At 32.8% G+C, this 144,179-nt stretch overlaps 3 protein-coding genes across 11 annotated transcripts in view; 2 read left to right on the forward strand and 1 right to left on the reverse strand.

Moving 5' to 3' along the window:
- Positions 1-7,450: 7,450 nt before the first annotated feature.
- On the forward strand, positions 7,451-80,090 carry LOC114343564 (cleavage and polyadenylation specificity factor subunit 6). 5 transcript variants are annotated; one of them, XM_028294405.2, is made up of 8 exons: positions 7,451-7,785; positions 14,627-14,836; positions 31,132-31,698; positions 50,624-50,894; positions 70,276-70,945; positions 75,010-75,030; positions 75,292-75,312; positions 79,100-80,090. In XM_028294405.2, exons 1-8 carry the CDS (start codon positions 7,699-7,701, stop codon positions 79,281-79,283), a joined length of 2,031 nt encoding a protein of 676 aa, XP_028150206.1. In that variant the 5' UTR covers positions 7,451-7,698; the 3' UTR covers positions 79,284-80,090. The 5 variants fall into 5 exon arrangements, with proteins under 5 accessions (XP_028150206.1, XP_028150205.1, XP_028150207.1 ...); XM_028294404.2 differs by having other exon boundaries at positions 7,453-7,785; positions 50,621-50,894; XM_028294406.2 differs by lacking the exon at positions 75,292-75,312 and having other exon boundaries at positions 7,453-7,785; positions 50,621-50,894.
- Positions 80,091-83,598: 3,508 nt separating this feature from the next.
- LOC126885389 (uncharacterized) lies at positions 83,599-84,054 on the reverse strand. The gene has a single exon (XM_050651952.1). It carries the CDS (start codon positions 84,052-84,054, stop codon positions 83,599-83,601), a length of 456 nt encoding a protein of 151 aa, XP_050507909.1.
- A 22,842-nt stretch (positions 84,055-106,896) lies between these two features.
- The window catches only part of LOC114332976 (zinc finger protein 239-like), a 61,782-nt gene continuing 24,499 nt past the window's right edge, over positions 106,897-144,179 (forward strand). The window contains exons 1-4 of one of the 5 annotated variants that reach the window (XM_050650198.1): positions 106,897-107,436; positions 107,515-107,640; positions 132,932-133,024; positions 140,308-143,269. In XM_050650198.1, the coding sequence (XP_050506155.1) occupies positions 107,325-107,436; positions 107,515-107,640; positions 132,932-133,024; positions 140,308-141,530 (1,554 nt within the window). In that variant the 5' untranslated portion in view covers positions 106,897-107,324 and the 3' untranslated portion in view covers positions 141,531-143,269. Of the gene's footprint in view, positions 107,455-107,514; positions 107,641-109,630; positions 109,773-132,931; positions 133,025-140,307; positions 143,277-144,179 lie in introns of those variants that run through there. The other 4 variants (XM_050650197.1, XM_050650200.1, XM_050650199.1 and 1 more) reach the window with 4 other exon arrangements.

Raw genomic sequence — 144,179 nt, forward strand, 5'->3', positions numbered from 1 at the left:
TTAATAATTCTTGGAAGTGTTGTCGCCATCTTTCAATAATTTCTTTTTCTTCTGTGATTATTTTTCCTTCTTTGTTTTTAATTCTCATATCCTTACTAGGTTTGTCTGTTCTCAGAGATTTTAATGTTCTATAAAAAAGTTTTTGATTTTCTTTGCTATTGTGTTCCAGCTGTTGTCCAAATTGATGCCAACTCTTTTCCTTTTCTGTTTTTATCATATCTCTTACTGCAGTTCTTACCTCTTTGTATTTGTTGTAATTGTTTACTGTTTTGTTTCCTAAATAATGATTCCAAAGTTTTTTCTTAGTTTTCACTTGTTGTTTTATTTCGGCATTCCACCGCAGTTTGTTTGTTTCACCTTGTCATTCCTTTTACTAATGCCACATACTTTTTTCGCCGCTTCCAGTAATATATTTTTAAATGATTGCCATTTTTGTTCTAGGTTGTTACTATCATTTGCATTTTCCAGAGCTGCTATTTCTAAATCAACCATTTCTTTGTATCTTAGGGCAATCTCTTTGTTTCTGAGCTTGTAAGTTCTGATTGATTCGTATTCAATTTTTCTTTTGCTTTCTTTTGTATGTTCCTGGGGTTTTTTGTTTTTATTCTTTATTCTAGCTTCCAACAAATAATGGTCACTACTTATTTCTGGTCCTCTTCTGACTCTAACGTCTTGGATTACCTTTCGATTGTCGCGTTCTACTAGTATGTAATCAATTATTGACTTTTCTGATTCTCTTGGTCCTTGCCTAGTAAATTTATGTATGTCTTTGTGTTGGTAGTGTGTGTTTGTTACTATTAAATTATTTAGTACGCAGAATTCTATTAACCTTTTTCCATTATCATTTCTCACTTCTTCACCGTACCTTCCAATTACATCCGTTACTGTCTCATCTTTGATTCCTACTCTTCCGTTGAAGTCTCCAATGACGTAAATCCGCCCTTTACTGTTTTCTATTGCTATATTTAGGTCTGTCCAGAATTTTTCTTTGATTTCTTTTTTCTCATTTTCATCGGGTCCATATGCCGTAATTATTGTCTGTGGCTCTCCCTGTTCATCTTTCATCTCAAGAGCGACTATTCTTTCTGACCGCAGCCTTTCCAGTCCTGTATATTTATTACTTTTTCTTTTTTAATTATAGTACCTACTCCTGCAGCTGCTCTCTTTTCCGGTGGAACCCCGCTATATATAAGCAAATGACCGCCTTCTAGGTATATTTCACCAATTCCTTTCTTTTTTGTTTCTGTAATACCTAATATTTCTATTTTGTTTTTATCGAACTCATAGCTCAATTCTGTTTCTTTACCATTTAGTCCTCTGATATTCCACGTTGCTAGTCTCCAAATATTTTTCTTATCCTGTTTGCCATTGTCATTACCTATTTCTTGCCTTGTCGTTTCCTCATTGTCCTTGCACTTGCTTTTCCTTGCAGTTAATTTGTCCAGTTTTTTGTATTGGCATTATCCCTTTCCAATTCGCTGCTTTTTGTATTCCAAGTCCATTTCTGCCCATTGATTATAAGTTTTTGGTATCCAATTTTTACTGTTTTCCTTTCTTCTATTTTTTGTTTTGCAATTTCCTTCAGTTTTTGTTGAATTTTTCTTTCGTTTTGGGTCAAGTCGTTATTTATATATACTTGATTATATTTCCCCCTAGTTAATTTAGATTTGTTTTTCATTATCTCCAATTTTTGTGCAAAATTCTCTACTTTAATCAGGTATGTCTTCTCCTTTATTATTCCTTTATTTTTGGGACAGAAATTTTTATCTTTAACTGGTCTTCGAAAAAATGTTTTACATTATCTTCCATTTCCTTTTCTGTAGCATTTGGAATTTCCAGACCGCTTATAATAATATTGTTCTTTCTGTCTTTCCTATCAGCTACTTCTAGCCTTTCTTCTATTTCTTCAATTTTAATCATTTTAACTCGCAATTCTTTCATTTCCTGTTTTATCTTCAAATTTTCCTCTTTTAGCTGTTTTATTTCTTCTCTGTATATTTTATTCATTTCTCTTACCTCGTTAATCAGTTCCTTCGTATCTTTCATAATTTCAGCTGTAGTCTCGTTTATTAATTCCTTGATAATTTCCTTAAATTGCATAATTTCTTCATTAGTCATGTTCATCCTGATTTATTTGCCCTTATCTCAGCACGCCACTGCTGTAATGTGTGCTGTCTATATGTCTAGCGTAAGATAACGTCCACAGAGGTTCGCTCTTCGGAGGTTGTTACCTATCCAGACACTTTTTGGTAAAACTGGTTGCCTATCAACTTAATTTGTATTTCAAGTCTTTTTAGTAATTATTATATTTATAAGTTATTCTCTAGGCTATTCTCACCTGCAATCCACTTCTTGGGTATTTAATTCGCCAATGATCACTAGTACGTATTTTATCAGTCCGTATTCTCCCGGTATTTCGAGTTTTTAATACGGAGCACAAATTCACACGTGTATAAACAATCACCAGTAGCGTCCCCTCTGTCAAGTCCATCAATGTTTTTAATTTTAATTTTAAATTAATCACTTTGACATTTATGCGAGCGTTAACAAAGTGTCAAAGCAAAATCGACCGACCTGCTCATGGTGGCGGTTTTTTGAAATTTTATAAGGACGCTTTGTGTATCTTTAAATGAGACATTTAAAAAAAATGCCGTGTCACGCTAGTGATATTATGTATTAATATAAACAGAAAATAAAAACGCACTTAATCTGATATAAATTCTTCACTTTCCAATATTGATTATCAGTTCGATTTTGTATACATAACCTCACTATCGCAGTTTATGTCAATAAATCTTTATTAACGCAAAAGAAAATATTTTTGTTGCACTATAAATTACAGTATAAATTAATAACTAATGAATTCTAACAATTTTTTTCGGGTATTATCACTACAAAATAAAATATTCAAGTTTAACAAAATAATCCCATAAGACTCAATGTTAAAACGTCCTTACAAAATCTGACAGCGTGTCACGTGACTGTAAGTAGAGGGGAGACGCACGGAGCCAATACATACAATAGGGCTTTTCATCGATTGTCATTTGTTTCGAGCTTCTGTCAAATGTCGTATAATCCGTGTATAATATTAATATACACGGATTATACAACATCGGACAGAAGCTCGAAACAAATGACTGTGAATGAAAAGCCCTATTGAACACATCTAAGATGAACGGAATTATCAATCAGTAGTGATAAATACTGAAAATGAAAATATTATTTTTTAACATGGTACAATAAAGTTTCAGTAAGTTTATTGTACCATGATTTTTTAAGGTCTACTGCCTTGAGAGTGACTTACTGAAATTTGAATTGCCCGCCAAAAGTGACATTTTTCTCAGCCAAAATTTGGCAACACTGTATTCCATCAGGGCGAGTTTTAACCATAGAGTTATATATTAGCATAGAGAGAGTATCTTTCAGAGCGAAGTGACGACACCATCTTTTTTATTTGGATTAGTGCTGTTTCACTCTTACGCATAGTAAAGCTGCTACAGTTGTCCTCCTCTTCCGTGCCTATATTCACACTGAATGTCATCATAGATTTTCGATACAATGTGTTAGAAAGAGATGCAGCAAACCAGTCCATGAGATCTTGTCGTCAGGAAGCGCGGAAGGTAGGCTCTCTCTATGTTAATATATACCTCTATGGTTTTAACTGCAGCTTGGTTCCGCCCTTTTCCGCCATATTCGTCAACGGACCAAGGTTGCCAGGTCTGGTGAAAATTCACCAGATTTGGTGATTTTTTAACCCATTTGGTGATATGGTGAAAACTTTTTTAAAAAGCTTAATATCTGGTGATTTTTTGACCATATCTACATATTATAAATTTATTTTAAAATTTAAAAAGTACGATTATATTATTTAAGTTTGTTATTCGTTATTAAGAATTGCCTAATATGACTATGGACTATTCATATCATACAAAAAGTCTAATTTGTAATATAAAATTTACTCTTCATATTAAATATGAAGTTTACTCTATTTTTGCACGTTTCATGCACTTCCAATAATTTATGTCTTGGTTTTATAAACAAACCATTCAGTTAATATCAACATATCTATTTTCAATTTATCTATTGTAAGTGATTACTGTTTTTATAGTTTTGTCATGTTTTGTGTTGGTTTGATCATTTAAAATCTCAAAGGTAGGTAGGTGTTTTACTAACTATTTTTTCAGTTTTTATTTATATTAAAAGTTTGGTAGCATGAGCAAAAATTACTAGGTGTTTTAACAAAAAGTTTGGTTGAAACAAGGTGGTCTGCCAGGCCAAGTTTATGACATAAAAAGTTAAGTTTGAAATAGTAAATAATCTACATTGTCGGGATTTTCAGTAACTTTCATAAAAATGAACACCTACATTTTACATTATATTTTACAAAAAAATCATTATATTTTTTTCAAAAAAAATTTTGTAAGTAATAAACCAACTCTTCACATTACCGTTCTCGAATGGTTACGCCGTTACGCGTATGCGCATGCGCAATAGCGTATAATTATGCGCAGTAACACATTTTTCGTTACTGCGCATACTCATAACAATCCGGTGATTTTTAGCAAAATCTGGCAACTTTTTAAGCGACTGTCTGGTGATTTTTAGTTTTTTGACCTGGCAACATTGCAACGGACACAGAAAATCATGCGCATAGATTAGGGGGTGAGGTAGATAGGGAACTCTATAGGCCAAATTGGTCCCATATTCCAACGCCGTCGATATTTTTGGAAGCCAACTAAGCCTTTACAGTTGGAAGATTTCTGTAACGATTTGGAAGATCTCTGTAACATGTTGGGAAGATATCTGTACCGTTTTGGAAGCTTCGCTATTCATACCAAATTCTATAATGTGCACGTTATTAATTTTTAGTTTTTGCAATAAAAATATTTTTATTACAGAAACCATAAAAATAAAAATAATTATTGCAAAAACAAAAAATTAATAACATACACAAACATAGAATTTAGCATGAGCAGCGATTATATTTAAAAAATGATAAGTATGTATGTAAGAACAATAATGAAACCAACAAATGACAGTAATAATTATTATTTATATAAATTTTGACATGAATTCATTGTTTTCATAAAATGTAAAATAATTGTCTTTCTACCTTAGGAATTATTAACATTACCTGGAAACAACTAGGCACAGTTGAGGGAAGAAAAATAATTTATACACTGTAAAAATGTCTATTAATAACTAAAATATGAAACATTCACTTCACTAATCACTTGGGTACGGGATAAAAACTTAATACACAAATATTGTATAAAATTGATATAAAACGCATACACAACACAACAATTACAAAATGACGCACTCAATTCAATACAAGACAACGTTGCCGTATTTTATTTAGGAAATATATTGCATGCTTGGCTAAAATCTACTAAATCAAGAATTAAAACTTTATTAACTTATTTGAATATAATTTAGGTTTTTTTATAATAAAAACAGCAGCTAACTTAACTAGAAATAAATAAGTATAACGTGAATGTAAAAAAACCAAACTTTTTTTATATTTTAACAGGGAAACAAAATGACCTAGGTACTTAATTAATTTTTATCAGTTTTATATTTAATATTTTTATATAATATTTTGTCATCCATTGATTTTAACATATGCATGTCTGGATCAAATTTGGTACAATTCCCAACCTCATTCATACCTTCTTTGACAAATAATCATGAAAATACATTTTTTTCTACAACCGTGTTAAAAATGCAATTTTTAGCACTCCATACGAGCGTTAAAAATGTTACTTCAAGGAACTAGTGCTTTAAAAATTTTAAGGCACTGCAGTTCGTATTGACCGCAATACGGCAATTTGATGTAATGTCAAAAAAATATAAAAATGGAATGTCAGTCAAGTTCAAGTAAAAGTTTTTGTAGATATTGTCCTGTAATTACGTTTGTAGAAAAAATATTGTGTGATATGCGTGTTAAAAAGTACATGTTTAAGGCACTCATGTGAATTTGCAGAACTCGCTTCGCTCATTCTGCAAACTGTGTACTCACATGCGTGCTTTAAACGTGTACTTTTAACACTTATATCATAAATAACTATTTATTCAAAAGTTTATTGCGATCATCAGTTGTAATACGATTAAAACCGGAAAAAAATCTTTCTCATTTTACGTTAATAGAAACGGGTAAACACATTATTTTTGCAAAGTTACATTTTACATACATATTTTAGTTTTCCGTGGTTAGCTTAATTTTAATAGCCTCACCGAACCGAATGTCAAAACTCTTCGTTATATAAATATTATCCGAAACACTACTGCACTGCTGCTTGAAACAAGAAAGTTTGGTATCAGACTCCAGTTTCATTTCTCTAATCTCTGTATTCATACCTACGTCCTGAATCTTATTTTCAGTAATGACATTAGGAAATTGTAACAAGATGTGAAAAATGTAAATACTATTAAAGAGTTAATTTCATTTTAGTCATAATGCATATAGCACAGAAAATGTTGATATACAGTGATGAGCGCGCTAATAACCGGCAAAATAGCTCAAAAGATGGAAAACATAATACATTGCGAAACAAAAAGAGATGAAACTAGTGGAGGTGGAAATTATCGTTAAGGCCGCGTCCCACGATCAAATAATTTGATCAAACTGGTTTGAGCAAACTGAAAGTGACAGTTAGTGACGTCACATCCTGAGTGTTCATTGTGGATAATAATGAAAAATTTTAATTTTAAATAAAGTACAAACAAGTTAGACAACTCAATACAAAAAATTTGATCAAACTAGACTGATAGTGAGAGCACAGATTTTTAGAATTTCAAAAAAACTGCAATTGTGACGTCACTTTGACGTACTTCTTCAAGTACGTCAGGTTTGCTCAAACTGTTTGATCAAATTATTTGATGGTGAGACGCGGCCTTTATAAACGTCTAAAATACCATTACATTACATAGTTTCTCACCTTTAGACGTATCAGAGGTATGACAACTGTCACTGTGAGAGTAGAATTTTATAAAATACTCCTGTCACAGACGTCTACAGGTGGAAAACTATGTAATGTAATGTTAATTAATACGTTTATAACGATAATTTCCACCTCCACTAGTTTCATCTCTTTTTGTTTCGCAATGTATTATGTTTTCCATCTTTTGAGCTTTTTTGCCGGTTATTAGCGTGCTCATCACTGTATACCAAAAACCTACTAAAAAATATTGCTTACTAGAATTAAAAAAAAATATATCAAAAATCTATCCAAAAAGTAGAAATCTGCTGAATGTGGCAACGCTGTTACAAAATAAACACCACTGTCCAACTCAAAATTCAATTGTCAAATATTCTTCTTCTTTTCAATTAGCCTTGTACCACATATATTAGCGATCTACATTATGTGTCGCCATCTCTAATTCCGGAAGCTCACTATATATATGGAACCAATTTTTTCCATTGAGTTCGCAGCCCATGATCATGCGCACTGGCGCACTCTTGTGGCTGTGCAGCGCCATTTTAGTATTTAGCTCTGAAGATTGAGTTTTTACTTCCGTGAAAAATTTTTACGAGTTTTTATTGTCATCGTTATAATATTTTCGACAACTGCAGTTCTGTATATAGTCGGTTTGAAAATCTTAAAGAAAATAATGAGGGTATGAATTTAAACGTGCTCCAATATTAGCGCTTAGCGTGTATTTGCCGGTGTATTGTGTTCAACGTCACCATCAACCATGATGCAAGCAAACAATCGAGTCCCACCTATAAAGTTGGAAAACGATATAGATCTTTACGCCGATGATATCGAGGATTTCGCACAAGTAAGATATTGTAAACTACTATTAATTGAGCTATAATCTTGTTAGCTAACCTACTGCAATATTTGAGTAGAAAATGATTATTGATTTTTTTATCTATCGTCCATATTTATATGTTCAAGCGTCGTAGAAATTCAATAAACTGTAATAGTAATACTTGTAGATACTTATTTATCAGTTAATTAATAGGACATTCGTAATTAAATACACCATACATGTACAGTAAAACAGGTCTGGTATTGCGATTATTGTTTATCAACTACAGAATTATCAATTCAAAGAATTTTTTTTGTAATAGCCTAGTGCTAGTGGCAGCACAGAATAACATAATCCATATAAAATATTGGGTCCACATCGAGAAGTTATTAGAAAGGTACATTAAAGACAGTTAAATTCTTGTACTTAAATAATGTACTTTTTCTACAACCACTATTCAAAGTGCACTTTTCTGCACGGTTTTATGTTAGCAAACTTGATATTTTCTCACAGTATAAGATATTTGACATTAGTGTGCAGAAAAGTGACGTTTCTGTGCCGCAAAGTGACGTTTCTGTGCCGCAAAGTTCTTTTCTGCACAGTTGACTACCTCATTCTGAGTAACGTTATATTCTGTTTACATCCGTGGACTACCGCATTCTGAGTAACGTTATATTCTGTTTACATCCGTGGTTAAACTTTAGACAAATATATAACCTATAAGACAATTATTATATTTAACTATAGCATAGAAACTAAATTATGGATGTTACAACTGTTTTATTTTACAATTTTATTCTTATTAAACATTTTATAATTATCAAATAACCAATAAGGATTTAGCAACCTGTGCAAGAGACGTCGAATGAAGTAGGTTTTGTGTAAATCCGTGACTGCATAAATATAATGTCAATAATGTGTAATAATTGTTTAAATTTAAACAAATTAAGGCAGTACATTAATTTTTTAACTGATTTCTGTGCAATTTATTTAGGTATAAGGAATTTAAATTGATTAGTAGGTATTAATTAAATACAGTTTAAAATTTATCACATAGGTACCTATTATAATTAATCGTCGTTTGGAAATTGTGATTTTTATTTTTAGGAAAAACTGTGCTTGTAGAAAAAGTATAGTGTGAAACACGTGCAGAAAGGTAATTTCCCACTCGTTTGAATTGCGGCACTCGCTTGCGCTCGTACCGCAACTTTTCAAACTCGTGAGAAATTAGTACCTTTCTGCACTTGTTGCACAATATACTATTAATTTATATTGAATATAAAGAGATTATTAGGAATGAGAATTTTTATGTAGGCTTACATTATTTACCAATATCTAATAACTTTTCGGTAATAGTGAGATAACAGTATGACTGAAAGTCAGTGTTGTATACTATACATATGATAAAATGGCTTAAATGATAAAAGAGCACTAGAGCACCTTAGCTTCAATAGTCTTGGCTAATTTATTCCATTTTTTCTGGTCCTTTATTTATCCTCTCCAGTCTCCTGTACCCATTTATTCTGTCAGTCCGGAATGGCATCAAACCACTTCCTTCATGGTCTCCCTCTTTTTTTCTTCCCTTGATTTCCTGCTAACAAAACTCTTACGATGTTTCTTTTTTGTGGTACTTGTGAAACATGTTCCAACCATCTAACTCTGCTCCTGACTTTCTGTTATTTTAGTTTTCTAATAAATCTCCATTAGTTCCTGGTTTGTCTTCTGCCCCATTCCCTGTTAGCCTCCTTTATACCCCCAAAAATTGTTCTCTAGATTTGCCCCACCCAAATCTCTAGCTTTTTTCTTCTTTTTGATTCGTTGTCCAAGTTTCACATGCATAAAACACCGTTGGCCTCACTATTATTTCATACATTCGAATCTTGGCTGCCCCTGACACGTTTTTTGCCTTTAACAATGCATTTAATGATCCTACTGCTTTGCTACCTTTCAACAACTGTTTATCTATGACCTGTATTAGTAGTAGATACACAAACTTAACACCTGAAAAATTTGTTTTCAGTTAGTTAAATTTCTGTAGTGGTATGGCAAAACTTGATATTGTGTCTGATTTTTGTCAAAATGAGATTATTTTTGCTTGATAACATATCATGTTATTTAGTAACATTTCTTCAAGTTGGTTTGTTATGTCTATGATGAAGGTAAAATCCTTAAAAATGAAAATGACAATACAGTAATACCTCAACTTACACTACCCCAACTTATGTGAACCGGGAGTTATGCAATTTTCAATTATTCTTGTTGATTCCTCATTTAAGCACCACACAATTGATCGATTATTATCGATGTACATTAAATGTATGTTATGTATCGTGATTCTTATAACAGGCATATGTTTGGCTCATATATTTTGGTTTATGATTTTGGAGTGATGATGATATGCAAAGGTAGAGTAGAAGAACTGTATCGTCAGTGATTCTACAAAACCTCGAATGAGAATTTAGTTTATTGTCCTGTCAGAAACTCTGTTAAAAAATACACATGTTAACGTAATGAAAATGTCAAGAAACCTAATTACATTAACATAGTTACGAAATGACATTTTCATTACGTTAACATGTTAGGCCTGGATCCCGCGTAAGAAAGAAAAGTTGATTAATAGCAAGCTGAAAATTTGTTAATAGCTTAAGGGTATCTAGTCGGACAAACTTTGATGCACGGGAACACTGGAACAGGGGAAGTTTTAATTGTGGAGCATGATAAACGTGTCGTCCTGACAAGTTTATGATTGTGAAAAATAGCAAGTCGTTTTTAAGTTTATTCAATAGCTGACGCTCGAGCTGACGTTATATAATATATGAAAAAATGTTTGTCCTACAAAAATGTTATGCATTTTAATGAGTCCGACACGTAGAACGTGTCACATCACAGGAATTATGTTGGTGGTAAATAGCAGTCTGATTTTTGCATGACAGATTAAAGAAAGGTTAAAAAATCAATTGGAAGTTCTGTCCTACAAAATTAATGGGAAGTTTTCGTAGTCAGACATTCTAAACATGTAAGATATACACAAAAATGCTGGTGATAAATAGCTTTCTAACAAAAACGAAATTTAATTAAGTAAATTATTCCTTACAAAGAATGACTGTTGTAGGAAAAAAATAAGGGGTAGATTCCGTAGTCAGACAATTTAAAAAAAAAATAATTTTTGAAATTTCAAACCGATATAATATATTGTCAGTGATTCCGCATATTGTTGGTATTGTCTGTCGGTGATATTATCATAATATTAATAATAATAAAGGTCTTTATTTTTCCTTCAAAAACATACAGTACACAAAACATACAAAATAAATATGCATAATATAATAACAAGGAAGAAAAAATGCTGAATAACACACAGAAAACTGACACCACTGATTAGAATAATTACGGGATATTACTCATCATTTCAAAAACTATTAAGCGAGGGAGTGTTCTTTAAGAACTACCACTATCCTGTTTATCCCAGTCAACCACCCGAACCTTCTCCTATCCCATGTTCCAAATGTTTATTATATACCCACACTACAGAGAACTGCACCACATCAATAAGCTGTAGGAAATGCCAAGGAAAACATTCAACACAAATGTGCACCTCTCCTCTTCCAGAAAAATGTTTGTCATGCAACGCCGAAGACCTCCAAGCATGGTCTCCTAAATGTCCTAACAGACCAACTAAACCTATCGAAGGAATTCCTAATGCGCGCATTAAGTCTATGAACAAAAAATCCTCCGAAATGCCATCAGAAATTACTGGTACAAGCAGAATACATTCACCAGTGACATATCATGATCATATTATTGAAACAGTCGTCGCTGGGCCATCGAGGTGTAAACATCGTTAAAGCGCTCCGAAAAAACCGGTGATTAAGAATTCTAATTATCTTATCAACAACAATAAAAAAAACCCATTAGCAATAAGTGAGAAAAACAAAACAATATGTTCCCTTCGGGGAATCTTATTGGGTTCAGAAATGGACAACCAGTTTATCAACAACAAAACATACAGAGTGATCCAATAAATCTACAAATAACACAAGCAACCAATAACCAACTACAGTGGCAGCCAACAATGATGAACCAACCAGAAAATGCAATGAACATGAATATGCCAACTATGCAACAACAGTATCATACAACTCCTATACAGACAGCCAATACAAACTATTACTCTCAACCAGTTCAGCAGCAAATGCTGACGTCAAGTAAAAATAGTGCAAATATCGAAGACAGAGAAACTCACTATATGACATCAACCAGCGAAGATGAAGAAGAAAATCAGACTAACAGTAAAAACGCCTGGCAAGTCATGGGAAGCAATAAAAGGAAGAAAATACATAACAACAAACCAAATCCAAGCGAAATTGAAACAGGTAACCGATTCCAACCACTGTCGAAAGAAACAGAAGAAAATACTGGAAACGCAGAAACCAACAAAATACCAAAACCTCCACCAATATTTGTACACGGGGTACAGGATTTCAACGAGATGACAAAGCAATTAGAGGAAATAGCGAAAAAAGAAGAATACCAGACAAAAAGTTTAATAAACGTTGTCAAAATAAATTGTGAAACACCAGAAATATACCGAAAAATGGTTAAGGAGTTCAAGGAAAAAAATATATACCATCACACGTACCAACTAAAAGAAGAACGAGCCTACAGAATAGTGATCAGATACTTACATCACTCAACCAATACTGATGACATAAAAAGTGAGCTATCTCAGTTAGGGCACAAAGTGAGAAACATAGTTAATGTAAAACAACAAAAAACCAAAGAACCACTTAATCTCTTCTTTGTAGATTTAGAACCCGCGCAAAACAATAAAGATGTCTATAATATAACAGGCCTACAGAACAGAGTAGTACACATAGAACCTCCACGAACTCAAAAAAACAGTATAATACAGTGCATGAGATGCCAACAATATGGACATTCCAAATCATATTGTAATAAACCATTCGTCTGTGTAAAATGCGGAGGCTCACACAATACCACCACGTGCAAACAGTCAAAGGAGACGCCAGCCATATGTGTGTTATGCAATGGAGGTCACCCAGCCAATTATAAGGGATGTGATCACTATAAGAAACTTACCAAAGGAAGCAACAAAAACAATGGAGAGCATCAAAACCCATCAGTAATCTACACAAATGATATATACACAAGAAACACACAACAACTATCCAATCCACTGCCCCAGGGCTTGAGCTACGCTGAAGTAACTAAACACAACCAAACAGAAGATACAACCACTGTGTTAAACAAGTTTTTGGAAGAATTCAAGAATCTATTCCACCAACTAATCCAACAAATAGCATGGTCCTCAACATGCTTACCATGCTTATGAACAAAATGAAATAAATGGCTAAGTTTAATTGTCTTGTAATTTTTAGCTTATAAATGTTTTATTTTGTTTTAATCATACTTGTTTTAAAATTGTACTAAATTTGTAAAATGGGTTCGCCCGTAAATAAATAAATAAATAAATAAATTATTAGGTGATTTCGTAATTTGTTATATTAAACTGCGTTCTTTAGTTATATGAAAGCAAAGTTAACAATGTTGACAAATTAACATCGAATTGTTTCCATTTTTAGATAAACATTTACTTTTTATTGAGAATTAATTGAATGTGTCAGCCGTTTCAGTTAAAAAGGTTTCGGTTAATGGTGGTTTTACTGTATTTTAGTTATGAGAACTTCTGTTGCTCTTACTGATATTGCAACATGGTTATTTTCATACATCTATTCTCTGTTTCAAATCCATTCTGTGAATTATCATAAATAAATCCTCCTTTAATATCCCACAGCAGTTAACAGCGATAATCCTCTACAAGTATCGCCTTTCACTGCCTCTGTTGTGAATGTTGTCAAAAAATTCTCATTTAGTTCCCATGGAGCTATCCTTGTGCACTGAATAGTATCTTTGAAATACACTATACAGTGGAACCCCGTTAACTCGGATTAATCGGGACCGCGGCCGATCCGGGTTATCGAAAATTCGGGTTAGCCGGAGAAAATGGTAAAAATTATTAAAATATGGTATGCTTACAGATAAACTCCGTTATAATTGGCACACAGACACTTGTAAACCACGTTCGCGTTCCACACATACAAAGCGTCGTCGAGAGTCTCATTTTTAGCTTTCTTAGCTTTGCACCGATTGTCCAAACTGTCTTTTGTTATCATTTTGAAACAAAAACAACATTTTAAGTTTTATTGCCATTACGTAGACAAAAAATCCAAACACAAAATCTGAATATATTTACGCGGAACGAACAATGAGACTTTACTACACACACACAATACCGTCTCGCAACGAGAACGAACTTATGTTATTTAATAAGAGTGAAGACTAAGGCCATTGTTTGAAAAATAATTTTTTAATAGTCTTTTCTAAACAATGCTAGACAGTTTCAAGTAAATAAAGGATACTACAGATGCCTATTGGTTTCGATAACACGAGAATGAGCGTTGTCTGTCATGCCAGTTATATTATGTATCAAATTACACAAATACGCATTATCTCTCATTGTATAATGTGTTTGACATTGAAAATTGAAACGAATGAACTACATAGGAATTCGCTAAAACGACAAATTTTTACGAAGTTTATTATGATAAATAAAATTAGCCTGAAAAATATAAGATATTATAGTATTCGAACAATATGTTTATAAGGAAAGATAAAAGAAAATATTTTAAGATGTTGAAAAGAAATTGGAAAATCCAGCATAAAGGACATACATTTTTATTGTTGTAATGTTTGTCTGATAAAAATCGGTCCGGGTTAGCCGGACTTCCGGGTTATCGGGGGCCGACTTATCAGGGTTCCACTGTAGTTACTTTAATTTGTGTTTTAGGATGACTTTGGTGGTGAAAATGTTGATCTATATGACGATGTAATATCCGCTCCTCCTGGAAATAATGACAACCCAGGTGATTCAAATCATCATGCTCCTCCTGGTGCTGGTGAAGATGGTGGAGGTAATTTTGTTGGGTCAGGAGGAGCACCCAATAATATAAATTCTTCTGGAAGAAGACATCAGCTGTATGTTGGAAATCTGACTTGGGTAAGTTCAATATAGATTATAATTCTACAGTTTAATAATATCAATAATACTCTGGTTTTACTATTTTACATTAACTTTACTTTGCCTAAACATATTTGGCATATACTTGTTCCTGCCATAAATATTGACAAGGTACCTACTTATTTAACTAAAGAAATTCAAACTACTGGTTTCTCTTGAAACATTTTTGCACAATTTATTACTGATATAATGAGCTACAAGAGAGTCACAAGACTTAACAGAGTAAGAAATGAGCAGATAAGAGAAGATCTGGAGGTGGAATCAATCCTAGAATTCATAGAAAAAAGACAAATCAACCGGTGGAAACATTTAGAAAGACTAGACAATAGAAGACCAGATTTAAGATTCAAAGATTCAAAAATTTATTGACTACGTTTACAAAAAAAAAATTTGAATTGTAGCAAGTCAATTTGATATATATAAAATACATGAGATAATGTGTACATATATACAATATAACATATAGAAATATAAATACATTCACGCACATTTACAAAATAAGACATCGGAAAACATAGTGAGTAATATTCATGTCCATGATACTGCTTTAAAATGATCGAAATATTCACTAACAGAGTAAAAAGCAATTCTCAGTAGATATTTTTTCACAATGACTTTAAATTTATTGATTGTAAGGTTTTTAAAATCTATAGGTAGGACATTATATATGTTACAATCAATTGAGTTTTTTTGTGATTTACTCAAACGATATTTGACTGTTCTGATATTATTTGCACCTCTTGTGCTGTAATTATGCAAGTCAGACTGTTTAACTAAAGTATCTGCAGTTTTGTGTGTTTCCATGAGAACATTGTATAGCCATAGTGTTGACAAGGGCATTGTTTTATATTTAATAAATAATGGTTTGCAAGATTCCAAGTAACCAACTTTGCAATTATTCTAATTGCTTTTTTTGCAATTTAAATATTGTTAGTGCATTGCAAGAGTTTCCCCACAAAATAACGCCATAGCTTAAAAACGAATGGAAGAGAGAAAAATAAATTGTTCTTAAGGTATCAACACTTGTAACAAGTTTTAGTTGTCTAAGTAAAAATAAAGTACTGGAAAGTTTGCCTTTGAGGTCAATGGCCAATATGGTTATACCAAGTCAGTGTGTTGTCACTTGTCATGCCCAGCAATTTTACAGTATTTTTTCCACATGAAGAAGAAAAATTTATTCAAAACAAAAAAAAGGTAAAATTGAGATATTTTATAATACGTATATACAATTTAAATTATTTGACAATAAAAAAGTGTTATTAAGATACAATATCCAAGTCATAATAATAACAATAAAACACTTAAAATATTCCATTACAATACAAGCATTAAAAATACTACATTACTCAAAATATTACATTAAACTACACGCAGTTAAAAAACACATTTAGAAGCCACATGAGACATTAAATACGATTTGCAACATAATTCTTTAAATTTTTCCTATACATGTTCAGTGAGGTCTTCAACTTGAGTTCCGTTGGCAACTTATTGAAATTATCAAAACCCTTATAGAGAAGTGAGTTCATAGCACCTGTAGTATTGGTTCTGCTGATGTAAATATTATTTGAATTTCTCGTAAAATAAGGGTCGTAAAATGAGCATCGAATGGATTAGATGAAATGAATAAATTTTGAGTTTTGGTGTCATTTAGTCTTAAGTCATTAAGTTTATTTGCTGCGAACCATGATTGAGCATTTGAATTTACGTTCGTAGAACTGGTTTCTAAAAGAGAACGATTTCTGTCAGAAAAAATAAAAGTAGTGTCTTCTGCAAATAATACTGTTTTACATGGAGCCATAAAATTGGGCAAGTCATTAACATATATAATAAATAATAGAGGGCCCAAAACAGAACCTTGTGGAACTCCATGCTTAACATGCTTAAATTCAGAGAGACAATTTCCATATCTGACTGCTTGGTATCTATCACTTAGATAAGATTTAATTAGTTCCAGAGGAGTACCTCTGATATCGTAAAAGTGCAGTTTTTTAGTAAAATTTCATGAGAAACACAGTCGAAGGCCTTTGAAAGATCACACAACGTTACAGCAGTTTGGTTATGCTTCTCCAGGCCATCCACTATGCCACTCATTACATCTAAGAGTGCATGAGTTGTGGAACGATCCTTTCTAAACCCATATTGTGAACTGGTAAGAAAGTTATTGTAAAATGATTTGGGATGTGAGAGTAAATACCAAGAGGAAGACCAAGAGAAACATGGGACCAAGCTATTGGAAAAGTTCTGCAAAAGAGAGGCAAATCCTGGGAAGAAATAAAAGTCGGCACAAAATAGAAATCAGTGGCGCAAAGGGCCTAGCCAGGTAAGATGATGAAAAATGCCCCCAAGTCAGATTCGAATTGCATATAGGTCAACATTTTGCACATATAGAGAAACTCACTTTCTAAAATTTTTAACCCCCTAGGTAGTCACGTGACCCACCTAGAGCCTAATTAGGCTTTTTATATATTTATTCTTTATCTCAGCCGCATCGGGAGCTAGCGAAAGACTTTCAATAAAAAAGTTATAAGTTTAAAAAAGTTCTGCCCGAAAAAATGATTTTTTTTATTTTTTGGCGGGAAATTCATTTTAGGACGATTTTAAAATTTTAAATAATAAGACATTCGTTCTTACGAAAAAAATTTATAACGTGTATTTTTGCATAATGTTTCACCCTGAATTTTTTCAGATTTTTAAAATTGGTGAAACATACCTATAAAAAACCGCATTTTTTCGCTTTTTGATACAATTTTACACAGGGTGTTTAAAAAGGTAACACCGTCACTAGGATAGGTAAAAAACTGAAAAATAATTTGGGTTTGCGTAATAAAAAATTTTTGTAATGTCATCCATTTTAAGATACAGGGCATTAAATAACACAAAATTTTACACATAGTTTACCATTTCGCCGAAACTACTGGCAACATTGTAATAAAATTTGGCAGGTTTTAAGAGGTAGTTATTGTTCATTTTTGACATACAATTAAGAATTTTATATTCAGCATTGGCGCGCATAAGGGGTAATGGTCTGAATTTTTAAAGAAAAAAGATAGTACGCCACTGACATATTTCACATTTATAATAATTTTTGAATTCCTCGTCCAATTTCGGACAAAAAATCTTTCCACCCCATTTTTCCAAACGACGCGCCGTTTTATGCAAACAATAAAATAGCTTACTGCTTCCAAAGTATTGGAATTAAGTTTTTCTATGGATGTACCGGGTGTCCCAATAAGAATGGCTCTCGGCCATATCTCACGAACCGTTTATAGTAGAGCTTTGAAATAAAAAATTTTATAATAAAAGTTGCCTCAGGAAAAGCCTGGAAATTATTTTCATAATTGTGGGTCCACCGCTAGAGGGCGTAATTGAATATCAAAAATTAAAAAATCTTAAATTTTACAAAATTTTCCTAATGAAGGGGCACTGGAAATTCGATTATTGTATTCTTCATCAAATTCTGCGCATATTTGATTTAACAAGTTTAACTCTACCTTTGCAAATAAGAGGTCGGGGTGAGTGGGAACCTTGTTATGAAAAAATGGCTGTAAGTCCGGTTCTGCTAAATCAAATTTTGAAAACTGGGTCTTGTTGAAGACAGATCTTTTTCTTCAATGTAAGCGTGATAATTTTGAACCATGCTAATAAGTAATAAGCCAGCTGGGAGGCGTTATTTAATTTTTTTCAGAAATCTAGTTTTCTTTGGAAAATATTAAATACAAGTATGCATTTTTAATCATACTTTATAAAATTAGATTAAATTAGCAATAGAATAGCGAAAACCGCATGTCAATACCTTTTTTCTATCTCAAGATATCTCGAGAAACATGTAAATTTTATATATAACTGTTACTATCACCGGTAAACTAAGTTAATGAAAAGTAGTGTGCTGTGGAAAAAATAAAATAACATTTTCCAGATGTCAACGTATAAAAATATAATTAATTAAAACAATATAAAGAGAAACAATACTATTAAAATTAAATATAACACAGAACAAAAAGAACTACTTAGTGACGACCTAAATATTCAAATTGTTGCCCATCATACACTACTCTAGAATACATTATCCAGAGAATACTAAACGCCATTCAAAGCATATCGAGAGCAGAAATTGAGACTGCTGTTCAATCTACTCTTGAAAGAGTAAATGTTTGCAACGAAAATGAAGGGCAAAAATTTGAACGTTTATGTCATCACTAAATAGTTGTTTTTATTTCTTTGTAATAGGGCTTTTCAACGCTTCTCATTTGTTTCGAGCCTCTGTCATATGCCGTATAATCCGTGTATAATGTTAATATACGAGATATGAACGAGGCTCGAAACAAATGAGAAGCGTTGAAAAGACCTAATATACGTTGACAGCTGGAATATGTTTCTTTGTTGTTTCCATAGCACACTACTTTTAATGAATTATTTCGTTTACCGGTGACAGTAACAGTTATGTTTTTAAATTTACACGTTTTGTAAGATATCTCGAGATAGAAAAAAGGTATTAACATGCGGTTTTCGCTATTCTGTTGCTAATTTTGTCTAATTTTGTAATATGGTATTAAAAATGCATGTTTGTATTTAATATTTTCCAAGGAACACTAGATTTCTGAAAAAAATTAAATAACGCCTTCTACCTGGCATATTACTCAGTAAGTTGGTTCGAAATCATAACTTTTACATTGACGAAAAAGATCTGTCTTCAACAAGACCAAGTTTGCAAAATTTGATTAAGCAGAACCGGACTCAGCCAGTTTTTCATAACAAGGTTCCCACTCACCCCCACCTCTTATTTGCAAAGGTAGACCTAAACTTGTCAAATCAAATATGCGTAGAATTTTATGAAGAATACGACGATCGGATTTCCAGTGCCCCTTCATTAGGAAAATTTTGTAAAATTTAGATTTTTTAATTTTTGATATTCAATTACGCCCTCTAGCGGTGGTCCCACAATTATGAAAATAATTTCCAGGCTTCTCCTGAGGCAACTTTTGTTATAAAATTTTTTATTTCAAAGCTCTACTATAAACGGTTCCTGAGATATGGCCGAGAGCCATTCTTATTGGGACACCCGGTACATACGTAAATCGTTCAGCTGGACATAGGGAATATACATTGAGAGAATTGTGGCAACTGCGCTAACCTGTGTTAGTTGAAGCTTCTGTTCGACTATGAGTTTTTGGTGCAATGGAGCTGTTAGAACGAATAGAATGAGTGAGTTTTGAAGCAAGGTTGTCCATAAATAAATCAAAAACAAAGTTTATGATGAATAAGTTACTAATTTTACTTTAATTTTTAAAATATTTTTTATTTTAAAACTAAACAGTTTTCCCATTCCCTTAGGCCAAAAATATTTAACTACTACATTGTCATATTTTGACGTTTATTTGTGTCAGTCGAAATGATTTGTCAACTTTGAGGTTAATGCCCCTAAATGCTAACAACCATATTGTCATCGAGAGAGCTCAGTTGCCACTGTTATTTCAATATAATACAATGTATGTATTTTTGTATCTAAATATATACAATGTCTGTTCCTTATGTCCAGCTGAACGATTTACATACTGTATGAGTATAATGTAGATGTATAGAAACTTACATAGAAATTCGAATACTTTGTAAGGATTAAAATATTTTATTTCTTGCATAAAAATGGCGCATCGTATGAAAAAATGGGAAGAGAGATTTTTTGTCACAAATTGAACGAGGAATTCAAAAATGATTTGACATATGTCAGTGGCATACTACCTTTTTTTTCTTTAAAAATTTAGACCATTACCCGTATGCGCGCCAATGATCAATATAAAATTCTTAATTGTATGTGAAAAAATTAACAATAACTACCTCTTAAAACCTGGCAAATTTTATTACAATGTTGCGAGTAGTTTCGGCAAAATCGTAAAAAGTGTGTAAAATTTTGTTTAATTCAACGCCCTGTATCTTGAAAATGGAGGACATTACAAAAAATTTTTATTAAGCAAATCCCAATTATTTTGTAGTTCTTTACCTATACTATAGTTTGTTTTTTAACCAAGAGGAGCGATTCAAATTTACCGCGCCGTAATGCTTGTTTCTAATTGGTCCAACTGCAGGCAAGTTTACTCCACTGTTATTAAATTTTGACACTAATGACATTTATGAAATTTTGGCACTTCTGTCATTTTATAGGTTAATTAAGTATATCGGCGATTTTTTGTGTTTACTGCATTATTCCTTTAATTTTTAGATTTTAGTCTACTTTTATATAAAAACAGTTGTTTTTAGAACTCTTTAGCGATGTGTTAGTATAATATAATATGTATGGATTATCATCGAAAGCTGATATGATCAACGAAAAAAGAAGATGAATTTGGTGACTTTTCTAGTAACTATCTTGGGTGTGAATCTGTCTTTTTAGTGTACTCCTCTTGGTTAAAAAATCAACTATAGTGACTGAGCTTTTTTAAACACCCTTTATATAATTCTATCGAAAAGTGAAAAAATGCGGTTTTTTTTTATTTTTAAAAGTATGTTTCACCAATTTTAAAAATCTCAAAAATTATGCAAAAATACACGTTATAAATTTTTTTCGTGAGAACGAATGTCTTAACAATAGTTAAGTATAGTTATGTTATTTTTTTATATTCATTTAAAATTTTAAAATTGTCCTAAAATTTGAATTTTCCGCCAAAAAATAAAAAAATTCGAACATAACTTTTTGAAACTTACAACTTTTTTATTTAAAGTTTTTCACTAGCTCTCGATGCGGCTGAGATAAAAAATAAAAACATAAAAAGCCTAATTAGGCTCTAGGTGAGTCACGTGACCACCTAGGGGGCTAAAAATTTCAGAAAGTTAGTTTCTCTATATGTGCTAAATGTTGACCCATATGCAATTCGAATCGAGTTGGGGGCATTTTTCATCATCTTACCCGGCTAGGCCCTTTGTACACAATATTATCCAAGTTATTATTGTAATCCCAACACCAATAGGGTAGAAGGAAATTTGATAATACATATATATAATGAGCTACATTGTACAAAAAAATATTCAGAAAGGCCACTCTCTAATAAACCATCACTGAGGAAAGATAGTAACATCCTTCAATCATTGGCCTCTCAGTTCAGGTCCTTTCTTGGTTAACCATACATATAGTCTATCGTTTTTCTTATTTAACCCATTCAGTGTCAATGACGTTAATTAACGTCATACTTTGCCATTGTCTAGCGCCGGAGACGTCTTTGTAAGTTATAAGTAAACTTATGCTCTGCATCTCGGTACATGATTGGTGCAGTGAAAAAACCCAGGTTACGGTGCGGCATCCAATGTGTTACGTTTCATCAGAAAAAGGATTTCTTTGTAAAACCCTTTACAACAGGTCATCTGCATAACTTAATGTTGCATTAAAACAAAATAGGTAGGAAAAATAGGAAGAAAACCTTTTTACCATGCAAGTATAACAGGCATCTTGATTTTTTCCTATTTAGTTGTAATGAAATGGTAAGATGTTTGTCCTGTCTGTTGTTTGAAATTCCCAAGTATTGTTTCATAATCTGACAAATAATTATCAGTAGTAATTGCACAAGAGCTCTGAAATTCTATATTAATTTCAGAGGTCGAGTGCAATTTGTTGCGATTATTTCATGAATAAAACTGTTCAAAACCAAAATTTTATTGTAATTTATTTATGTAAGTACCATTAAACACACAGTTTTTATAAATATTTGACGATTGAAAGTCATCACTTTTATAATTTTTAAAACATTAATTGTCATTAATGTCACTGAATGTATTTTTTCATAGCAACGAAGGGCATCTGACGTAATATACTTAACGACGGGAGATTATCAAAAATTATCGATTTAATTCAGATTTCTGTAGCTTTCTATTGGTCAGAATCTCCTATGAATGAAATAATCAGCACAATATCTATTTCCCAAGCCATTATTTTGTTTTAGGATACAATTTCAGTTAATTCTTGACATAAGAGTATTAATAATCTGTGGTATATGATAGGCTTGAGGATGACCGGATCTCTTATGGTCACTTCCTCTTTTTATATCCAGAAACAACTTAACAATATGATACACAAAAACATGAGTAATATTTTCAGTGTCTGTATATATAAAGTTGTGTCCGTGAATGTTAATGGTTTTATTATTTCAGAGATAAAAGTTCTTTCTATTCTCTATTTATGAGGATCAATGGTAGCAATCCTGTTCTCTTTATCTGTCCACTCCATTGTAACGACTCAAACTAGACTGGAATGTGAAATGTTTTGGCACATTGATAGTTTACATGACACATAACTTTTAGCTGAGTTCAGTTTATCAACTGTACAAGCCACATTTACACTTGTATCAATATGTTATATGGCAGGACTATACCTCGTGTTTTAAACTAGGAGGAGTAATTCAAATTTACTTAGCTGTAATGCTGTAAACTATGAAATTTTGACACTATTGACATTTATGAAAGTTTGACACTGTTGGCATTTATAATTAAGTTATATTGACGATTTTTTGTGTTTTCTGCGTTATTTCTTTAATTTTTAGATTTTTAGTGTACATTTATATAAAAAACAGTTGTTTTTAGAGCTCTTTAGCGACATAGTACAGTGGGTACCTCGACATACGAGGATAATTCGTTCCGTAACCATAGTACAGTGGGTACCTCGACATACGAGGATAATTCGTTCCGTAACCTTGCTCTTATTTCAAAGCAATTTTCCCCACAAGTATTTTTTTTTTAACATCCCATTTATTTACAATCTGTAATTTATTTATTTATTTATATATATTTACGAGCAAAGCTCATTACAATAAAACATTACAGAAGATATGAAGAACTAACAAAATATTACAAATATACGTGAAATACAATAAGATACAATAAACACTACGACAATAAAGCAAGTCAAAAAGTAAAAATAACAGGTAAAGATATATAATCTCAAGTTTAAAATATTCAAGAACATAAAACTAGAGGGTGCAATCCTTTAGCGTTTTTAAAAATCGCGAACTATCCGCAAAGAAATCCACACAATTGGAGCAAGCATTTGCCTGTCTAGAAACCCTCGAGATGAAAGAATTTGCAGTGAAGTTAGTTCTGCTGATGGGAGTATGAAACGTAGATCTTGAACGTGTGATTCTGGAGGGAATATGTAAACCTACTTCCTCCAGGAGCGCAGGGCAGTCGTGAATTGAATTTATAATATTATACAACATGTACATGTCCTTCTTTTTCCGTCTGCTTGATAAGGTGTCAATGTTAAGTTCTAGTTCAAGATCCATATAATTCCAGTCTCTACGGTTTGTTTTGAATGCGACGAACCTAAGGAATAGGTGCTGGATCCTTTCAATCTTACAGTTGTATGTCTCATAGGCGGGTGACCAGACGCAAGATGCATATTCCACGATTGGCCTCACCATTGCACAGTACAACAGTTTAAACGATCTCAACTGCTTAAAGTCTTGGGAGCATCTTTTAATAAAACCTAACAGTTGAAGCGATTTTGAGATGATATTGCTTATATGAATATTGAAAGATAGTCCAGAGTCAAGTGTAACTCCAAGATCTTTTATGGATGTGACTGTTGTGATATTTATATCACCTATTTTGTATGTGAAAGAGATAGGACTTTTCGAACGCGTGAATGAAATGTGAAAACATTTGCAGGAGTTGAGAACCATGTCATTGTTGCTGCACCATTCATTCAACCGATTCAAATCGGACTGAAGCCTTAAACAGTCGAGTGGATTCCTAATGTGGCAGTAAAACTTAACATCGTCAGCAAATAAAAGAAATTTCGCATATTGGAAACAGTCTTTTATATCGTTAATAAAAGCATTAAACAACAAAGGTCCAAGATGAGATCCCTGCGGTAAGCCCGAAGGGACAACTATTTCGTAGGAAAAATAGCTGTAGAGCTTGACGATTTGTTTTCTGTCCAGAAGATATTCCCTAAGCCACAGCAGAAGTGAACCATGTATCCCTAATCGCTGCAATTTTTCTAATAGAATATTGTGATTAACTCTGTCGAAAGCCTTAGAGAAGTCGGTGTACAGGGCGTCCACCTGTAGTCCTTCGTCCAAGGCGTTCAGTAAGAAGTTAGTATATGTCAGCAAATTGAGTTCAGTTGACTTATGGCGCCTGAAACCAAACTGCTGTTCCAAAAGAACACCGTTCAAGGAGGGTGTAAGGAAATCGCAGACAAGTGATTCGAATAGTTTAGGAATAGAGTTTAGGATACTAATAGGTCTATAGTTGGACAAGACTTTTGTCACCTGTTTTGTGTAAGGGCAATAGGAAACTGGTCTTCCAAACATTTGGAAAGCTTCCACTAGCTAAAGACTTGTTAAAGATGAGAAATAATGGCCGAGCTAAATTAAATGCACAGTACTTGAGCAAGCTTGATGGGATGCCATCAGGTCCCGGGCCTTTAGAAGGATTGAGGTTACACAATTTAGAGTAAATGTCAGAGATGGATAGTTTACATGATGATAGGTTTAAGGGTGAAGAAGTGATGTCTTCGGGGAAATCAACAACAACAGAGGAGTAAACTGATGAAAAGAAATCAGCAAATAAATTCGCAATATCTTTACCAGATGAACTAGTTTTAGCGTTGTGAGATAACTCAGAAGGAATTCCATTTGATTTTCTTTTGTTATTGATAAAAGACCAAAACTTATTCAGACCGCCGGGAAGAGAGTTTTCAGTAGACAATGTAAAGTTTAAATAGTCACGCTTGGCAAGTATCTGGGACTGAGATCGGAGCTCTGAGAACTGTTTGTAAAGGTAACTGGTTTTTGGCAGCTTGGACTCTTTAAGTCTCCTGTGTGCTGTCTTCTTTCTAATAATACACGATTTTAGTTCCGAAGAGTACCAGATAGGTAATAATGATTACAATAAGTAAATTGTTTAACAATTAAAAGAGACTTGAAGGAGACTGTCCAGTGACAATAACCTATAAAATCATAATTTTAGTACTTAACAAAATTATTGGTGACTAATAAATAAAACCCTATAAATAAAACTCTATAATAAATAAAATATTTTTAAAAATTTAAAATTTAAAATCTTGTTCGTAGATCGCTTGGAGTGTGGCGCTTTAGCCTTCTGTTTGCCTGGGGTCTCATTAGGTTCTTCGCTAGCCTGTTGGGGTGGTTTTGTAGTCGAATGTCGTATTTTTGGGCGTAACTGGCAATTTCTTCTTTGACAGTCTTCATTTGGAGATCACGATTGATGTGTTCATTGGGCATGTACCACGGTGCATTTGTGATAATGCGCAAGGTTTTCGATTGGAATCTCTCCAGGATGTCGATATTGGATCTCGACGCAGATCCCCACAGTTGGATACCATAGCTCCATATTGGCTTAATCACTGCCTTGTATACTAAAATTTTATTGTACAAACTCAGTTGTGACCTTTTTCCTATCAGCCAGTACATTTTATTGAGTTTCAGACCCAACTGTTTTCTTTTCGTAAATATGTGTTTCTTCCACGTTAATCTGCGGTCCAAGTGCATACCTAGGTATTTTACGTCATCCTTTTGTTGTAGTACTTGATTATTTATTGAGACAGTTGGGCACGTATCTTTTCGATTAGTGAACGTTATATGTACTGACTTGCTTTCGTTTACTTTAATTCGCCATGTTTGTAACCAGATATTTATACTGTCGAGATTTGTCTGGAGCAGTTGCGAGGCGATGTACGGGTTTGAGTGAGCTGCAATGATTGCTGTGTCATCTGCATATGTGGCTGTGATGATGTTTTGGCTTGTAGGAAGATCTGCTGTGTAGAGTAGGTAGAGAACTGGTCCAAGGACACTACCCTGAGGTACTCCAGCGTTGATTGGATATAAGTTAGTGCACTGATCTTTAACTTTTACAAGGAAATGGCGGTCGGAGAGATAGGACTTGAGGATTAGAAAGTAGTTGAGAGGAAGGACTTTTCTTATTTTGTATAGCAAGCCAGTGTGCCAGACTTTATCAAAAGCCTGCGAGACATCCAAAAAGGCTGCAGAGCAGTATTGCTTCTCTTCTAAGGCTTTGTTTATGGAATTGCAGACTCAATGAATTTGCTCGGTGGTAGCATGTTGTTGTCTAAATCCAAACTGGTGGTTGGGTATTAGCTGCTTTTCCACGAGGATTGGCTGTAATCTGTCTAGTAAGAGTTTTTCAAAAACCTTTGACATCACTGAAAGTAGACTGATAGGTCTATAGGACTTAACTTTTTCTACAGGCTTGCCTGGTTTGGGTATTAAGATGATTTGTGCCACTTTCCACAAAAGGGGATAGTAACCAGTTCTCAAGATTGCGTTAAAAATCTGTGTCAAATATTGCACGCCTTTCTTGGGAAGTTCTTTTAAAATTCTTGCAGTGATTAAGTCGAACCCTGGGGACTTTTTCGGATTCATATCTGTTTGGATTTTGTTGAAAACTTGTTTGGCTGTGAATTTCTCCAACGGTGCTTCTAGTTGGTATGGATATTCTAAATACAATTGAATATTATCTTCTGCATCAGAGTTGTTGTTTTGGGCATGTGGTTGGAACACTTCCTCCAGGTATTTGGCAAAGACTGTAGCTTTTTCGTTGTTACTTTTAGCCCATCGTCCGTTACTGGCCCGGATAGGCGGATTAGAGAGTTGTGGTCTGTTAATCTTTCGTGTTGCCTTCCATAGCGAGTATTCGGAGGTTTCCGTAGCAGATAGATTTTGTAGATATCGTTTTATGTCGTTGTTTTTATTGTTGTTTAATAAAGTTTTTAGTCGCGCTGTAGCTTGGTTTAATCTATTTTTATCCTGGGGTGCACGGGTTCTTTGCCATACTTTCCTTAGTCTTCTTTTTTCTGCGATTTTTTCTTTTATTTCGTTGGGTAAATCTTTGTGTATGATTGTTCTTGGTTGTTTAGGTGTTGACTGCCAGCCAGCTTCCTGAATTATCCTATTTAATTGATTTACTGCTTCGTCAATTTCGCCATCCGATTTTAGTGGGATGTTTAGGTCCAGTCTCTCATCAAGGATAGCCCGGAATTTAATCCAATTGGTATATTTACTACTTAGATATGGTGGAGGTTGTGTTTCGAGGATATTCGTAGACAGTGCTGTTTTTGTGAGGGTACGCGCCGGTACGCCGTACCGGCACCTTTTGGGACAAAAAATAAAAAAACAACCAAATTATAAACAAATTCCTGAATTTCTTCCTTGCTTCCAAATAGCTTTAAAACGCCCTTATTGAGGCTAAATTTAAAAGGTTTTCCCGGGGGCAGCCCCCTTTATGAACCCTCCCCAGACCCCCCGAAACATTGCGTACCGGAACCTTTATTGTTACAAAAACAGCACTGTTCGTAGATATCATGACCAAGACAGGAGAGTGGTCGGATGAAAGATCGAAACAAGATTGTGCTGTCTGGGATTCAAGTGGTATTCCTTTAGTCACACAGAAATCAACCAAATCTGGAATTTTGTTTGTGTCTGTGGGCCAGTATGTGGGTTCGCCAGTAGATATGTATTTAAGGTTGTTGGTTTCCATTGCCATGTATAATTGCCTACCTTTCGGAGTTATTAGCCTGGATCCCCAGTGAGTGTGTTTTGCGTTATAATCGCCGCCTGCTAGAAACCTGTTTCCAAGTGTGTTGAAGAATTCTTGGTATTGATTTTTGGCTATAGTATGTCGTGGTGGACTATATATTGCAGTTACTGTTAAAGGACCGTTCCAGTCTTCTATGCTAATACTTGTTGCTTGTATATAGTCTCTTTTAAACTTATTTAACTCGTGGTGTTTTATAGATGACTTAATTATGATTGCAGTTCCTCCATGTGCAGTGCCATCTGGATGTTTGGTGTTATATATTGCATAGTTGGGAATTCTCAGATAGCTTCTATTTGTAAAGTGTGTTTCAGATATTAACATTATGTCGATGTTGTGTATTAGTATAAAAGCTTTAACTTCTTGAGCATGACTTGTTAGCCCGTTGGCATTCCAAATAGCTATTTTTAAGAATTTGATCATTTTGTTAATTTAGTGACGACGGTGGTGAGAAGGTTTAACAGTGTACCCATTTGTTCCATCAGGACTTTTAACATATTCTTTAGTTCAGCCATGTCATTTGAGGCGGGAGTATTGGTAGTAATTACTTCTGTTTGGTTTGTATTACTATTAGTAATGTTGTGAGTTATTAACGATTTGGGCGTAGGTAACTCCTGCTTGGACATGTTGTGCATGATTAATTGGCATGCTAGGCCTGGGTCTAATCGTTGAGAATTTTTTCGTTTGTAGCTCCTTGTATACCCTGCAACCTTTGTAGTTTGCTGGGTGGTCTCCCTCGCAGAGTACACACTTGACGTTGGCACTTCTTTCTTTATTAGTGCATTGCTCTGTTGCATGATCCCCTGTGCACTTTACACATCGTGGTCTAAGGTGGCAGTATGATTTGGTATGTCCGTATCGTTGACATCTAGAACATTGTGGTATCTCTCTTTTCTGGTACGGTGGTTCAATTTTAATCTTATGGTTTAATAGGAACTCAATGTCATATATATTTCTATTATTATCAGAAGGTTCCAAGTCGACGAAAAATAGTGATAGCTGATCTTTAGTTTTAGGGTGTTTGATGTTCCAAATGTTTCTAACAGTGTGGCCTTTCTCTTCTATTTCCTTTTTTATAAGATTTTTGTCCATCGAGTAATGCATGTTCTTAAGAACAACCCTGAAACTGCGCTCGTTTTTTATTTGATAAGTATGAAACTCTGTCTTTTTTTCCGATAGGGCTTTTGTTATTGTACTATAGTAGTCAGCAGATTTTGGCTGAAGTTTAACTTGATCGGAGCTAAGAACTTTTAATTCGTAATTATTTTCAGCAATTTGGTTTAGTAATTCGATAAGTGGGGGTATGTGTTTAACCCCCTTAATAAATATTGGAGGCGGTTTGGTTATTTTCTCTTTTTCACTTGTGCTTTCATTGTCATTTATTTCATCATCTTTTGACTCGCTATTTAGTGCCTCGAATCTGTTAGAAGTGGTAGTCGGCGAGTTCAGCCAGTAATCGTTTATTTTTGTTTGCTTTACAATTCTTTTGTCTGGACTAGTTCGATGTCTTTTGTTGGAGTTTTCGACTGTTTTAATTACTGTTTGATTTAATGAGGTGGAAGGTGGGTTAGTATATTGGGGTTGCTTTAAAGGTTGAGAGTAAGATGTGTTTAATGGTTGAGAAATTTGCATATTACCTTGTAATTGTTGATCAGTGCACATTTGGTATTTTGGGGCGTACGCCACTGGCTGCTGACTAGTACCCATTGCGTCACATTGCATAGGTTCGTTAGATTGCAGAATATTCCGATTTATCGCCGTCGAAGCGGAATCCATTTTCGCTTTTTGGGTCCCATTAACAATCGTTTAATTTGTTTCACCACAAAAACTGGATTTTTATTTTTGTATTTATATTTAACTATAGATAAGCAAACTGGTAATATCGACTGTCTCGTTCGAAATTCAAACAAAGACTAGAAGTATTTTTAAATAAGAAAAATGTTCTTACAAGAAGAAACATTTGTTTATAAATAACAAAAAATACATACATATTCTGTAAAAACATAAGAAAAAGTGAGGTGCTTACGGAAGTGCTTAATTTTCGTTAGTGGTCTTCGCTTTTTTCGTCACACTTTGCTCATTTTCATCTACAGCTCGTTTAAGAAAAACTGTCCACAGAGGTGCAAACGGTGTAAATTACACAAAGATGAGAGTGCAATATGGTTGGGATGGGAACGCGGAATACGAATTTTTGTCGGATTTAATTTACAATACCTATTTAATTTGTCGATTCAAGTAATATTCACCTACAGAATACAGACCCGTAAAATGATCTTTATTTGATTTTATTTTATAATACAAGTTAGAAGTAGGTAGTCAAAAAGAGGCATGAATTTTAATAAAAAGCGATTCCTTGTATCTCAAATTTTGCTCTCATCTCAAAGCAAAACATGCTGGCTTGGCGGCTAGTATCTCAAAACACTCGTATATTAGGGCGCTCCTATATCGAGGTACCACTGTAGTATAATATAATGTTTATGGATTATTGTCGAAGGTCAACATGTTCAAGCAAAAAAGAAGATGAATCTGGTGACTTTTCTAGTGACATTATTGGGTGTGAATCTGTCTTTTGAGTTTACTCCTCCTGGTTTAAAAACAGGGTACATATAATATATTGAATTTTATAGAAAATACCTTTCAGTTTATACATGGTATTATTCCTCCCTGCAGTACAATAATTGATAATTTTTACAATTTTGCTTATTTATTTTCAGTGGACAACTGATCAAGATATAGAAAATGCAGTGCATGATATAGGGGTAACCGACTTCCATGAAGTTAAGTTTTTTGAACACAGAGCAAATGGTCAATCCAAGGGATTCTGTGTCATATCTTTGGGATCTGAGGGAAGCATGAGACTCTGCCTGGAACTCCTATCTAAAAAAGAGATCAATGGCCAAAATCCCCTTGTTACCCTTCCCACAAAACAAGCTCTTAGTAACTTTGAAAGTCAGTCTAAAACACGCCCTTCTCCTACTAATAATTCTAACTCACGTCCTCCCCATCCTAATAATAATGTTCATTCAGGTCCTATGCAGAATTATGGAGGTAGAATGCCTATGAACCCTTCCATGCGTCCCATGCCCCCAGGTATGCAAGGTGCTCCAAGAATGCAGGGTCCACCTGGATTTAATGGACCACCAAACATGAATCAGCAACCCCCCAGGTTCCAAGGTAATCCACAATGGAATGGACCTAGACCTAATGGTCCTGGGCCCAATATGGGAATGAGACCCATGGGGCCACCTCATGGACAACAAGGGCCCCCAAGACCACCAATGGTAAGTTTTCTGAAGTATACTTCTTCTCTTTGTCGTGTTTATTTATTAAATTCAGAAGCAACAGAAAATGTGTTCTCAAACATTTCAAAATATCATGATGTGAATATTGGTATTGCTAATATAACTAAAACTAAAAAAATTGCTATGTATGTTGTTTGTTTAATAAACTAAGATTTTTTATAGTAGATTTAGCCTTTGTTCTATTAATCCAACATGTTGTTCATGTACAAATTCACTCTAATTGAACTTTGCTGATTTAGAAAATATTAGATGTACAGATAAACTTACAGGCTAGTTATTTATTTAATAAGGACATAAACATAACAAACTTGAAACTTTTAACCAACTAGAAATCAATACAGTATGTTATAAGCAACAGTAATGTTAATTGTAACTATAGTAGTTATGACAATTTCTCTAAACAATAAAATTATATGTACAATTAGTATAGATATTCTGAAGGTATGTAACTGATGTATACATCATTGTTAATTTATGTTACGATCTTTATTAAATGTTATATTGTTAGTACACAGGACGATTGATTTGCGTAAGGAAGCTCAGTAGATGTGTTATAATAAAAGGTTAAAAAAGGCATGTATAAAAATTGCAGGCAGCTTTAACCCTTTCCATGCAGAAAGCGTGCTGATGAGCTTTTTTAATTCTTAATAAAGATCAAAAGGTGCATTGGTGTGCTCTCATCACATTAACTTTTAACTTAAACAGTTTAAAGTTTGAATAGCTGCTTAATTAATACTGTATGCTTGTATGCATATAAAACTGAAAATATATAAAAAAAAAACTTATGGCATAAAAATTGAAGTATGAAGTATGATCCATTTAAGACCATGTAGTAAGATGAAGTACACTGCCCTACTAAGCGAAAAGGGGCTATCTGTAATTTATATTGTTTTGAGTTAAGAAGGTATTTAGATTTTGTTTATTCGCATTCTTATTTTGTTTACAATCTTTAAGTTTAAATCATTTAAATTGAAAATATACGTAGTTTTTTTTTTTTGTTTTCTTGATAAAAATAATAAAACTCAGCTTTTTTCATTTTTTACTAAAAAAATTGTAGTTACCACCATAATTAAGAAACGATTATAGGTTAGGTACTAATAGGCTAAGACCCGCTATAGGTGAAATTTCTTAATCATTTTAGGCACGACGGGACCCTATAACTTAAATAGTAGAACCTGAAATAAAACGTTTGAGCACTGTGCCGTCACTTTTCAGTGGCACATGCGTCTACAGTGGCGCATCCAACTTTCCACTTATGGACGGGATACATAAATTAAAAAATACACTCCCTCATTACCAGAATTTAATTTTTTTTCATTTTTTTAAGTTCTATGTGATTAAGACATAAGATTCATCGTAATTTTAACCCACCACCCCCTTCTCCCTGCCCCCACCATCAAAAACTTTATTTTTCGATTTTATTTTTTTTTGGTGGGATACAATCAATTTTAAAATTTCAAAAAATTCACAGATATAGTTAAGGCTTTTGTAAAACACGTCTATTTTTTATAGACCTGTAGGTTGAGTGTACATAACCTCAAAAAAATTTTATTTTTTTTTTTTTTGGAAAAAAGTATATAACTTTTTTTTGAGGATAGCTGCAGATCTAATTTTTTCTTAGTCTTGTGTATTTTATCAAACACTATATTTCTTATTTTTTTCAGATTTTTCTGTAACGCCGGTCACGTTCAAAAATCCAAAAAACTGTTTTTTAAGGGGGTTTTGGAGGGTTTGAACATGTTTTTCTGATTTTTAAATATTCTAAAGGACTCGGTTACTTCAAGTTACATATAACCTATAAAAACAAAATTGATTTGATATATTATGAAGTCTATAAAATAGGGAAAATCCCCAAAACCCCCCAAAAAACAGGTTTTCGGATTTTTGAAGGTAGGAAGCCTTACGGAAAAATCTGAAAAAAATTAAAAACAGTGTTTGATAAAACACACAAGATTAAGAAAAAATTAGACCTTCAGCTATTCCTCAAAAAAAGTTATACGCTATTTTGAAAAGAAAATTTCTTTTAATTTTTTGAGGTTATGTACACTCTACCTATGGGTCTATAAAAAATAGGCATGTTTTATAAAGGCCTCAGCTATGCGTGTGAATTTTTTGAAATTTTAAAATTGATTGCATCCCACCAAAAAAAAATAAAAACGAAAAATGAACTTATTGATGGTGGGGGCAGGAGGAAGGGGGTGGTGGGTTAAAATTACGCTGAATCCTATGTGTTAATCACATCGAACTTAAGAAAATTAAAAAAATTTAATTCTGTTAGTAAGGGAGGGTAACTTTTAATTTATTTACCCCGTCCATAAGTGGAAAGTTTGATGCGCCACTGTCGACGCATGTGCCACTGAAAAGTGACGGCACAGTGTTCAAACGTTTTCTTTTAGGTTCTACTATTTAAGTTATGGGGTCCCATCGTGCCTAAAATGATTAAGAAATTTCACCTATAGCGGCTCTTAGTCTATAAGATAAAAACACAGTACCTATCTACATATACACATTTATTTTTAAATGGTTTTGTTTAAGTAACAAAGTAATTTCAGCAAAATAATATAGCAGAAGTTTGTGTAGATACTACTATTATTGACTAGTATCAGTAGTTGCCTCCAATATGAATTAGTATATCGTCGCCTTAGTACTATAACTTGATCACTCCAAAATTGACGTTTTTGAGATAACTAGTTCACAAGATGTATTTTATTTGCCTCCATATTGTGTAAAAACTTGATAGCTCACTTCAAACGGGTTAAGTATTTATTTATGATTGACGAAAGTTGATAAAACTCAAATGCTACTAATATTCAGTGCTAAAACTTGACAAGATAAGTTATCAAGCTATTATTTAATCGAAATAATCGTGAATACGACATACACTGAATGCTATAACTAGATAACTCGAGTTATCTAGTTTTAGCACGTGTTTCTCTGAAACCATTGAACTTACCACATAATTGCTATCTGTTTATTCGGTTCATTTTAATGCAAGAATTCGAGAATTGTTAGCAGAACTGGCAACCCCCATGGCAGAGAGCTAATTTTCAACAAAATAATGTTTAAAATATTAGTTGTGTTAAAAAGTTCACTTATATGCGACTTAGCACAACATGCGACATTACCAAATGTTAACATTATGGTAATGCTAAAAGTTGATAACTTTAATTTTTCATGTTTTTTCCATATTGGAAAACAAATTTACACCATATTTCTAAATAGATCAGTTGCCAAAAAGTTAAGGAACAGTATTTTAGAGCCGCAGAGTGAATTCCGTATTTACCAACATCATGGTAGCAGCACAAATATCTTTAAAATCTTTAAACTCGTTTATCTCAAAACTACTAATTTCGAGTTATCAAGTTATAGTATTAAGGCGACGATATAACGTATGCTTTGTAGAATAGACCAATTCACTTTAGTATTAGATAGAATAAGGTGTAATTATTGACTAGACATTAATATCTCATTTTTTGGAAAAAAAGTGTAGATACCCCCTTTTCGCTTAGTAGGGCAGTACAGTTGAACCCGCTTGTTGGAATAGCCTTCGTGCCAAGCAAAAGTATTCCTATAATGGGGATATTCTAATAACCGATCATAGATGGCTAGTAAAAACGTTTCTGGAACTCAAATTTCTATTCCTTAAAGTGGGACATTCCTTTAACAGGTATTCTAATAAGCGGGTTCGACTGGACCAAGAAAATAACTTGGATCTGACTTTTGGTAATCAAGGTTAATTAATTTTATATTTGGCAATTATTAAAATAGATTATTATAGAAATTATTAAAATAGATTATTGGTCCCATACTCCTTTGTAATAAAAAAAAATTACCAAGTTTTTTGTAAAAGGTATATATTAAAATACCCTAAATAAGGGTCACAATACAAAACGTTTTCGGATTAAGGAATCCATCATCAGTGTTTAAAAGCCTTACCAAATTTGCATGCCTGAGCCACCAAAATGTATAGGGTAAAAACCCTTTAAATGTAAATCAGAAAGTTATTTTACATATTTATATAAAATTCATCGGATGTTATAGATAAACCTGGATGATACCCAGGGCAACACAGGACTCTCCCCACGTGGTTGGAACTTTTTTTGGAGAAAACCTCACATATTGGATTTCAATCGTCAACTGACAACTAACCGATGAATTTTATATAAATATGTAAAATAACTTTTTGATTTACATTTAAAGGGTTTTTACCCTATACATTTTGGTGGCTCAGGCATGCAAATTTTGTAAGGCTTTTAAACACTGATGATGGATTCCTTAATCCGAAAACGTTTTGTATTGTGACCCTTATTTAGGGTATTTTAATATATACCTTTTACAAAAAACTTGTATTTTTGTGATTTATGGTATACAGCCAGCTACAGGAAGTTTATTTTCCTCGTGGCCTTTGTAATAACTCAGGGTATTGAACTTCATATGATTTTCATGGAATATTGGTTATACCTTTTAAAATATCCAGTATAATAGGTTACAACTTTGTATTCTGATGGGGAAGTGAAGCAAATTTCAAATTTAGAAATACTGTGGTGTTCTGTTAAAAAAATAAATATTACTTTGATCTGGCATGCCATTAAGATTGTAACTAGTTTTAAAAAAAAATTAAAAAAGGATTTAAAGCTATCTACAATTTTTGTTCATAACTTTCTTTTGTATATTTTACTATAACAGATCCACTGGCCCTCTTCACACTAATCAATCAACCTGTATACAGTACAAAATCTGATCAATATATTTAAATGAACCAAATGTTTATGGTGCACCAATATGAAGAAAGTTGATAGTTCTGTAATATACTATCCACAGTTAAAACATTTTTGTGTTGGAGAATATTCATCTTGTTAGAATAGAATTATACAATAGCTAATATAAATTATTCATGTGACTTTCTGTCATTCTCAAAATTAATTGAATTGAAAAAATATATTAACTTAGTGCATACATTGACCTATTTAAACATCACTGATATAATAAAGCTCGGAGGTACAATATACGAAATATTTATATTTAATAATGTGAATAGTGTATGTAAACTGTTAATTACTGTTACAATTTTATGATAATACCACCAAATTAGGAAAAATAAAATATATATTTATTGTTTCAATTTTCAAATCATAAGATTACATTTTACAATTTTCCTTTTATTAGTGTTCTTTTTGCGCCACTACAAAGAGTCCACCTTGATGTTTATCATTATTGATTGAATTTTGTGAAGATGCTAAAACACGTTGATTTTTATTGTAATGGGAACATATTTTAATAACACAGATCTCATTTTTGTCGACACCTTTTCTTCCAGTAATACAGACTAGTGATGTAACGAATATTCACATTCACGAATATTCCCATATTTTTGTATATTCATATTCACATTCACAAAATTTATACGAATGTTTTGCGAATATGAATATCAGAAAAAAATATAATTTGAAAATAATATTACGTTAATAATGTCCAAATCTATTCACTTTTACCTTTTTTTATTAAGAAAAGGTAACTTAACCTCGTATAATCACATTATCAATCTACACTTTATTTTTTTTTATTTGATTTTATTTAGAAAACATGACAAAAATAGAAACAAATTAAAAAAAACTGAATATTCGCATCCACATTCACAAATGTCGGTAGCAGATATTCACATTTGTATTCCTGAATGTTCAAAAAATGACATTTGTTACATCACTAATACAGACAGATATTTTGTTAGAGAATTCTGGCATTTATGATTTTTTTTTCATATTAATTCTATTCTTCTGAAAAAGTATAAATTTATTGAGTGTTCCTCTAAAAACTAAATGTAATGCCTGTGTTTTGATGGTGTCGATTTAAATTTTTTTGTCACATCAAAAACTAAATTTGCAACATTAATAAGAAACTTTAATAAATTCATTAGTTCAGAATAATTTCAACTTGTTCTGTGGTAGAATAGATCATTTCAAACAAATTTTATTGAACATAGTTCTTACATTTAGTTTTAAAAGAATTAACACTGTCAGTAAACTTATATTTATTGAAAAATTCTTTATAAAAGGTATATACAGGGTGTCCAGAAACTCTACCGACAAACGAAGACAGGAGATTCCTCAGATAATTTTAAGACAATTTAATCCAATTTATCTAGTCCGAAAATGCTTCCTAAAAGAGCTAGAGCTATTTGAAGATGGCGTCTGGTAATTAGTTTTTCTTAAATATCTCCAGAACTCTTCTATTAAAAAAAAACGAAAATTGGTACACATATTTATCTTCCAGAGATAAATCGATTCCATCAATTGCAAATTTCTAGTACCAGTCATAGGCGTCCGTTTTGGGTAAGGCAACAGTTATATTATCGCATAACGTTTTTGTTTTTAATTTTTAAGCATTTTTCAGTCTGGATTATTAAAATGTAGGGTATTATTAGTACTAAAAGTACTCTTACTTTAAGTCGATATCATACAGTGTTTTCTAGAAAAATCGATTTGAAAATTTTTCGTTTTTTGAATATCAAAAAAAATTTAAAAAAAACTATTTAGAAAAACGAAAACTAGTACGTTTATTTATATTCCAGAGATAAATCGATTTCATTAATTGCGAATTTCTAGTACCGGTCATATGTGTCCATTTTGGGTAGGTCAACGGTTATTTTATCGCATAACTTTTTTGTTTTTAAAATTTAAGGATTTTTGACACTAGATTATTAAATTATGAGATATTCTAGTACTAAAAGTTACTCTTGCCTAGTGTCGGTAAAATACACCCGTTTTTTTCGAAAAAAATTTTCAATATTTTTTAAAATTCAGGAAACGAAAAATTTTCAAATCGATTTTTCTAGAAAACGGTGTGTCCTACCGACTTAAAGCAAGAGTACCTTTTAGTACTAGAATACCCCACAGCTTAATAATCCAGTATCAAAAATGCTTAAAAGTTAAAGACAAAAAAGGTATACGATAAAATATCTGTTGCCCCACCCAAAACGGACGCCTATGACGGGTACTAGAAATTCACAATGGATGGAATCGATTTATCTCTGGAAGATAAATATGTGTACCAATTTTCGTTTTTCTAACTAGAATCGTTCTGGAGGTATTTAAGAAAAACTAATTACAAGACGCCATCTTCAAAGAGCTCTAGCTCCCTTAGGAAGCATTTTCGGACTAGGTGAATTTGGTTAAATTGTCTTAAAATTATCAGTAGTAATTGCACAAGAGCTCTAAAATTATTGGAATTTTTCCGAGTGACACTTTGACAGTTTTAATTTCACGAGCCAAAGGCAAGTGAAATTATGTCAAAGTGTCACGAGGGCAAAAATTCTATATTAATTTTAGAGTTTGAGTGCAATTTGTTGCGATTATTTCATGAATAAAACTGTTCAAAACCAAAATTTTATTGTAATTTATTTATGTAAGTACAAATTAGTACAATTCAACACAAAGTTTTTATAAATATTTGACAATTATCAAAAATTATCGATTTAATTCAGATTTCTGTAGCTTTCTATTGGTCAGAATCTCCTATGAATGAAATAATCTAAGGAATCTCCTGTCTTTGTTTGTCGGTAGAGTTTCTGGACACCCTGTATATTTTATTAAAAAACCATCAAAGGGTCACATCTAAATCACAGAACGTTTTTGATCTACAAAGATCATCATCAGTGCTGATACAGGCAAATCGCATGCTGAGCCACCAAAAATACATGGATAAAACCCTTTAAATGTTAGCAAAATAAACCTGTAACCGCTCTTGTCTCACTGGCTAATTTCCTGTGATATGTGTGACACATTGTTAGCGTTACTCGATGTGTTAAAAGATGATATAACAGCATTTTCACAAAATCTAGTGAATACTGCCAAATATCAGGGTAGACTCTTTTGAGTTGCTAACCCTATATAAAATTCTTGTTTTTATGTTTAATTATAGTTTGAGAGTTTGGAATATAAATAATAAATTTTATTACAAAATTGGTAGATAGGTTTTATAAATATTCTATGAATAAAAATGAGATACATTTCTTGTTGCTTTTTTAAATGTTATTGTTTCTTCTGTTTTTAAAATATTGAAAATGCTATACTTATTTCTTGATAAATTGTATAGCTAAAAAAAAACTAAAAGCTTAAAAAATCTAAAAAAGAAACTATTGTATAGCTTTAAAACTTAATAAAAAAAAAAGATTTTTTCATTCTATGTAAATATCTTGATTTTTGTTTAGATTATGATTTTAGTTTTACTTGGTAATTTAGCTATTTTTGGTGCTTATTGATTTTTTAATGTTCTTATAAAGATGTATAACTACGTTGTCGGCATTTGGTACTCACATCCTTCTTATACAGGGTGTTTCAGTGGGAAACGGAAATACTTAAATGGTGAATAGAGGTTACCGAGCCGGTTCTAGATATGCTAAATTGTTTGCCCTACCCACTTTTATAACCGAGTTACAGGGTGTTTTATCGATTTTGCCCATTCCTTTCCTAAGCCATAACTTTAGAATCACCCTGTATATTCTTTTCATATTTGGTACACATATGTCTCATTCAAAACCCAAACGACCGACATACTAACCATAAGAAAAATCCAAGTCTGGATTAACAAAAAAAATATAAAATAATTGTGACCTTGAAACAAAGCCCGGCATATTGAAATTTTGAAAATTTGTTTGCGTATTTTAAAAGAGCACAAAATCTGCGTTAAAAGGTGAATGTCAAGTTTTTGCGCAGATAATTTAATTACAGCAATTCTGAAATCATTTTGATTAATTCTGTAAAGGTGACAAGAAGCTGCCAGAAAAATTAAGAACAATCCCAATGTAATTAAAAAATCGATTCGAAATCTTTTAAAACGAGCAAGGAAATACATTGAACAAAATGACGGACATTTTGAGCAACTGTTATAGTTTAAATATTTTTAATTTGTTAAATTATTGAATTGTTTAAACGATTTTTTTTTATTAGATATAGCTGTTTTTTAATTCTTTACTAAATCATTAAAATATCCCAATTCACGCAATTCTAATTTTTAATGATGTGCATCCAGCACAAGACAGCCAGCGTAGTAAATAAGTATTAAGTATTTTTAAAATAAGTATTGATTTATTAACATTAAATTATTAAAAGTTAATAATACATGATTTTTAATCTCTTGAGTTCTTTAAAATTTTAATATAATTTTAAAATTGATGTAATTAAGCCACCTGCGCAAAAAAATTAAAATTAACCTTTAATCCTAATTTTTTATGCTCTTTTAAAATGCACAGACGAATTTTTAAAATTTCAAAATACAGGGTTTTAGTTCAAGGTCACAATTACTTTATATTTTTTTTGTTAATCCGGAACTGGATTTTTCTTGTCATTAGTAATTGGGTCGTTCCAATGTGGTAATTAAAATTAGTATTTATTCACTAATTTTAATAATTTATAATAAAAAGTTAATAATACCTGCTTTTTAATGTCAGAGTTCTTAAAAAATTCAATATAATTTCAAAATTAAAGTCAGAAAATTGTCTGGCCGAAAAATTGAAGCGAACCAATAAACTTAGTTTTTTGTGCTCTTTTCAAATATGCAAACAGATTTTCAAAATTTTAATATACAGAGTGTTGTTTTAAGGTCACAATTACTTTATAATTTTTTGTTAATCCGGACCTGGATTTTTTCAGTGATTAGTATGTCGGTCGTTTGAGTTTTGAATGAGACATATGTGTACCAAATATGAAAAAAATATATACAGGGTGGTTCTAAAGTTATGGCTTAGAAAATAAATGAGCAAAATCGATAGAACACCCTGTAACTCTGTTATAAAAGTCGGTAGGGCAAAAAATGTATATCTAGAATCGCCTCGGTGACTTCTACTACCATTAAAGTATTTCCGTTTCCCAATGAAACACCCTGCATAAGAAAATGACATTTTCTCGTTTTTTTTTATTAGGAAGGAGAAGGATCCTTCATACCTCCCTGATGTTTAGAGCTGTATTAAACATTTAAAAAAATAACTGGTAATGAGTTTTCCTTTTTGTTTCAAGTGAAATTATACAGTGTGTAGGGGATTGTTTTTACTTAAAACCAAAAGGGGAAATATAATTTGCTACCTGAGAATTATAGTGTTCTAAGTAGCAAAACAATGGTTCCAAAGCTGCAAGTTATAGCCAAAGTCATGGTAAACTTAAAGGATAATTATAGTACTGACACTTTGTTAAAAAAATTTTTTGTCAAAATCACAAATTTTATAAAATTGGAACCCTGTAGTTCTAAGTTATCAAATTGTAAATATATTTATTTATGATGTACAATATATGAAATTCTATGTAATTACTTTACTTATTTATTTATTATAATATATAATACATTCACAGGTTTTCCAACTCTTACTTGGATTTGGTTCAATTTGTTCATATCCATTGCTATCTTAGCCAATCATACCAAAATCTTTTTTACTTCAGGTATACTTCAACCATAGTATTACTTCAACCATAAGATACAAAACTGTCATAAAATTATCTAGTGATCAGCTCCATTCAACATGCTTTGTTTGTCTGATTGCAAATTCCATCTCAGAAGTTAAATTTTAATATTTTGCTTTATCTTATTACTTACATCAAGTAAAATGCAAAGTATTTTCTTTAGAAGTGATGTATGATTTATCATGATCTGATTTTTATATGCTGACAGTGTAGTATTTATTTGATGAGGTATCCACTTTGCAGCTCCAAGATCTAAATCTTAAGTTTGTTCCTACTAAATCCATATATGTTACTTGTGATATTTATATTTATTATAATAGTTAATTATGACCATATACAGGGTGTTTGGTAAAGAATGGGCCATAGCTTAACCTTAGATTCCTGAGCTTAAAATAGGTTGATTAAGCTAACTTTCCTTAGTACAAAAGTTGATCATCACCGAAATACAGGGTGTCAAAGTTAAACTTTTATTTTATTTATTTTTGAATATTTCCTCACAGGCATGGGTCAACAACACGAAATTTGGTAAGTGGTGCTGGTATTGTACAATCTACTAAATTATGTCAAACAAAGGTTTATGGTTACTACCAGAGGCGTACGACGGGGTAACGTGAATGGTTGACCCTTCCCAAATTCTACGCCACTGGCGGAGTTGCTATTTTAGCGCAATTTTTTAATTTTGTTATTCTGCAATACTTTTTAGGTAAAAAACATACTCTTCATTCGTAACGATAAAGCCATTAGTTTTCGAGATATTTGAAGCAAAAAACGAAGGAGCATAATACATTAATCAAAATAAGTGTGCCTTTTCATTTTTAACTTCAAATATCTCGAAAACTAATGACTTTATCGTTGCGAATGAAGAGTACATTATTTGCATAGAAAGTATTGGAGAATCTAAAAATTATGCTAAAATAGCAGTTTCATCAGTGGCGTAGAATTTGGGAAGGGTCAACCATTCACTTTCCCTTATCGTACGCCTCTGGTATTAACCACAATCGATTATTTAACATAATTTAGTAGGGTGTACAGTAGCTACACTTACTGCCAAGTACCATAAGGATATGTCAAATAGTTTTATAGTTCCGGACACACATAGTTCTTAAAGTTTTAAATAAAAAATAAATTATTAAAAAACGAATACAGTAGAGCGTCGATTATCCGAACGTCGATCAACCGAACGACCGGTTATCCGAACTCCCGACTCCTACGCCCCGCACTAGAGTACTGAGCAAGCGTTAGTAATTAACGCTTAAAATATCTTCAATTTTCTTCAATTGTGTATTCAAAAATATGTTGTTGCAAAGACTGCACTTTTTTATTTAATTGCTATTTGTCATTATCAAGGTATAAACAAATATACAGTTATATAAATAAGGTTTTTATTCACTTGTGGATAAATATGTATGACAATCTCAATATAGTTCAATTATCCGAACAAATCGGTTTTCCGAACACCCATGTCCCCCAATTAATTCGGATACTGTTCGGTACTGTACTTTAAAATAATTTGACATATCCATGTGATACTTGACAGAAAGTGTAGGCACTGTACACCCTACTAAATTATGTTAAATCGTTTCAGGCTACTACCAGAAGCATACGACAGGGGAAAGTGAATGGTTGACCCGTCCCAAATTCTACGCCACTGATGAAACTGCCATTTTTGCATAATTTTTAGATTCTCCAATACTTTCTATGCAAACAAGTTACTCTTAATTCGTAACGATGAAGTCATTAGTTTTCGAGATTTTGAAGTTAAATATGAGAAGGCACACTTATTTTGATTAATGTATTATGCTCCTTCGTTTTTAGCTTCAAATATCTCGAAGACTAATGGCTTTATCGTTACGAATGAAGAGTATGTTTTTTACATAGAAAGTATTGGAGAATCAAAAATTGTACTAAAATAGCAATTCCCCCAGTGGCGTAGAATTTGGGAAAGGTCAACCATTCACGTTCCCCTGTCATATGCCTCTGGTTTTAACCAGAAACGTTTGTTTAACATAATTTAGTAGATTTTACAATACCAGCACCACTTACCAAATTTCGTGTTGTTGTCCCATGCCTGTCAGGAAATATTAAAAAATAAATAAAATAAAAGTTTAACTTTGACACCCTGTATTTCGGTTATTATCAACTTTTGTACTAAGGTAAGTTAGCTTAAATCGACCTATTTTGACCTCAGGAATCTCAAGGTTAAGCTATGGCCCATTATTTAACAAACACCCCGTATATTTGTTTAAAATATAGTCTGCTTTTTAACTCAATACACATTAACACATTTTTAAACAAATTTGGAATATATTTTTATAGACTTGAAGAGATGAGAATCAAAATAATAATAATGAGTGTAAGAATATATTGCTGGCCACTCACTTAAGGATATCGAAGAGGCCATGGCATGCAGGCCAGGACTGAAGGCCGTTATTTGAGTAGTTAAGTTAATGAACTGCAGTTGAGACGCCACACACATGCAGTTTTGTGATCGAGTGTGCCAACGCCTTTACGAAAACTGCGTGTATGTGGTGATTTTGGCCTTCAATTAACCCCCTGTCAGTCGCCCGGCCTCTTCTATATCCTCAAGTGAGTGGCCAGCATATGACATAGTCTAAATAAAATGAATAGAAGTAGAAATTTTAATTAGTTTTAAAATATCTCAACGAAATGTTTTTAGTAAAATTTTCAAAGTGTTTTCTTGATCATAATTATTATAAAATAGAATATCATACAAGAATTATTCAACCATTTATATGCTTTAATGTCTCCACTTATTTGACTTAACTATTAATATTAAGGGACATACTAGGACAACATCTAATCCATCACATGTGAATTGTCAATGTCATTTGATCCACTCAAACATGTATAATTTATTTGTATAAAAATGTTTGTGTTTTTCATCAATTTCTTTTTTTTTATGGAAAATTTAACATGACCAGTACCTCTGCATGAGAATTAGCAATTATCCTACCCTACTGGGTACATGAAGGGTAAAAACAGGTTTCCATGAAAACCATTTGGTTGGATCCGGTTTGCCGGATCCATATACATCCAATAAACCTGTCAAATTATTGTTAAAGTTCTTCAAATATGAATCAAGTACTGGAGTTGTCACGAGACAAAGTCAGGCTCACTACCATTCACATCATGCATAGATTGTATTACCTACTTGTAAAATATTCTGACTTATGCCATAAGTCACATACTCCTTAATCTATTTTGGTTTGAAACACTCTAGTGAATGCAACTCATTCTTAAGAAAAATATAGTGGACTCTATAACGATATTACGAGGTTTCGCTTATAACGAGGTACATTAGGTGTCTCATCAAATTCCTATTGAACTATATCCCTCTATACCGAGGCATATTTGGTTATAACGAGGAAAAATGAAATCGAAGAATATGTTTCTTTACCTGTTTTAACACCAATTGCCTGTATATAGAAATGCTCAACATCTGTCTTATTATCGAGGCAAGTACTCTAATAAACTAAGGCGCCTGTAATAAACTTCTTCCTGTTTATCAACCGATATTGAATATTGTAGGAAATTTACGATGACGAAATCTCATTGTTCAGGTCGACCATCGACACCTAATAAACTACGTAAGAGACATCAAACCATTTCAATATTATTGTTGTCTGATATAACGTGATCCGCTTATAACGAGGTAATTAGTCCGCCATTTCAGTTCTCGTTATAGAGGGAGTCTACTGTAGTTTGTTTGCATGCTTTTGTTCCTAGTATGGGTTCTCTCTAAGGGTCAAGTCTAGTAAGTAGATACTTTAATATTGTCAACTTCACAATGTTGATTTAATTTTATTTAAAATTTGTTTGTACAAGGTATTTTTATATTGTATGGGCAAAGCACAAAACAGAATTAACATTTTTTTCTTTACAATAAAATATTTTGGATTTCTTGTAAGTTACACGCTCATTTTGTAATTATATATTTTTTTAAAGTTTATAATATGGTACTACATTATAATGCTCATTAATTTACTGTAGAAAATAGCATTCTGGGTAAATAATGGTTCTTTTGTTAATCCATGTGATTAATTTGGAGGAGGTATTTAATAAAATATACATAGTAACAATTCTGTAACAACCTTTTGACAAGAAATGGTGTAGTTGGTGACTTGTTGACTTCAGGAAGTCCCTCCCAATTACAATGGCAGAACAACTGTATTGTAAAACAGTTTGAAAAATTCCTCTATTATCCATCACTTGTACTATGAAATGTCATAGAACATGTAATATTATCAAATGTACAGTTGTGGTCACTGAATAGTTTACACCTTCATTTTTAGCTATTAAACACATTTGGCTGAAAAGCTATTAACGAGTCCAAAATGCGTATAGGCGTTGCAAAAAATCAAGAGCATTTGCCAAACTCAAAAATTTTATCTTAATTTTATTCAAAGAAACTTTTTCTATAATTTCCGTTTTGATTTTGTAATATAGATATATTATTTTGATTTTTTAATTATAATCAACCTCTCCTAGGTCCACCACTGATAACGTCATTTTGATGTAAAAGGTGCATAAAGTGTAAGTAAAAAGTATGTTTAAATGAGGTAAGAATTCAAAACATTGGCCACTAGATATTAATGGGTGTAAACTATTCAATTGCCGCAGCTGTACTACTCATAATAATTTGAGCAATACAAAGAGGTATACCAGACAGAAAGATTTAAGTATTGAATAAACAAATAAAAACGTTTGTGATATTTTAATTTAAATATTACGAATATGTGTTGTATGTGAATAAACTTTCAATAATACTTTGTCCATAGGTAGGTTGTTCCCTTGTTGTTTCCTTTATTTTGTTGATATGAATAAAGAAAACACTATATTTGGTTGTTGAAATAAAATCACAAACTACTGAAACTGTTTTAATTAAAATGGTAGGTAATTATTTAAATTTAGCGTAAATATAGGAGAAATGTCATAGCGTTAAATAAATAAAAATTGAAATTTTAACGCTAAAAGTAGCAATGTGCATAATTATTTTCATAGAAACATAACAGACAGATTAAAATTGAGGCCATGAGAGCCAGAGTGGCCTAACTGATATTGTTTATTCCATTACATGTTCATCACAATATATTTTCCCACAAAATATTAAATATATTTTTATAATTGTAGTAGGTTACATCATAAATTCATTTATTCTACAAAGTAATACCAAAATGTTCTGATTTCACGAGTTCATTTAATCAAATGTAGCTCATCAAATACTGTAGCTTTACAATTTCAAAAACTTTTTGTTTTCCTTCACATGTATCTTTCTTCCTTCAGTGTACATTTGTTACATCTTTCACTTGCCTGCTACATATACAGTGCTTTTCAGATAACACTATCCACCTTAAATAACTTTTGAACCACTGGTTTTTAGAAAAAACGCAAAAACACGTCAAATAATATTTGAAGAGGGAGACATTATGCCATATTTAATCTTGCTGGGAAAGGCACCCTCTCACCCCCGTACCATCCCTTAATTTTTTTTAAATTACTTCCACCTTGTATGTTTGTGATAAAATTGTAAAAAAAATAATTTTTTTTCAATTCAGTTTTATTGCTTTTGTATTTATATTTCCCATAAACTAAATCGCTTTAAACATTATGTACAGTAAAACCTAGATACAACGGACCTCTATTTAACGGACTTCGGATATAACGGACAAAAAATCCGATCAAATGTAAAAAAAATTAATGCAAAAAAATATGAAAAATCGAATTCTGAAAGAAAAATCAGCAATGACAGGATCTCGGCACTGCTTTATGCTAACCCCGATAGATTGCATGGATTGACTGCTATAATTGTTGACAAATCTCGTAAACCTAGAGTTGTCAAAGATATAATGCATCATCTGCCCGTTTCATATTAGGTCATTAGGTATAGCTCTAATAAGGCATGGTTCACCACAGATATTGGCTCACCACGACTTAAATCAAGGAAAAGGTTTATGAGAAATGTCAGCGTCGAACCACCCGAACTGTTCCCCCTACATCCAGAACAACCTAATGGAATGAACCTGGACTAGAAAACCTGGCGGACACTCAACCGCATACGCACAGGTGTTGCCCCTGTAAAACAGAACCTCATTAAATGGGGCATCAAGACAGATAACAACGCACTTTGTGAATGTGGGGAAATACAGAACGTGGAGCACCTGAGAGTATGCAGACTTTGCCCATCACAGTGCACCCTCGATGATTTATGGCTCGCAAATACAAAGGGTATAGACGTGGCCCGATATTGGGCAGAAAAACTGTAGTCGGATCCAGACACGAAAAAGTAAAGTAAACCACAGATATTTTCAAAAATTGGATTTTAAAGAATTTGTACCTGCAGTGAGAAAATTTCACGAGAAGAAACTGGAAATACCACCGAAAGAGGTAAAATGTTTATTCATTTTAGACCACACTCCTGCTTATCACCCTGAAAATATTCGTCATTCAGAAGATGGCAACTTTAGTTGTATAATTCTGCCAAAAAATACATCGCTTATTCAACCCATGGATCAGTGAATAATTTTGGCAACCAAACTAGTATATTGCCGAAAGTTTTTAGATGAGGTAGAAAAGTAAAAAGGTAGCAAATTAAACTTGGTTCCTTTTTTAACGTACAGATTTGTACACTGTATCTACTAGATACAGTACCTACACATTTTCGAAAAAAATTCATTGATTTGAAACCTATTTTTTTTTTCGGACTTTCGGCTTTAACGGACATCCTGTCCCCCCAATTAGTCCGTTATATCGAGGTTTTACTGTATTATACATTTTTGAAATCAGTACAAAGAGGAGAACCCAAATATCAAATAAAAAAGTGGAAGTAATTAAAAAAACTAAGGGATGGTACGGGGTGAGAGGGTGCCGTTCCCAGCAAGCTGAAATATGATATAATGTCTCCTCCTTTAAATATTATTTGACATGTTTTTGCGCTTTTTCTAAAAATCAGTGCTTCAAAAGTTATTTAAGGTGGATAGTTTTATATGAAAAGTACTGTAGAGATTCAACATAAAAGACGATTTTTGTCATTCTTATGTAGGAAATCAGAAGATTATTACATTCTTATTCATCTAAGTTTCAATAAATGCAAGGGAACAATTTTTTTTTGTTCTAAACTGTTGTTATACACTTAACTGCAAGTCTTGCACCACCTAAAATTTTACTCAGTTTCATAGTTGATTTTTTCATGAACGGATTAAGTGATTCCGCAAATTTTTTTATTATAGATTTTTCTTTGGTATTTTCAATGTGCATGGTTTCAATGTATACCCACGCTTGTACCTTGTCTTCCCTACAGGGCTATCTTGTCTTTCACCCGCTATAACCTCAAAAGAGAAGTTTTAGTAAACATTTTCCAACAGCGTAAATACCAAAAGAAAAATCTAAAACGAAAAAAATAGTGTAATCCCTTAATCTGTTCACGAGAAAATCAACAATGAAATTGACTATAATTTTTGGTGGTGGAAACAGTGATGAGTGCACTATTAATAACCAGCAAAATAACGCAAAAGATCAAAAACAACACGTATGCAATAAACAGAGGTGAAGTGGAGGTGGGAAATTATCCATATAAACCTGTAAATTTACATTACATCAATACCACTATAGATGATTAGTTCCCACCTTTAAGACATTAGCTTAAGAGGTAGTTGACTTAAGTCATAAAATTATATGTATGACGTTAACATGACATTGGCATTTTTTAATTTTGCATAAAGTAAAAATCAATTGAAGACAAAGTAATACTAAACAAGAAGAGTTTAATTAGCAGTATTTTTTAATCAAAAAATAAATTATTACTAAGGTAGCCACTTGAGGATACTTTGACTCCTGACGACACACCAAGATGGCCATCACTCATGACGTCACATTCCTTTGAGGCTGACACACAATTAAACGACAAAATATGATAGGGTAGTGGTAGTAGCTGAATATTTTTGGCCTGAGGGAATGGAAAATATGTGTCTGTTTAATTTTGAAATTAGTTTTAAATTTTTTTTTAATTAAAGCAAAATTATCAACTCATATTTGTTTCTTATTTATTTATGGATAGCCTTGCTTTCAAACTCACTCATCTATTACTTATAACAATGATGTCAATTCTTTAAAATTAAAAACATGTTAATGTCATACCTATAATTAAGTAGGCTAGCTCTTAAGCTAACATGTAAAGGTGGGAAACTATGTACAGTGGTAATATAATGAAATTTTTTACGTTTTTACCGATAATTTCCCACCTCTACCAGTTTCTTCTCTTTTTATTTCACAATATATTACGTTTTCCATCTTTTGCGTTATTTGCCGGTTATTAGCATTAGCATTTGCATCACTGTATATATATATATATATAATATATGGGTTAGAATTTAATGTAAATACCAAAATATACACATGTATACTTCACTTGTCTTTCAATATGAAACCTATTAAAGCAGGGACCACCGCAGCAAGGTCCTCCAAGAGGAATGCCGCCACAAGGTCCACCGCAGATGCGTCCAGAATGGAATCGACCACCAATGCAACAAGGGTACCCTCAAGGCCCGCCGCATATGCAAGGACCTAACATGGGTCCAAGAGGTCCACCCCAAATGGGACCACCCGGGGCGCCTCAACAGCAAGGACCAGCTCCGCACGTAAATCCAGCATTCTTTCAACAAGGAGGAGGACCACCGCCCCCAATGCAACACATGCCTGGACCAGGGCCCGGTATTGTAACATTTTTATATTTACTATCTAGATGTTTAGGACTTATTCTATTATTAAAAATTGGTTCGAGTATAAGGTGGAATCGTTTAAGTAGAGTGGCCACTCTTGTTTTAAATACATACTGTGATAATGTGAACATATTTTTGATATAATAATTAATACTCTTTTAGAAGAGTACAATTTGTACAATAGAAAGAAATAATATTTTTATTATTTCAGCGTGTAATAATTAGTATTTTAAATTGCTCAAGAATTATGGTAAACCATCTTCCGGCAGTTTTAATGCTTTCACCATTTACTATAATTGTTTGTAGTATCTTATAACAATATATAAATATTGTTTCATGACATGACTTTTTGAAGCCCTTTTTGTTGTTATTATTTGAATTTTTCTTTTAATTTGATAACCGATTAAAACAAAACTATATAAATTTGATGCCAAAATATATGTTTACATTATCAGAAGTATCTTTATAATCGATTTTTCTGTTGGTTAATGCGTTAAGAAACGCTTCGTGTTATATGTTATAACTAATAAGACTTTGTACAGCATTTCCTAAAACACTACTAGTGTATCATAATCATAATAATTGTTTCATCATAATTCCATAATTCATTTTATACTGAAATTGCTATAGGGTTTTCAGTTGTAAGTTGAGAATGACGTCAGAAGCTTAAATGTGGCAACATTGTTGATTCTTATGATGTTTCTTTTTTCAGAATTTCTTTGTTTGGGATCTTACGAAATATTGTTTTCAAATATCAATTTTTTCTTTAAATTGGTCGGTGCTTTTTGTACCAAAACGCTGTATAATTTCCTGTTTTTCTTTAGATTGGAATACAAAACATAAAAACACATGTAATTTTTAGTTGTCTTTTCTACTGCACCGGGCTGGGTAGGTTAATTGTCTAATATTATTTTTTACTGAGTTAAAACTGACGTCATGTTCATTTCGACTAAAAACCATATAGTACATTTTTATTAACTGTATTAGAAAATCGCGTTTAAAAAGTTGCTGTGCGAAATTATTACGAATTGGATTAGCAAATAGTCATTTTTTTGTCCCATTTGTTTAAAGCTTGCAGACTCTTATGAGAACCATCTTGAAAATGGTCACAAATTGTAAAAAAGAAAACATATGTCCCATGGTTTTGTAAGAATTTGTACTAATATCATTAAGAATAAAAAAAATTTAGTTCCTGATTTTTTTAGGTCTGTATATAGTGTTTGATTGGCGACATACAATGGTATGCCTATTCTATACTCTGTCTACCGAACAGATGGAGTAATCACGTGAATAAATCACAATATTTCTTCAAAATAACTTAACTCGCGCATTTGTACAAAATACCGATACCGAATACCTTGATATCGGTTCTATTGTGTACAAGGGTATCAGTAAGGTATTTTGAAGAAATATTGTAATTTATTCACGTGATGACTCCATCTGTTCGGTAGACTTTAGAATTTATTCTGTGACTGATGCTTTAATGTATTAATGTTAATAGAATATTAAAATTATTAGGATGACATTTCGGAAATCGTAAATGATTTCCGAATTGTATATTCTATTAAATTGCTATATTATGCATTGGTCAGACCAACTCTGGAATACTATTCATGCATGTGGTCACCTTATTATGCTACCCATAAACAGATATTGAAAAAGTGTAACATAAATTTCATTATATTTCGTTTAAGGCCTTTCTGTCTTCTGAATATTCTTTTGTTCACACTTTCCTTAATATACTTTCCTTGAAACCTGACGTCGCCATAGTGATTAATGTGAATTTATACAATTCTTAATGAGAAAGTCGATGCCTGGTCTGTCTGCTTTTAGTAATTAGAATATGTACACGTTTTGACTAGCAATACCAGATCTCAAACCATGTTCCAATTAACTTTATACAGTGATGAGCGCGCTAATAACCGGCAAAATAGCGCAAAAGATGGAAAACATAACACATTGTGAAACAAAAAGAGATGGAACTAGTGGAGGTGGAAATGATCGTTATAATGTATAAATTAACATTAAATTACACAGTTTCCAATCTTTAGACGCCGTGACAATAGCATTTTATAAAATTCTACTGTCACAGTGACAGTTGTCATACTCCTCTGATACGTCTAAAGGTGGGAAACTATGTAATGTAATGTTAATTTATACGTTTATAACGATTATTTCCATCTCCACTAGTTTCATCTCTTTTTGTTTCGCAATTTATTATGTTTTCCATCCTTTGTGCTATTTTGCCGGTTATTAGTGCGCTCATCACTGTATAACAAACTATGCTTTTCACTCCTCTCTGACACATTGTTGTGGCTGGCCAACTGTTCTTTATCAGAAGTTCGTTTGTAGTTTGTAGGCATTTCATACTCAAATTTTTTAAATAAAATTAAAAGGAGAGTCCACTACATTATTATACTTAATTTTATTGTGTATATCATTTTAATTTATAATGTATAATTACATTTGTCATCATTGTCATTACACTTGTATGCTTATAATCATTTGTTTTCATAAAATTAATAAATAAATGGTTATTCTTCAATAAGTTAACCACAATTTAAAAAATGTCTTACATATACTACATTATATTATAGTATAGACTACAGTATATTACCCTAAATGCCGAAATAATATGAATATCTCTGATTTACCGTAAATATTTTTGTGGCCACTCTACTATCTTATTACAAGCTCTATTTTGGTATACCCAACCTGTATAGTATTTGCTATTATGTGATATTTTAAAGTTTCTATAGACACGGTTTTTATTTGAAATATTGTGATCTAGAATTTCTAGGTCAAAGAATTCTTTAGTTGTTGCAAAGGTGACTTTCTTTAAATGAAAGTTAAATTAATGTTTAATACTTTTGACCAGAAAAGATTTATATTATAGAAACTGTATGGTAGTATGTTAGATTGTGGCGAAGGCAGGAGCTATTGGCTGAATCAAATCAATGTCATTAAATTTTGTATTCAAGTTAATGTTTTACTGATAAGTCATGTAGTTCAGAATTCTTCATAAGATTACCCAAATATGTTTTATAACTTACTGTGTTACAAATTTCAACATCTCTATTGAAATTGATAAAAAAATACAATATTCACAATTGAATCGTTTATTTCAGAAAGGGGTCAAGTGACAAATCTTGACAAAATGAGTGCAAAAAAAATTTTTTTTTCTTAAACAAAATAAGATACATTTTTAAAATGATACAACAGTTTTTGACAAATACATACTCCAGGTTGTTAGGGGCCGTCCATTAATCACGTGATACCACCACCCCCTTGGTGATACATGGTGAGGTTTAAGGTAACCCCCCCCCCCCTGCCCCTATATCACGTGTATTTTTTAGTATCTACAAAAAATCTATATTTAGGTATATGTATCTATAAGTATCAACTAATTTTAGTATACAAAATTAAAACTACTGAAGATTTAAAACTGACCTAGCAACCCTGTTTACCCATGTATTCAGTGCCAAAACAACAGAATAACTGACAAGACTACCAATTCATCAGATAATAGGTACAATACATCATGTACAGACTAAACCCTCATAAATAAAATAGGAGACGGCGACAGGGTCAGTATTCCTAGTGGAAACACATCGTAAATAAGAAACAAAACACTTTGTAAGTGTCCCTTCTTATCTTAAGAATTTAAGAGAATTTACCATGAAGAGTAGGTATCCCATGTTGCTTTTGACATTAACATCCAATATTAATAAAACTATTATAGAAATTTTGGTGAAAGGAAAGAAAATAATTAATGTGTTGTTGTATTGTAGAATATTGTGAATGAAAAATTAAATTTAAAAATTGTGAACACGTGTGACGAAAAAATAAATACACGTGATGTATTACTACACCCCCCTCCCCCTTGTAATGTTTCGTGATTTTTTATGGACCCCACCCCTCCCTTTCGAGCCTCACATGATTAATGGAGAGCCCCTTAGGTAGAATTTTTATTTTATATAAAGTGATTGTTTGTTGAATGTAAACAGTGTGTAAACTTGATTTTCTCAAAAGTAAATACTTGTGACTTCACCCCTTTCTGAAATAAACGATTCAATTTGGGTATCATCATTTTTCAAAAATTTTAAAGTGATACCTCGAGTGTAAACTAGACCTTGAGTTCAAAATAAATAATGGTAAGTGTGAATGAATATACAGGGTATCCAGAAACTCTACCGACAAACGAAGAGAGGAGATTCCTCAGATAATTTTAAAAGTTGCTGAAGCATTACACCTCATTTCGACGTGAACTAAATGTTTATGAGAACATTCCTCATTAGTAAAAACCATTTTTGTTGATTTGAAATTGTTTTGTTTGAGTGCCACAAAGTAAAAAAAAATAAGGGATAAACTTTGCAAACAGACAATTTGACAATGACAAACGTATATTTTACCTCTGTTGACCGTTCATAGCCAACGAATGCAACAAGCATTCCTTTTAGTACTGGAATACCTCACAATTTAAGTGTAACAAATGTTTAACGAGTTGAAGACAAAAAAAGTTATCTGTAAAAATAACCGTTGGCCTACCCAAAAAAGACACACATGACCAGTAGGTACTACAAATTCTCAATCTATGAAATTGATTCATCTCTGCAGGATAAATAAGCGTACCAGTTTTCGTTTTTCTAAATAGAAGCTTTCTGGGGGTATTTACAAGAACTCATTACAAGGCTCCATCTTCAAAGAGCTCTAACCCATTAGGAAGCATTTTCGGACTAGGTGAATTGGGTTATAAATTGTCCAAAAATTATCTTAGGAATCTCCAGTCTTCATATCTCAGGAGAGTTTCTGGGCATCTTGCATAGAGATAAAAAGTTACATTTAAAAAACTCTTCACAAACGTAAAGTCTTTAAGACATGGTATAGTATAACCGAGCTTAATATATTGCACCTGTTATCAGTCTTCGTAACTTGCTTAGTTCACAATAATTGTGCCAATAAATAAATAATTAAGCCAAGCAAAATTGAGGCTATGATTCCATTCTTAACACTTTCTCTGCTGACTTTTTCGAGAGGTGTTACCCATGACCTGCAATAACTTTTTTTTAAATATGTAATTGATATTAGAATATAATATAATAATATTAAATTAATTAATTACAGTGTATACTTATGTATAAAATGTGATTTGAATTTTTGACTCCGATGCGAGTCATGCGCACCAGGCTAAGAATTTATAATAGTGTATCGCTGACTGGCTCCGATCGGCACAGGGAAAATTAGAATGTTTTTCTGATAAAATAATTAGAAAAAATAAGTTTATTTAGATATTTTATAAAATATACTAATTTGATTCGCATAATATGAGCAATTTCAAAGCATTCTTCAACAAAATCCGGGTTGATCAGGACATTTTTCTCAGTGATATGTCGTCTGCTTTCTAATTTTGTTTTCGGAGCATATTTTTCATACGCTTTCTCTTTGTTCGTCCCTTATTGACCATAGAAATTTTTGAAATACTGTGGAGGAAAGTTTTTGTGAATTTTTAAAGACGTTTTTTTTTATACTTTAAAGGACCCGGCATACTTTCCGACATTTTGGATCACTAAACTACCACAGCAAAGAATGTTTAAAAATTTTTGACAGTAAGTTCTCACTCACACCCTGACAAACCTTAACTAATGTCGGTGTCGTATTAAGTAAAATATACCGTCTTAAAAATCAATGGGTTACTGTCCCTGATCGGAGTCATGTGCAGCGAAAGTGTTAAGGATCATCTGGTCGTGTGATTGTTGTTTATATACATAACTTCCTACAACCTAACAAAAAAAACATAGTGGTGCCTTAATTTTTTCAATTATAATTCACATTTCTTTCAACATAGATTTCATTTACAGATTGTCGCCTCATTTTGAAAAATAAAATTTTTAGTTACGCCTAAAAACAGAACTTATATCGAAATGCGGTATTGAATAAAATAACAAATTATTACATTTCGCATTATGGATACTATATAATTTTAACAGATAGAAAAGTATAAGTACTTTAAAAGAACATGTCTTAGTGTAAACAGAATCGTCTGTGATATCTTGTGATATTTTTAAATATTAAAAACAAGTCCTGTGATATTTTTAAACATAAAAGATTTAAAATGTTCTCTAGTTTTACAAAAAACAAGTTTAAATTTTCAAAAACACTATTTAAATAGGGATTTAGTTTGTGTTTCAGAAAACAATTACGAATATATTTTTTCCACCTACCTCTACCGAAAGTATACTTTTCCAGACCTAATTGTAGGGAGCAAAGTTGTACTTTTCCTCCCTTAGGGAGGAAAAGTAAAAGTGACGTCATGGTATTTCGTTCATGAAATATAACTTATTGACGCCCTGTACAATATCTATTTTCTATTACGAGGTGTCTATACATTTTAACGTTTATTTATAAAACACCCTGTATTTTGCAGAATGGTAAAAAACAGTAAATTGTTATTTTGATTTAACAATGTTTACATTAATAATTTGACTTATATTTGACAGTTGACAGTTATATTGTACATACTTGTTAGTTTTAGTTCTAATAAATTTTGTTGGTTAGTTACATAAATAAATTAAGTAAAAATGAAAAAATGACTTGTTATTTGAGGAAGGTGGAAAAACCATATGTATAACATGGGAGTAAAGTGTCTTTTCCTCCCTTGAATGATTACTGCCCTCCGCTACGCGTCGGGCAGTAAACTTCATTCTCTGGAGGAAAAGTTACACTTTCCTCCCTTATTATACAAATAGCTATTAACATAACGTAAAATACAATTTAAGATATTTTTGGGCCCCCTCAGTGTTAATTTTATAGAGTTCAACATTTACCTACAAATGATTCAAATTAAAATCAAACTCATTACTAGCGAGACGCACCGGGATTCAAAGGGAAATATCTATTATTGTATGCCATGACTAATGTTGGCGATTCTCATGGCAATCTTTATCTTTTCTGCAGCATCGAGGAAAAGCTTCACAACTGTTGTGTTTAACCAGATTCTGAGGTTCTTTAACCCGGATGTTCTTTCTGGATCTCGCTTTCCAAATGTTTTTCCTTCTGAGATTGTTGACTGTAACCATGTGATTTTGTTCATAAGGACTCCTAATTCCTCTAGGTTGTCCGCAAATAAATACTATGGTATCATCTGTATATCTCATCCTGTTTGACTGGTACCCGTTTAGTAGAATGCCTTATTTTGTACAAATCATCACTAAATATTCTTTCAGAGTAGAGGTTGAATTAGAGGAGACAAAATTTAGCCATGCCCCACTTACGCATAATTTTTATTGTTTTCAGGATCCTGATCCTGACCAAATCCATTTGGTTGTCCCTGCCTCGTTTAGTATTTGCATCGTCTTGGTGTGATGCACTGTACCGGGTGTCCCAATAAGAATGGCTCTCGGCCATATCTCAGGAACCGTTTATAGTACAGCTTTGGGAAAAAAAATTTATAACAAAAGTTACCTCGAGAAAAGCCTGGAAATTATTTTCATATTTGTAAGTCCACCGCTAGAGGGCGTAATTGAGTGTCAAAAATTTAAAAATTAAAATTTTACAAAATTTACATAATGAAAGGGCACTGAAAATCCAATCATCGTATTCTTCGCAAAATTCTGCGAATATTTGATTTCACAAGTGTAACTCTACCTTTGCAAATAAGAGGTGGGGTGAATGGGAACCTTGTTATGAAAAATGGCTGTAAGTCCGGTTCTGCTTAATCGATTTTTGCAAACTTGGTCTCGTTGAAAACAGATCTTTTTCGTTAATGTAAGAGTTATAATTACGAAACAGCCTAATAAGTAATATGCCAGCTAGGGGGCGCTATTTTATGTTTTTCAGAAATCTAGTTTTCTTTGGAAAATATTAAATACAAGTATGCACTTTTAACCCTGTATTACAAAATTAGATCAAATTATCAACAGAATATCGAAAACCGCATGTCGATACCTTTTTTCTGTCTCGAGATATCTTGAGAAACGTGTTAATTTTTAAACATAACTGATGATGTCTCCTGTAAACGAAGTTACGGAAATCAAAGTGGAAACAAGTAGTGTGCTGTGGAAAAAAATTAAAGCGTGACACTTGCGGAATGCCGACAGAAGTGAATACTTATTATAGATTCGATTATATTCGTTTGATTCAATTAGATTCCATTCGATTAGATTTAATTTTATTTAATATATATTGTATCTATAATTTAATATAAATATATAATATATACCTAATTTAATACATAATATTATATACTAGTGATTTTACCCGTTAAAATTAGGATTAATAAGATATAAAGATACATAAAGCTTTAAATTAATATTTGTCTTAATAATGTAACCGATATTTTTTAATTTAAAAATTTAATTACTGATGAAGTATAGTAAATACTTCGTGTAAATTTTAATCGTAAATAATGCATGGAAGAGTTCATTTATTTTTAGATACTCTTATTAAATGGGAGGCCCTTATACAAAAGTGACTTTTTTAAATTTGTTGATTACATTATTCCTTTTAACCTTCTTATCCTCAAATTGTATTTTTAAACATCCTATTAATTTTATATAATAATAATTAAATTCACTATCAAATTTGAAGTAAAACTTCTTTTGAAAGTTTGTTAATTATAAAATTAATGGGTAAAATCACTAGTACAGTTTGTCAAACGTAGCAAAAAGTTTAAAAATTTCGGCGATTGTAAGATTTTCAAACTCTTTCCTACGTTTGATATTATGTATTAAATTGGGTATATTTTAAATATATTAAATTATAAGCATAATTATAATAAATAAAATTAAATCCAATTAAATGGAATCGAATTGAATCGAACCGAATATAATTGAATCTATGAGAAATATTCACTTCTGTCGGCACTCCGCAAGTGTCCCGCTCTAATTTGTTTCCATAGCACACTACCTGTTTTCACTTTGATTTCCTTAACTTCGTTTACCGGTGACATTATCAGTTTGTTTACAATTTATACGTTTCTTAAGATATCTCGAGATAGAAAAAAGGTATCGACATGCGGTTTTCGATATTCTGTTGATAATTTGGTCTAATTTTGTAATACAGGGTTAAAAGTGCATACTTGTATTTAATATTTTCCAAAGAAAACTAGATTTCTGAAAAACATAAAATAGCGCCCCCTAGCTGGCATATTACTTACTAGGCTGTTTCGTAATTATAACTCTTACATTAACGAAAAAGATTTGTTTTCAACGAGACCAAGTTTGCAAAAATTGATTAAGCAGAACCGGACTTACAGCCATTTTTCATAACAAGGTTCCCACTCACCCCCACCTCTTATTTGCAAAGGTAGAGTTACACTTGTAAAATCAAATATTCGCAGAATTTTGCGAAGAATACGATGATCGGATTTTTAGTGCCCTTTCATTATGTAAATTTTGTAAAATTTTGATTTTTAAATTTTTGATATTCAATTACGCCCTCTATTGGTGGACTTACAAATATGCAAATAATTTCCAAGCTTTTCTCGAGGCAACTTTTGTTGCAAAATTTTTTTTCCCAAAACTACGATAAACGGTTCCTGAGATATGGCCGAGAGCCATTCTTATTGGGACACCCGGTACATTATAGAAAGCTTTCTCGTAATCAACCAGAGATTCATATGTCACAATTATTGATGTATCTGCCTCTCTTGTACTAACAGCATTTGACTTTCACACTTCTTTCACTTTCTTTCTAAAGTTGAATCAGTATGAAGTTAAAATTAGCTCAAAACTGTACATCCTATTTCAACCACACTTGGTGAATATATTTGTATGACATCAAGTATAAATCAAACTGCTTTGGATCCAAACGGGTCAGTCAGAGGTCATATCTGTTATTCAGAGATTTCAGAATAAAGTGTTAATGAATATTGTTTATGTTCCTTGGTATTACGTAACACTGATCTCCATCAGTATCTAGACATGCAGACTCTGGTTGAAATAATCAAGAAGAAATTATGTAAGCAGATACTCCACAGTCATGTGAATGTTGAGACAATCCAGCCTCAACCGCTTGACGCTACTGGAATGAAAAGACCCAAAAAGACAAAATAAACAAGACAAATAAATCACCCATTATACCGGGTGTCCACTTATGTTTTCCCCCATTTTAACTGCCTATAACTTCTAAACGGCTCAAGATAGAAATATGCGGTTTTCGCTGAAATGTTGTATTTTAGTAAAAGTTTTGTCTGAATGGATTGAATTGTTTATATCGCTTTCAAATACGAAAGAAAATGGCGGATTTTTGAAAAAAAAAACGTTGACTTTTTTTAATGGAACACCCAGTATATTTTTTTACAAATTGAAAGAAAGGTCATTCACCTATCCAGCGATATAAAGTTTTTCAAAATCGGTTGTCAAATCACTGAGTAATTAATTTTTTAAATGAGAGGTGCAACGTGGATATCACATACCTAAATAACATGTATGTGATTTCCACATTGCATCTCTCATTTTAAAAATTAATTGCTGTCATTTGACAACCGATTTTAAAAATTTTTATATCGTTAGATAGGTAATTGATCATTTTTTCAAGTCACAAAACAATATACTGGGTGTTTTAATAAAAAAAGTCAAATCGTTTTATTTTTCAAAAATCCGCCATTTTTTATTTAAAAGCGATATAAAAAATGGTCATTTACCTAAAAACTTGAAAAAACGGTCATTTACCTATCCAGCAATATAAACTTTTTTAAAATCGGTTGTCAAATGATTGAGTAATTAATTTATGATTGAGTAATTAATTTTTAAAATGAGAGATGCAATGTGGAAATCACATAATATCAATTTGCTTAGTTATGGTATTTAGGTATGTGATATCCATGTTGCACCTCTCATTTTAAAAATTAATTACTGTCATTTGACAACCGATTTTGAAAAACTTTATATCGCTGGATAGGTGAATGACCTATCTTTCAATTTACAACAAAATATACTGGGTGTTCCATTAAAAAAAAGTCAACGTTTTTTTTTTCAAAAATCCGCCATTTTCTTTCGTATTTGAAAGCGATATAAAAAATTCAATCCATTCAGACAAAACCTAAAATAAGACATTTCAGCGAAAACCGCATATTTCTATCTTGAGCCGTTTAGAAGTTATAGGCAGTTAAAATGGGGGAAAATATAAGTGGACACCCGGTATTTAAAATCTGGACAGCGAATGTTTCTTACACTTTTAATAGCTCTCTAAAGTATTCACATTCTCACATAAAGTGAAGTCTACATACTAAAATAAAAACTATTGTTCTTTAAGATGTGCTTTTTAAGCAAGTTTCTTTATAAAACTAGAGAATGTTACTTAAAAAATTGTATATAGATGAATAATTACATACATGAAAAGATAAATAAAAATTGCCCAGTTTAGTGTAAATCAATGAAACAATGCGATTAACACCAATCTCACAGGTGAGAGATAAATCCCACAAATGTTAGGGTTTTCTTTTAGTTTTCCAAAGAACTGTAAGTTTCAATCTACTTAATATATGATCTGAATTTTGATATGTGTTTTATAATATTCACTGAAAGGTCAATATACAAGTTACTACCAGACACATTAGTAACATCTGAGTTTCATAATATTTTTATAATACTTTAGATTTAAATAAATTATGTGTATAATTCAAGTTTTTGTTGTAAGCCTTGCGTTATAGTAACGAAATTTAAAGAGGATTAATCTTAGATATCTCTCTTAAATATTCTGTTGCAGTCTGAAACCAATCAAACATTTTTCAATGAAAATCCAAATAAAATCGATTAAATCAAACCAAATTTGTTTGATAAACCATTCAGAAGTCGTAGCGAGTCCACATACTTAAAAAAGGTTGTTGAACAAATTGTCTTTTCCATTTTTTAACGTCGTGATAAAGTGTACTTTATTTACTAATCAATTAAATATTACTATATAAAGAATTATTTATTAGACATGGATGGAGAACTGACCTCCCTGTTTGACATCAACATGGGAGTGAGACAGGGAGACGCTCTATCAACCATGCTATTCAACCTAGTTCCTGAGACATTCATTACAAAACCCAATGTAACCGGCCATATAAACGCCAAAACAGTACAAATTACTGCATATATGAAGATGATGTAGCTATCATTAGTAGGAACAAGCCACAACTAATGGAAGGATTCAAAGAAATTGATCTTGAAGCACGAAAAATGTGGCCTAAAATAAACAAAGTAAGAACTAAGTACGTGGCCGTCAAAAGAACACCTGATAATGAAAATAATTTCACAATAGACGAATAGACAACTATACTATTGAACGTGTGGACCTGAAGATGCCTTCACGTATCTGCGCACAGAAACAATTAGGAGAATTCTGTAAGTAGCGAAATAAATGCACGTATTTCCAGCAGGAATCATACATCATACTATGCTAATAAAGAATGAATGACATCGAAATTATTAGACAAAAGAACCAAAATGACTATATACACATTGATTAGACCCGTAGTAACCTATGGTTGTGAAACCTGGGTAATGACGAAAAAGATGAAGTCCAAATGAGGACATTCGAGAGAAAAATACTGGAAAGTATATGGCCCTGTGCAAGAGGAAGACGGCATGGAGAATCAGGAGAAGCGATTAGGTTAGGTTAATGAATTAAGTGAAGGTTGTGATATTGTAAGATTTGTGAAAAATCAAAGACTGTCATGGCTGGGACATGTGCAAAGACCAAACGATCCAAAAGCAAAGAAAATATTACAATGGAGGCTTAAAGAAGTCCAGAGCGAAACGGTTTGATGATGTGGGAGATAACCTGAAAACCATGAACATAAGACAATGGAGAAGAAGGGCACAAGAGAGATCTGAGTGGAAGGACATAGGCAGACAGGCAAAGACCCATCCAGGGTTATGATGCCAAAAGAAGAAGAGTATAAAGAAACATAATTAATCGCATGTTTAGATTCAGGGAAGAGTAAAGTTTCCTTCATTCTGACGAAATTTTCTCATGATTGTCTACTTCTGTCCTTATCTTTACTACTCATTATTTATAATCCGTACGACAATCTGATATTTTCCCATTAATTTTTCCAGATCTTTCGAACAGTTACTACTAGGGTATAGCTTGAGTAATGAATATTGTTGTATTTTCAAATCATCATTTGGGACTTAATCGAATATTTTTGTATGATCAAGTAATATTTCAACCTAAGATGCCAACGCATCATATGAGAAAGGACCATGAATATAAGGACATTGAGAACTTATTACAAAAGAACAGAATGTTCCAAATGGACCAAAAAGGTCAATAGCAATAGTTTCAAAGCGCTGACTTTGAATTGGGGTTTGAAGTAATCCAGCAGGTTTGAGATCAGTTGCTTTGTATCTTTGCGCATACCTATCCAAAAGTAGCGTGGTTTAAGTTTCTGTAAGGTGCGCTCTACACCGTAATGGCCGGCGAGAGGTGCATCGTGATTTTCTTGTAATACTTCTTTGTTGGAACATGATGGCACAACTTGCTGAGCTTTTTCTCCATCATGGTCAGGCGAATAACGATATAGGATACCATTCATCATAACATATCCTCTCTAACTCCATCTTTTTATTTCAACAGAACTACTCTCGGGAGTATCAAAAGACTTGATGATAGAGGCCACATCTGTCAGATAACTGTTTTTCTCGAATTTATCTAGCTTCGGCTATAGGCAAGTTAATATGTAGTTACAAAACAAATATTACATGAATCCTCCTTGTCAATTTCATGACAAATAGGCCGAGATAAAGTATCTGCTAAGGAATTTTGTTTTCCTGGTACATATTCAATTTTTAAATAATATGCTTGTAATGACAAAGCCCATCTAGCAAGTCTTCCTGATGGGGACTGTAATGACATAAGCCAGCATAAAGGCTGGTGATCACTCTTAACAATGACAGGGGATGACTCTATGTATCCACGAAATTTCGAAAAAGCCCATACCACTGCTAGAGCCTCACGTTCTGTGGTATGATAATTCTTCTGTGCATCAGTGAGCAAACAACTTGCATATTCTATTGGTCTTTCTTTAGGGCCCTCCCCCCTGGAGTAAAGCTGCTCCTAAGGCATATGAACTAGCATCAGTTCTAATGATACATGGTTTAGTAGGGTCAGCCTGACACAGTATGGGGAGTGAGTCAATAGTTTCAATTCGGTGAAGGCCTTTTCTTGGGATGGACCCCATTCCCAAGTAGATCTCTTGCGAGTAAGTTGGCTTAAAGGTCTGGAAATTTCTGCAAAATTTAGCACAAATCTTCGGAACCAAGAGCAGGTCTGTAGAAAGCTAAGGACCTGTTTTACATTTTGTGGAACACGCATGTCCTTAATAGCAGCTATCTTGTCTGGGCAGGGGGTGAAACCATCCTGATTAACAATATGTCCAAGATATTTTACCTTATCGGTGCTGAAAACACATTTGGCACGATTAACGTGAAGTTTAAAAATTTTTAGTCTTCTAAGAACCTCATCCAAATCCTTGAGATGCCTTTCAAAAGTAGGAGACATTATTATGACGTCATCCAAATAAGCAAGCATAGAGATATGTGGTAAGCCTGATTTGAAATGTTCCATGAGACGCTGAAATGTAGCTGGTGCTGTCCTTAATCCAAAGGGCATAACATTATACCTATACGTATGTACCAAAACGAGTGATAAATGATGTTTTATCTCTGTCTTCTTTCTTCATTGGTCTCTGGTGATATCCACTTCTTAAATCTAACGTGGTAATGAAAACAGCCTTGGCAGTAGAATGAAGTAAATCATCAATTCTAGGTAATGGGTATTGAATAGGTACAGTAATATTGTTCAAACGCCTGTAATCAACACAAAGTCTCATTTTTCCACCAGGTTTTGGAACTAAAACCACTGGGAATGCATAAGGTGACTCACATTCTTCGATGATTCCATCTTCATAGGCAGACAGGCAAAGACCCATCCAGGGTTATGATGCCAAAATAAGAAGAGCATAAAGGAACATATTTAATCGCATGTTTAGATTCGGAGGAAAGTAAAGTTTTCTTCATTCTGAAGAAATTTTCTCTTGATTGTCTACTTCTGTCCTTATCTTTACTACTCATTATTTATAATCCGTATGACAATCTGATATTTTCCCATTAATTTTTCCAGATCTTACGAACAGTTACTACTAGGGTATAGCTTGAGTAATGAATATTGTTGTATTTTCAAATCATCATTTGAACTTAATCGAATATTTTTGTATGATCAAGTAATATTTCAACCTCAGATGCCAACGCATCATATGAGAAAGAACCATGAATATAAGGACATTGAGAACTTATTACAAAAGAACAGAATGTTCAGTATTAAAAAGAGCTAAAATTTACTCTAATAAAATAAGCTAATAGAAACTTATAAGATATAACTATGTATTCAAACGTTCGGTATCCGCAAATATTGCTGCAAATTTGTAGACATTTAGATTGCCAATACCGGAAAAATATTTGTCAGTCATAACTAACCATCTGCGTACTGATTATTGTATAATCCGGATAGTCTACTAAATGATACATAAATTGCTTAACTTTTGAATTTAATTTTTGTATAGCTTAACAAATTTCATTTTATCTCTTCAAATTGTAACATGTAACAGTGGTCGCAGTAACACTGACAAAAATAGTCCTGAGTAATATAGCATATTCAACAATTTATGTAAAAAGCATCACTATTAAATCCTAAATTAAATTCTTACGTTTTTTATTTAATGAAATAAATTCAGTATGTATTTTGTAATTTTAAACCAGGATAAAAACATTCTTAGAATTAAGGGATAAAAGTTATTCCAAATATGTATGTAGAAACTGTTTTATCCTTAAACAGTTTAACACATTAACCGCCACATTAAAATTTTTTGTCTTTGCCTTCAGGCTCCACGTTCAAAATGTCAGTGTTAACGTGAATTATATTTAACTCACTGAGCGCCTGGGGCAAACAAGGCGTGAGTTAAATACGATTCACGTGGCGTTCAATGTGTTAAGAATGTAATGTTATTAGATTTCTCATCGGAGCTATAGTCTGTCCCACCTTGACTTTACAGTATAAGGAACATAGGCAATGCAATCCTTATGAGAGTTTTTAGCGCGGAGTTGCCGATTTTATCAAAAAGGGTTTGTAATCGATCATTAGAGAGATTAAATTAAAACTGTTTTAGAAAGGCAATCTACAATTTTAGGATTCATATGCGTTTAAGTTTATTTGATATACTATTATAGTTATTCCGCATATGAATCCTAAAATTGTAGATTGTCTAAAACAGTTTTAATTTAATCTAATGTTCGATTACAAATCGTTTTTGATAAAATCGGCATCTCCGAGCCAAAAACTCAGAAGGACTGCATTGCCTATGTTTCTTATACTGTAAAGTCAAGGTGGGACGGACTATAGTACAAGTATCTTGGGAGGAATCTAAAAATAAAAAAAAACTATACATACCACTGGAGTGAACTTACTATTGAGAGATCTCAAAAATGTGTCATCATTTTTATGTATTGTCAGTTTTAATTTTGAGATGTCTTATCGCTAAAGACGGTACTCCAAAGCTTGTAGAAATATGATATGTGATACATACATAATTTGAGGCTATCAGAGCAACAGTGGCCTAAGCCCAAAAATGAAGTTTTGAGATAAATGCAACCTTTTCGTTCGTATTTCCATTATGTTTTTGGGGGCCAAATATAGAGGTATGTTGTGTAGGCCCCTGCTAATCAGAAAAATTAATGTTTCGGCTTTTATTGATGATATTAATCTAAAAATACTCAATTTTTGCCTTAGGCCACTGTTGCTCTGAAGGCCTCATTTCAAAGCTTTCGTATTTGTTACTCAATATGTTCCTAGGAACAAAAGAGTTATTCTTTCACTGTGGAAAACGAGTTCTATTAGAATACGGAAAATTTAAAGCAAAATCGACTTGAAACTTTTTCCACTTGAAGTGTATCTTACCAAGTTGAAGGTAGTTCATACTTTTTTTTACACGGTCGCCTTTGAACATTGAACAGTTGCCCTTTCTAAAAGCTTCTCGAGTTGATCACACTTTCTGATGAGTTATTATTATCACCAATAATATCACAAGAGAATGAGAATAAATTGAAAATAATGCGATAATTTTTTGAAAACTTGTTGCCTGGCAATATACATGAGAGTCCACAGGGCTTTAGTGACTATTGCCGAATGGAAGCAAGTTTAAGAAACATATTGGAGCATTATTTTCTTATTTATTCTTACTATCATGTGATATTCGTAAGATTATTTTTTAATACTTACAGATAAAGTTCAAGTCTTTGTACCTAAATAAACATTCAGTGACATTTATTACATCTAATGTTTTTCAACTTGTCAAAGTGAACAGCACAGTTTGCAAATATTCAGACGAAGATATATAATAAATAAAATACAGTTTTTAAGAGCGCTTAAAGTTGCCGATATGTATTGTCCTCGTGACAATTTGACACTAGATGCAGAACTAAAGTTTATTATATTATTAATTTTCTTAAATGTGACAGTTGTCAAAACTGTTAAACTCGTAATTAAACAGAAACAAAATACTTAAAAATAATTCCCACTATAATGATGTAAGTAGAAAATTCCCGCTATAATAATAATCTGATTGGACAGACTAGGGCTTTTCATTCACAGTCATTTGTTTCGAGCTTCTGTCATGTGTCACATAATATTAATATATCTACGTCATACGTTATTGGTATATACCAATGATACAAACCAAAGACGTATGGCGTAGATATATTAATATTATGTGACAAATGACCGAAGCTCGAAACAAATGACAGTCGATGAAAAGCCCTAAAACACGTGATGAAAAATCTTACCACATGATTGGAAATTAAAATCATTAAAAAATACTTACTTTACTTACTTAAGCCGTCCTCTTGTACCTTACGGTGTCGATAATACGGTATAATCAATAAAAAAATTTCGATGTTATTTTTGAATGTCACTAAAAACTTAATGAATGTAGGAAATTCGGAGAATAAACTGTCATCCATAAAAACTGAAGATTGCCAAAAGGGTTAGTTCATACTTTCTTTTGTACACGGTCGCCATGTTGAAAACTCAAGACAGAATCGCGCCAAAGGCAATGTCGATGTCAATTTACAAGCGTAAATAGTATATTCTACAATTATTTTCTATTTTCCACTACATATCAATGTCAATGATAAAATGAAATTCGTTAAGACATGAATTGAAAATCAAACATAATTAAATTTTTTGCAATATTTGCATGTGTGATCAATCTTTTCTGCCATTATCTATCATCGAAAATTTGTATACTGTACTAATATTTGTAATAACTAGATGTTTTATTGAATATAAAATTATTTATTACACCGTAATGTACTGATTTTTACCAAAACTATTCTTTAATTTTCAATTTGCATTGAAAATAATATAAAAAACGGTACGTTTTTATATATAAGTACAATCCGAAAGTCTGTTATTTGTTGACAACATATTGAAACCTGTATTTAGAATGTCTTCGCTGGTAGTTTTATTGTTTTATACAATTGGTATTCTATTTTAGAAAAGTTAATGATTTATGTATGAATAATATTTAAAAACTTATATATATTGATAAAGATATCTATTAATCAATTTTATTTTTTGTCAATAGAATAATATAAACCAAAATTTCAGTGTACTCCATGAATACTTTATTTCCTTTCCTTGTTCAATGCTAACTTCTGTTTATTTCTTATTGGTTCTGTGCTGATTACTATTGTTCTGGTTTTCTGAATTGAAATCGTCATGTTCAGTTCTTTTGCTCTTGTGTTAAATTTTTGAACTAAGCTTTGAAGGTTATCTTCATTTTAGACTCTCAATACTGACTCGTCTGCAGAACAGAATTCTAATTTCATTCAGAGAAAACAAGGTTCTGATATTTTACAAGAAGTACTAAAAGGCATACACTACACAAAGGAGACTATCCTTTGTAGGATTGTAGCTTTTAAAAATGTTCATAGAATTTTTAGGAAGGTGTTCCTAAACTTTTCAGTTCTGAGTATTATTTTCATTGAATGACCTTATTCCGACATTTCAGGTTTTCATTATTTTTTTAAAATTGTTTGTTTTTTAATAAAATATTACATATCTAAAATAAAATACCAACTGTTCCTTATCTTTTAAGTTTTTATTTTAAAAAAAGTTGGAGCAATTAATGAAAAGTATATTGATGTTGATTTTAATTAAACCGCAGTTTAATGATTATAAAGAAGTTTATATTTCTCCACCTTTTTTCTTGGAATATATATTTGTTACATATATATTTTATGGAAGCATGCTCATAAAAAGACTTTAACGTATCAAACATATTTTCAACTGTTGAACAGAAAATAAGATTATCAAAATCAATATTGCAGTCATGCCTCCTCAAGGACCCCCGCAAGGTCCACCACACGGACCCGTTGGACCTCCACACGGCCCACCATTGGGTCCAGCGAATGTTCCGCCTCATGGACCACCTCACGGATATGGTCCACCTGCAGCGATGCCACAGCCGCCATACGGTGGCCCACCTCCAGACCACCGCGCTGAGATTCCTCAGTTAACAGAGCAAGAATTTGAGGATATAATGTCCCGGAATAGAACAGTTTCCAGTTCGGCGATTGGGCGGGCCGTATCCGACGCCGCAGCTGGAGAATTTGCAAGCGCCATTGAGACTTTGGTTACTGCTATTTCACTCATCAAACAATCCAAAGTGGCTAACGACGATCGTTGCAAGATCCTTATAAGTTCGCTGCAAGATACTTTGCGTGGTGTCGAAGACAAAAGCTACAGCTCCAGCCGCAGAGACCGGTCAAGATCCAGGGACAGATCACATAGAAGAACTAGAAGAGAACGATCCTCGTCACGGTACAGAGACAGAAGCAGAGAGAGGGAGCGTGAACGCGATAGAGATCGTGATCGTGAACGTGACAGATATTATGATAGATACAGCGAAAGAGAAAGAGACCGAGATCGTTCAAGAAGCAGAGAAAGAACAGAAAGGGATAGAGAACGAGATTATAGAGACCGGGAACCCGAAGAGACGTAAGTTTTAATTTATTTTTAAAATTTTAGTATGAGATAAAAATTGTCGTTTTTAGTTAAAAAAATCAATATTACATTTTTTTTATTTAATATAAAGTTTAATGATAGTAATTTACTTTTTTTACTTTGCATACACCATACAGTGCTAGCCAAAAGTTGCATCCACCGGTTATGCTTATATGCCTTTATCTTTTGAACGGTTATGCTTATAATATGGAAATGTGGAGGGAGGAGGAAATAATAGTCCGGGAGGTAGCGTCAAGTTTGACCGGAGCGTTTTAGCATGGCTGTTTTTTTTTATTTAGTTAGGTCTTCCAAAGTTTATTAACAAATTGTGTGTCAGCTGGCTCAAAACCGGGGCTTTTAACCAAGGAAAGATAAAATTTGAAAGTAGATGGAAAAACCCTACAAATTATATTGCTGGTATTACCTATGATTAATGTGATTCCTAATACATTTCCAGTGAAAATAATAACTCTTTGATAAGTATTGGCGATTAAATTTTTTTATATGCGTGTCCACGAAGATTATTTATAACTCCCAAAATATTTATAATGAAAAGATTTAGTTCATAATAGATGCCGACGAAAACAATTATTTCCCTTTCTGTTTGTGCCGACGAAAACAATTATTTCTGAGACCTTTTTACTAATTATAAGTTTCCTGGACCCACAAACAGAAATGATGTTTTTTGTCGATACTCTTCAAAAAATAAAATTTTTCGCTAACACTTTATTAGGGATTATAATTTTCACAATCATATAATCGAAAATAATATTTTTCTCTGCGTTCATTGAAAGTTCTACTCTTAACGGCGTTTTTCGGGGTTATACTTTTCGTAGGCGGCGGCGATATGTCAAATATTTATCTCCGTGCCTTACATCCATAATGGCCTAGTGGTTAGAATACCTGGCTCCTGGCTTTCACCCAGGCGAGTCGGATTCGATTCCCGGCGTCGGAAATCCTTTTTATTTTTAAATTTGACGTTTTCATTTGAAAATAATTGTTTTTATAATACTTTTTTATATTGTGTCGTATAAATAATAAAAACGTAGTATTATAAAAACAATTATTTTTCAAATCTAAATGTTAATTTTAAAAACAAAAAGGATTTCCGACGCCGGGAATCGAACCTGACTCGCCTGGGTGAAAGCCGGGAGCCACGTATTCTAACCACTGGGCCATTATGGATGTTAGGCATGGAGATAAATATTTGACATATAAGTTGTAGGGTTTTTCCATTTACTTTCATATTTTATCTTTTGTGACAGACATGTGTAGCTGACAGACATTTGTGTTATCAAATAAGTACTCAAAATAAATTCATAGAATCCGTGCTAAAGTCACCGTAAAAATTTGACACTACCTCCCAGTCTATAAACTTTTAAGCTTCTCAAATAGTCATAGGTGACCTAATAGTGACAGATGACGTTACAGAGCTTCTTTGGCCCATAATTTTAAATGGGACTTTAGCAAGTGATATCTCGTTTTGAAAGGTATGTATTATCTATTCAGTCATACTAATTTTGTTTGAGTTTAAGTTGATTTTGATGAATAAATAAAATAAATACTAGAATTATTGTAGTTTCGTAGTTAATTAATAAAGATTCAAACGTCCGCCTATGATTATTTTTCAAAAAAGTTGGACTTTCTTTTGACAAATAACCATAGGCGGACGATAGAATCTTTATTAATTAAATGCGAAACTACAAATTTGGTATTTATTTAATTTATTCATCAAAATCAACTTAAACCCAAACAAAATTAGTATGATTGAATAGGTATTTTCAATAACTTTCAAACGAGATATCACTTAAAGTCATAAGATCCCATTTAAAATATCGGTCAAAGTGGCTCTGTAACGTCATCTGTCACTATTACGTCACCTGTTATGAGTATTTGAGAAGCTTACGTCCGTTTATTTCCTCCCTCCAAATGTCACTATTATAAGTATAACCGTTCAAAAGATACGATGGGGAGGGGGTTTTTGGCTAGCACTGTATAACAAAATACCAATACTGTAATAATGTCCACTAAATCTTCGGATTCATGTTCAAATCCACCTGTTCAGACTGCTCAGAGGATACACTAAAATTTTTATGTCATGCTCCTGAAGATATCGATACATTTTTGGCAAAGTAACGTAAGTGACATTTTTGGCGAAAATCATGTTTTTCCATTAAACTAACACTATTATTGTTTAGAAGGTACTGCCAAAGTGTAGTAAGCCTAAAATTACTTTAAACATAACATATGTATAGGCTTACTACACTTTGGCAGTGCCTTCTGAACAATAATAGCGTTAGTTTAATGGAAAAACATGATTTTCAAAAATGTCACTTACGTTACTTTGCCAAAAATGTATCGATATTTTTTGTTGCTTATTAGGTCGGATGTTGTAAGACAAAAATAACTTACGTTTTCTGAAGCTCTTTTTTTGCCACTTTCCTTTTTTCATGATTATCCTAGGACTGGTCCTAAAGTATCTGACTTCGTGTATAACTTAGAAATGCTCTATTCTTCATTACCCTCCTCGTGACATCATTTCAAAGGAATCTCCATTTGAATTAAAAACAGACCTCTTCCATGTAGACCAAGGTATTTAGAACTAAAAACACCGGAATAAATCGATTCTATGGAAACAGACTACCAACTTTTTGCATTCTGTTCAGGGTAATGTCAGGAAAAAGGTCTACAATACAAAAATAGGTGAAAATGCATAATTGCATTTTTAAAGTGCATACCAAGAGTGCATAAATATGTCAAAATACGCATATTAAGAGCCAGATTTTGTTATTCGGAAGTTTTTGGGATTGCTGAACATGACTACGACATCAGAACTGATCCCGGAGGACCTGTGCCCAGGATCACTGCTAAACCACGTCATCTGGATTTTCGAGATGTTTCGGCATTAAACAGATTAGGTACTCTTAAGTTTTTGGGATTACTGAACACGAATACTCCATCAGAACCAACCCTCTGGACCATATGGTGCTCAGGGATACTGCTAGGGCACATCATCTTTTGGAGTTTCGAAGGTTTTGGACACCTGGTGAAAAGGAGGTCGGTTCAGATGGCGTATTATTGTTCAGAGATCCCAACAACTCCCAACTAATCTGTTTTGATCAATTTAGTGCCGAAACCCTCGAAACTCCAGATGACATACATTAACAGTAACCCTGGGCACCAAGTGCTTCGGTGGTCGGTTCTGGTAGTGTATTCGTATTCAGCGATTCCAAAAATCCCTGATTAACAAAATCTGGCTCTTAATATAGTGATTTTGACATGTTTATGCACTTTTGGGTGCATTTTATGCACTTTAAAATGCACCTAAAAACCACCCATTTTCCTATGATCTATGACTTTTTTCCTGGCATCATCCTGAACACAATGCAAAAAGTTGAAGTCGAAGGTGGTGCTGGATTTAAAAGATTTATTTTATTTTTTCCTAAATGCCCTGGTCTTGTGATGAGTTTCTGAAATTAGTTTTTTAATAGCCTTCGGTACAGTCGTCGCCTATATCGTCAATAAGCTGCATTTGCTATTTTGGATAAGCAAACAGTCATAGGCTACTATTTGGTTACTGTAGTTGTGTGATCTTGTGTTTTCTTAAGAACTGTTGCGCATAGTTTGATGAATAGGTGACATTATTGTCTCCTCCACGAAAAATGTGACATTTTTCTGATCTGAAATAGCATTTTAGAAGAACGGTCAACGTGTAGGTAACTGGTGTTGAATGGATTTTGTATAGGTTCCATGAAGGTTTCTGCTAGTAGTTTGAGAATTTTTTCCTGCATTTTATCAGGACCTGGGCCTCGATTTTTGACCCTTCACTTCGTTATCGGACGTATTCGTTTCGTATCTGTTTAGTATACGTAACTGTTTATTTTTTTCTAGTCTGCTTATTCTTTATCAGTAACCTTTATTTTGTAATGTAGTTGCCTAAAGAAATTTGTGTTAATGATTAATCCATTACGTATTTGGTTAATTCCTTATGTATTTTGGATTTTTCATTTCCTCTGAAAATAATGTATGATTTCTACATAAAAACTTTTATTTTTCAGAGATAAAGAAAAATCTAAAGTGTAAGTATATCATAGCTACTTTTATATTATAAATAAAAATACCAGATTTATATGACCAAAAGAGAGCAAAAATCCTTAAAATATTGTATGAAGTAGGGATGTCTTCAACATTTTTAATCAACCTTGATTTTACTGAAAAATTATGGAAATTTTTATTTAAAAAATTGATAAATTAAACTACAAATTTATATATTTTGGATTTTTCATTTCCTCTGAAAATAACGTTTGTGTGAGTTCTACATAAAAACTTCTATTTTTCAGAGATAAAGAAAAATCTAAAGTGTAAGTATATTTTCTATAATAAAATAAAAATACAAGATTTATCTGACTAAATAAAAGAGACAAACAATAACACCTTGGCTACCGACCATTTAAACTAATAATTTATAATTTTGTACCAAACATTTTTTACCCATTTGGTACTACAGACGCCATGGAACTGGCGTGTCACACGGTACTACAATCATATTTTGTGTGAGATGCCAGCATCTCACACAGTAGCTAAGGTGTTAAACTATTGTAAGAAGTAGGGATGTCCCCAACATTTTTAATCAAACTAAACTAGATTTTATGGAAGAATTATGGAAAATGTTCATTGTTGATCGAACTTCAAAGGACCTCGCAATAGTGATGTTGATTATAGTTACTTTCGAGTATTTGTTACAAATCGTTACTTTTGTATAAAGTAATCATTTACAGTTACAGTATTCGTTACTTTGATTACTATGATTACTTTTGTTACTTTTGTATTTGAGTACCGGTAATCATAATATGAGGTAATCATGATATTGAAAATGTTATTTCTCATTAGGTAGGTATTTTGTATAGGTATTCTGATATAACAAGTAATCATTTACAGTATTCGTTACTTTGATTACTATGATTACTTTTGTATTTGAGTACTGGTAATTATATCGAAAATCGTATTTCTCAGTAGGTAGGTATTTTGTATGCCCCCTAAATGCCCTGGTCTAATTCTAATAAAACCAATGCAATACATACAAAATTAAAGTTGTTGATCATACTGTAGAAACATTATCATTTACACATTTTTCCGGTCAGTCTAGAAAGTAATCAAGTGTACTGGTTATAGATACAATAGTTGTTACTCGCTCTGATACGACTGGTACGAAGTAATCAAAGTACAGTATAACGTCGATTATCCGAACGACCGCTTATCCGAACTCCCAACTTGTGTAAAAACTCGATTGAAAATGCCTAAACGAAAGCTATTGCCCTTTCTATGAAATTTTTTAATGCTTAAAAATCTTTATTTCGTTGCAAATACAGCATTTTTTGTTTAATTTCTATCCTATTTGTCACTAAAAATATGTAAATAAGGCTTTCATTCAAATATGGATAAATAATATTGCTATATCAATAAAGTTCGATTATCTGAAAAAATCGATTTTCCGAACACCCCTATCCCCCAATTAGTTCGGATAATCGACGCTCTACTGTAGATACAATAGTCTTTACTCGCTCTGATACGATTGGTACGAAGTAACGAAGTAATCAGAGTAGTCAAAGTAGATACAATAGTCGTTACTCACTCGTGATACGATTGGTACGAAGTAATCAAAATAACGATTTGCCTCTGTATAGTAATCGTTACTTTCGGTATTCGGTAACGAGTACTTTGTAACGAATAGTTAATTTTCAACATCACTACATCACAACATCACTCCTTATGAAAAAAGTTCGGTCAATGATAGTTCTCAGTGCATATATTAAAAAGTCCATGGTACCTAAGTCTGAATAACTATTATTCTGAAGCTACAGCCTTCTGAAGTTATTGGGTCAGGTACCCGGTTGCGATTTTACAAAATATACCCGCTGTCAGCACAAGCTCCGCCTTCTACACATACGTCATCCATAGTGTGACCAACTAGCCCGAAAAATCCGGGACGTGGCCCGAATTACGAAGTCGCGTCCCGGGCAAGTCTTCCGGGCCATCCGAATTTTCAACGTTTTGGTAAAATTATACATATTGTGAAATTTTGAATACGTTATTCCTCTAAGAATTCACATCAAATTGAATTGATGAGACGAAAAAAAGTCGACGATTTCTAGAGTGTAATACTAATATCACATCCAAAACGCTTGCATTCTATATCGTGGTATTACAGTTCTACAAAAACTCAATTCCTGGACTTTTTCCCGTTTCTGTATTTTAATTATCGTCTTCTGAAAGACGATTAAAAAACATGAATATCAAATAATGATAATTATATTTTGATACTAACCTAAGGTTCTATTCACATGGAAATCCAACATCAGTTAAATTTTTTAATTTTTCCCTTTTTGAGAATGATTTCCAGATTGGAAGTCGAAACATCAAAAACTAACAAAAATGTAAATATCATTACAACTCATCCCATCAAAAAAATGTTTGTCAACATAAAAATGTTAAATAATCAATAAAATGATATTAAAGATCTATGTTTAAAAAAATGTTAGTCAAACTAGTCATCCAGAACTTTAAGTATCCGTACCCGCTATCAACACATCTTACAAAATATACCCGATTCCAGCACATATGATGCTATTTGAACCTTTTAACGAACTATTATGCCTTAATCTTGAGTGTGGTCGTCAGTTTGTTTGGTGGTCATCGTTTCATCTAAATACGTAGGTATGAAAAATGTCTGAATTATATTTAAGAAAATATTTAAACTGCACGATGAAGCACGATGTATTCGAGATTGAATCAAGTTCTGATAATACTAATTTTAACGTATGCGTACGAACAAATCTAAACCGAAATAATACCGAGATAGATTATAGTGTGCAATGTAATAAATGGATAAAAAACTTAGTGAAAATACAAAAACCCGGTGGATTAAAATGGCACTATATGTGCTGCAGTCGGGTATATTTTGTAAGATGTGTTGATAGTGGGTACAGATACTTACAGTTCTGGATGACATATGTGTATAAGGCGGAGTTTGTGCTGAGAGCGGGTATATTTTGTAAAATCCTTGCCCGGTTTACCTTAAGTGCACTAATTCACGGTCAAGTGAACGAAAATACATATTTATTATTGAAAGAAGAGGGACCCTTTTTCTTCATGCATATTTGCGAGTTGCATGTGAATTCGTATTAAAAAATAGATGCAGCGTATGTTAGTCTTCAGAATATCTCGGAAAAGTCCTCAGAAAACTGAAGAATTGCGATAGAAAATGTGCTGATAGAGCGACATAAGAATTATCATGTTTTCATGAATGCTTCATACTTATCCAATATCAGCGTAGCTGTAGTTCCGCCATATCTTTAGAAAACTACTGAACAGTGGCGGATAAACGGGGGAAATAAGATCCAGAATTAAAGAAAAATTGTATCATTTTCTATCATAATTCAATCAGTCATTTTGAAAAGGGGTCACCTCCACTTTTTTAAATTGTACAGGAGATGTAAAGAACTTTTTATCTTTAAGACTATTAGGAAAATAATTGTTTTATGTATTTTTTTGGTTTTAATATTCACTATACAAGCTGATAAATAATTTAAAAATGTTTTTTAACTTTTAAAAGACCTAGAAACCGCAATTTTTTAAAAAGAGATGACGCTTTTCAAAATGAACAGGTATTAAAAGAAAAAAAATAGCCATTATAATGTTCATTACACACATTAAACAGCTAACTTCCAGGACTTTTCAGATTCATAGGCTTACAATGTATATAGTTGCAGATTTGGGGTATAGTTGCGAGTAAATACCTGTTTAGCGAAGAGAAGATTTTGAGAAATTACAAATTTTGTTGGAAAAACTTGAGTTTCTTTGTGGTTATTGAAAAAAAAATCCTCATATAGCGTTCCATCATTTGATGACCTACTTGCTGAATAACCAGTATTAACATGATCTGCCATCAGAAAATTATGGGATGATAAGGCCTACCAAGAATATTTTTAATTCTAGTTAATATTTCACTTAAAATGAAATGGTTATGGACATTATAGAGCTGAAGCTGCTACTTCTATTGCAGCTTTTCTATTCTATGCCTGTGTCATGTGCCAACCAAAGGAAAAACGTAATCTTCTGCACTCAATCATTACTTCTTATCTCTTACAGATCCAGAGTCTCAAGATCAAGAAACAAATCTCCGGAACCTGTCGAACCTAGCAGCGAGGTACCGAAATCATCCCGCTATTATGAGGATAGGTATCGGGAACGAGAGAGAGAAGGTCGACGAGAGAGCGATCGCGAAAGAGAAAGAGATAGAAGAGGGGAAGACAGCCATAGGTCTCGACACTAGCATATAGTTAGCGGTTCACAGAAACAACAACAAACAAGTTATAGTTGGAGTTCAAACAAAGATTATCGTGTTTAATTTAGAGATAGGTTATAATATGTGATGTTACTTTACATAAATTTAAACAGGTTCCGAATGTGTAAGTTAAAAGAGCAAAGGAAACATTCACTAACTCATATTTTGCTACTTGTTTCATTTTGCAATGGAACTTCTGGCTATCTTAAATGTATTCATAAAAAGGATAAAAAACATTTACCTGTTTATTGTTGTATTAAGTAAATCATTGACTATAATATTGCGATAAATGTTAGATATTTTACTTCATGGGGTTATACTTTTGATGTAAAAGTTTCACATATTTAGCTTTAAGCAAACGTGACTTACTATGAATATAATAAATTATGTAAGAACAAAATTAAGTAATGAATATACCACATAATTCTTCAACTAATGAGTTACTATGTACAGTATATTCTTCTTACTATTTCTTCAGTTTTCTCCTGGAGTAGCAAAACTTGTTTTTGTAAAATGAATTTATTGTTTAGGCTGTGCTATATTAACACTGGGTCGTCTATTAATCTGTTAAAAAACAGTTTTTGAGAGAATTCTGTTCTTTATAAAAAATTACAGGAGGGTGATGAAAGGCTTTATTGTTACATGCATGTTGGTAAATCGGGATGCTTCTAAATGATAAATAACTTTAGGCAACTTGTTGTTTCTGTGAGCTGTATTTTTTCACATTTTTATGTAATCATACATAAGTAAATCATGTAACGTATAGTTGATAAGTACAATATAGATGGAAATCAAGTTTTGTTTTTGTGTGTAGTATATGGATTTAAAACATGTATCTTTTAATAAGATGATGTTTCAACATACAATGAATAATTTGTGTAATAAATTGAATACTATTCAACATGAATTGTCAAATTCTTACAAAAAATCATGATAATTTGAAGGCAATTGACCATGAGCTACTCACAATGCATCTAAATGTGAGTGTATCCTCCGTGTAAAGGTACGATTCCGACAACGACTGTAGACGTCAGTTGCAGTTGTGGCCGTGACGGACGTCATTACTTTGCACTATAAAGGCGCGATTTCGACATCGGCGGCAGTTGCAGTTGTCGCCAGGACGAACGCATTACTTTGCACTATTAATTTGTATATTTCTTAGCAACTGACTGCAAGTTACAGTTATGAGTTGTCACCATAACGACGTCATTACTTTGCACTGTTAATTTGTATAATTGAGGGGCCCAGATGCTAAGGGGTACAAGTGATAAAATGGTTTAGCTGACAAAAACGAAGTCAAAGTTAATTTTATATAGTAAATTCTACAGCGAAGTAATCACTTATGGACTTATGCCGAATTAAATTTATACATTTTATTTATCTAATAATTATTGTAAAAGCTTTTTTAAACTTAGTATTTATTTTCATTCAAAATAGTTGAAATGTTGAAAAAACGTTTGCACTTGTACCCCTCTGCTGCAAATTTTGCACTTGTTTTTCTTTGTCACTTAAGTACTTTACAATTTTTTTAAAGTAAAATAAAAGAAAAATTGCGTTAAACATTGTATTCTCCAAACAAAAAAACATTATATTCTTAAAGAACAAACATAAATAACAAATATTTTATTCTTCAAACAAAAAAGATATTTTTTATTCATCATAGTCTGAGACCAGGTCCAGTTCAGTGTTTTCTTTCTCTTCCAATTCTTGGGAGTTTGTTTCTTGTTGTGGTTTATTAAAGGTTTTCGACCTTCATCGTGGCTTAAATTACGGTAAAAATCGTGGTGAGCGGGAGGTATGAAGGGTAAAAGTTGCAACAAATTTTTGTATTTTGGGAGTTTTATTTTGACGGGACCTTGGCGGACAGGCGAAAGTTCGATGGCCGATGGAATTTCTGCAGGTCGTCCCACCCTTTGTTTTTTTTTAATCAACAGTGGCAAAGGGAAAATCTTCTGACAGTTATAAAACAATATGCAAGGTGCGTGCTTTTCAAAATGGAACCATTGCATTCCTCGTAAGCCCTTTACTTTGTCGTTCATTATCTCGGTTAGGGGAGCTATACTTTTAAAATCAGTTATACAGTAGACTCGCGATTATCCGAGGTAACTGGGACCGTGACTACCTCGGATACGGAAAAACTCGGTTAACACTGAGATTGGTTATATTGATAGAAAAACACGTAAATAATCATAGCTGTGGATATTTTAATGACAAAATTAATACAGTACTGTATATAAAAGATAAAAACATTTACCTTGTCAATATTACTGTTTAAAAAGTCTTTGATTTTGCATAAGCTTTATTCCTCTTCTTGATTTTGAATCGGAGCTGTTGCGTCAAGGTTGGAAATTGTAACTCACCTGTTATTACTTTTGCCTCGGTTAACCGAGGGGCTCGGATGACCGAGACTCGCATAATCGCGAGTCTACTGTATCCATTTTGTTCACCAAGAACTTTTTACTGGATTTAACTACAACATCCATCCAATCACTGGGGACAAAAACAAAGGATGTTTTTCTTTTTCAATCGCTCCAAAGTTTTGGTCACATTCCATGAAAGAATGACCAGATATTAAAAATGTATGGTCTACAGTTTCAATTTGTGTATATAGTACCAAATAAACCAAATTAAAACTAAATAAAGCAGATTTAAAATAACTAGGTACATTCAAAAATTAGTCAGAACGTTATTACTTACTTGGTATATTTTGTGTTATTATTTCACTCATTTTGGACAGTTTTTAAGAACACGATTTACAAAGATGCTAAATGATTCACTAAAAAAAATATCCAACACCTTACAGGCAAAGGGATACAAATGTAGTTACACCGGTTTGCCACCAACTCTTTTCGAATATTTTGTAAGTAGTCAAACTAGAACTTGCGATATATCGCCACTAGTAGTTTAATTTAACTGTATCTCTTTGTCACTAAATTTTTACCCCTATTTATTTTTTGCGCTTAACTCATTTTCAATATTTTGTCACTTGTACTCCTTAGCATCTGGTCCTCTCAATTATTAGCAACTGGTGTTCGGCATAACGTAAGTTGCTAAGAAATATACAAATTAATAGTGCCAAAGTAATGACGTCGTTCTGGCGACAACTGCAACTGCCATCGATGTCGGAATTGTGCCTTTAGTTTATATGAGATTGATTCCGACATCTGACTGCAACTGCTGTCCGGCAGAACGTCTGTTGCTAATATTTATAAAAATTAATAGTGCAAAGTAATGACGTATGTCACGGTTACAACTGTAACTGCCGTCTGCAGTCGTTGTCGGAATCGTACCCAAAGATACGATTCCGACGTCGTCCTGGCGACAACTGAAACTGCCGTCGATGTCTGAATTGTACCTTTAACGTGAAATTAGAATGTATATACGCAGACGGGCAAAAAATTTAGGTCACATTGAAATTGTGATGTTTTGTTGACATATTTAGTTGTAAACTTCTGTTGCGGTTGTAAACCATTGGTACTGTATCTTGTACATACAGATCTTGTAGATACAGTATTCAGATATCTTGTAAGTTCAATAATCAATATTGAATTAAAAGTAACGCTTTGGTTTTTGAGCTTTATTTATGAGAAGTAACAAGCGTACAGTTGTGTAAGTGAGGCTTATTGTTAACAAACTGGCAAAAAAATAATTAAAACTAAACAAATTTGATGAAAAATGTTCATAAAAGGTATATTTCGTTGATTGGGAAGAATAGTATGATATTTCAAAAACATCAAGTTTACAGAAAAGACAATTAAAGATTGAGATGGGTTACAAGATTGGATTACTTAAGCAATACAATATTAAATATGCTTTTCATCAGAATAATTAAAACATACAGTATTAACTGACAATATGGGTGTTACATCCAATTCATACACCACCCCCAACTCATATTTTTCATCCCCATTTTGAGTTATAATACTTTTCTCTATAAAAATTTTGTACTATTTCACAATTATAAGGTTATTAGGGACAATAAAACGAAACAGTTTAAATGTTTTATTAGAGTTTAAATAACAATGAATGAAAAAAATCGCAGTTATAGTACAATAACAATATAAAAAAATTAAAAATTTGGGCCCGCCTAAAAAAAAAGGTTCTACAAGTTACAACCGCTACATTTTTTTTTCTTTTCAAAAAGAGAGAGCAGGCCAGCTTTCTTTTTTTCACTTATTCCCACTTTCTTCTTGTAAGCTTGTTTTAGAGTAACGTCACGTGCTGATGGAAGTTTGCTTTGAAGAACGTTTATGGTGTTAAATTCCTGTTCTTTGTATGACTTTTATATAGTAGGTGACTAGGATTAGATTACATCTTTTTTCCCGATTTTTATCGAAGTATAACTTTGGCCACTATTCCTCATCATCTTAGCAACCTGAGATATCTTTCTCTTTCGTTTTTTTTTTACATTTTCTGGTGAAGGACATGGGTTTTTAACAGAGCGTCTTTTGTTGCTTGAATTTTGGTTCCCATTATTAGAGTTCACACTTGAAGGAGGCTCCTTATCAGAAGAATCATCAGAGGATGACGAACAGCTACTGGAAGAATAATTTGGGTCGCCCGAGAGGTTATCAAAGACTGAAATACTAGAAGAACTGGTTGATATGGAAGACGAGGAGCTGCTACTGCCCTTTTCACACTCCCTACTGATTTTAACGTCATTATTGGTAAACGTTAGTCCTATTTCATCTTCAGTACCTGTGGTTTCGTCGATAGTTGGACTTTTTTGGTTTTCTTTGTTTTCAAAATCAACAGTCATAATATGAAAAGATTGTCCGTATTGTTTTTCAGCTAAAGGAGAAGCAGTTTTAGAACTTTCATTTACAACAGTAGTACATAAAGCCCGCACTTCACTCTCGTCGAAGTCGATCGAGGTTCAACAAGTACGAGAGTGTAGACGGCCACCTTGTGTAACTTCGCCTCACTTCGTTCTACTTCCATTCTCTGTCGGTCTGGTCAAAGAGATCTTTGTCGGTATCGCACTTCGAACGAGTGTGTAAAGAGGGTACTTCGGACTTCGGTCAACTTTGGCGAAGTAACTTCGCCGAGAGTGTGGAGCCCGTTTAAGCAAGAGGTTTGTATAGGTACTTATTGCCTCTGTTCCTATTAAGTAGTGTTATCTTTAATTGGTAAAATTCCCACAGTTTAGATATCGGCTTACACTCAAATGTTTCAAAAAATCAGTTTGTTGTTTCTTGAAAAGTGGAGTCATTTAAAACGGGCTCCACACTCTCGGCGAAGTTACTTCGCCAAAGTTGACCGAAGTCCGAAGTACTCTCTCTACACACTCGTTCGAAGTGCGATACCGACAAAGATCCCTTTGACCAGACCGACAGAGAACGGAAGTGAGGCGAAGTTACACAAGGTGGCCGTCTACACTCTCGTACTTGTTGAACCTCGATCGACTTCTGCGAGAGTGAAGTGCGGAAGTGTTTCACGTGCAATGGAATAAATCTATGAAATCTCGTGCTGCAAAGAGTTTTAAAAGAAACGAAAATCCTAGTTTAAGTATCTAGTAAGAAAAAAATGTTCTAAGGAATAGAATGATAAAACGAAATAATTTTTTGGATTCGAGTTAAATTATGTTGAAGACAATGTTAACTAAAACGTTATACTCAGGGCAAAATTATATTCAAAACTACGTTAACTCAAAATGAAATAAAGATAAAATCCCCACAGGTGTATTTTGTACATATTATTTGTAATCATCATACTGACCAAAATTATAATAAAAATGCTTACCTGTCAAAGAAGAGTATGATATTTCGAAATATAATTCTCTTGCTCCAAAAATATTCACTAATAAGACGCAAGCAGTGTTAATATTTTGACTTATAATAGTATTGATTAAATAAAAATGACCTAAGCTTAGCACGAACTGTAGACAACTGAGTTACCCGAGTTTTCTCCACACCGATTGTGTGGAAGTGGGAGATACCATAGTTGGTCACAGAGCTCTCTAGTGATTGTCGTTTAAACTGCACTTACAATACTCTCGCCATAATAGATCCATTCATTCTGAGTAGTTTGTTGATATAAACTAAAAACGAGCCATTTTTGACTTCTTCCTATTTGACTATTCTTCCCAATCAACGATTTATTAAATAAATATACAAAAATGCCAAGTTTCTTGTAAAAGGTATATATTAAAATACCCTAAATAAGGGTCAAAATACAAAACGTTTTCGGATTAAGGAATCCATCATCAGTGTTTAAAAGCCAAAATTTGCATGCCTGAGCCACCAAAATGTATAGGGTAAAAACCCTTTAAATGTAAATAATAAAGATGTTTTACATATTTATATAAAATTCATCGGATGTAATAGATAAACCTGGATGTTACCCAGGGCAACACAGGACTCTCCCCACGTGGTTGGAATTTAATATTAAATAAATATACCTTTTATAAAGAACATTTTTTGTAATTAATACAGCCAGCTACAGGAAGTTCTTTCTTCCTTTTAAAACTAAATATTATTGAAAAAACAATGTTTATCAATAGCGTGTATTTTCCCCTCTTTCATTAATAACAGTTGTAGATGACGAGGCATACTTTCAATTAAGTTACGGATCACATTCTGGTCGATGTTATCCAATTCTTGCAATAACAACTCTCATAGCTCCTGCGCAGTTCTTGGAGCGGGTGTATGCCTTCGGATACTTTGGCCCAACTCACCCCAGACATGTTCGATAGAATTCATATCTTAACTGAGTAGTGGCCAATCAAACCGCCTAATTCCCACTTCATCAAAATGTTCTTTGACAACTCTGGCAATATGGGGTTCTAGCATTATCTTACATGAAAATGTCATATTCGCCTAAGTCATGAGAAGCATAACTTGATGATCTAAAACTTCTGTTACATATCTGTTGGCCGTAAAGGAGATATTTTGTATGAAGACTAACTGTGCGTGCTTGTAAAGTAATTCCTGTCCAGACCATAACCGACCCACCGCCAAATGGGAGTCGCTCATCAAAACAAGCCGCGGCATATCTTTCTCCAGGTCTTCTCCATACTCGACGACGTCCGTCTGACCCATTTAGACAAAAATACGATTCATCTGAAAACAGAACGTTGTTCCAATTTACATTATTCCAATGGAGGTAGGTTTAACAAAATTTAATCTTGATATTCTATGCCGGCGTTGTAATGGTGGGCCTGTAGCCATCTTATAAACATTTATAAATATATATTATTACTTTTGAGAAAACTAACTAGCAGATTTAATATGTTCATATCAGTGGTACAGACAACATTATACAGGGTGTCCCGAAAAGATTGGTCATAAATTATACCACACATTCTGGGGTCAAAAATAGTTCGATTGAACCTAACTTACCTTAGTACGAATGTGCTCATAAAAAAAGTTGCAGCCCTTTAAAGTTACAAAATGAAAATCGATTGTTTTCAATATATCGAAAACTATTAGAGATTTTGTATTGAAAATGGATATGTATCATTCTAATGGCAGGAACATCTTAAAACAAAATTAAAGTGAAATTTGTCCACCCCATAAAAAATTTATGGGGATTTTGTTCCATTAAACCCCCCAAACTTTTGTGTACGTTCCAATTAATACATTATTGTGGTACCATTAGTTAAACATAACGTTTTATAAAACTTTTTTGTCTCCTAGTATTTTTTCGATAAGCCAGTTTTTATCGAGATGCGGCTTCTTTTTCAATATATTTACGTAAAAATTTTATGGGGGTTTTGTTCCTTTAAACCCCCCAAATGTTTGTGTACGTTCCAATTAAACTATTATTGTGGTACCATTAGTTAAACACAGTGTTTTTAAGACTTTTGCCTCTTAGTCTTTTTTTTATAAGTCACCTTTTATCGAGATGTAGCTTCTTTTTCAAAATATACCTAAAAATGTAAATTATAAATAAATTTTCAGATTATTAACAGGTCTCTATAGCCGTACCCATATACAAATATGTGGTGGATTCGACAAATATTCAAAATATCGCGATAAACACTGACATCGAAAAAGTACTAAGAGGCAAAAAAGTTTTAGAAACATTGTGTTTAACTAATGGTGCCACAATAATAATTCAATTGGAACGTACATAAAAGTTTGAGGGGGTTTAGGGGAACAAAACCCCATAAAATTTTTATGGGGTGCACAAATTTCACTTAAATTTTTTTTAAGATGTTGCTGCCATAATAATGTCACATGTCCATTTTTAATAAAAAATCTCCGAGAGTTTTCGATATATAAAAAAAAATCGATTTTCATTTTGTAACTTCAAAGGGCTGTAACTTTTTTTGTGTGTACTATTGTATATAGGTAAGTGAGGTTCAATAAATCTATTTTTGACCCCAGAATCTATGGTATAATTTATGACCAATATTTTCGGGACAACCTGTAGATATGGTAAGGTGGTAAATAATTCTTTTGAATAAGTGATTGTATTAAAATTTTTGTATTTAAGTTATAATTATTGCAATTAAAAAATATATGATTTAAGTCTCCGAAAGACCCACAGCTACATAATGAATTTTGTGTTATACCTAATTTGGATAAGTGAGCAGGAAATTTGTCCATTTAACAGTTCTCAACTATTGAAGTTGATTTCGTAAGAAAACCGCAGATGCTCTTTTATTTTGCAAACTTGAGGACTCGGTTCATTGAGTTTGACCATTAACAAAAGACATGTGTAAAATTTCATTAATTAAATATACATTTCATTGGGTTTTTCAATTATGAAAAAAGTGAATATCAATTGTCCTACTAAATGATTCTTTGTAAGAATGACATGACCAATGTGTATTATTGTTTATATCCCAAAACCCCAACTTGTACGTTTTAAAAAACAATAATAAAACCTGTTATTATTGAACAAACTTTATTCTGCTCACGGTGATTGGAAAGCAGGCGATAATTGAAATATTAGAAGAAAAATTATCTCTGTTTTTATTCATCCCTTAATTTTATCTTACCCATTTAAATTTAATGGTAGGGGAGCCCAAGCGGGGATTTTTGCAGTTACTCGAGCGCGTCAGATTATCACATGATGATGAGAAACCTTGTGCTCTGTAAATGTACCTACCATATATTGACTCTTAATACAGGGGAGTTTTTTAAGGTGGGACCGACAAAAAAATCTATCATTAGAAAAACTCAAAATTGTCATTAAGATAAGGTAAGTTAGTATGTACATGCAAAACGGTGTATATTTAAAAAATCTGACGATTTGACGGGGGCGTAAGGAAATGAGTGAGTCACAAAGTTTCACAAGAAAAAGCGAATATTTCTCGAAATAACATCAGATCGAAAAACTGAAGTTTTTGTACAAAATGTGTTGGTTTAGTATGAGTTTTGTACATTTTGTGTCACTATTCCAGTGCACTTAATACAAACATTTCTCTGGCAACACTGCATAAAAGTAGGTATGGTTCTACTTAAAATCCCTGTTTATAAATTTCAACTTATATCTCTTGATTTGATTTTCGTATAATTTTTAAACTTGTATTACCCTTCTATTATTAAGTTATTAGCTTTATTTTTCATAATTTTAATACATATTATCTACGGGCTTTTAATTGTTATTTTAGGTCTTGTTTTTGATATTTTTAATTTTGTACTGCTTTATAAATATTTGATATTAAATTAATAAAATGCTGCACAAAATCCTAGGACAACCTGAAACAGCTTTCTTCGTTGCATATTCACTTGATTTCTATCTAAAAACAAGTCAAAAGATGAACCTAACCTTGCACATCCTTACATAACTACAAAGTTATCTCATAACTTGAGCTTTAACGTCGCGTTATAAAGTGACAGTTGATATATCGAATAACTCAAGAACTGTCAAGAAATAACGCAAGTAGTTAAGTTAAATATGATACATCACAAATATCATCAACTAAGATGATATTACAGTAATCCCTCGTTATCCGCGGTTTCACTTATCCACTGTTGCGATATCTGTTGAATCTTTAATTAGAATTTTTAAAATTTTTAGTAAATGTACGGTTTTACTTCATGTTAGAAGTTTTTTAACTATATGGTATTGGCCATGAGCCGATGGGTAGAGGGGATTTGACAGCTTTCGCCAGCGCTGTTTGTGGCAGTTTTGTGCATTTATCTGATAAATTTAAATGACGCGCCATGGGTAGAGCAGCGGGGATTTGACGGTTTTGGCCAGCGCTGTTAGTGCAGCGTTGCCACATTTAGTAGATTTCTACTTTTTTGGTAGATTTTTGATATTTTTTAAAAAATTCTAGTAGGCAATATTTTTTAGTAGATTTTTGGTATATTTCAACATTTTCTTATGACAAAAATAACATTTGCTTTTAAATAGTATTTACCCCATTTCTAAATTAATTTTTAGACATTTTGTTACAATTTCCCAATGTCATTACCGAAAATAAGATTCAGGGGTGAGATTCTGTGTACAATCGCTAACACCGCCGACCGCTTTCTATCAATGTCAATATATTTGAATTTTTAGTTTTAATTCAAATATTTTCTTGTTTTACTAAAGGCTGTATGACACTATGCATTTTCTTGTATCATTTCTAATATCGTTTCTGATATGTCAAAAAAATGTATAGTGTCATACACAGATACAAGAAACGATATCAGAAACGGTACAAGAATTTGTGTCAGGCACAGATTCTTGTACAATAACTGCGCAAAGAGCAAAAACGTAAAACCTGCTGGTAAAACTTCTAAATGTCATAATGGCGGCTGAAAATGAGATCATATGATTTTTATGTCTTGATGAATTTATTTGTGTTTTTTGTAGGTATTATTTATACGCTGTGAGCTTCGCTTGTGTCGCTCCTAGCGGACTACTATTCAACTTTCACCGGTAATTTTTAAATTTATTATTTAATTGTTATCGCTTAATATTTACAACGCAAAAAGTAATTAAATTGTAATGGATTTTTTTAAGATTTTGCTAATCATTTTGACGTTCTATTGACAAAATATGAATATCTTACTTCGGATACTTTCACAATCATCGTGTAGATGGCGCTAAGATTAATGGATTAATAGATTAATAGAACATTAAAAAAACTTAAATTCAGTATTTAAAACGTAAGCATATTTAAGGTAAAAATATATACCACAGCTTTGACCAACTAATATTTTTTATAATTAATGTTTTTAATTTTTTAATCACTTTGACGTTTATGTCAAATTTCCGGTAAAGGTTTACAGACTTGTCACTACTGGCGTTCGCGAATTTGTAAATATCCCCTCTACGTACGAGCTCACAGCGGATAAATATTTTATTGATACTAAGGGCCGGTACTTTATGTCCCGGTTAAACCTCGGTTAGCTAACCGGGGTTTAATCGGGACAGAAAAGTACCTCATAGGGCCTCTTGCGTTGTAATAAAAGCAATTATAATCATTATTATAATTATTTATGAATATAATAATAAGTATAATTGCGTTTACGTCTATGTTATGCATATATTTCTGTCCCGATTAAACCCCGGTTAACTAACCGGCTGTTAACGGAGACATAAAGTACCGGGCCTTAATATACCGTTTGGTATGGACTACTGTTCTACTAATAACCATATATTTAGAATAACTTTGGGTTTCATATTGCATAATTTTTTAATAGAGGAAAATACAATAGTTCCAATTTGGATTAAATGCAAATATTTTAGCACAAATATCAAAACAAAATAAAAAACACAAATAATCAACAGTCAACGTAAAAATTCTAGTTATTATAACATTAAATTATTTGTTTTTAAAAGTTTATAAATTTTATAAAATCCTTAAAATCAGCTGTAGACGCAGTACTACCATACCAATGTAACGTGACAGGGTGACAAACAAAATTTCGACCAATCACGTGCCGAATTTCATACAGTTTTCGATACAAGAACTTGCATAGTGTCATACAGGGCACAAATGTACGTACAAGATATGATACAAGAAAATGTATACAAGAAACGATATTAGAAATGATACAAGAAAATGCATAGTGTCATACAGCCTTTAGTGTCACTTCAGCATCAACTAGCAAAACTAGAAAATAATTCAATTAAAGCTAAAAATTCAAATATTTTCACGACAATTGACATCGATAGAAAGCGAAGTGTAGATATCTACAGTGCACGGAATCTAGCCCCAGAACGTAGATGATGAATATTAAACAGAAATGAAACTGGATTCTGGTGTAACAAACTTGCAGATTTCAAGTAGCAGTGCAATCAGTACCTATTTCAGGTGTTATTGAAGAGTTCTGGCATTCGGTGAGCCTGTTAGAAGCTAACGATGGAAAACTAAAATATCTACATGTAACTTTGCAAAACAACAAATGTTGTGTTTGCGTGTTTCTAATGTAAAATGCGAAATAATTGTTTAGAGAATATGATCCAGACATGCAGATGTTAAAATCAGTGGATGACAAAATATTATATACAAATATTAAATATAAAACTGATAAAAATTAATAATAGTTGGTCATTTTTGTTCCCCAGTTAAAATATAAAAAAGTTTGGTTTTTGTTTACAAACAGTCATATTAATTTCTAGTTAAACTCCCTCTGTGGCTCAGTGGTAAGAGCGCCTACCTTTGGATCGAAAGGACCGAATGGTCGTGAGTTCGAATCTCACCAGGGTAGAGAATTTTTCGTTTATTATAAATTAATAAATGAAAATAGTTTCTATCCTTGTGGGATCGGTATCCACCGGAGGGACCGCAGACGTTCGGATACAATTAGCGTCTCTGCAAAGACAATGACATCGACTTTGCAAAGTAACAAGACACTTACTCAACACACACACATAACACTAGCTACCTAATTGGTAAAATCCACTGTACCATCACCATGCCAATGCCCATTAGTTGTCGAGGCATTAGCTAAATAAAAAAAATTTCTAGTTAGTCAGCTGTTATTTTTATTATAAAAAGTCTTAAATTATATACAAATATATTAATAAAGTTTTATGGTATATTTTAGTTTTTGATAAGTAGATTTTAGTAAGCTAAACTTGCAGTAGATTTTCTAAATAAAATGTGGCAACGCTGTGTTAGTGGCAGTTGGCAGTTTTGTTTTGTGCATTTGATAAACTTCATAAACTGAAATGGCGGATAATATGGATTTTTCAAAAAAGAAAACCAGATATTGCAGCTGTTGTATTGATTCATATAAAAATACTGAATATAACAGTACTGGATGCATTTATTATATTCGGAAACATTGCGTACATGTCCTGCATCAACTAAATCCTTTCCTTTTTTGGTGTTGCTGATTGAAATTGGATATCATGGGAAATAAGACTTGAATCCAGTATAGTGTTTAATATCCATTTTGATAGAATTCAAACAAATTACAAATTTTAATAAGCAAATCAGTAAGCACACAAAAATAAACAGAGGTAACATAAAATGTTAAATAATTCATTTAAACTTATTCTTTTCCTCAATGGTCTCTTGCGTAAGCAGTCATCCAGTCGCACGAACTTATATATTAAATATTAAAATTATAATGAATAAAATAAAAAAACATAATTCATTTTACTATTAATTCTGTGTATTCATTTAGTAATCAGGTTACAATAATATTTCAGTTCATAATTTGTGTCTTTCTAGATAAGTATGTATTTTTCTCGTTTTGTATATTTCACATACATAAATTTTATCAGAAAAGTGTAAGTTTCAAACCGCAAGATAGCGCTACCGTCGAAACTCACAGCCAATACAGCCAACCTAGGGAACTACCCCTTTTTAATTTGATGAGAATGTTTTATAATTTGACCACTCGCGTTAAATTACTCATGATACGCCACTGGCGCTTGTTCTTAGTAGTAATACTACGGCAATTAGTTTATAGTTCGGAAAGTGTAAAATACCGGCGAATGTAGACGCTGATCTCAGCGTCTTTATTTTTGTTGATATGATAATACTATTTCACAGATATACAATTTCATTATGTACTAATATACGTATCCAAATTGGGATTATATTTTATGTCATATTCGCCAACCACGGTTTCACCAACCGCACATGTCTCTTCGGACCGTAAGGCGGCACACATAGTGAAAGCGGTTTCCGCTAGCGGGCAAACCGCGCGGGTATGGTAACACAGTGAAGACGGGTAAAAGCGAGAGAGATCGTTCAAATCTGGCAGTTGCGTCTACTACTTGTAGCAAAATGTCGTCTTCCGATGATGATATAATTGCTTTAGATTCTGTTTTGACTAAACTGGAAAGAAAGAGAGTTGATGTACATCCTATTAATCGAGAAAGATTAATTTATGGAGAATATCATCTATTTCAAAAATTAAAAGATAATGAACGATTCTTCCAGTATATGAGAGTGACTCAAGAGACTTTTAAATATATTTTGGAGAAAGTGGAGTATCGTTAAAAACAATATTAAACGCTCAACTTACAGTCAACCAACAGAATATCGAAAGAGTTGAGAATATACATATCTGGGTACGAATTTAAATAGCGAATGGGACTACTCAGAAATTAAACAGCGAATAATAAAAGCGAAAGCAGCATACTTTAGAATGAGACCCATTTTCAACAGTCGAGACATATCATTAAAAACAAAATACCGTCTGTTGAAATGCTATATATTCACAGTTCTGCTCTACGGAATGGAAGCTTGGACACTAACTGTTACATCTATGAATCGGCTCGAAGCTTTCGAAATGTGTTATAGGAGCATCTTACGTATATCCTGCGTTGACCGAATTACTAACGTGGAATTCCTGCGTAGAATGGGGAAAGAGTGTGAATTTCTCATAACCATCAAAACAAAAAAATTAGAATATCTAGGACATGTAATGAGAAATCAAGAACGTTACGGCCTTCTCCAACTGATTCTCCAAGGGAAGGTATGTAAATGGTAAAAGAGGACCGGGAAGAAGACGCATTTCCTGGCTTCAAAATTTACAAAAGTGGTATAATACCACTACCACTGAACTGTTCCGCGCTGCGGTAGACAAAGTCAAGATAGCCATGATGATCGCCAACACCCGGAACGGATAGGCACTTTAAGAAGAAGAAGGAGTATCGTTTAATTAAAAACTGGTGTAATTTACATAAGCAGGCTATCCTTCCGGAAGAAAGGCTTGTTATAACATTGAGGTAAGTAGTTTTATTTTTCAAGTACTGATTTAGTTAATAGTTAATACTGGAATGGTTTTAGAAATACCTAAGTCACACAAAATTACGGTTTCAATAAGATTGACTTTATTACTTTTGTTTATTATAATGTACAATTATTTATAAAATTAATCCATGGAGAACTATTGATTCTTATTATAAAAGAGCGAATAAACTAAATTATCATTGCAGTAAACATTAAAACCGCGCGGAAAAAACTAAATTCTCATTCTAGCAAAAGCGGTCAGGCGGGTTGAGGCGGTTGGCCCGCGCGGACCTGCTTTGACTATGTTCGTGTACATTTAAAGACGTGCATTCTTTTTGAAAACGTTTAAAAGCGGGTCCCGCTAGCGGAAACCGCCTCCACTGTGTGAGCCGACTAACCCTCGCGGTTGAAGAGGGATTACTGTACTAACCTCGGATTTCACGCCTATTAGGTGGCCGTTATCATTTTCGTATATGATCTTACGTTCTTTTGCTAGGAGGTGAATGGGGAGCGTACCCGCAATCACCTGTAGGGCTATCGTCGATGTAGTCCGGTATGCACTTACTACCTTCAGGAGGAGTTTTCTTTGACTTCTCGTTAATATTACGTGATCGTGATGTACCGGTGAAAGGTGAAGAGGTTCTCCTCCAGTACATCCCAATCCCTGATCTTTTTGGCAACACCACCGCTAGCTATGGTGACATATATGTGGCTTTTCGATGTATCTGTCACAAAGGTTGGTTTTCCATTGTTTTAGCACTATGAGGTCCGCCGAGAAGATCCACTTATTCCAAAGTTCACCCCTCTCGTCATTTTGGGGGATCTCCATAGAATGGACTTTGCATTTATGTCTCCGGCGACTAAAAAATGTTTCTCCCTAAAAGTGTCTATTATATACTCCGCGTGTTGTCTGTAACGCTCTCTAGTAATATTCGGGGAAATATAGAATGCTATGTATTATAGTTATTTTATCGATTTTTATTGTTACAAACCCCTCTTTTCTTACAATTTTATTGATTCACACATTTCTATTTAGTATTTTTATCGCTACGCCGATGTTATTATCATATATCCAACCTTTATTCGCAGCTATTCTCGTATTAGGTTCTGGGACAATCAAGAGATCTGCTTCTATCTCCAAGGCTTTCGCGTGAATTATTAAGTGGTGTGTTAGCTTTGCTCTTCCGGCGTTGACTTGTAATATTTTTAGTCTCTTTGTCCCTATTGCAGCCGTTTTTAATATCTACCAGTAACTTGTTACGTCACTTAGATGGGTGGTGGTGTCCGTTATTGTGACTATCCAACGATAATTTTCTGGACACTATCCGGCGACAGTTCGTCCACCTTCTGACTTGCGGTTTCAGGTGTTCGAGCCTCGCCGAGTGTCATCTGTAGGTCGTCGCAGGCTTTCGAAAACTCTCATCATAAGAGGGTCCTCGAAAACCTCGACCTGTCGCACTGTAGGTACGTCGCAGGCCTGGTCAAACTCGTTTAAAACTGAGTCCCGCGCAGTTTCTGTATTTTGCGGGGGTTTCAGAGTATGCGATTCCTCGACGAGGGCTGTATCTTTTTTTCAGGTTCAACAGAAGGAGAAGCAAAGTGGATTAAGGAACTATGCCCTTGTTCGCTCTTTCTTGCCCCTTTTTAGGGCGATTTTGAATTCTGGACAGTCCATGCTGCCCGTCCTGTGCTGTGAGTTACATAGAACACACTATTCGACATCATTGCACTCCTTTATATTGTGCCCGGCTTTTCCACACCGGTAGCAAGTGCCTCTTCGGTCTGGTCCTTTACAAACATTTTTGCTGTGGGTGTATCCCCAACACTTGCTACACCTCATTACCTTGAGTCTCTTTTCTATTTGACATCTTACGATGCCAACTCTTAGGATAAGCACAGAACAAGTAAGTCGCGGTGGAGCTGTAGCTGTCGGTCGCGGTCGATGTCGACATCCATGTAAAACAAACACATTGTAATGAATGGAAGCGAACAGAGCAGGTAAGTCGCGATGGAGGTTTAGCGCGATGCCATCCAGGAGGTTTACATCGATGCTTTTGAAAATCACTTGGTTTTAGGTACATGTCGTTCGAGGCCAAGTTGTCATTACCTGCGCTAGGTACCCGAGTTGCTACTTTTTATATAATTCTTTTTTCGTATTTGTGGTGTCCACCATAGATATATAATACTCTAGATTGCGCCTTACGATCTTAAAATGGGTGACGGTTGCGACAGAGATAAATGAGCCTATTTGGTCGGTAGTCTCTTTCTAATTCAAGGGGAGTATCGACGACGTCACTATCCTACTCTGTCGTCGAGTATTTTAGATGGTTTGACAGTTCGAGCGGATGGCGACGAGAACTGGTCGTTTGTCTTCGGACGTGGATAATCCTGGTTCGAATCCCATACCAATCTTTACTTTTTTTATTTTTTATTTAATCAATATTGCGTTTATTAGATATTATTACATCTCTAAAGTAAATCTATGCAAAGAAATATATAACAAATAAGAAAAACTGTGTAGGTACCTATAGATTTTTAAAAATATAAAAGCCAATGTTATTTTTTGAATAAGTTAATTGTAGAATAGTATAAAGTAATTGTTAAAAATATTCGTAAACAATTACCAATAATTAATATCAACATAATGTACCATCGATTTATTAATTGAATCGGTCATTTCAAAAACAACATATTCCTAATTTTACAGAAGAGCAAAGAAAACTAACTATATAGTCGAAAGATGGATGAAATAGATGACATCAAAATTCAGTTATATTGTAGTTTTGTTCCTAATGTTTTTACTGGACTGGTGTCGTTTTTGCACACAACGTTTATCTTAAAGGAGTCTATTTCTCTCCAGAGGCGGCTCTAGCCCATGTGGCGCCCGTGTGCAGTCGATGCCCTGGCGCCCTTTGGTAGACACACAGTCAAAATGGAATACATAGTTGAATAGGTATTTACCTACCTAGTACTAGTATAGTCGGTTCACTAAACTCAGACACAACTGGCTAGTGATTTTAATCGGTAATATTTTTGTTTTTGGCCAATTTTGCCAAAAATACTTACCACTATTTAATAATTATTAACTATTTAGTAATTATTTTTTTGCCAATTTTACTAAATTGGCAAAATTAGTTAATAAATTAACTAGCCAGTTTAGACAAGGCGAAAACGGCGGGTTCGTTGGGAAAAATATTCCCATGAGATTTTTTGCATAATTACATTCGTGAGACATCCCAGAATAAGGTTCAAGAAGTCGCCCACGTGAAAAGTGGGCCAAATTTTTTTTAACAATTTTTTTTAATCAAATTGCAAAAATCAATATTTTTGGCCCGGACAATTTTTTTGTAGGTTTTTTAGACCATTCTGGATAAAAAGGTCTCTTATAATTTTTCTCTAAAGTTGATCGTTTTCGAGTTATAAGCAATTTAAAATTAAAAAAAAAACGAAAAATGGCGATTTTCAAGGCTTAAATGAAAGTCAGAAAGTGACTAAATCAAAGTTTAATGCCCCCCCTACAAGATCCCGAAGAAATTTTTGTCATTCATTTATTACTAAGCTGTTATTTTTAAGTAATAATATTGAGCGCCATGCACGTGGTAGGCGGCCATAAATGTGAGTGCAAGTAAGATGCACAATTGGACTGCCAGAGTGGCATCTCTCTCGCACTCGGCATTTACGGCCGGCTACCACGTGCATGGCGCTCAATAATATTACTTAAAAATAACAGCTTAGTAATAAAATGACAAAAATTTCTTCGGGATTTTGTAGGGGGGGCATTAAACTTTGATTTAGTCACTTTCTGACTTTCATAATAATATAATAATAATAAGTAAATACGTAAATACACGAGTAAATAGTACTTATTACTTTCATAATAATAACTTTTAACCGAGTTGTTAATCTTTGAAAATCGCCATTTTTCGTTTTTTTCAATTTAAAATTGCTTATAACTCGAAAACGATCAACTTTAGAGAAAAATTATAAGAGACCTTTTTTATCCAGAATGGTCCAAAAAAACCTATAAAAAAATTGTCCGGGCCAAAAATATTGATTTTTGCAATTTGATTAAAAAAAAATTGTTAAAAAAATTTGGCCCACTTTTCACGTGGGCGACTTCTTGAACATTATTCTGGGATGTCTCACGAATGTAATTGTGCAAAAATATCTCATGGGAATATTTTTCCCAACGAGTCCGCCGTTTTCGCCTTGTCTAGTTGTGTCTGAGTTTATTTAGCGAACCGACTATACATAGAGTAGGTATTAGAGGGTATTAGGTACGCTTATAATGTAAACAACAATCCGGATGCAAATAGTGCAATATTAAATGATGTTGGGAGCCAATAGGTATTCACGGCATCAGGACAACCTACCCAAATCTGCTAAAAATATTTAATTAAAAATGAACTTTTTTATCTATGAGGTAAGATTGAAAATTGGTTGAGTAAATTTAACAGGTTTGAGTACACGAGTAAATAGTACTTATAGGAAGGAATTGGTTAGATAAATAAAAAAAAACAACTTTGTGATTTGTGATTATTTAAAAAAATAATAATTTATTAACGAATTATTACAGGACGCACATACTACAACATTGTCGATAAATTCACATTGTCACGATAATTGAAATATCATTGAGATACATTAGAGATACATTAGAGATAAATTAGAGATTAAGAGAATATGAAGTATGTTCAGTATGACTTAGATGTTAGATGAAAAGGGAGATAGGAAATAGAGGATAACAAAAGACGGCGCCAAACAAGTTTTTAACGTGGAAAACAGGTAAAACAAATAGAGATGATAATTATTAATGAAATATTAAAGAAAATAAAATAAAATAATTATTTAAAAATAAAATAGCAAAGATGTGACGTTTGTAACGTTACAACATATACTTATAAAAAAAGATACTTTTCGTGCTTTTGCATTAGTAAAATCTTGAATAATATCGTTTACTTCAATTTTTAGTCCCAAGAAATTTGACCTTTATAGGTTCCACAACTGATTTAGGAATCATTGTCGGTATGTCTTCGAACGAATCAAAAGATTGCCGCCCGTCCGATGGACGCATAGCCGGGCGGGCGGCAATCTATAAAACGCGATTAAGTGCCAATGTAATTTTTCATTAATCGTTTTAAAGCATATTTTATGTTAAAACAACGTAAAGGACCCGCTCTTTGGCGCTCGGCGCCCCCAACATCCCAGCGCCCGTGTGCACCGCACACCCTGCACAATAGGTAAAGCCGCCTCTGTTTCTCTCAAAAAGTTAGTTTCTGAAAATTGTGGACTTTGCTGTTTTTGAAATGACCGATTCAATTATAAGTAATTAGACGTTATTTTTATTTATGAAACTATTGTTACAATTTTTTTAAAAAAGTAGAAGCAAAACAAACATTCACATCATTCGAATTATTCGAATAAGGACGAATTTATATTAATAACGAATGACTTTTATTTTACTATGCAGTTCACATATTATGTATTCCAATATTAACTTACTATACATACATTATTTATTATCTGCTAGATTTACTTAGGTCCATTTTTCAGATGTAAGAATATCTAATAAACGCAATATTGATTAAATAAAAATAAAAAAAGTAAAGTTGGTATGGGATTCGAACCACGATTATCCACGTCCGAAGACCAAAGACCATTTCCCGTCACCACCCGCTCCAACTGTCAACGAATATTACTCGATAAAGTGGGATATTCACGTCGTCCATATTCCCCTTAAATTAAAAAGAGACTACCGACCAAATAGGCTCATTTATCTCTGTCGCAACCGTCACCCATTTTAAGATCGCAGGGCGCAATCTAGAGTATTATATATCTATGGTGTCCACATCTAAGAATATTAAACAATTTAGACGGCATGAAAACCTTTATTCATTATACTAAATGAACATATGCTAATATTGTAGGTTATCTGTGTAGTTGGTCATAGATAGATTTGTAGAGGTGGGAAGTAACATAACTGTTACAGGTAGCATACATTACATCCCTCCACACCAAGATCCGAATATAAAAACCACATTGTCATAGTCTTAATTATAAATCTAAACGATCAGGCGGTCTGATGGTTCTTCTCAATCTTTCCTTAATATTAGGTGACTGCAACCCAACGGTTGATTGTGATGCACTGTCTTTAATTGACGAAGGAACCGCACTGATATCTTCACTCGAAAATTCGGTTTCAACACTACCGGACACTCCTTGGGTCTCACTGGTATTTTTTAAGGTTACCAAAGCTTCAGTTTCACTTAAAGGTAATGGCAAACTTACAGAAGTACTTGGAACTGAACTTAGTGGATCACACGTATCTCTATCCTTGTCATCAGAAATTTTAGATATTTCTTCATCGTAAAAATGACCACATTTAACAATTTGGTCCAAATGTCTTTTCCATTCAAGACTTGGATTATCTAAAGGCTGACATAGAAATGTCTGATGTCCTAATTTTCTAACTATTTTACTCTTTGCCCATTTAGGCTTTTGTGCATTTACCCTGTAATCCCTAACATAAACATCTTCTCCTTCTATAAATTCTACCACCCTATTACCTTTATGGTATTTTATCTGTTGTTCTCTAGCTCTCAATGTCTTATCGTTAAATGTCAAAAAGTCAAATCTGGTTTTAATTTTACGCCCAAACATGAGATAGGCAGGAGTTTGAAATGTCACTGAATGAGGGGTAGTTCTGTAAGAAAATAAATATTTTGAAATCAACTCAGATATACTCTTGCTCTGGGAGCCTGTTAACATTTTGTTTATTGCATATTTTAGGGTTTTAACTGAGTTTTCGGCCGCTCCGTTTGTCGCTGGATGATAAGGAGCTGAAGTTTTATGAATAATGCCATTATTATTATATAACAATGATACAAACTAGAGACGTATGGCGTAGATATATTAATATTATGTGACACATGACAGAAGCTCGAAACAAATGACAGTCGATGAAAAGCCCTATGGAACTGATGTTCGGCAGCTTCTAATAAAAATAACTTGGAATATCTACTAGATAGGGGCAACTACTCCGTTGCACTTCTATCGGAAACATGGTTTAAAGCAGAAAAATATTATAATTTTAAAGGCTTCAACAATATTCGCTGTGACCGGGACGACGGGTACGTCGGCTCTGCCATTTTATTAAAATCAGACTTAATATACCAAGAAGTCTCAATTCCAACTACAATCAACTTTGAGCATACTTGTTTCTCGGTTAATTTTCCATATATACATAAAAAATATTTACTTCGTTTCAGTATACTTTAAACCGAGAACTAGAATATCATTACAACAGTGGACTAACTTTTTGGAACAAATTCCAAAACCATTCATAATTGGGGGCGACTTTAACGCACATAGTTTGGAATGAAACGATGGATATGACGACATCTATGGCAAGATTCTTTTGGAAGCTATCGAACAATGCAACCTAGTAATTATGAACGACGGATCACCTACATTAGCAAACAATAAGAAGTCAGCTGTAGACCCTCTGTACACAGGATCTGACACAACTAATTACGTGGTCTACTTTAGAAGAATTGGAAAAGACTGTCAAGACCGCGTCTCACCATCAAATAATTTGATCAAACAGTTTGAGCAAACTCCGGAAGTACGTCAAAGTGACGTCACAATTGCAGTTTTTTTGAAATTCTAAAAATCTGTGCTCTCACTATCAGTCTAGTTTGATCAAATTTTTTGTATTGAGTTGTCTAACTTGTGTGTACTTTACTTAAAATTAAAATTTTTCATTATTATCCACAATGAACACTCAGGATGTGACGTCACTAACTGTCACTTTCAGTTTGCTCAAACCAGTTTGATCAAATTATTTAATGGTAGGACGCGGCCTTAAGACTTGAACACACTTCTAATTAGGTCAAAACGGCAAACAGGTGTATGTTCTCAAAAAACTTTTGATAGTGTGTAAAAAATATTTTATTATCAGCTAAGTACTTTCAACACATAACGTGCCATCATCAGAGCTTCCTAAAAGGACATTTAAGATAAGATTTTTTTATATAAAAAATGAGTGAAAAACTTACGTCCTCTTATAAATACTTCATAGAAGAGCAATTGCTAAACGACACAATAAAATACATAGATACTGGGGAAAAGCCACAGATATAGGGTATAACAACCCCTTAAAATGAATAAATCACATCTAAATTCTTTGATATATTAAAAAGACAACATGGCTGAGTCAAACCATTTTGAGCCCACGTGAACAGCTCAGCTGAGGCTGAGGAAGACTGTCATTTATTAAAATGATAAAGAAGGTACCACAATCTTAAGCGACCTCTATATTCGTACATAATAATTAAAATTAATTAAAAAATTGAAAATGACTAAAAAGCCATGTATAGGTTAAATGAATTTAAAGTTAAGATACTAAATTTTTTAAAGTTAAATTTTCAAAAATTACTAATATTAATATTGAAGTGAATATAAATTATCAAAATTCTTCAAAAAAAAATGTTATAGTTTGACCAAGTGTAGAAGAAGTTAGATGAAATCAAACCTAGGAGAAATTTCATTTGATAAGCTAAGAGTTTGAAAGCTGTTATTTTATAAATTAACAATCTTATTATTTAATTCAGACAAATCTCACATAATTTATTTGTTTAGAAATATGTATTCAATGAAAGAAAACTCGAGAATACCTAATAGACTAAGAGCCGCTATATGTGAAAATTCTTAATCATTTTAGGCACGACGGGACCCTATAACTTAAATAGTAGAACCTAAAAGAAAACGTTTGAGCACTGTGCCGTCACTTTTCAGTGGCACATGCGTCTACAGTGACGCATCACACTTTCCACTTATGGACGGGATACATAAATTAAAAAATACCCTCCCTCATTACCAGAATTTAATTTTTTTCATTTTTTTAAGTTTTATGTGATTAAGACATAAGATTCATCGTAATTTTAACCTACCACCCCCTTCTCCCTGCCCCCACCATCAAAAAATTTATTTTTCGATTTTATTTTTTTTTTTTGGTGGGATGCAATCAATTTTAAAACTTCAAAAAATTTACACGCATAGTTAAGGCTTTTATAAAACACGTCTATATTTTATAGACCTGTAGGTTGAATGTACATAACCAAAAAAAAATTTTAAAGTTTTTTTTTGAAAAAAAGTATATAACTTTTTTTTGGGGATAGTTATCAAACACTATATTTCTAATTTTTTTCAGATTTTTCTGTAAAGGCTGTATGACACTATACATTTTCTTGTATCATTTCTAATATCGTTTCTGATATGTCAAAAAAATGCATAGTGTCATACACAGATACAAGAAACGATATCAGAAACGATACAAGAATTTGTGTCAGGCACAGATTATTGTACAAGAACTGCGCCAATTTCTGCGCAAAGAGCAAAAACGTAAAACCTGCTGGTAAAACATCTAAAATGTCATAACCAGTGTTCTCAGACCTCCTGAAATTTCAGGAGACCTACTGATGGCGACCCTCGCCTACTGATCTACTGATGGCGTCTTTAAACCTCCTGATGAAGTGATGAAATTCTGAAAATCATCTGGTTTTGTTCCAACTCGATACAAAACCGTTCTTGAATGATTACGAGGATGCGCAGTAACGAAAAATGTGTTACTGCGCAGCATTATTCGTCATTGCGCATGCGCGTAACGATTCAAGAACGGTTTTGTATGGAGTTTGAATTTTTCAGAATTTTATCCTATTTTATTTTTTTTATTTTTATGCTTTAGCCGCCATCTAGCGTTGCCACAGCCGTCCCTTACAGATTTTATAGAGTTGCATTTCCCCCAAAAGTCAACAGATGGAACTTAATCAGCTATTTTCTGTGTATTGTACCTGTGTATAAGTATAAACGTAAAAAATACCCCCCCTCCTTGCTGATTGGTGGCGTCCACCAACTGATTCTACTGATTTTTCGTGGCGACATCTAGTTGCCTATCTATAAACGTAAAGACTGAAACTACAGAATTCTACCAATTTTTGAGGCGAGCGAGTCTCCTGAAATCTCCTGATCGTTCGTGGCGACACCTCCTGATCCTCAAAAAAGTCATCTGGGAACACTGGTCATAACTACTTACTCATAATGGCGGCTGAAATGAAAATGGGATAATGTATTGATGAATTTATTTGTGTTTTTGTAGGTATTATTTATAAATCTTTTATTGATACTTAATATACCGTTTGGTATGGACTACTGTTCTACTAATAACCATATATTTAGCTCCTAGTAAAGTTCAAACTATAAATTTAGGTTTCATGGTGCATAATTTTTTAATAGACGAAAATACAATAGTTCCTAATTTGGATCAAACTGAAGATAATTCTAATGCAAATATTTTAGCACAAATATCAAAACAAAATAAAAACACAAATAATCAACCTCAGTCAACGTAAAATTCTGGTTAACATTAAAATGTTAATTATATAAAAGTTTATAAATTTTATAAAATATTTAAAATCAGCTGTGTCTGTAGATGCAGTACTACCATAACGTGACACAGGGTGACAAACAAAATTTCGACCAATCACGTGCCGAATTTCATACAATTTTCGATACAAGAACTTGCATAGTGTCATACAGGGCACAAATGTACGTACAAGAAATGATACAAGAAAATGTATACAAGAAACGATATCAGAAACGATATTAGAAATGATACAAGAAAATGCATAGTGTCATACAGCCTTTACGAATCATGATTAGTGTGATAAAGCTCAGTAGATCCGCTACAGTAAAGTAATAGATAGCAATAAAAGTTAGTAACAAAAATTGTTGCAAACTTTGAGCTTCATATTATAAATTTAGTTAGAATGTTACAGGGCGTTCGATACCATAGTGGCAGATCAAACTTATGTTTTTTAAATGGAACACCCTATATTTTATTTTATGTTCGAAATCTTCTTAACTTCTCCATCACAAAAATATAAAGGTTTAATATGTTATACAGGGTATTCACAAAGTTATAACCAATTATCTATGAAAATCGTAACAAGTTCAACTCCCTGTATAAATAAAAATAAACACAACAGCATTGGTTTATACAGTTGAGTCCGCGAGTATTTACCCGTGTGTCATTTAAAGCATACGAAATAAGTCGGAAATCTTTTCACGCAACAACAACTGACAGAAAGTGGCTACTGTTCCGATTAGGGGTTTTATTATAAAATTTGACGTTATCAAATATATAGAATGTCAAATGTAAGTTTTGCTTCAAAATTTTTGTGCAGAATTACAGCTACATTTGAAGTAGCTTAATAAATTCTTTTATTATTATTGATTAATAAATAAATAAACAATTTATAAAAAAATTCAATAACATATTATATTTTTGTTATTTTATTCACTTTGACGGAAATCTAAACACAATCATTTCTTTACTGTGTGAATGACGTTAGCTTTGTATCTTTTAAATATTAATTGCCAAAATATAATTATTTTCCTTAAAATTTCAGAGCCCAATATAAAATTAGTTGTGAAAACAACTGTTGGTGTAATATAAAGAAACTTCAAAACGCAAAAATTCGACAAAAACCGCTGACTGAGAGCCACAAATGTAAACAAAGCAGAAACGTCAAACAAATTGTGCTTAAAATATGAAAACATACCGAATCGTCTTTTTTTGTACCTATCTCTTTTCAATGCACTTAGTCTAGATCAGTGGTTTTCAATGTTTTTGAGCCATGTACCACCAAAATTCTTATAATTATTTTTGGTACCACCTAGCTGAAGATCTATGGAGGTAGATAATCTAATTAACTACAAATATGCTGAATTTTGGCAGTGGTTTTGTGTTTTGTGTACCACCGCACCTAATGAAATGTACCACCAGTGGTACATGTACCACAGATTGAGAACCCCTGGTCTAGATGGTTCATAAAAATAACATGTATTTTTAATTAATAACAAACGGCAGCTGGTTTGTCATGAGTTTCATGCGTGGAAGAGAATGATGCTAGATAAAAAGTATGTGTTTTATCTCGCCAGGTATTAATGACGCACGGGTAAAGACTCGCGGACTCAACTGTAAACTGGTATAACTAACTTACGTATAAAAATTATTTTAACAGTGTTTTGTACATGTCATGTCAACTAAATATTTATTTTGCCTACCTGAATACATATGCTTTTATATACACATTGATTTATTACAATAATTAAGTTTGAACATCTGAATAGTTCTGCTTTCCTTCCCCTAATAACAAATATTTTTCTATCAAACAAACACTAAACATATCACTAAATACATAATGACGTCACTGGCTTGATGAAGTTTAATTCGCGTGTATAGTATTTTTACTACAAAAACGTTATTACGTAGGTCAAAATTTTTGACGTAAAAGAACTGTCAAAACATTAGAATGTGACTTTTCATTATTGCCATGTTTATAATTAACATGGCAATAATGAAAAGTCACATTCTAATGTTTTGACAGTTCTCTTACGTCAAAAATTTTGACCTACGTAATAACGTTTTTGTAGTAAAAATACTATACCTAACTTTTTTATTTGCGTACACGTTAGCGTGTACCTAGACACAGCGTTCCCGTACGTTGTCGGTCTTTTCAACACTTCAAAGTAAACAAATATTCGCCGTGGTGAATCTCGAATATGTGGTGCAAGGTGCTTGCCGTTTAACGAACACTTTCATGAGCACTCAAATATTTGATATTTAGCAAGCACTTGTTCAGTAATTGCCAAATACCGCATATCTGGCGCCGCCTTTAATTGCCTCCCAGTGGTGACATAAACGTCAAAGTCTTGAAATGCCCTATTAACTCAGAAATGTCCAAAAAGAGATATGACATATGACATGACTGACAAGTTTGTTGATTGTTGTATCCATATCCATTTCCTAGCGAATAGCGATTTTGTTTTTAGTTTGTTTATTGTTTATTTGTTACTTTAACTTTACGATTGTTAGCTTAGCTATGGAGTGTAACATTAAAATCAAGGAAGAGTCTGTTGAATGTGGCCAAAGGTACATAGAGAATCAGCTATTCACATCAACCAATCTTGAGGACATAAAGAATGGACCAGCTGGTAATTCAAGTAACACAAGTAAAATATAATAATTGGTATAGTACTAAACAATGAAATGTAATTCTTATTTTTTAATAGCTAGGGCAGTAAAAGCTGAAATTAAGAAAGAGTTCCTTGAAAGTGATCCAAGATATATAAAGGGTGAGGTATTCACCTCCTTTGATCTGAGAGACTTAAAGAAGGAACCAGATGAGTATAACTCAGGTAAGTACTTAAGCTAGCCCTCCACTTACGGCGATTTTTTAGTCGCAAAGATTAAACACATTGTTTCAAATGTAAGTCAATCCATTTGCCACTAAATAATCACACTGATTAAGAAAACTCAACCTATCCTATTTTTACAGTGACGCGATAGTCGCTCTTCCACAATGAATCATAGGGACAAGCATATACTAAAATCACAATAAAGATGCACTAGGAGTAAACACACCAAGACATGTCAGATGTTACGAGGAGCAATCCTGAATCATGATTTACAATGTATAAACTTTGTAAATCATCATTTGGGATTTACAATGTATATAGTGATGAGTGCGCTAATAACTGGCAAAATAACACAAAAGATAGAATACATAATACATTGCGAAACAAAAAGAGATGAAACTAGTGGAGGTGGAAATTATCGTTATAAGCGTATAAATAATTAACATTATATTACATAAGGTTTGTTATAAGACTAGTCAAACTAGTCAGAAACCATCAGCAAACAGTTGGTCAGTGAGAGAACATAATACAGTCACCAGTGATATCCCCTCTACTTGCGCTGGTCCACTATTCGCTGATGGTTTCAAACCATTTGAAACTGATGCTAGAACAAGCCTATAGTTTCCCACCTTTAGACGTCTGTGACAGAAGTATTTTATAAAATTCTACTGTCACAGTGACAGTTGTCATACTCCTGTGATACGTCTAAAGGTGGAAAACTATGTAATGTAATCTTAATTTATAAGTTTATAACGAAAATTTTCACCTCCACTAGTTTCATCTCTTTTTGTTCCACAATGTATTATGTTTTCCATCTTTTACGTTATTTTGTCGGTTATTAGCATGCTCATCACTGTATATATTGTGCATCTTTGTGATTGTAGTATAGACATGAATCCACTTATGATTGTTTAGTCGCGATTCTGAAGGCATAAGCCTGGTGTGTCGTATATTTCATTTTGAATTTTTATAAAATGTTAGACGAAGATTATGCTGGAAATTATGTTGGGGCATCTTGAGTACTATTGATTCAGAGCAGTTTATTAACCCATTAGTTCCCAAGCTTAGAAAAAAAATAAATAAATTGTGTTTTTTTATTGCATTTTTTTGTTAAGAATATACTTAATACTCATTTATCAAGATAAAAAAATAAAAGTCCTTAGTTTGTTTATAACAAAATGTTGCATATATGCAACAATGGATTTCCCAGAATATTTTTTTTAATTCTTAATTACTGTGAAGTTGTTAAATGTAGTTTGGATGTACCTAGATGATTTTACACTTCACGCACATATGAGTCGTATAATTCCAATATCTGCTAAGTCCACTTTTTGCATATTTTGAACTATCTTTGTTTTTAGATAGTCTGTGCAATTTTTTAGATGTTATTATGTTCATTTTATACCTAAAACCGCCAGCTCCTGACTAATTTTGACAGTAAAGTTAATAATTTTTTCCAAAACCCGCCAGTTCCTTTCATTCTGAAGGTTTCGATATGGCGTTATAGTTCAAAACTGTGTGAATATTATTGTCCGTAATTAGCTTTTATTAATTAAAGTAATGGAAGAAATAACTGAACAAGTTGAAAAAGCATGTTCTAGTAAAAGAAGGAAAAGGAAAAGTCATTAAATTCACCTGTAGTTATATCCAAAATTCGCTAATTCCATGCTATCTCCACTGGTTAGTTTCAAAACCTGCTAAATCCACTTTTTTATACATACTTAAATAAACTTTTATCTTTTGTTTTATTAACCAAGTTACGTAAATCAGGGTTATCAAGAAATCAGAATTACATTCCGTAATGGAATAATTTCAATTAATTTGGACAGGTGCTGTGAAAGATTAAATACAGTTTTTTGTTTTTACTGAAAATATGTTGCGTGTGGAGTTAGCGGATATTGGAATTATACAACTCATATATACAGTTGTACTTTTGCTTGTCTTCTTATTACTTTATTTTCTTCCTCTGCCATGAAATGACCTACATTAGCAAGTATAATTTCTGACAACAAACTGTTTCTGGATAGTCGTTCACAATTGGGTCTTGTAGGATTCTTGGTTTGATCTTTGAAGCCGATATACCCTCTCCTTGGACGTTATGTTCGATCAGCGGTACTTCCATTTTCATAAAGGTAACTGGTATGTAAGACTTAAAATCTAATTATGACATTTTGGTTTTATTTATCATGTTATAATATAATATAATATCGATGGCTTAGTGTGAAAACCTCGTATCTCACTAAATTACAATTTTACAGGAGAGGCAAAAAACTGATTTTCTGCATAATATAACCTAAAAACAAAAATTACTGTTACATATTTTTAATTCGAGCACATTGAAACAAATATCTGATATTGGCCTAGAGCTAAAAGTGTTAAATGTTGCTATTAAATTGGAAATACAAATATTAACTATGAAAAACACGTAAATATCCTTGCAGTATATAGAGCCTTTGCCCAAGTAACTAGGATAACCTCGTATATCTTGATATACATGTTTTTCATGTTAAATGAGGTTGTGTTTATTATTATTTACGAGGTTTTCATTTTTCATAGCTTATTGCACACCTCCAAATACTAGGTTGATACAGTACAAATCTTTTGATTTAAGGTTCATAAAATGTTTCTGTATGCAGGACTACCTTTTACTGTTCACAAAAAACATTTCTCAAAGTCAAATCTCTCAAACAAATACTCCAAATTAAGTACCAAAGTCTTGGTTATAAATACAGTGGAACCCCGTTAACTCGGATTAATCGGGACCGCGGCCGATCCGGGTTATCGAAAATTCGGGTTAGCCGGAGAAAATGGTAAAAATTATTAAAATATGGTATGCTTACAGATAAACTCCGTTATAATTGGCACACAGACACTTGTAAACCACGTTCGCGTTCCACACATACAAAGCGTCGTCGAGAGTCTCATTTTTAGCTTTCTTAGCTTTGCACCGATTGTCCAAACTGTCTTTTGTTATCATTTTGAAACAAAAACAACATTTTAAGTTTTATTGCCATTACGTAGACAAAAAATCATGCAAACACAACAAAATCTGAATATATTTACGCGGAACGAACAATTAGACTTTACTACACACACACAATACCGTCTCGCAACGAGAACGAACTTATGTTATTTAATAAGAGTGAAGACTAAGCCCATTGTTTGAAAAATAATTTTTTAATAGTCTTTTCTAAACAATGCTAGACAGTTTCAAGTAAATAAAGGATACTACAGATGCCTATTGGTTTCGATAACACGAGAATGAGCGTTGTCTGCCATGCCAGTTATTTTTACTAAGGTATATTATGTATCAAATTACACAAATACGCATTATCTCTCATTGTATAATGTGTTTGACATTGAAAATTGAAACGAATGAACTACATAGGAATTCGCTAAAACGACAAATTTTTACGAAGAAAGTTTATTATGATAAATAAAATTAGCCTGAAAAATATAAGATATTATAGTATTCGAACAATATGTTTATAAGGAAAGATAAAAGAAAATATTTTAAGATGTTGAAAAGAAATTGGAAAATCCAGCATAAAGGACATACATTTTTATTGTTGTAATGTTTGTCTGATAAAAATCGGTCCTGGTTAGCCGGACTTCCGGGTTATCGTGGGCCAACTTATCGGGGTTCCACTGTATATGTGATATTCACACTAAATCAAGAGAGCAATTGATATAAGTGGTTTCTTTTTTCGGCTGTAGAAAATAGTCTAGTGTATTTGGATTTTTTTAAATCGTGAGCTACAAGGTTTTCAAACTAAAACCACCAAAATGTCATTTTCGAAAAAAAAATGAGATACGAGGTTTTCACACTAAGCCATCAATGTAAGATATATTATAATATAATTCCATGCATTGACAATAACACTATCAATCACATTTATAAAAAGGGCCACCACTATTTCTTTCCTTTTACCTTTATTTTGTAAGTAGATATGCCATTATCATGCAAATCAACATCACCCATCCACCCATATGTTGATTATACGCAGCTATAAATTTTGGCCGAGGTGGACTTTCTTTTTTATTCTGTTATGTCTTTTTGCACCTGCGAGGGGTTCATTGGTACAATTATTTGTTGCAACTGTCCCTACAGAATTGTCATTCCATCTAACTAACAATACACTTTGTTCAGTATCGTAAGAAAAACTGTAAGTGCCACGATCTTTTCTCTATATTTTTTACACTTTCCATTGTACTACTACAAATACGGTTTTCTCCAATTGTTCCAGTAGCGTAATATCTTTTTTCTTTTAGCAAACCGAATACCTTGTAAGATGAGAAAGAGTTATCAAAGTACCATTAAGCACTTTCTTTCTATATTGATTGTGATAAAACTGAGTTCCTTAAATACGATTATTATTATTATGATGTTAATAGGGCTAATTATATTTTAATAAACCAATTTTTAGCTAATGTAAACTGGGACAACTTACTCGACAATATTTCAGATGTTAATAAAGTAATATCCTATTTTTATGATATTTTGTACTGTTGCATAGATTTATTTGTACCAAAACAAAAATGTAAAAATGCTATTCTGAGAAAAAAAGTAGCTCATAAAAAATTCGAACAAATTAATAATTTTTCTGACTATAAATTATTCTCAGACATTCGTAGAGAATGCAAAGTCTTAGCTGAGCAATGTAAAAGTCAAACCATAAAAACTTTGGAACAAAACATGACTAATTCCAAAGAATTCTGGAGTTATGTACACAGTAAAAATAAACATTATGACTTACCAAACAACATGACCTATGACAACAATGAGTCAAACAATCCATCAGAAATTTCAAATTTTTTTAAACAGCATTTCTCTAAGTCATATGTAGATAACAATAACTATGACATTCCAAGCTTTGATTATAATAAAACAATTAGTTTAAGCAGCTGTGATATTAGTCTAATATATATTTTTAATAAGTTAGAAAAATTAAATCTAAAACTTAGTAGTGGCCCTGATGAAATTTCACCCTATTTTGTACATAAAAGTCGTTTGGTTCTGTCTCCTGTATTACTAAAAATTTTTCGTTTATCATTAAGCACTGGCACTTTCCCAGAAGAGTGGAAAAAAAGTTATATTATTTCTCCTATTTTTAAGAATGGTAGTAAAACATGTATAGAAAATTACAGACCCATTTCCAAAATTTCTATTTTTGCAAAGATTTTTGAGTCAATTATTGCTTCAAAAATATTTTTTTCAAGTAAAAGTTTAATTATTCCTGAACAACATGGCTTTATGCCGGGTAGGTCTACAACCACAAATCTAGTAATCCTAGAAGAATTCATTTTGGATGCCTTTGGGAAGGGGGCTCAAGTTGATGTGATCTGTACCGACTTCTCAGAGGCATTCGATCGGGTTAACATCAAGATTCTTATAAAAAAAACTAGAAGCACCAGGAATTCATGGATTCCTACTTGAGTGGTTGGAGAGCTACCTAACAGAGAGGCTTCAGGTTGTCAAAGTCAAGAACTGCCTTTCTGAAGAGATTTTGGTTAGGTCTGGCGTCCCACAGGGTGGTCATTTATCGACTATTCTTTTTATTTGTTTCATAAATGATATTTTAGAAATCTTTGAAAATTGTGTTATTTTGTTATATGCTGATGATTTGAAAATTTTTAGAATTATTAAGGATGTTAGAGACTGTGTAAAAATGCAAAAAGATGTAAACAATTTCTCACAATGGTGTACAAAGAATGACCTTTCACTTAATATCGATAAATGTAAAATAATGCGCTTTTTTAGAAACTCACAACCTATATGTTTTAATTACTCTATAAATAATATATTACTGGAACCAACAAACACTTTCAAAGATTTAGGTGTATTTTTTGATCCCACTTTATGTTTCAAAAATCACTATAATTTTATTTGTAATAAAACTTTTAAATTACTTGGATTTTTGAAAAGAACCTTGTCAGAATTCAATAATGTGGATTGTTTTAAAAGTGTGTATTGTTCTATGGTTAGATCAGTTCTAGAATATTCTAGCACTACTTGGTCTCCTTTATATAAATGTCATATTGAAAGCATTGAGAAGGTTCAGAAAAAATTTCTACGCTTTGTAGGCTATAAATTAGGGATTTCTTCAGAAGATATAGTGTATTGTGACATTGTAAAATTACTTAATATACCAACATTAGAAAATCGTCGTTTAATGCTAGATTTGGTTTTTTTTTCAAGATTGTAAACGGAATGATAGATTCGCCTCAAATTTTGCAGAGAATAGGTCTTAGGGTTCCTCAAAGGTGCACAAGATCTAAGGACGTTTTTCACTTAGAATTCCAACAAACAAACTATTGTCTAAATAGACCTATAAGACGAATGTGTCAATCTGGAAATGGTTTAGATGTAGACTTTTTTTCTAGCTCTCTGAATAGTTTTCGAAAAAAGCTGAAAAAATCTTTTTAAAATACAATGTAGGCTGTCACTGTGAACTGTCATTTAGCTATTTATTCTATTTATTTGTCTTGTGTAAATTGTATGTAATTGTTATTGAGTTCTAAAACTGTTAAACATGAAATATTTAATGATTGTAATTATTGTAATTGGTATAACCGTAAATAAACTATTTATTTATTTATTTATCAAAAGGTATGTGATGGTTAGATTTTCGCTGAATATTTGACAACAAATCTAGCACAACGATTTCTCCTTTGCCAATTCTCCAATCATTTCTCCAATTCGTTTTTATAAGATTTTGTTTTTCCATCCTAAGGTAAACCTTTGAATAAATAACCATTTGAACTAGATAGAGACCATAGTTTGAACCAAAACCTAATTGGTTTTCCTTTTATGTACGTCTATATCATCCAAAATATGGCACCATTTCCTCATCTATTGATAGATTATGAGAAACTTTTTACTTTTTTCTCTTGAATTATTATACAAAAGCGCAAATTGTAAATTATTATCAAAATCCGTCAGCGCTAAGTTAGTCAGTCGACTCAGCGGCTCTTCTTACGGGAAATCCCAACGTCCCGTAAACGCAACATTATTGAAATCGATTAGGTATGCAAAAATCAAAACAGATTTTTGAAATTTGATACATCAATATAAATTGATAATTTTAGAAATATATTTTTACGTTTAGTATAGAAATTACATCGACAAATATATGAAAAAAGAGTTTTCGATTTTTTCAATATTCATTAAATTAAAATATATATATATATATATATATATATATATATATATATATATATATATATATATATATATATATAGCGTTTTAATTATTTCAAAATATTTTATTAGATTTGTACTTTATGTTCTATTCTAAATAAAATGTAGCAATAAAAATGTTATTCCAAGTAGTGATACATTAAAAAAAATAAATTAAAAATGTTGCGTATACGCAACGTTGGGAACTAATGGGTTAAAGAAGTTGAACAATAATTATACCAATAATTCGCTATAATTCGTCGCCTTAATACTATAACTTGATAACTCGAAATTAGTAGTTTTGAGATAAACGAGTTTAAAGATTTTAAAGATATTTGTGCTGCTACCATGATGTTGGTAAATACGGAATTCACTCTGCGGCTCTAAAATACTGTTCCTTAACTTTTTGGCAACTGATCTATTTAGGAATACGGTGCAAATTTGTTTTCCAATATAGAAAAAACCATGAAAAATTAAAGTTATCAACTTTTAGCACTACCATAATGTTAACATTAGGTAATGTCGCATGTTGTGCCAGTTGCATATAAGGAAGCTCGCATACCAAAAGCGATATCCGATCGATATATGTAACACGCAACATCCCATATAGTCCAGACTGTATCGTCGCCCCCGTTAGGTAAATTATTTCGATCCGTCTTTTTTTGCACAAACGTTTTTACTTAAATAAAGGTCCTTATAACAAATACACGGTGCCGGGAGGTGCCGCGGTCGGATAATTGTTTAAACATTTTTTTAAACAAATTTAAAAAATCAATTTTTTCACTTCGTACCAATTTTTTTAGATTCTTTGGGACATTATGAGCAAAAAAATCTCTTATGATTTTTCTCTAGAATTAATTATTGTTGTCGAGTTATACGCGATTTAAAATTTGAAAAACGCGAAAATAGTTATTTTCAAGGCTTTAACTCTGTTAAAAATTATTATTATGAAAGTCGGAAAGTGACTAAATCAAAGTTTAAAGCCCCCTTACATGATCCTGAAGAAATTTGTGACATTAATGTATTAAAAAGCTGTTATTTTTAATTATTAACAATGAGCGCTAACAGCGTTTTGAGGCGGCCATCAATGTGGCTGCGAGTAAGATGCACCATTGGACTGCCGGAATGGTGCATCTCTTTTGCACTCACATTGACAGCCGCCTAAATACGCTTTCAGCGCTCATTGTTAATAATTAAAAATAACAACTTAGTAATAAATTAATGACACAAATTTTTTCAGGATCATGTAGGGGGACTTTAAACTTTTATTTTTTCACTTTCTAACTTTCATAGTAATAATTTTTTCCGAAAATCGGTCAGAAATTTAGATATTTTTGAAAGAAACGTTCGATATTTCCTTATACTTAGCCATTGCCTGGAAATGAAAAATAACTGTACGGAAATGTTATTTTCCACCCACCTCTACCGAAAGTATACTTTTCCGGACCTGATTGTTGGGAGCAAAGTTGTACTTTTCCTCCCTAGGGAGGAAAAGTAAAAGTGACGTCATGTATTTCATTCATGAAATATAACTTATTGACGCCCTGTGCAATATCTTTTTTTTACTTAAGTATCTATACATTTTAACGTTTATTTATAAAACACCCAGTAGTTTGCAGAATGGTAAAAAACAGTAAATTGTTATTTTGATTTAACAATGTTTACATTACTAATTTGACTTATATTTGACAGTTGACAGTTATATTGTACCTACTTGTTAGTTTTAGTTTTAATAAATTTTGTTGGTTAGTTACATAAATAAATTAAGTAAAAATGAAAAAATTACTTGTACTTTGAGGAAGGTGGAAAAACCATATGTATCACATGGGAGTAAAGTGCCTTTTCCTCCCTTGAATGATTATTGCCCTCCGCTACGCGTCGGGCAGTAAACTTCATTCTCGGGAGGAAAAGTAGCACTTTCCTCCCTTGTTATACAAATAGCTATTCCTTACTATACATAAGGAATAGTATATTGTACAACAGGGAGAAATATGTCATTTTCTCATGTGTTGTATACTGTACTTTTTCTATGGATGCGGTTGTGTCATGACGTCATGAGTTTAAACTTCAAAATTGAATAATTTAGGTGCTTTTACGTATATTATATACATAAATTGAAATAAAATACATATACATGTAGTTATTTAATATTCTTAAAATTTATATACTTACCTTATTTATTTAAAATTCTAATTAACAGTTATTTTCGAACAGTTTTGAAAGGTAATTCCTGGTAAGTTTTGCTCCAACACATTTTATTTGACAATATTAAATTGTGCTTGTATTGTGCATGTTACCATGGAAACGGCGATCATATATCGTCGCCTTAGTACTATAACTTAATAACTCCAAAATTGATGTTTTTGAGATAACTAGTTCACAAGATGTATTTTATTTGCCTCCATATTGTGTAAAAACTTGATAGCTCGCTCCAAACGGGTTAAGTATTTATTTATGATTGACGAAAGTTAATAAAACTCAAATGCCCCTAACATTCAGTGCTAAAAGTTGACAAAGATAAGTTATCAAGCTATTATTTAATCGAAATAATCGTTAATACGACATACACTGAATGCTATAACTAGATAACTCGAGTTATCTAGTTGTAGCACATATTTTTTCTGAAACCATTGAGCTTACCACATAATTGCTATCTGTTTATTCGGTTCATTTTAATGCAAGAATTGTTAGCAGATCTGGTAACCCCCATGACAGGGGGCTAATTTTCAACAAAATAATGTATAAAATATTAGTTGTGTTAAAAAGTTCACTTATATGCAACTTGACACAACATGCGACATTACCAAATGTTAACATTATGGTAGTGCTAAAAGTTGATAACTTTAATTTTTCATGGTTTTTTCCATATTGGAAAACAAATTTGCACCGTATTCCTAAATAGATCAGTTGCCAAAAAGTTAAGGAACAGTATTTGAGAGCCGCAGAGGGAATTCCGTATTTACCAACATCATGGTAGCAGCACAAATATCTTTAAAATCTTTAAACTCGTTTATCTCAAAACTACTAATTTCGTGTTATCAAGTTATAGTATTAAGACGACGATATGGAAAACCGTACGAGAACCCGTGAGAAAAAATATTTCCCACTGCAATGGCCGACTTTTCTCACTGCATGAGAAATTGTTCGTTTTGAATGTATGTAAGTAGTGAGAGAAGTTGCACATTGTATAACATCCATAGAAAAATATTTTTTCCTTAGAGCAGATTCAGAACAAATTTATTATAAGTACTGTCAAAAATAAGCAAATACGTCAAATTTGACAATTCAATATTTTTGTTTCTATAGTTACGAAACATGTACTTGGTGGCATCACGAATATTTGAGTCAGAATATGTCTATTTGAAAATTTTAACATATTTATTTTAATATAATTTAAATGTTAGATTTTCGAAAAAATAGTATGTACACCTTGCAGGAAAAGCAACATTCCCGGACTCTGTATTCCCTTGTCTCGGCTTGCGCCTCGACAGCAATCTTTACATCGTCCGGGAATGTTAAGCTTTTCCTACTAGGTACACAATGTACTATTAACCGAGTTATTAAGCCTTAAAAATGGCCATTTTCTCTCGTTTTTTAACTTTTAAATCGCGTATAACTCGACAACAATCAATTTTAGAGAAAAATACAACCGACCTTTTTTGCTTATAATGACCCAAAGAGTCTAAAAAAATTATACCTACGAAGTGAAAAAATTGATTTTTTGAATTTGTTTTAAAAAATTATTTAAACAATTTTCCGACCGCGCCACTTCCCGCCACCCTGTGGATTTGTTATAAGGACCTGTTTTTGAGTAGGTTTGTACAAAAAAAACGAATCGGAATAATTTACCTCACGGGGACGATGACACAGTCTGGTCTAGTATGTTTCAACGGTTAACAGGCATCCCTTGAACGCACTTAAACTAAAATTCCTAGAATTCCGATGCAACGGCGGCGATCGGATTCTCAAGAAAAGGGCAGTAAAGAGTGCCCAGATGTGCAAATGTGTGTGGAATTAGGGCGTAGAATATAATTAGGGATAATAGGATAAATTTATTTAAGTTTTGAGATAATAATACGTTTATTTAATTCAATTTTTTACAATGATTTGTTTACTTACAAAATAAACGTAAAAAAGTCTTAAAAGGATAAACGTGCTTGTTGACTTATCTATCTAATGTTTACAGATTAATACCTATTTACAGTTTTTTGACAAATCATTTTTTTAGAGATTCTAACTATGTTCGACCGCAGACGTTCGGATACAATTAGCGTCTCTTTGCAAAGACAATGGCGTCGACTTTGCAAAGTAACAAGACACTTACTCAACACACACACACACACTACACATTACATCTGAGTTAGTGATAAGTTATCCAATTACGTGGCTAAAGGTTCTAGTTCTAAATCAAGGCCAGAATCAGAGAAAAAAAAACATGTTATTTTCTAGTATAATTTAAATTTATTAAATTGTTACACAGATCCCATTTTTCTTTAGTCCAAGTAGTAAATAATTTTATATGTTCATAATAACATAATCTAAATCTTTCTACTTAACGGTGCAAGGTGTTTAAAAACTACATTTCATGTATCTATATCATATACAAATCGTCTCCACTCTTGTTTATTCTTAGCCCTTCGCTTCGCTTCAGTCCCAGTTGTGTTCTTCTCTTACAATGCTGTTTCTTATTCTATCGCGTCTTGTAATTCCTTTTACTTTTCTTGGGTACTTCATGTCCATTGAGTTTATTCTACTTTTCGATGATTGTGTTAGCACCCAGCTGTCATTACCATAGGTAAGGATTGGCCTGAAGATCGTTTTATATACCTCTATCATTGTCCTCATCTTGCCTCATCCTTGCCTCATCCTGCTGCTTACTCCTTTTTTCCAATGAATGCTCTGTTTAAGCTGTAGTAGATTCTGAACGGCATGGTTATCCTTTCGTTGACTTCTTCTTCTTCTGATCTTCCTCCATTTTATATTTTCACACCCAGGTATTTATATGTTGTTACTTGTTCTAATTTCTGGTTATTTATCTCTGTATTTACTTGTTTATCCTCATTTCCCATGACCATTATCGTTGTTTTCTCCATGTTTATGTTCATATTTCTTTCTTTAATAATATAAAAAAAACAATTTTTATATAAATAAAAATTTGTGATATTTTTAAAGTTAATGCTGACGGTAAAATATTGCAAAACCTATAAATTTGTAAAGAACCCTTTAAAATAACATGAAAATCTGGCATAGACATATGTAAGTAGGTAGCATGTGGGGCGAGTTTCATCCCTTCCCGAGGGTGAAAATTATACGTTCAAAATAAGGCCGGAAATGGATAAACTACGTAATTTTAAGCAATTTTTGTTCTATAGCATTTTTTCACTAAGTTAAAACTTTTCGAGTTTTTGAGAGTAAATATGTTCATTAAAAAAAAAACACATTTTTATACGGTTTCTTGCAAATAACTCAAAAAGTAAGTAATTTTATAAAAAAAACACTCCTAGCAAAAATGTTCATGTCTGTTCATGTAAAACAATTGCTGGACTATGAATAATGTTAAATGCATTCAGTGGGTGCGTCATCGACGCATTTTTCTTTCTTTTCTCTGACATCTTCTTAAAAATTGCCAAGCTACAATAACATCTTTTTCGCTTGAAGACATTTTTCAAATACTGCTTGATATTCGGAAGTTCCAAAATTGGCACGCTCCTGTATTCTACATAATGGGGGCTATGCTGTATCCTTTACGTAAAGTGATTACGTACATGTGTAAAGTTCAGAATTACGTACATCAGATTACAGTCGTCAAAACATAAGTGTATAAAGTGGTATGCTGTATCAAAAAAATTAGGGTAAAGCGGGGGAATTACGGCCAGTGGGGTAATCCCGGCCGGCAATTATTCCGAGTCTAACCGTATATAACCGAGCGGCGTGTTCATTGCTAGCTTGGTTTCAAGGACAACAGATGCAGTCTTCAGCTTAATCCCGACTTGTGTGTATGTACCGATCGTTATCGTAAACAAACGTGTTTTGCTCGTGTCGCTATAAGGAACTGGCATTATCAAACGTAAGTATTGACGATTTGGTTACTAGCAATTGATGAACTAATACGTAAATTCATAGATTACTAAGTATATTTCAATAATTGTAATATATTTTGTACGTATAGTTATGAGAAAAAATACCAGCACAAATAAATTACCTTATGTCATTTTGGGGTTATACCGGCCACAGTAAATGGGGTAATACCGGCCACATGGGCTGTGGCCGGTATTTCCCCACATATAAAAAATGTCACAACTATTAGGTAATCTACTTTTTTGTTATTTGCAGATACCACGGTATTATAAAAGAAAAACGGAAAAAGCTTCCTGGTCGAAGGAGCATTGGCAAGGAGCACTACGTGCTATCCAAAATGGTATGTCCGTGAGACAAGCAGCAGTGAGATTTGGGATACCAAGATCAACTATACAAGACCGAATGAAGAATGACGCCGTTAATTCTGGACCTTCATTGGGACGTAAGCCAGTCTTTTCAAAAGAAGCCGAGATTGAACTGGCCAACCAAATTAAAAAGCTGGCTAAACATTTTTATGGCTTAACACCCATTCAAGTTCGGAGATGTGCATATGACTATGCACAATCCAACAATATCAGTGTCCCATTCAATAAAGAAAAACAATTGGCTGGCAAGGACTGGGCCGCTGGATTCACGTCTAGACACAATATTACCTTAAGAAAACCCGAAGGAACCAGTATCAACCGAATTAAGGCATTTAATCGTCAAGAGGTAACAATTTTTTTCGATAATTTATCTAAACTCATGGAAAAATTTAACTTTCCACCTAATAAAATATACAACTGTGACGAAACTGGCGTTACCACGGTGCAGCGCCCACCAAAAATATTCACAGAACGAGGGCAGAAACGGGTCGGTTTCGTCACAAGCTGGGAGCGGGGAAAAAACACTACATGTGTGCTTTAAATGCTTCGGGTACTTACATTCCACCCATGTTCATATTTGCTCGCCAAAGGATGGCAGTACATCTTCAGCGAAATGGTCCTCCAGGTGCCATCTACGGTTGCTCAAAAAATGGATGGATCACAGAAGATGTATTTATTATGTGGCTAAGACATTTCCAGTTATTCGTAAAATGTTCCAAAGAAGATCCCGTTCTTTTGATTATGGATAATCATATTACTCACTGCACATTATCAGCGTACAATTTTTGCAAAGAAAATGGGATTATAGCTTTGACAATTCCTCCACACTCATCCCACCGCCTTCAGCCCTTGGATGTGATCTTCTATGCACCCTTGAAGGCAGCTTTTAATTCGGAATGTTCCAAATTCTTGACGAGTCATCCTGGGGAAAAAATTAATCCTGGGGATATTGCCGAGTTATTTAACATGGCGTTCAGTAGAGTAGCTACTCCGGAAAAGGCCATTAAAGGCTTTAAAGAGACAGGATTATTTCCCTTCAACCCCGATTTATTTTCCAACGAAGACTTTGCTCCCGCAGAAGCCCTAGAGCTTGAATTTGTTGAGCCACTATGTGAACCTCAAAAAGAAAATGAGGCTAGAACTCCTGAGAAACAGATTGTTCGAGATGAAAGTCAGGAACTGGTCAGAAGTTTTACTTTTAACGACATCATTCCTATTCCGTCTTGCTCGAATGCAAATCCAAAACCAAAAAGAAATGTCAAAAAACAACATTCCATTATTTTCACCTCAACGCCGCTAAAAGAAGAGTTGGAAAGGAAATACAAGAATAAACAAGATAAGATAATGAGAGAAAAAGTTGATAAAGTTAAAAAAAATGGATGACGGAAGAAACGGGTTCAACAATGCTGAAACAGAAACCAGATCGCAAAAAAAAGCTGTTAGTTATAAAGAATTTGAGGGAGAAGACTATGAAGAAGACAATGACGATGATAGAGACTTAGATATCAACGAAGACATATGTATATTGTGCGGAGAATTTGGAAAAAATAATGCAATTTGGTTAAGATGTGTAATGTGCGGACAGTGGGCCCATAAGGCATGTACAGGCACAACAAAAGAAAAAAGGTTTATTTGCGATTTTTGTATGTGAAGACGGCTGGCATTACCCCGCCAAGCTGGGTAATACCGGCCACGGACACTTTTTATAAAATATTTTTTTGAAAATATGTGTTACACATTAAAAAATATTTTTCATTAAAATTACATTGAGAAATATGTGTTCTTATTATTTCTTCATTTTCCCTGTTGCAACTCACTTAAATAACTAACAACTTGATATTTTGCTTAGGGGGCCGCCATTCCCCCGCTTTACCCTACGTATCATGTTATTTAGGGACGTGTTCTCAGACCTCCTGAAATTTCAGGAGACCTACTGATGGCGACCCTCGCCTACTGATCTACTGATGGCGTCCTTAAACCTCCTGATGAAGTGATGAAATTCTGAAAATCATCTGGTTTTGTTCCAACTCGATACAAAACCGTTCTTGAATGATTACAAGGATGCGCAGTAACGAAAAATGTGTTACTGCGCAGCATTACTTGTCATTGCGCATGCGCGTAACGATTCAAGAACGGTTTTGTATGGAGTTTTAATTTTTCAGAATTTTATCCTATTTTATTTTTTTTATTTTTATGCTTTAGCCGCCATATAGCGTTGCCACAGCCGTCCCTTACAGATTTTATAGAGTTGCATGCCTACCTATAAACGTAAAAATACTCCACCAACTGATTCTACTGATTTTTCGTGGCGACATCTAGTTGCCAATCTATAAACGTAAAGACTGAAACTACAGAATTCTACCAATTTTTGAGGCGAGCGAGTCTCCTGAAATCTCCTGATCGTTCGTGGCGACACCTCCTGATCCTCAAAAAAGTCATCTGGGAATTAGGGTTCTGTCGTTCTGTCATGTCCTGACTGTCAGTTAATTCATGTTAACCCAACTTTTTGCTTGTTTTTAAGTTTAATGTTTATATTTTGAAAAGATGAATTTTGTAAATCGGTTATTTATGTACTTAAATGCTGTGGCAGAAAGACATAATTTAAATCTAGAGTGACTTCAGTTACGAGATGGATTAGGAGACAACCAGTAATCCGTTTTTATGAGATATTTCAGTGCCAAAAACTATTACTGTGATGTAAAATTAAATAAAACATTGTAATTACTACTAGATTAACATTCTTATATTTATTATGTTTAGTGATAATGTTTAAAATTTAATGGACTAAGCTCATGTTGTAAGTTTTTATGCTTCTTTAATACAATGCTTTTTTGTCTTAATTTCATTGTATTTACTGAGAAAAGAATTATAAATTTATTTTAGACTTGATGAAACAAATAAATTTTGCGAAAGCTTGATATTAATACATTCACTGACACAACTGCATATGAAGTCACTCCTTAAGAAGATGTGACTACATGTGAAGTGTGTCCGTTAATGTGTCTACAGAGTTTTTTTTTTTATTCTGCCCCTTAACTTAATGACTGCAACCTCAAAATACAGATAACAGACTAAGAATTCAGCTTTTTCACCCATTTAGTGAAGATGTTTTGTTTACAAATCAACATTATCAGTTTATCTACATTTCTGTATGCTATACCGCTATACCTACTAGAGGTGTATGCTAGCTTGGGAAAAGATCACTACAGGAGCAATGCAACCAATTTGTGACAATAATGTTAGAAGACCTAACGATTCCAGAGCAACAACTAACACATCCAAGGAGGAAGCTACAGCTACCTGAGGAAAGGAATGCGGAATGTTTCAAACAATCAATGTTTAGAGTTTTTCAAATAAGGAAAGGTTAACGCAGACCTATTCTAACTTGGCTATACTGTACTGATGATAGCTAATGAGTCAGAGACATGTGTCTGTCTTCACATAGTATATCTTAAACATACTGTATTTTTTCCATCCTTGTTGTGAGACGTGCTGATATATACTTCCTACTTGATTTTACTGTCAACTCGCACTGACCATGAGGAAGTGGTTCAAGCACTTCAAAAAATAAAGGAATCAGAGGATATTACTGGGGAAATGTGGAAGCCATTAGGAGAAGCAGGAATAAGTTGGCTAATACGTTTATTTAATAGAATTATGGAAGTTGGACAAATGCTGAATGAATGGAGAAGCAGTATATTTGTACCCGTTTATAAAAACAAAAAAAAATTCAATAATGAACAAACTACAGAGTCATAAAACTACTTAGACACTTTATGAAAATATGGGAGAGGCACAGTAAGTACTCAGTTCTTATTTATACTCCTTAGTTTTGGATTAGTAAACAAGGGAACTGCATAGACCTGGATAATGCCTACCAAAAAAAAGTTGATTAATAGCTAGCTGAAAATTATTTGTTAATAGATTAACAGTGTCTAGTCAGACAAACTTTGATGTATGGGAACAGGGGAAGTATTAATTGTGGAATAAGTTAAAAATTTGGAACGTCAGACTTTGAAAACATTCCATGTATTTTGTCAGACAGAACTTCCAATTGGTTTATTTCCATTTCATTACTCTCATGCAAAAATCAGACTGGTGTTTATAACCAACTGGGCATTTTAATGAGTGGAACAAGAGGAACATGTCAAATGACAGGAATCATGTTGGTTAGTAATATCAGTCTGCTTTTTGCATGAGAGTTTAATGAAAAGGTAACAAATCAATTGGATGTTCTGTCTGACAAAATACACGGGAGTTTTAGTAATCTACGTTCCAAATTTTTAAACTGTTCCACAATTAAAACTTCCAGTGTTTGCGTACATCAAAGTTTGTCTGACTAGACACCGTTAAGCTATAGGGCTTTTCATTCACAGTCATTTGTTTCGAGCTTCTGTCATATTCCGTATAATCCGTGTATAGGGCTTTTCATCGATTGTCATTTGTTTCGAGCTTCTGTCATGTGTCATATTATATTAATATATCTACGTCATATGTCTTTGGTTTGTATCATTGGTATATGCCAATAACGTATGACGTAGATATATTAATATTATGTGACACATGACAGAAGCTCGAAACAAATGACTGTGAATGAAAAGCCCTATATTAATATTATATAACATATGACAGGAACTCGAAACAATTGACAATTGATGAAAAGCCCTATTAGCAAATTTTCAGCTTGCTATTAATCAACTTTTTTTTGGTACGTGGGATCCAGGCCTAGCAGGGTAAGGGTGCACTCACTAAGGAGACCAAAGGATGGTATCCTCTCCTAGAACAGAGTATCCTACTACTCTTCATTTTCGTGAACGATCTCATCGCATTTAACACAATGCATCGGGCGATCCATGATATGGTACGAGGGATACCAGGGAGCGAGGGTCGGCCCCTCGTTGTGAGCACAACTTTACATTTCCTGGTACTTACTGTATCCTGATGATGTAGTGTTAGTAGGAAATAGTGAAAGCTACTTAGAACAAAAACAAAAATTCATTTTATGATATAATATATTGAAGTACTAAACAACTAAAAAATCACTTAAAAATTAAACACTAAACCAATTAAACTAAAAATCAAATAAAGTCTATCACACAAACAACTTGGTTTCACAAATAAAAATAACAATATTTATTAATATAACATAAACATTTTCACATAACCAAACTAAACGGCAAGTAATTTTTGTTTAGAAAGTTTAAAATTACGTTTACGCCTGCGTTTACCTAAAAGAAATTACATACGAAGGTAGGCAACCCCTTGGATATCATTGATACAGCATACCGATTTTACACACAAGATTACAGCCTGTAATTCGAGTTTACCGTACGTAATCAGTTTACGTAAATGATACAGCATAGCCCCCATAGATAAAATGTGTTATGGGACGTTATCTCTGTTGAGTATAAACAGATGTACGCTATTATGAACTGTGCAACATTTTACCTATGAATTTTATTGTATGTGTTGCATTTGGTCTGAGAGCTTCCTAAGTGAACTTTTTACACAACTAATATTTTAAAAATTTTGTTGAAAATTAGCCCTCTGTCATGGGGGTTGCCAGATCTGCTAACAATTCTCGAATTCTTACATTAAAATGAACCGAATAAACAGATACAGTATTTCTCATGATCATCTTTCAGTGCGTCACAGTTTTTCGATTTCTTTCTAACGCATTAAATTGTATGTGACAGAAAAAAAGGCACGTCGGTGATTACATTTCGTCGGTGACATTTTTATAACATTTATTCTAGTTGTCGATAGATGGCGCCATAGTAAAAAAATAATTTTTTATTAATTAGATAATAATATTACAAATATAATCTGTATAATTTATAAGACTATACAAATAAAAGAAAATACCATTTTATAAATGCAAGAAACACATTTGATTTGTTTTTATTCCAAATTGAAAATAAAATGTGACAACTGTCAGATTTAACTAAAATGTCATGTTAGAATAAATGTCATAAATGTGTATTATCACGGACTTACCCTTTTTCCTATCATTTGTTACGCACTGAAAAATGATCATGAAAAGGACAATAGCAATTATGTGGTAAGCTCAATGGTTTCAGAAAACACGTGCTACAACTAGATAACTCGAGTTATCTAGTTATAGCATTCACTGTATGTCGTATTCACGATTATTTCGATTAAATAATAGCTTGATAACTTATCTTGTCAACTTTTAGCACTGAATATTAGGGGCATTTGAGTTTTATCAACTTTCGTCAATCATAAATAAATACTTAACCCGTTTGGAGCGAGCTATCAAGTTTTAACACAATATGGAGGCAAATAAAATACATCTTGTGAACTAGTTATCTCAAAAACTCAATTTTGGAGTTATCAAGTTACTAAGGCGACGAATTTATCAAAACTAATTTTTTACATGTCGTAGTATGTATTGAAAAAAATTTCAGGATCATCTTATAAATCTTCAAATAACATGTAAAACTGTAATTTAAAAAATATTTTATTTATTAATGGATGAATCCAATAATGATGTTTTCTCGCCCAAAGAAAAAGATCGACCACACAAGTGGTTTCAGTGTCATCCATTGGAAAACTGATGTAATTTAGCGATTTATAAATCGCAGTGGAGGCACCCTCTAGATTTTCTGTAACATCGATTTTTTTGTCATCTCAACTAAAAATCGCAAGTGGAGGGCTAGCCTTAATCTTTCAGTGCTAACATGAATTATTTAACCCCTTCGGTGCGGTGATGCACACCCGTGTGCATCATGCTCGATTGTCCGCTCAGTGCGGTGATGCACACGGGTGCATCATGAGTTTTCGTTCGCCATAAGGCGGTGACACCATCTTCATCGTATTTCAGGTATTTTTGTTCCGCCGAATTACCTTATTCAAATCTAAAAGTGGGAAAACCACGCCCAAAAGTGGGTGATGTCCAGAAGGAGATTATATTTAGTTAATTTGATTGGTGATAAGGTTGTTTGGATGTTTGATTGATGGGATTGTGTGGGAGGTGAAGGTACTGTGCTGCTGTTTACAACTTACCTTACTATCCCTTGCAAGATAATTCGGATGGTATTTCCCAGATTAGGAGACTGGGACGATATGTGACGATATCAAGCACAAAATAATCTGGGGAATTCCATCCGAATTGTTTATATTTTTTACTAATTTTTGTTTAAAATGGTATTTTATGGATAAAATTTAATTTAACTCACATACTATGTAGAATAATAAATTTAATAAAAATAGTTTTATTTCTAAAATTAGTGTTATTATTACATTAACTTTAATTAGTTGTAGTGTGATACTGTATTTTAACCGACCGCGCGAAGCCGCTCGGTAAACGGTCAAATCCGTATATAGGAGCCGACTTGCCGAATGACGGTCCGGCACGAAGGGGTTAAATGTTAAGTGCTAACTAGTGATGTTGAAAAATTAGCTATTTGTTACAAAGTACTCGTTACTTACGAATACCGAAAGTAACGATTACTATACAGAGAGGCTAATCGTATCAGAGCGAGTACCTATTTGAATATTTTATCTACAATCGGTTGATATCGGATTCGGACCGGTATTCCACGGGTGTTAGGTATCAGTACAGTTAACTAAAATTTTATCTATGAAGGGCGAAGGCTATGAAGAGTTTTACAGGATTACAGCGCTGAGAAATAGCTGAAACAGAGGGAGGTAATTCACAGAAGTGCACAGATGTTCGTTCCTTTGAAAATAAAAATGCAACACATTAGATTTTAATAATAAATACACACTATTGTTATCAGGCCTAGAAAAAAAAATGGCTTAGATTGACTGGAAAATATGTAGAAATAATAATATTTCTAGACTATGATCATCAACTTTAATTTTACATGTAGGTATGACATTGTTTTTATTAGACCAGGGCATTTAACGCTAAAAATACAGAAATAAATCTATTTTTAAATATAGTAGGTACATAGAGACTTGCAACTGTTTGCATTGTATTTAGGATTAGGATGACGTCTGGAAAAAAGTCTACAATAGAAAAATGGGTGGAAATGCATTATTACATTTTAAAGTGTATAAAACGCATCTAAAAATGCATAAACATGTTAAAATCAGTATATTAAGAGGAAACAGTAGCGATCAACAGGTAGCAACAAACGCGTTACAAGATTGCGGCTGTAATTTTGAATATTTTATCGAGATATTTGGCACACTTATTCGTAATATAATAAAGAATGGCGGTACAGAGCCCAATTTGAGAAATATGTTAGTATGTGGAAATTACTCTATAACTAAATAAAATATTGCAAAAAGGAGCCTGCACCGCCATTAAGAAAGACAAAAAAATACACTTTCTTTAAATAAACTTTTTTATCCCGTGCCTAGATTTTGTGTCACATTAGAACTACTAAAAATCGATTTTTTATAACAAGAAATCGAACGTCACTGACTTGGCAACATTTCGCGCCTATGTGTATAAAAATTATTGTTTTTGATAGGATAAACGTCACTGTCAGTGTCGAATTACCGATGCACTGTTGCCTCACTTTTGAAAGTTCGCAGAACTTTCGCAATCTTGGACCGCGTTTGTTGCTACCTGTTGATCACTACTGTATCACCTTAAGGGCCATATTTTCCTATTTTGGGGTATTTGGGGTCACTGAACACGAATATGCAATCAGAACCGACCTCCGAAGCACCTGGGTGCCCAGGGTTACTGCCAAGATACGTCATCTAGAGTTTCGATGGTTTGTTTTTGTCATTTAATTGATGCAAACAGATTACTCGAGATTACTGATATTGTGGAGCAACAATTAACAAAATCATAAAATACCGGAAGAATGGAGAACGAGCGAAATAATTCTACTATTCAAAAAAGAGATAAAAAGCAGCCAGAAAACTACAGAGGTATCAACTTGTTAAATACTACCCTAAAACTTACAATCGAACGGTAATCAACAATGATCACTATCAAATATTTAATTACTGTCACCAACTGTCAATGTCAACTTTTATTGGGTTGCTGAAAACATAATTGATTATAATTATGAGATTAGTTAATCAATTAATAACAATTATTAACATAATTTATTAAGTAATTTCATAATTGTAATCAATAATTATGATTTCAGCAACCCAATCAAAGTTGACATTGACAGTTGGTGACATTAATTAAATATTTGATAATGATAATTGTTGATTAGCGTTCGAACAACCGGCCCCTAATGAATCAGAGGATAAGTTTAGCAGATGAACAACAGGGTTTTCGTACTGGAAGATCGTGTTATACGAAATACTGAGAAATGCGGTTCTCGATATGATTACCGGGAGCTACTCAAATACAAAAGTAATCAAAGTAACGAATACTGTAAATGATTACTTTATACAAAAGTAACGATTTGTAACGAATACTCGAAAGTAACTATAATCAACATCACGTGCTAACGTCAGTCTCTGGGACCATCTATTTATACATGCCTTAGAACTATAAACTTTACAAATTTTTAAAATCTATACATCAAGGGCCTTATTTAGTCTTATTTAAAAATTATATTTACAAACATTAATTTTGACAAAAATAATTTTTTAAAAAACAAGCAACTATTCTAAAAAGTGAGAAAAAATACCCTAAAATCTTACTATAAAAAAATTGGCTTGTTCTTAAAGTAATGATGAATTTATCCACTTATAATAACCTCACTTATGTATACAATTTTAATGATATAAAGAACTTTGAAATTAAAAAAAAGTTAATCTTTTTCTGAACATTCCACATATATACCCTTTACGTGTTCTAAGCACATAAATTTATTACATGAGTAATAACTGGAGTTTGTTTTTTGACTTTTTTGGCTTCCACAGGAAAGGCAAGGATCATGAGATTTTTCAATATTTTGTTCATTCAATGTGATTCAAACATTTCTCGAATCACTATGTTCAATCACATGTTCATTCCTCATTCCTCTACGTCTTGCATGTGGTTCAAGCAATTACCACAGCTATTTCTCAGTTAGAATTATTTTTCTATAGTTGGTTTGATTTAGAGCATGAGCCATGACAGTTCAAATAAAGCAAATATTAGTTTTGATTTCAACAGTTTATAAGAACAGTAGGTAATTAATTAAAAAAAACCACAACCAGCTGTTTCCTTCACAAAAATATAAAAACTTGTTATTTTAGTCCCCTTTTTAGACCCATTTAACCCAACCTAAATTGTACATTGTTCCTTCTTGTTTTTCTCCCATAAAATAAAATAAAATCTGTTACCGTAATTTTCCTTCAATAACAAACCATTTGCCTGGAGAAACACACTGCAATCTTCCTTAAATTTGTCAAATGGTTAAACGTCAAATGTAAAACTGCTAACTGTAAATGTACTCCTATTATTGATAACCCCAGGATTTATATGATTCGTGCATATAATTGTACTGCCGGAACACCCTAGCAAAAGAAAAAAAAAACAAAAATAACTGAACTAACCTATTAAAACTCAAAACCAATAAACTAACCAAAAATGACTTTAGCTTACCTTTAACATACAAAAGGGTCCATTAAACAACTCTCAGCCTGGCCATTAACAAACATCAAATTAATCTTTTGAGGTTTTTCCAAAAAAAATCTTACGTGCCCCAAATTTTTAGTACACACCATGAAAACCTCAACAAAAGAATTTCCAACACATCCCATCAAAAGATCGAAGAACTCAAATTTTCAATTAAAAACTGGGAATTCAAATCACCGGGCAGGCTCCAAGTGCTTTCTCAGAAATCTTTATTGAAAAATAATGAACGTTGTTGTTGTTTTGCTACCAAGGCGTTCAAAAACAAAAAAAAATCTACAACAAAAATCTTCTCTCACTAACTCACACAAAAAGCATATAAGTACATCCAAATATACAAACTATACATCCTCCAAGGACAAAATAATCGGTTACAACCAAAACTCAACAAACGTTACTACCAAATTTTCAACCGTAATACAATTACATACCCATTGTCGCTAAAATTGTTCTTTTTGATTTCTGACTGAATGACTGAAATTTTGTGTCAAGAAGGAACTATACTCCGTCTAATATACTTACCGTTGCACGTCATCCGCGTCATAGCCCGTGATGTCACATGATACCAACACGAAATATTTAGGCGGTAGGTGTGTTCTTTTTTAGAATTACAGCCACTAGACATATTTTATTATAAACGCGTAAAAATAATATTTGAAGATTTCTGTAAAAGAAATACACAATAATATTTCACTTAATTTGTATAAATGGCGTTTTTATGAAGCACATTTGTTCGGAACACACTGTAACTGTAATCGAACGAAGGTGACATTTTGGCATAAATTGCTAACATTTATTTGACAGTTGCGGTTTTGACACTTCAGATTTGTTTTTATTATTTAGTTTAACGTAAGATTATAACTTAATTCTTGTTTTCTATTTCTAATGTTTTTATTTATTTACATTGAATATTGCTTTTTTGTAATTCGGCAACAATGTCAACTTGATCTCTGACGTAGATAATGACGTGCAACGGTAAGTATATTAGACGGAATGTATGTATCTAAGTTCAAAAATCTTTTAAAACTAACAAAGGCTAGGTAAGATATGAAGCTATTGAATGACATAGCCCGAATATCAGAACAGATTGGTAATCATTGGTATGAATAGGTAAATACTTTGATGTAATTGAATTTTTTTTAGATCAGGAAGTAAAAGCTAAAATTAAGGAAGATTTAGGGAGTCAGCTATCCACCTCTCATGATCTGGGAGACTTGAAGAATGAACATACCTCAGGTGAGATAAATAATAAGAATATTTAGCTGGAACTACTTTTTTTTGTTTTTGTTTATTCCTCAGTTAATTTTCAATAGAATCAGTTATTTCATAAAGCTATTAAGGACCCCGCAACAATCCTTATGGAAAAGTGGTCCCGGTCAAATTTAACGAAACTTTGGTCAATGATAGTTTTCAGTGACTAGATTAAAAAAGTCCATAGCACCTGGGTCTGAAAACTATTATTCTCGAGCTACATCCTTCTGAAGTTCTTAAATTCAGGTACTCGGTTTACGTTAAGTGCACTAATTCACGGTCAGGTGAATGAAAATATCTATTATTTAAAGAAGAGAGAATCATTTTCTTCATGCATGTTTGCGTGTTGCACATGAATTCGTGGTTAAAAATAGATGCATCGTATTTTAGTCTACAGAAAATCTTCGAAAAAGAAAAGTACTCAGAAAACTGAAGAAGTGCGATAAAAAATGTGTTGCTACAGCGACATAAGAATTACCATGTTTTCATGAATGATTCAGCCTTATCCAATACTAGCATAGCTGCAGTAGCTGAGAATAGGGTAATTCCCCTTCCCTGCATGGGCGCCCATATAAACATTTTTAGACGGGGGCAGACGTGAAGACGTTGCACATTACATTTTGTATACTTTGGATGACAATATATAGTTTACAGCAACCGAAAAGCCAGGGAGGGAGCACGGCCCCCTGCCCATGGGTATGGGCGTATATGTTCCCCCCGTAACACGGTCCAGAATTAAAGGAGAAATTTTTGAAACAAAAAATATATTGAAACTTACTACAGACAGACAAATTGAAACCAATTAACTCGACAGTTAGGAAAATTAAGGAAACTTATTGCACATGTTATTATCTATGTCTTGTAGTTTGGGTTTATCTATTGTATGTATTTAGTACTTGGTGTTTTATTGGAAGTCGCCCCCTCTCCCAAGGCAAATGTTCCGCCACTGCTACTGAAGCGCCTTCGGAAAATTGAGGAACAACCACAATAACTGCTGCTAGAGCAGAACAAGACATCTCACGTTTTCACGCATGCAGAATAGAGTGCCTCTAAAAATCATTAGATATGCTGACGAAGCAGTAGTTTTTGCAATTAGCTTAAATGATTTGCAAAAAATAGTCTTCAGCATATCAGATATGTGTAGATTAAATGGACTTGATCTCAATCCGAAAAGAAAAAACAAAGTACATACATAGTAGTAAGTAAACGCGAAATATTAATAAATATAATCTACGGAAAAATCGGATTTATGTCATCTTCGACTATCTGTACGTTAAGATTTTGCTGATTTTGGTTAGATGCGTCATATTTTATGTTGTGTTAACTAACGACCTATTAGGATACTTCAGTAACAATTACGGAACATTTGCCTTGGGGGAGGGGGGCGACTTCGAATAAAACTCCAACCCCAAAATATATCAAATAGATAACCCAAACTACATAAAAGACATAGGTAATACCATGTGTAATAAATTCCCTTTATTTTCCTAACTGTCGAGTTAATTGGGTTGAATTTGTCTGTCTGTAGTAAGTTGCATGTAAGCTAACATATTTCAACGTGTAATAATCATGTTTAAACAATAATTTTTTCTTTAATTCTGGACCGTATTACTAGGGGAATTCCCCTATTCCCCCCCTAAATCCGCCACTGTTCAGTAGTTTTCTAAAGATAAGGTGTAACTGTAGCTATGCTGGTATTGGATAAGTGAGAAGCATTCATGAAAGCATGATAATTGTTATGTCACTCTAGCAGCACATTTTATATCGCACTTCTTCAGTTTTCTGAGGACTTTTCAGAGGTTTTGTGAAGACTAAAATACGATGCATCTATTTTTGACCACGAATTCATATGCAACACGCAAATATGAATGAAGAAAATGAGTCTGTCTTCTTTCAGTAATAGACATTTTCATTCACTTGACCGTGAATTAGTGCACTTAACGTAAACAGAGTACCTGAATTTAAGAACTTTAGAAGACTGTGTAGCTCGAGAATAATAGTTTTTCAGGCCCAGGTGCCATGGACTTTTTTATCCTACTCACTGAGAACTATCATTGATTAAAGTTTCGTTAAATTTGACCGGGAACACATAAGGAGTGTTGCGGGGTCCTTTACCCTAATCTTAAATTTATTTATTTGCATTTGTAAATTTTCTGACACGTTCAAAGAATCAAAATATCAGGGGAACTTTATTCAGTTGTTCATTAATAAACATTTTTTTATTTATTAAATCATTAGGTCGGACTTCAATTTTTTCTTGAACAATTCTTGATATTGTGAAATAACTTAAATGGAAAGAAAAGCAAGCAAGGAATGCTTTTAACACTTGACACAAAGAACTTGCAAATAATGTTTCTCACATTGTTAGCTTTCAATCCTCCTCTTGCATTACATGCTACCTGGATATTTTGAAGTCCTGTAGGCATCCTCAACAATTCCATCGTTTGAATACAATTTATCAGTCTAATATTTTCGCGTTGTATATGATTTTTCAGTAGGTTATGTAGTTCGTCGAATGTCGAAATTGACATCCTAAAATATGTAATTGAAAAACTTTTCTTCGTAATTTCTTAAATCACGAAACAAAGTGAATAAGGCTCCAACTTCCTATCTCCTTTGATTAATTGGATGGACCCAAATCTTTGGGTCTTTCTCTTCAATCGGAGACGAAATAACAATAATGCCAGAAATTCTTCTCTATTAAAGTTGTACACAATTATGTAATAAAACAATAAATTAAAGCGACATCGACACTTGTGCGGTAGTTTCATTGATCGACAGGACGTCAGTATACAGCGACAGTTTCCGTCGTGTGTAAACACCAAGTTATCTTAGAACGTCAGCGGTAAAATGTCCGATCGAAAAAAAACGCCAAGTATGTCTCGGGCGTTACAGTTGTCACCATGACAGACGTCATTACTTTGCACTATTAATTTGTATAATTAAGTGCGTTCGCGGGAGCCTGTCGGTGACTAGTCGGCGACAAATTAGCAGCGAAACGCATGCGCACTTTAAAATGATATAAATAATATCGTTAATAGATAAATATACAAGGTTTATTTTCCTAATAATATTTAATAATTAGTTATTAATATTAACTAAAAGTAAATATACCTTGTATATTTATCTATTAACGGTATTATTAATATTAAGTGAGGTTAGAAATTGTCGGCGACAATTTGTCAACTGTACCCGCGAACGCACCTATTATTAGCAACTGACATCCTGTCGGACAGCAGTTGCAATCAGATGTCGTTGTGGTTCGTTATGTGTCGCAGTGGTTCCCACCCCTTCTCGGGGGTGGAAAATTTTTTGGTCAAAATAACTACGGAAGTGTCAAGAGAATCTAATTCTAAGCAAAAACTGTTCTATTTTTTTAAACTCGGTACTTTTTTTATTTATTCATGGTTGAAAATTTTCCATTTTCATTGAAAAATGTCACCTTTTCGGACGGTTTTTTGCGAATACCTTAAAAATTATGCATCTGACGAAAAAAAACTATTAGTACAAGTAATGAAGCTTAAAATAGGACAAATCCTCGCAATTTTTACAGAATGGATCGATTTGCTGGAAAATTTGAGAATAAGTAGTGGATAGTCCAAGGATCAAGATCTATATAATGCCGAAAGGCGCTTTTACCGTAGGGGTGGTTGCCACCCCATCCCGGGGGTGGAAATTTTTTATTATATTTTGACCGCACAAGTTGATAAAAACATTAATTCTACTAAAAAATGCTCTATACATTTTTTTGATAAAATTAATAGTTTTCGATTTATTCGCTATCGAAAGGATTAGTTTTAAATAAAAAAAAACAATGTTTTTAATCAGTTTTCTGCTAATAACTCAAAAAGTTTCCGTTTAATCAAAACAACTTCACTTAAAAAAAAATTACCTTTTGAAAAAATAAACAAAAAAATGTTTTTTTTTTAATTTTCTTTAAGACCAATCAATAGTAATCGAGCTATACTTTATTATATGTTGGCTCTTCTTCGTCAAATGCTAAATATTTTAGTTTCAAAGTCAAAAGACGAGATAACTGCATTTTTCGAGGACAACTTATAGAAACTAATTTAAAGTATTTAAAAAGATCTATCTCCAAAAACAAACTTACTAAAAACTACCGCTACTACCGCTAACTTATTACATTATTATGCTTCCAATTGAATTTCTCCCTTTTTTTTTCCAAAAAATATATTGATTTTTTAACCGTAACTTTTTTATTTTTTATCTTAAAAAGTTTGGTAAAAAAGTTTTTTGTAGGTTTTTATAAGATCCATAAGGCTGTTAATATTAAATCCTTTTAAAAAGCCTCAGTCGCAAAAAGAGGTGACTTTGAAAGGGTTGGTAAAGGTGGTTTTTGCATGTTAGTACAAGTTTTAATTGTCAATAGCTCACTCAATTTTTGCCGTAGAAAATTTTGCGCAAACCATGTTCTTGGGGATTAAATAATATGTAAACATTTTTTTCGTATCTCTGATGCTAATCTTGCTATTCTGAAGAAAAGAGCACATTTTTTACCAAACTAAAAAAATTCGTTATTCGCTTTTAACTCCATCTATTTAAAAACTGATAATTCCAAGCCGGTCAAACTTCTAGAATCTATTAATACATAAATAAAGAACACTGAATAAGGTTAATGACTAATTTTAATTAGGGTGGTAATTAGGGGGTGGTTTTCAATCACTTTTTCGATGAAAAAAATAGGGACTGATATTCTTTTCATTATAAGCCACTTAATTTTTGAGCTAGAGACCTTTTTTATTTTTTGAGATAGATCTTTTTAAATACTTTAAATTAGTTTATACAAGTTATCGTCGAAACAAAACTCGTCTTTTGACTTTGAAACTACAATATTTAGCATTTGACGAAGAAGAGCTAACATATAATAAGCTTGATTACTATTGGTCTTAAAGAAAATTAAAAAAAACATTTTGTTTATTTTTTCAAAAGGTACATTTTTGTTAAGTAAAGTTGTTTTGATAAAACGACAACTTTTTGAGTTATTAGCGGAAAACTGATTAAAACATAGTTTTTTTCGATATAGAACTAACACTTTCGATAGCGACTAAATCGAAGACTATTAATTTTGTCAAAAAAATGTACAGAACATTTTTTGCTTAGAATTAATGTTTTTACAAACTTTTGTGGTCAAAATATAATAAAAAATTTCCTCCCCTGGGATGGGATGGCAACCAACTCCGTGGTAAAAGCGCTTTTGGGCATTATATAGATTTTGATCCTTGGACTATCCACTACTTATTCTCAAATTTTCAAGCAAATTGATGCATTCTGTAAAAATTGCGAGGTGAAAAGCTTCGGTTCCTGGATTATATTATATATATTTTTGTAGCTTATGAAAAATCTAAAGAGATTCATTTCTTCATAAATCTTCTAGTTATAATATGTAAACAAAAAGAGCTATGGTAGGTGAAAAAAGATTTTTTGGTGCATGCGCAAATTGGTGTACATATTCAACTTGAAATTGACAGAGAAATGGTTGATTCTAGGGTTATAATGCTACGAGTACCTTTTGTAGTGCTTGAAAAGACCTTTAAAACGAGCACTGTTAAATGTCTATTACATTCAAACTAAGCGAGGTATTTTAAGGAAAAATGAGAAGTATATTTTTTACTCCTCATCCACCAGAACTTAAATGCATCTTTTTTCTTCTACAGCACCTTTTATTGTAGTGTTATTTCTAAGATCACAAAGTTGGACGGGTTTAAAATGAATTGTTTTTGAAAAAAATTAGATCAAATTGTAGAGCGCATTTTTAAATTTTCTTAAAAATCTTCCTTTTTCTCCATGTAACTCGAAAATGATAAGAAATGCGAAAAAAGATACAATACAAAAATGTAGGGTATTTTCAGATAATAATTTTGTTTTTTCTTTCATTACTGTATCTCTTTATCATTTTCGAGTTACATGGAGCAAAGGAACGTTTTTAAGAAATTTTAAAAATGCGCTCTATAATTTGATCTTATTTTTTTAAACCATGCATTTTAAACCCGTCCAACTTTTTGAACATATAAATTACACTATAATAAATTGTATTGTAAAAGTAAAACGTTGCATTTAAATCTGGTGGATGAGGGGTTAAATATACTTCGCATTTTATCTCAAAATAAATTAGTCATCAATTTTTTTGCACCATATTTCGCTTGGTTTGAATGTAATCGACATTTAACAGTGCTCGTTTAAAGGTCTTTTCAAGCACTACAATAGATATTGGTAGCATTATACCCTTAAAATCGACCATTTCTTTTGTTATTTTAAGCTGAACAAACCGATTTGAGCATGCACCAAAAAAAAATCTTTTTTCACCTACCATATCTCTTGTATTATAACTAGAAGATTTATGAAAAAACGAATCTCTTTTCGAAAAACGAATCATAATTTTTAAAGTATTCACAAAAACCGGCCGAAAAGGTGAAATTTTTCAATGAAAATGGCAAATTTTTAACTACGGATAACTCAATAAGTATTGTTTTCAAAAAAAAATATAGAGTTGAGAGTTAGATTCTCTAGGCTCTTCCGTAGTTATATTACCAAAAAATTTTCCACCCCAGAGAAGGGGTGGGAACTGCCCCCAAGATAAAAACATCATAGCATATTGGGACCGTGCAAGTTCGGCAAAGCGACCCCTATTTCTACGCTCTGTACTTTTATTCGCACTTTTAATTATATTGGCCAATTATATTAGTCCTGGTTACTGGATAATTGTCAAGGCCATAGTCCAAAAAAATAGTAAGAAGAAAAAATAAGATTGAGGTTATGCTATGAAAACGTGAACAATTGTATGTAGTAAATAAAATTAGTTATTAAAATGCAGTACTGCACTCAAAATACAATTAATTAAATTTACCTTTATATAATAATTGTGGAGCAATATATAATTTTTCTGCTTCAATGACAGAAGTATGAAATATACGTCAATTTGACAATTTCAATTGACAATATGAATTATTTAAGATAGTTGCAATATTTCTCCGCGACTCGCGCACGGTCGTTTCTCGTTTCCCTTCCAAGTACTTGCACACCGCGAATAGGGTAGACTTTGAATTAGAAGATAAGTAGATATAATAGATATTAGTATTCCCAAAATATCATTAAAATCCATGCATTAGGATAGGGTTCGGAGGTAATATCCCGTTTTTGCTCTTATTACATAACTGGCGCATGATATGATTTGCAAAATTTCCTTTTCTATTGCATTAGATTTTTCTGAAATGAAAAAAAAAATATAAATATATTCTAGTTTTTTTTAGGCTTTCTTGGAGAAGAAAACACATTGGAAGCTACAAAAACAATACTTGTACATTCAAGTGATAAAGAAAAACCTATGCACCGACCCGTAGAAGAAAAAACAGAGACAGTTCACACAGAAAAAAAGCCTCACAAGTGTGAAATTTGTTATAAGGAGTTTATGTATAAAAGTTGTTTGTTTAAACACATGATAGTTCACACTGGCGAAAAATCTTTCAAGTGTGAAATTTGTTTAAAGCAGTTTGCTCAGTCGGGTAGTTTAAAAAGACATTTGAGATTGCACACAGGGGAAAAACCTTATAAGTGCGAAATTTGTTTTATGCAGTTTAATAGAGCAAATAATTTGAAAGTGCATTTAAGTGTGCACACTGGAGAAACTCCTTACAAGTGTGAAATCTGTTTCAAGCAGTTTACTGAGAAAAGAAATTTGGACGACCATACGAAACTTCACACGGGCGAAAAACCGTATAAGTGCGAAATTTGTTTGAAGCCGTTTACTCAATCAAGGCATTTAAAATTGCATATGATATTGCACACTGGCGAAAAACCTTACAAGTGTGAAATCTGTTTAAAGGAGTTTACTTATAAAAATTCTTTGGATAAACATACGAATGTTCACACTAGAGAAAAACATTACAAGTGTGAAATTTGTTTCAAGCAGTTTATTTATAAAAGTTCTTTGTATCATCATATTAAAGTTCACACTGGCGAAAAACCTTTTAAATGTGAAATTTGTATAAAGCAGTTTGCTCAAAAATATTCTTTGGATGAGCATACAAAAGTTCACACTGGCGAAAATCCTTACGAATGCGTGATCTGTTTTAAGCAGTTTACTCATTCGTGTAGTTTAAAAAGACATTTGAGATTGCACACTGGGGAAAAACATTACAAGTGTGAAAGGTGTTTTAAGCAGTTTAGTGAATTAAGTACTTTGAACAGACATTTGAGAATACACACTGGAGAAAAACCTCACAAGTGTGAAATTTGTTTTAAGCAATTTAGTGAAGCAGGTCATTTGAAAACACATTTGAGAGTGCACACTGGGGACAAACCTTACAAGTGTGAAATTTGTTTTAGGGAGTTTACTACAGCAAGCCAATTGAAAAATCATTTGAGATTGCACAGTGGGGAAAAACCTTATAAGTGTGAAATTTGTCTAAAGCAGTTTGCTCGTAAATATTCTTTGGATGTACATACAAAAGTTCACTCTAGAGAAATGCGTTAACTCCTTAATGTACGCGCTCGACTCTGACATGAGCGTGCCTTACTGGCAATTTTGTACACGCTCGACTTTGACACGAGCGACCATCAAATTTTAATCTTTTAATTTTTCAAGCACTTGCGAAGTTGGTATTTGTATAAAAGCGTATACATATCTAAATAGCGGTAAAATATTTTCTACATTTAAAATTCATATTTTATATTTTACATCTATACCTTTTTTTATTGCCCAGACTGTGTTGTCATTGTAAAATGATATTTATTTATCTAATCACTTGCAGTAGGAACCATTGACAATTGGTACATTGAATTTTGTTGAATTGTTAAAAATCTGTTTTTATTCGAAGCGTTAGTGTACTAAACAGCGGTACATAGATACCTTTTTTATTGTCCAGCCAGTGTTAAGACATTGTAAAATGAGATTTATTTTCTAATAACTTACAGTCCGAACCATTGACAATCGATACGAATTGAATTTTGTCGAATTTTCAGTATTTTGTTTTTATACAAAGCGTTAGTACATTTGAAGCAGTCTGAAGTGAATCGTGTTTTTTTATTCTTAGAACTATTGTATGCCTTATATAGGGTGTCCCAACAGTAGCGAAACGGTCGAATATTTCGCGAACTAAACATCGGATCGAAAAACTGAAAAATACGTTTTCAATCATTTTTAAAAATCTATCCAATGACATCAAATTCGATCCCCCACTCCATTCCCTAGAGGTGGGGTGGGGGTAACTTTGAAATCTTACATGGAAACCCCAAGTTTTTATTTCAGATTTGGATTCCTTATGTAAAAGTAAGCAACTTTTATTCGAGACATTTTTTCGAATTACGGAGCGCCGGAAAAAACAATTTATCGTGATACCATAGGTGAATTATAGAAAAAATCAAAAAATATGTATTTGATATTTTTCAAAAACCTATTGAATAACGCTAAATATGACCTTCCACCTCACCACCACTACTTGGGGTGGGGGTAACTTTAAAATCTTAAATGGCAACCTCCATGTTTATTGCAGATATGAATTCGTCTTTTTCCAATTATAGCGCCATCTATCATCAGCATCATCATCTTGGTGCTACAGCCCTTAGAGGGCCTCGACTTTCTCAAGCTTTCTACGCCATTCTGTTCTGTCCCTTGCTTGCATTTTCCAGTTGCCGACTCCGATCTTCTCGGCATCCTGTGTTACCCCGTCCATCCACCTCAGCTTTGGTCTACCCTGTCTTCTCATTCCCACGGGTTGCGCTGTTAAAATCTTTTTTTTCATGTTCGATTCAGGGGCCCGGGCTACATGTCGTGCCCACTGCGCCATCTATCAACAATTCTAAAAAATGTTTCGAATAAATGTTGCTTAATTTTTCATGACGAATCCAAATCTGCAATAAAAAATGGAGGTTGCTATTAAGATTTTAAAGTTACCCCCCACCCCACCTCTAGGGGGTTGGGTGGAGGATCATGTTTAGTGGTATTCGATAGGACTTTGAAAAATATTAAATACGTATTTTTTGGCTTTTCATTTCCGGAAGTGTATTTTTCGAGATGTTAGACCGTTTCTATAATTTACCTATGGCATTGTTTATATAGGGATAGTTGGTCAGCCCAATAGGAAAATTTGTTTGATTCAAATTGAGACAGTCACCAGATGTCCCCACAATTTCTGTCAGGGTCGCAACGTCAAAATGCATAGACACCAAGTTGGATACGATCCTATTCATAACACCCCAACTCGCATACATATTAAGAAAAATAAATATATAGAAAAGTACATTTAGAAATTGAATTAATGATGTCATGCTATTATATGTATAACGTATAGTAGCATGACATCATTAATTCAATTTCTAAATATACTCTTCTATATATTTATTTTTCTTAATATATGTATGCGAGTTGGGGTGTTATGAATAGGATCGTATCCAACTTGGTGTCTACGCATTTTGCCGTTGCGACCCTGACAGAAATTGTGAGGACATCTGGTGACTGTCTCAATTTGAATCAAACATATTTACCTATTGGGCTGACCAACTATCTCCCTATATAAACAATGCCTATGGTGTCACGATAAATGGTTTTTTCCGATTATAGCGCCATCTATCCATAATTCGAAAAAATGTCTTGAATAAAAGTTACTAACTTTTACATCAGAAATCCAAATCTGCAATAAAAACTGGGGCTTTCCGTCCGATGTTTAGTTTGCGAAATATTCGACCGTTCCGCTACTTTTGGGACACCTTGTATATAGAGATTTGATATAGATTATTTGTATATCACCTAGTGAGAACAATAGTGGCGAAACATGAAAATCAACGTTTTTGAGTTAAGTGCATCAATCGGCATCTAAATATGCCCTCTTTTATGTGCAATATCGGCTAACAATTATTTAATTTCCTTATTACTAGAGGGCGCCTACAAGTCTTTATGGTATTGTGAATTTGTCAAATATTTTGATGCATTAACGACGAAAGCACACCAAACTTTATATCAATACTGGCGAATCTGTAATAACGCTGTGCCAGCATGTATTTGAAATATTAGATATTTTATTAAAGATAATAGTACAATGTGCAATAGTGGCGAATGAGCACTTTTGTCTGTGTGGTCGTTTTGCTTTTGTGTTTTTTTTTATAAAACTTCTTACAGAGAAACTCA

This window comes from Diabrotica virgifera, chromosome 5 (assembly GCF_917563875.1).
Source record: "Diabrotica virgifera virgifera chromosome 5, PGI_DIABVI_V3a".
NCBI lineage: Eukaryota > Metazoa > Arthropoda > Insecta > Coleoptera > Chrysomelidae > Diabrotica > Diabrotica virgifera.

Excerpts from the sequence above, each read along its gene's own strand:
- LOC114343564 (XM_028294404.2), top strand. The coding sequence starts at position 7,699 with ATGATGCAAGCAAACAATCGAGTCCCACCTATAAAGTTGGAAAACGAT. Across the intron at positions 14,837-31,131 it reads ATGTTGGAAATCTGACTTGG|TGGACAACTGATCAAGATAT; the intron begins GTAAGTTCAATA and ends ATTTATTTTCAG. Across the intron at positions 75,313-79,099 it reads GATAAAGAAAAATCTAAAGT|ATCCAGAGTCTCAAGATCAA; the intron begins GTAAGTATATTT and ends TATCTCTTACAG.
- LOC126885389 (XM_050651952.1), bottom strand. The coding sequence starts at position 84,054 with ATGACTGTTGATTTTGAAAACAAAGAAAACCAAAAAAGTCCAACTATC.